General features: G+C 44.4%; 1 protein-coding gene and 2 long non-coding RNA genes across 8 annotated transcripts; 1 reads left to right on the forward strand and 2 right to left on the reverse strand.

The window, feature by feature from the left end:
- Positions 1 to 1,701: 1,701 nt before the first annotated feature.
- On the reverse strand, positions 1,702 to 64,043 carry cep63 (centrosomal protein 63). Of its 6 annotated transcripts, none has more exons than XM_033031674.1 (12): positions 63,991 to 64,043; positions 59,401 to 59,468; positions 56,244 to 56,421; positions 48,243 to 48,338; positions 47,393 to 47,524; positions 30,917 to 31,062; positions 25,338 to 25,472; positions 23,111 to 23,204; positions 13,252 to 13,449; positions 10,031 to 10,233; positions 6,648 to 6,981; positions 1,702 to 2,642 (listed from the first exon to the last, which is right to left on the reverse strand). In XM_033031674.1, exons 2-12 carry the CDS (start codon positions 59,442 to 59,444, stop codon positions 2,493 to 2,495), a joined length of 1,710 nt encoding a protein of 569 aa, XP_032887565.1. In that variant the 5' UTR covers positions 59,445 to 59,468; positions 63,991 to 64,043; the 3' UTR covers positions 1,702 to 2,492. The 6 variants fall into 6 exon arrangements, with proteins under 6 accessions (XP_032887565.1, XP_032887566.1, XP_032887564.1 ...); XM_033031675.1 differs by having other exon boundaries at positions 23,111 to 23,199; positions 25,381 to 25,475; XM_033031673.1 differs by having other exon boundaries at positions 10,031 to 10,230; positions 25,338 to 25,475.
- Positions 64,044 to 118,109: 54,066 nt separating this feature from the next.
- Positions 118,110 to 120,307, forward strand: LOC116980177. Its single transcript, XR_004413876.1, has 2 exons — positions 118,110 to 118,178; positions 119,693 to 120,307. It is a non-coding gene; the product is annotated as an uncharacterized LOC116980177 (long non-coding RNA).
- A 724-nt stretch (positions 120,308 to 121,031) lies between these two features.
- Positions 121,032 to 131,153, reverse strand: LOC116980178. The gene is made up of 3 exons (XR_004413877.1): positions 131,122 to 131,153; positions 129,214 to 129,221; positions 121,032 to 121,126 (listed from the first exon to the last, which is right to left on the reverse strand). It is a non-coding gene; the product is annotated as an uncharacterized LOC116980178 (long non-coding RNA).
- Between the last annotated feature and the right edge of the window lie 6,733 nt (positions 131,154 to 137,886).

The raw sequence follows: 137,886 nt of genomic DNA on the forward strand, positions 1-137,886 counted from the left end.
TGTACATTCTTTCTGTGACCGGGTGGGTTTTCTCCGGATGCTCTGGTTTCCTTCCACATTCCAAAAGACGTGCAGGTTTGTAGGTTATTTGACATCTGTAAATTACCCCTAATGTCTAGGAGCGAAACTGGGATAACGTAGAACTAGCGAATGTGTTGCTGTGGACTCAGTGGCTGAAGGGCCTGTTTCCACGCTATGTCTAAAACTAAAAACTAAACTAGTGTGGAATGACTTTCACCAGAGCGACTGCCGCAGTTCAGCACAGACCACCACCAAAACCACAAGGCAATTAAGGAATTAATTATAAATGATGGCATTAGAAAAAAATCATTTATATCAAACAAATACAAAAACGATCATGAGTCTGGTTTTTTCAAGGCAGCTGCTCATCATCATCTCAAGGCTAGTTAGAGATTTCTAATTGAGCAGATGCAGATCTCTCACGACTGATCCAAGGTTAGATTCCTATCTGGAGAAAATGCCTGTGAACATGTCTGTGCAATGGTCAGCAAATAGAATATAATGCGATCAGCAAAATTAAAATGTTGTCATTTTATACTGTTGCAGTAATACAGAATGGAAATGGTCCATTTATCCCACCACATCCACACAGATCATACACCAATCCTGCATTAATCCCCATTTTACTTCTCTCTCATTCCCATCCACTGTCAACTCCCTCCTGTCTTCCAATTCACCTGCCACCCACAAGGACTATTTACAGAGGCCAATTCACTTTGTCATACAGGAGGTAACAAGGTTACCAGGAGGAAAATCATATGGTCACAATGAAAATACCCTAACTTTACAAAGGCAGCAAAGAAAAAGGAATCAGAGTTGACATTCTGAAAAAGTAGACAATGTCTCCCCCCCAACCATCCCCCAAAGATGCTTCTCACTTGCCGAGTTCCTCCAGCAGTTTAAAGTGATGGAAGAACTCAGCAGTTCAAGCAGCACCTGGGGAGGAAAATACAGGGACGTTGTTTGGGTCGGGACCCTTATTTAACCATGCCCATTTCTAGCACTCCAGCACTATGTTTTGCTTGATCCCAGCATCTGCACTCTCTTGAACAAAAAGGCAAAGTGCTGGAGTAACTCAGCGGGTCAGTCCGCATCTCTGGAGAACCTGGATAGGTGAAGTTTCGGGTCGGGATTGTTCTTCAGACCATATCTTGCTCAGTTCCAGCATCTGCAGTTCCTTGTGTCTGAAGACAGCAACCAAGGTCGAGATAAAATATGGGGTTCAGGAGCTGTAAGATAGCAGTACCGACCAGTGCTCCACTGTACCCGATGTTGGGGGAGTCCAGAACCAGGGGCCACAGTTTAAGAATAAGGAGTAAGCCATTTAGAACGTAGACGAGGAAACACTTTTGTGGTGAGTCTGTGGAATTCTCTGCCTCAGAGGGCAGTGGAGGCAGGTTCTCTGGATGCCTTCAAGAGAGAGCTAGATAGGGCTCTCAAAAATAGCGGAGTAAGGGAATATGGGGAGAAGGCAGGAACGGGGTACTGATCGGGGATGATCAGCCATGGTCACATTGAATGGCGGTGCTGGTTTGAAGGGCCGAATGGCCTGCTCCTGCACCTATTGTACCATACTTGGCAAGGTGAGAATTTTAGAACTATTCAAATATCAATCACGCATCGTATGAACGTTATATTAGTGTAAAAGTGCTGTCCCTTACCAAACAAGTAGGATAAATGTTTCAATTCTATATTAAATTTATTGATAAATCTTATGTAAATAAATAAAAACACATTTGCATTAGTTTCTAGTGAAATCCAACTGCATCAATACCTTTGATGTACAATACTGATTCTGTGAAAATATTTAACATGACTGAGTGAGCCCTGAGACAGGCAATAGATAAAACGATCTAAAGGCAATATAAAGTAGACCACTATTTCCTTCCTTTACTTGCATCAAAGAACACTAGCAGAAGGACCTGGAGATCTTCATTCATCAATGCACAACAATGTAGCAAATAAATTGCACCATGATTTTAGACACAAAACATTCGCAAATTTCCCTTGCAGTTTGGATTTTCCGGTTTACATAACACCAACAAGATATCATCATCCTATGCTCAGTGCTGTGGTCATAAAATACTTCCACAATTATGGCTTGCAGCTTTGACAGTTCAAAGATGAACCCCTTGGTTTTGCACAATTCCCTGTAAATGGATACATTTAGGCATGGATTTAGGAAACTGCAGAGGGAGTTTGAAGCCCATCTCCAAATGTACACTTGCACCTGAAAGCTAGTCTTACCTTTCTGGTATAATTTTGGGTAGAGAAAACAAAAAGCAACCATATGAAACCAGGACATGGACAATGATGGCAAATTTAAACTCTAATATAGGAGGTTTAGTGCAAGGAAACAAATGGGCCAATCAAGGAGGCACAGCAATCTACACAATAGCTCCAAGTTACCCGTTATCATACCAAGCAATTTCCATTGTATGTAGCATGTAAGCTGTCCTTTGGTCAGGAGATCACACAAATTTGTCAACAGTTCTTTCACTTTCTATTTTGAGCTCATCAATATGCATGTCCAGTTGTTTTAAGAGTCGCTGTGACCTTTTATCCTCCTCTTCAAGAAACTTGGCTGCTATCGATGTGTTGGGAGATTCAATGGCTGGGCTCTGAAATAAGAGCAAAAGAAGTTTCACTAAGGTAGGCAAATCAGAGGCAATGTGGATTAATTTATATCATGTGTACACAACCACTAATTGAAACCCTTAACAGTGGAAGACGTTTACATCAACATCTGTTCTTCTCCTGCGAAAGCAAATGCCCTAATGGAGATACACCTTTCTACTTCTGGAATGATGGGACAAGATGGTTCAAGGAGAACCACCAGTTTACAGAAATGTAATCTTGGAAAGTTATTCAAGTAAAGCATGCATTTGGGAAATGTTAACTGCAGGAGTCATAAATGTATTCAAAAACTGTGCATGGACAGATTATGCAATTGTAATCTAAGGGTTAAACAGACTTGTCTCAGCAAAAAAAGGAGCTGTCAGCTAACAGCAATATGCATGCTTTTCAGCTATATCATCAGCACTGCCTGTCAATCAAAAGCAGACTGGCTTAGAAATGCAATGAGATATTTGGGAAAAAGCTTGGCCTAATTTAGAAGAACCTGTAAATTACAAGGTCACTAAGATTAACTTTTACTTTTTCAGAGACATTGGCCTCTGATAGAACAAATAACTTGTTTTTGACACTAAGGAGGATAGCTAGTTTTAAAACATACTTTTGTTCCTTGACCAAGCTTTTGGAGCGGCACCAGGGAACACTGGTTCTTCTAAAGAAGGCTCTTGACCTGAAACGTCACCCATTTTTTCTCTCCAGAGATGCTGCCTGACCCGCTAGCATTTTATGTCTATCTCTAGTTCTTCCAAAGATCTTGAATCCAAGCTTTTAAACAGAAGTTACAGCTTTCAGGCTGAAGGACATGTGAGACTCAGTAGTTGTTTGCCGTTTTGCATTGCTATTTATATTGTAGTGTATTTGTGTTTTTATTGTTGCTTTAACTGAAGTTTGTATTGTTATACTATTGCTATTTTCTCATTGCTTGGTTATTGCTTTAATATGTTTGTGCTTTAAATTTTATATTGTCTGAATGTTTTTCCTCCATTATTGATCTGAATCCTTGAAACCTGTTAGTATTCCATTACAGTGATTCAGAAACATGAGGCAGAACTGAAGGGAAATGTGTATGTTATGTAAAGGTAAGGTTTGGTGCCAGAGGGTCTGTGACAGCAGGTATTAGTCGTTGGATCATATAACCCACTGCAAAGCTTCAGAGGGAAGCTGAACCAATTTCCAGAATCGACCACAGTAAATATTGAGGTATAACTCACAGCAGTGTTATCATCTGAAATGAATCTTTTACAATGATCTGCAAGGCAAATGCAATGTTAGCCTTCATTTCGAGAGGACTAGAATATACGAGTAATTCTGGGGCTGTTTAAGACACCGGTCAGGTGCCTCATTTGGAATATTGTGAGCAGCTTTAGGCCCCAAATCTGAGGAAGGATGTGTTGGCGTTGGAGAAGGTCCACAGGAGGTTTATGAGAATGATCCCAGGTTTAACGTATTGGTTTAACGTATATAGGCTCTGGGCCTGTATTCGCTGAAAGGGCTTTCTCACGGTGCGACCTGACCCAAGACCTAACAAGAGTTTGACATCTGGGAACCTCCTGCGATAACAGTACGGCATTCGTGGACCACTGAGGACCTCCGTGGCGCTATCGTGTAACTTTGTAAGGTCGGGAGAAAATTCAAACATTTTTGAATTTCTCCAAGAGTGACTTGAGCACTTTTTGGTGAGCGTTGCAACATTGTATGAAGCAGATGCCAGTGCGATACCCGTGCGATATCCGTAATGACTCTTGCGGGTACCGTGGGAACTGCTGCGAACGGTAAACCCGGAAGCTTGACAGAGGGGACATCAGGTGAGTAATAGGTATTAAAGGGGGCTTTGGGTGTGGAGGAAGGGAAGGGGGGGGGGGGGGGGGGTTGGGGGTGATCGGGGTGATTACAATGCTCTATGGGGTGCGGGAAGAAGGGTCTCGAAAAGCAACTCGCCGCTTTGCTCTTAAGACAAATTGCTTCGATTTGAATCTCCCCGCAGTACAAGGAAGTAGAGGCAAGGTTGCGCCGTGTGTTGGAAGGAACTGCAGATGCTGCTTTAACCCGAAGATAGACACACAAAAAACTGGAGCACTTCATCGGGTCAAGCAGCATCTCTGGAGAGAATGAATAGGTGACGTTTCGGCTCGAGAGTTTCGGGTCTGAAGAAGGGTCTCCCAACCCGAAACGTCACCTATTCATTCTCTCCAGAGATGCTGCTTGACCCGATGAAGTGCTCCAGTTTTTTTGTGTCTATCTTCGGGTTAAAGCAGCATCTGCAGTTCCTTCCAACACACGGCGCAGCCTTGCCTCTACTTCCTTGTACTGCGGGGAGATTCAAATCGAAGCAATTTGTCTTAAGAGCAAAGCGGCGAGTTGCTTTTCGAGACCCTTCTTCCCGCACCCCAGAGAGCATTGTAATCACCCCGAGCACCCCCCCCCCCCCTTCCCTTCCTCCACACCCCAAGCCCCCTTTAATACCTATTACTCACCTTATGTCCCCTCTGTCAAGCTTCCGGGTTTACCGTTCGCAGGAGTTCCCACGGTGCCCGCAAGAGTCATTACGGATATCGCACGGGTATCGCACTGGCATCTGCTTCATACAATGTTGCAACGCTCACCAAAAAGTGCTCAAGTCACTCTTGGAGAAATTCAAAAATGTTTGAATTTTCTCCCGACCTTACAAAGTTACACGATAGCGCCACGGAGGTCCTCGGTGGTCCACGAATGCCGTACTGTTATCGCAGGAGGTTCCCAGATGTCAAACTCTTGTTAGGTCTTGGGTCAGGTCGCACCGTGAGAACCGGCCATGAAGTTTAGAAGAATGAGGGGGGATCTCTGAAACCTACCGAATAATAAAAGGCTTAGATAGAGTAATAGAGTAGCTGTGGGGCAGATGAGTAGTGGGAGAGTCTAAGCCCAGAGTGCATTGCCTCAGAATAAAATGCTTCTACCTCCTTCCCAAAATCCAGCACTGCCCTGGCAGACCCATTGTTTCTGCCTGCTCTTGCCCCGCAAAACCTATCTCCAAATATCTTAATTCCATTCTATCCTTCCTTATCCAGTCCCTTCTGCCCTACATCCAATTCACCTCAGAAGCCCTTCAGCTCTTCAATAACCTTCCCCTCTACCCCCCAGGAAGGTCTCAAGACCCTCCGGTCCTTCCATGAACAGACCCCCAATCAATTTCCCTCTAATTTCACTTCCACCTGGCAGAACTTGTCCTCACTCTCAACAACTCTCTCTCTCACTTTCTCCAAGTTAAAGGTGTAGCTATGAGCACTTGCACGGGCCCCACCTATGTCTGCCATTTACATACCATATACTTTGACAGCGTTCCTCATGGTCTGAAACCCCAGCAATCTTGGTATCACCTGAAAACGTACTAAAGCCGTCAAGTCTTGTACATTTCTATGATTCTATGGCCCTAGTCAACACTGATATAACAGATACAGCATGTTATATTAAAATCAGAAACCAAGTTAGTCGCACTAAAAGTTGAATAACTAAGATATTGCTGACCTCAGATCAAGCAATTAAAATGTGACCCATTCTACATCTTGATCCAGTTGATGTGAAATGCAAGGTATTTCATTCAAGACAGGAGTAATGCAACCTAGGAAAACTTAAACTGATTTTTTAATTAATTCTATAGTAACTGGGTTTATCCGATATTATCTCAACTGGAATGGGCCAAGCAGTATCAAGCCAGTGAGGGAATGTGTTTGAGCAACTCATGTTCTTTCTTTGTGACTCTTTGTACATGGAAATGGTTTTATAAAACCTGCTTTCAGGCAAAGCATTGCAGATCATAAGTTTTGGGGGGCACATTTTCCTCAACTTCACTTGCTTTTTCTGACAATGTTTATCATCTAGTCAACAGAATTAGGTTGCAGTCAAAGCTCATAATTATATTAACAGGTGTATATAATTCCTGAATATGGACATTTATTTTTATCACTCTGAATCTAAATTTTTATACTGAGAAAAGTACAACTAAATCAGCATACCAGAGGCAGAAGTTGATCATTATGAAGTGAACGTAGAGACTGCATCGATGCACTGTCAGAAAAATCTGCTTCATTCTTATCTGCATACAAGGTGATGTATGACGTGATAGCTTGAAGATATTCAGACGGCGAATCCCTTTGCTGAGCGTCACTATAGTCACTCTCCCCAGCCTGGCCTGAGCAGTCTGTTAAGTTGCTAGAGTCAGACTTGGATAGTGGATGCGCACTCTGTTTTGGCCTCTTGACATCTTGGGATTTCGCAGTCATCTCCACGAGTCGGTTCTGAAGTTCCTGCAACTCCTCCTTATGTTTAAGCTGGAGCTCTCCCACTCGCCTGCAAAAGTTAACAAGAATTTACAGGCTTGAATTCATACAGGGAAGAGTTTATGTGCTGAAAATTGAAAAGCATGAATTTTTCCATGGTCACTGTAGGAGTCAGTCAACAATTCCATATCTTCTTTTCCAAAGAAATTTGGCCAGTTTATTAAATAAAAATATATATCTGTCATCCTAACCCAAGTTCATCTGCCTCAAGAAGTCACTTGGTTGTATCAAAACTACAACAATGGTACTTCACAGCACGGAGTATATTGCCATGAACAAAAACACCAGTGGAATCAGTGCTAAAAAGGTTGTTACAGTATTATGTATAATAATAATAATAATGGATGGGATTTATATAGCGCCTTTCTAATACTCAAGGCGCTTTACATCGCATTATTCATTCACTCCTCAGTCACACTCGGTGGTGGTAAGCTACTTCTGTAGCCACAGCTGCCCTGGGGCAGACTGACGGAAGCGTGGCTGCCATTCTGCGCCTATGGCCCCTTCGACCACCACCAATCACTCACACACATTCACACACAGGCAAAGGTGGGTGAAGTGTCTTGCCCAAGGACACAACGACAGTATGCACTCCAAGCGGGATTCGAACCGGCTACCTTCCGGTTGCCAGCCGAACACTTAGCCCATTGTGCCATCTGTCGCCTCAGGAACTACCAGGAACCTGGTTGACAGCTTCACCTTCCACTACTCCTGCAGCAGTGTAATGGTTGAAGTGGCCTCCTGATGTATGGTTGGGTATGGGTGAGGCACCAAGACACTTTGCACATCTCCAGGAGGATTGGTGCTGGGCAAGTGCAGCTGCTGATGCTGTAATTCGAGGTTTGGACGCAGGCTGGCCGGAGCAGCAAGTGCAGCCATTGTTGGGGACTGCCACTGCCTGCTCTACATTTGGTAAACTAGCTGGAACCTATAGTGTCTCATACCACCTCTCTATGTTTATGACACAGGTGGCCATCTCTCCTTCTCTTTGTTTAGCTGCTCAGCTCTCCTTAGCCCAGGGATTTAGTTTAGTTAAGTTTAGGGATACTGCATGGAAACAGGTCCTTCAGCCCACTGAGTCCGTGCCAACCAGCGATCACCCTTACACACCAGGGACTATTTTCAGACGTATATTAACCTACAAACCTGCACTTCTTTGGAATGTGGGAGGAAACTGGAGCATGTGCAAACTCCGTACAGACAGCACCCATAGTCAGAATCGAACCTCGGTCTCTGGCGCTGTAAGGCAGCAAACTCTATCACTGTGCTACACCCTACAACCTCTCTACGACCAGCTGGCATCTCTAAACTGAGTGTTGAGTCCAATGAGGAGGCAGAGGGATGTGCTGAAAGCAGCACCATGTATGATGTGCCAGTCTGATACACATAAAGGTGCTAAACAGTAAATACATCATGCAATAGATAAGACTTAAGTGACCTCTGAACCAGCACATCAAATCAAAGCTGTACAGTGCTGCCACATTTAGTTAGGTGCTAACAGCAGGAGGAGACTCCAAGATCATGCCCATCCTCGATGATAGAAGGGCCCTTCATGTCAGTGCTAAAGGCTGAACCATTGGCAACCATGTTCAACCAGAAGTACTTCTGCCTGTTTCAGCAACTCCATGTAATGAGAAGAAACAGCTGGAATCATAAAATATAACAAAGGCTAAATGACCAGACCACATCCTGGCTGCAGCTTTCAATAGAGCTGCTTCCATTTAAAAAAGAATGCAAGGAAAATCATGAGTCTTATATCAGTAGTAAGTTATTGGAGGTATTTCTAGGTGACAGGATCTACCTGCACTTGGACTGCAAGGACCCGATTAGATAGTCAACATGGCTTTGTGCAGGATGGAGGTATAACACTGTCTTTCATACTAGAGGACTGTCATTAGTGATGTATCACAGGGATTGGTGCTGGCTCCATTGCTTTTTGTATTTTTACTAACAATTTGAACGTGAATATAGGTGGCATAGTTAGTAAGTTTGCAAATGACACTGGCATTGGTGGTATAGTGAACAGCAAAGAAGGTTATCTATGCTTACAATGGGATCCTGATCAACTAGGTCAACGGGCCGAAAATGGCAGAATGTTTAATTAAAAGCGAGGTATTGCATAAAGATGATGCAAATAACGCTGCAAGAGATTCTTCCTCCCTAGCTTCCCACAAGGTTTAAGGGGCACTTGGTCCTGGGGATTTATCTACCTTTAAAACTGCCAATCATAACTCATCAGCCGCAATTGCTTAGCTTCCATGATCCTTTCCCCAGTAAAAAACGATGAGAAATATTCATTCAATATCTCCCCACCTCTTGTGGCTCCACAGAAACACAGCTATGCTGATATTTAAGGAGATCTCTTCTTCCCCTAGCCACCCTTTTGCTCTTGGTATACGCCTAGAATCTCTAAGTATATTATTTTACATTCCCTGTTGATCTATTTTGCCCACCTGATTGACTTTGTCAGTGTACTCCTACACTTCTTATAATCGCAAAGATTTGCTTGATCATGACCTAAATCTGATGTATGCCTCCTTTCTCCTTAGCAGAGCCTCAACATCTCTCATGAACCAGGGCTCTTAAACTTGCCTGCCTGGTCCTTCACTGCAACAAGAACATGCTGCCCTATGCTCCTGTTATCAGACAATTATTGAGTGCACATGCAGTTCTGTGCCGCAACTCGAACTGGGTTGGCATTACTTTCCTTGGTGTGCCTGATAACATTTCTGGCATGCTGTTATACTCCTCACATAGTTCCCTGGCTTGGCAGAAAGGACAAAAGTCTGAGGATATGCTGGGAATCAAGGCTGCGGTGAAACAAAATGTTGCTGCTCATATGCATTGCCTTATAATTGCCTAGTCTTGAATCCCTCTCCCTTTGTACCGTGACGATGCCACACAACATAACGCAGAATACCCTCACAGTGAATGTGTAAAACTGCCTTTACATTATCTGTATAGGAGCATCTGTGACAGGCAATGATGCTATCAAAGAGATTCCCCCAGCTGCTGGCTCTCTAGTTCAGTAGGCGGTAGTTTCACCAGCAATTCCGTACCTGTCCTCCATATCTCCGATATCTGTCAGCTTGTTATGTATCTGAAGCAGAAGCAGCTCGTATCTATCCTGTGCCACTTTCACTGACATCTCCAGTTTGTTTCTCACGTCAGCAAGTTCTTGCTGGAGCCGTTGGTTTTCCTGCTCCAATTGCGTCAAAGATGAAAAGTAGCCATCCTGAAGGTCCACCAGCGAACAATTCTGCTGAAAAAAGTGATGTTAGTCAGTGCCTCCAGAAGTCGGTAGGGAAGAGGGAAGAGAATATACTTTTCCATTCAGTTCAAGTGTTAACGTCGTGGTCTGGACCCTTTTAGCTACACCTTTGCTCCGCTCAATCCTATCCTCATCCAACACTTACACATTCCAAAGTAAAAAGAGGTCCAAAGGGCAGATGAATTTGTAGCTGAGGAGTTGGTGCAGGGGACAGGGAACCTTGTTTAAACCCTCCTGAGTAGTACTAGCAAACCAACCTACATCGATATTGATATCCTGTTTAGGTGCAACATGTTCCTCTTGTACAAGCCACCTCTGCCCTAGATGAGATCCCAATGGTCCAAAAATCTTTTAGATTTGGTGTTGCTGAGACTTGCTGTTGCTTTTAGATAGGCACATGGAAGTGCAGGGAATAGAGGGATATGGATCAGGTACAGGCAGATGATATCAGTTTAACTTGCCATCATATTCAGCACAAACATTGTGGGTGAAGGACCATTGTCCTATACCGTTCTATAACTTCAGGAAGGGAAAAGCAGGAATCCATAAACTTGTTTTCATCAACAGAACAGCATTGGAAAGCTTCAACTGTTTCATGTTTTCCTGGGCATGCATATATATCTCTGAACGTCTGTCCTGGGGCCAGCACAATGATGGAATCACAAGGAATGCTCATCAACACCTCTACTTTCGTAGAAGATTGAGGAGATTTGGCATATCGCCAAATATTTTGTCTGAATAGTAAATTACCACAGGGGACAAGGGATACTGACTGGTTGCATTAGGTAACTCAAATGCCCAGGAATGAAGGAGGCTGCACAATGTGATAGACATTGCCCATTCCATCACGGGTACTGATCTTTCTACCCTCAAAGCATCTATAGGGGGCACTGCCTCAAAAAGGCATTTAATATAATCAAATACGCTAGCCACCCCTGGCCATGCTCACATCTCGCATTTTTGAAATACAAGATTACATGTCACAGCTGGAATTTCTACATGGTTAGACCAAAATGTATAAAAATACCCTTTAATAAAATCTGACAATGTGCACTTTAACTACATGTGATTTTTTCTATTACAAATCTCAAATTATGGAGTAGAGGCAAATAAATAAATGATGGGTCTTTATCCCAAACATTATGGTGTGTGTGTGTGTGTGCGTGCGTGCGTGTGTGTGTGCTTATGAGTATGCGTATATACACTCTGAACCTGTTTTTTCTCTCTCGTTTATCATATTGTTTATATTGTTTACAGTGTGCTATGTTCTGTACATACAGTGTACATATTCTGTTGTGCTGCAGCAACTAAGCACAATGGGACATCTGACAATAAAACACTCTTGCCTCATAATCTATTCCGCAAGAGATCAAATCTTTTTGTCCAGATTATTGAGGGAAAGGACTAAATGCCTGTTTACCAAACTCACAGATCTGGCTGACTATTTTAGTTAACACACCTAGAATAACTGTGTCTACAATTATAACATCTCAAGACATGCAAGAAGATGATCGGGGAGAGATGATGAAAACACAAGAATGTTGGAACAGGAGCGGCCACCAGGTCCCTCACGCCTGCCTCACAATATAATCACAGCTGATCAACACCACTTCAAATCCTCCTCTGTGCCAGTTCCCCATTAACTCAACACCTTGGTTAAAGTTTTAAACCGTGCTTTAAAGGGTTACAGGGAAGGAACTCGAGGGCATTAATAGCTGAAAGCATTCTGCTCAAATTCTAGCAATTTAAAATGGAAACTTCAGATACTAGAACATGTTCAGCTTGGCACTAATCCCCACCTCCTTGTCAAACCTCTCAAAAGCTGTTTTGAAGGCCAATATGTTCACTTCTGCTCTTAATTTGTATGTTCTGTAAGCAGATTGTCTTTATACAGGTCCACCACCGATTTTCCGTCAAGTGGTGGTCCAGCACCTCCTTTAAACCGAACAAAAATACAAGAAATCCCCACCAGAAGTCCCTATGTGGGGGCACCTAGGTTGGATGAGGCAGCCAATCTCTAACTCATCGGGATTTCCACGCCGATCGAAGGGTTGAATCTGCCCCAAGGATGACACAAAAGCTTATGTAAAGGTTAAACGTAACTAATTTTTCTCCAATCCCGATTGCCTTATTGCATCTTTCCAGATTATTATTGAGGGAAAGGACTAAATGCTTGTTTGCCAAAATCACAGATTCGGCGGACTATTTTAGTTAACACACCCAGAATAACTCTGTTTACAATTATAACAGCAACCGATCAACAGGTCAAATTTGCCGGCTGCGGCCAGGGCTCTGGAACTCTTTCAGATTCGTTATCATAACCGACCCGCAGCCAACTTTGTCGGCCAGTATCTCAGCTCCCCCATGGCACAAGGCCGTGACCTCTGTTGGTCCGGCAAAACGGATAACATGGCAAGGCTCTGGAACCAAAGGTGCAGGAAAATCGATGGGGACCTGTACATGAAATTTACCAACATCATACAACTCATACATAGAAATAAATGAATAACAGAAAATACTGAAAACATTTTGCAAGTCATAGGTTTGTAGAATTATGCAGTATAGAAGCTGGCCCTTTGGCCCAACTAGTCTAATCCAACCACACTTTGCCCATCTAAACTAGTTTCATTTGCTGGTGTTTGGCCCACTTCCTTCCAAACCTTTTCTATACTTGTTCTTGTCCAAATGTCTTTTAAATGTCATAATTGTACCAGCCTCCACACTTCCTCTAGCAGCTTATTTCATATACCCACCATCCTATGTGTGGAAACAATGCCTCTCAGATCTCCTTGAAATCTGTTCCTTCACACCTTAATCATGTGTCGTCAAATTTTAGAGGCCCCCTAGTCTGGGATATAAATTATCTATCCTATCCACCTCCCTGGAGTCTTCAGCAAGAAACATTATCTCTGAGCTCCATCCACAAATGCTTCCTGACTTGTTAAATGTTCCCAGCATTTTCTGCATGTGTAGTTTTTTGAACAAATAATTGAAGTTAATTTAAAAAACCTTAATTTCTTTTGCCTTCCTGTCAGTTTTCTCCATTTCTCTTCGAAGCTGATGCTCCATGTCGGTGGTGGCTGCACTCATTACTGCAATGGCTACATCACGTTGGTGCAGCTCGGTGGTCAGCTGCGAAATCTCCAGTTTCATTCCCTTCAACTCAGAGTGATGTTGCTGCTCAACCAGGTTCATTTGGTCTCTCAGCTGTGGGAGGAATAAACCACCGTGTCAAGAGAATACCAACTTCGACTGCTGCATTGAAGGTTAAATTCCTTTGTAATACAAAAATATTTCCAAGATGGAACCACTGGAGAGGAACCAATATCCCAGCAGGCAGGTTTGCTAGTCATGGAGTCGTACAGCACAACCACAGGCCCTTTGGCCCAGTTTGCCCATGACGACCATGGTGCCCCATGTACACTAGTCCCACCAGCTCGTGCTTGGCACACATCCTTAATCCTTTCCTATCCATGTACCTGTCCAAATGTATTTTAAATGTTGTTATAGTTTCTGCCTCAACTGGTTAATCGGCTTCTGTAAAAACTGTAAATTGTCTCTATTGTGTAGGATATTGCTGGTGTATGGGGTGATCACTGGTCAGCGCTGACTTGGTTAACCAAAGGGCATGTTTCCTCTCTGTATCTGTAAAGTCTAAAGTAGTCTAAAGCTTATAATATTTTTAACAAACACAACTATCTTCACGTGCCTTCCTTTAGGCATATCAGCAGAACCCTTCACCAATTGCTGATCTTTTGACTCTCTCACTGGCTGCCTCCCTTGCAAAAGGGAACTTTGTATTTTTTTCATTCAACTGAACATGGGCTTTGCAGACAGCATTTAATTGTCCATCCCAAATTGCCCTGGAAAATATCAACAAAGACCCACACCACCCTAGCCATACTCGCATCTCGCTGCTACCTCTATGAAGAAGGTACAGGAGTTTGATAACCGTGACCTCCAAGTACAAGAACAGCTTCTTCCCAGCAACCATCAGATTCTTGCACAACCCTAACCACAACCATACCTCAGCAATGATCTACAATGGGCTTTATTTTAGGTTACCCTACGTACTTCAGTTTTGCACTATTATGGTCTGGTTATCCAGTATTAACTTATTGTATTGTTGCTTACTGTATATTATTGTTGCATTATTGCATAATATGCTTGAAAAGCTGCAGCAAATAAGAATTTCACTGGAGAACATAGAACAGTACAGCCCTGGAATGGGCCCTTCGGCCCAGACCTTTGTGCTGAACAAGATGCCTACTGAACTGATCTCATCTGTTTTTATTCCCTGCATTTCCATGTGCCTATCTAAAAACCTCAAATGCCACTATCTCATCTACCACCACCACTGGCAAGGCGTTCCATGCCCCCACCACCCTGTGTAAAAATCTTGCCTCTCACATCTCCATTAATCTTTCGCCCTCTCGCCATATAATTAGGCCCTCTAGTGTTGGACAATTCTACTCTGGTAAAAAGGTTCTTACTGTCCACTCTATGCCTCTTGTCATTTTAAATACTTTTATCAAGTCTCCCCTCAATGTACAACATTCCAGAGAAAACAATCCAAGTCTATCCAACCCCTGCCTGTAGCTGAAACCCTCTAATCCAGGCAGCATTCCTATAAACCTCCTCTATACCCTCTCCAAAGCTTCCACGTTTTTCCTGTAAAGGGGCAACCAGAACTGCACGCAGCACTCAAATGTGGCTATGAACTTGGACTCCAACATCCTTCATGTAGTTAAGGGTCTTGCCATGAACTGTGTACTCTTTCCTTACATTCAACCACCCAAAGTGAAATACCTTGCACTTGCTAGGATTGAACTCTATCTGCCGTTTCTCAGCCCATTTCTACAGCTGAGCTATACCCTGCTGCATCTTCTGCCAGCATTCCTCCTTGTCTGCAATACCTTTTGTCCACATTGCTGCAACAATGTTAGTTGCATCTGCTGATTTGCTAAACCCATCTATATTTACATCCAAGGTACACAAAATTGCTGGGGAAACTCAGCGGGTGCAGCAGCATCTATGGAGCGAAGGAAATAGGCGACGTTTCGGGCCGAAACCCTTCTTCAGACTGATGGGGGGTGGGGAAAGAAAGAAGGAAAAAGGGAGGAGGAGGAGCCCGAGGGCGGGCGGATGGGAGGGTGGGAGGAGACAGCTAGAGGGTTAAGGAAGGGGAGGAGACAGCACGGGCTAGCCAAATTGGGAGAATTCAATGTTAATGCCATAAGGACGCAAGGACCCCAGACGGAATATGAGGTGCTGTTCCTCCAATTTCCGCTGTTGCTCACTCTGGCAATGGAGGAGACCCAGGACAGAGAGGTCGGATTGGGAATGAGAGGGGGAGTTGAAGTGCTGAGCCACCGGGAGGTCAGGTAGGTTATTGCGGACTGAGCGGAGGTGTTCGGCGAAACGATCGCCCAACCTACGCTTGGTCTCACCGATGTAAATCAGCTGACATCTAGAGCAGCGGATGCAGAAGATGAGGTTGGAGGAGATACAGGTGAACCTTTGTCGCACCTGGAACGACTGCTTGGGACCTTGAATGGAGTCGAGGGGGGAGGTGAAGGAACAGGTGTTGCATTTCTTGCGGTTGCAACGGAAAGTGCCCGGGGAGGGGGTGGTGCGGGAGGGAAGGGAAGAATTGACGAGGGAGTTGCGGAGGGAGCGGTCTTTGCGGAAGGCAGACATGGGGGGAGATGGGAAGATGTGGCGAGTGGTGGGGTCACGTTGGAGGTGGCGGAAATGGCGGAGGATTATGTGTTGTATTTGCCGGCTGGTGGGGTGAAAGGTGAGGACCAGAGGGACTCTGCCCTTGTTGCGTGTGCGGGGATGGGGAGAGAGAGCAGTGTTACGGGGTATGGATGAGACCCTGGTGTGAGCCTCATCTATGGTGGCGGAGGGGAATCCCCGTTCCCTGAAGAACGAGGACATTTTAACGATGCCCTGGTATGAAATGTCTCATCCTGGGAACAGATGCGGCGTAGGCGGAGGAATTGGGAGTAGGGGATGGAGTCTTTACAGGGGGCAGGGTGGGAAGACGTGTAGTCCAGATAGCCATGTGAGTCAGTGGGTTTGTAATGTAAATTTACATCCAGGTCATTTATATATATCACAAACAGCAAGGTCCTAGCACAGATCCCTGTGGAATTCCACTGGTCAGACAATATGTCTACCTCCCACCACCATCCACTGTCCTCCATGAATAAGCCAGTTCCGAATCCATACGACCAAATCATTGTGAATCCTGTACATCTTAATCTTCTGGATTATGTTTTAAAGTATGTTTTTAATGTTTCTCTGTGTGTCTTGTGTGGGGGGTGGTATGGGGGGGTGAGGGGGAAACCGACTTTTTCCAGGTCGCCTCCCCCGTGGCCTAACAGCGAGGATCGGCGCGGCCTTTCCCGGAGACGCGCCCGGGGCTTCAGCGGCGGACGCAGCGTGGACTCTCGGCATGGAGCGGGTGAGCCCTCGCTGGGGCTCGCTGGAGGGTAGCGCTCCGTTTCGCTGGCTCGTGGCAACCAGCAGCCTGAAGCTGCGGTCTGCACAGCTCCAGCTGGCGCGGCGTCTGCAGCCCGGGAGCTCACGTTGGGGACCCGGGGGAAGAAGAAGCTCCGAATGCCGGCCCATGGCCAACTTCTACCGCGGACCCGGCATGGATTTACCATCACCCCTGGAGGGGGAGCTTCGACCGCCGACCCTGCAGTCTGCGGTGCTTCTGGCTGCGGCGGGGACTTTAAATCTTCGACCGCCGGCCTACACCAGCCTGAAGCCGCGGTCTCCGGTGGGGAAGAGCCGCCTATGGACTGGCTCTGGACTCTGGTCCTGACCACGGGGGGAATGGAGGACTGGCCAATTTTACTTCGGAGTCACGTGAGTGACTACGTGAAGAAGGGCCGTCCGTCTGCGTGCGCGTCATTACGTCTGAACGCAACACGCACGACGGACGGGCAGGCACTGTGTCCTCCCAGCCGTCGGGATGAGCAGGTAAGGAGAGTTGAATTACTTACCTGCGTTCTTTCGGGCTTGAAGCTTTTTGTAGTTTTCAGAGCCCATGATGTCGAGGAGACGGCCCGCGGGGATGTCGGCTGCCGAAGACCGCAGCATTCCAAGTAGCGGGCAACGGTCTTGTTCCCGACATTAGCGCCGACATTAGAATCGGCAGGAGACTTTGCGCGGGAGCAGGAGCTCCATAGTTGTCCTGCGGGACGTAATACCACCCGCAAGTCTAACAAACCCGTTGACTCAGATGAGTCCGGGGAAAAGGGATACCCTCCCTCAACGGAGAGCGTCTGAGGACAACTTCTCCCACATGGAGCAACTTATGGAGAAGTTGCTCCAACAATGATCTGCTCCAAAGGAGGGAGCAGTATCAGCCCGGCCTACAGCAGTGCCGGTGCCGGGAGCCTCGCACATGGGGCAGCCCAATGTCTTCCCCATTGGAGGGGGAACTACATATGGAAGAAACCACTCTGAATCAGAGTACAAAAGAAGGGGGGGGGGGGGAAACCTTCCGAGGGACAAGCAGAAGAAAGGAAGTAAGTAAATAAGTTTTACTTATATTGTACTGTTTAAATCAACACCAAAATGCTTTATATAAAAGGAATAACAAGCTTCCATACAAAAAACAGAAAATAAGTACTTCTGCAATCATCCAGGTTCCACTGGGTGCTTCCCTGGATGGAATCTAGCTATTGACAGCCCGGGTATTATGGAGAACCCGCAGGCAGCAGCACCTGTTTTCAGGGCTGCACAAATGTCTCCTGCTCTGAGGAGAGGAGCATTCATGGTCGGTTTTAGTCTGACCCAAAGCTAGAACCTCATTTAGGTCCACTGGAAGGGCCATGTCAGCACAGGTATCCTCAGGGGCCTGCGGCAGCACCTGTTTTCAGGGCTGCCTACGAATCTCACTCTCAGTGGAGGGGAGTGTGAGTAATCAGTAGGTAACTGATCTCGAATTTAAAGTATGAACATACTGAAGCACATGCATATGGCCTCAAGAGCCAGCAGTTGGCAGAATATCCGCACGCTACAATGCCGGCAAGGGAGCGCTATCAGCCGCCGAATCCTCTCTTCAGGTAAGACCAGAAGAAGGAAGCAAAAACTGTCGGACCAATCAAGGTACCAACGACAAGCAAATCATCAGTAGGCGACAACACACCCACCTCCATAGGGGGTAAGCGGTTCACTGAATCCGGTGGTAGCTTGAAAGCTGGGCACGGAAATATGATCAGAGTCGTCTTTCAAGGCAGACTCAAAATAATGGCCAGAATTGTCCTACAAGGCAGGCTCAGTATGATGAGGTTTTTCAGACCAGACCCAAGCAGAGGTCAGGAGAAACATGGAATCCACACTCCCTACCAGTCCTACTCCCAATCAAGGAGAGAAAAGGAATCCGCATCAGGAGCCTTTGGGCTTACCACAAGACCACCGGTAGCCATGGAAGTAGGTGGGTCTGGGTTTACTGAAACAAGGGATTGTGGACCAGTTACATGTTGGTAATTTACTCTTGTGATTATTTTTACTGCACAACACACATAGGTTTCAAGCAGACTTGGAACTTGGACTGGAGTTGTCTTCGAGGCAGGCCCAGTAATTTTGGGCAGGATTGCCATTCAGGACATGTGACAGATGGAGGATGTCACTTCATCCAGGTTTAACTCATTTGTGCAGTACAGACGTTTAGAAACAATAATTTTTGTTACGGTCTAACTACTGTTTTATAGGAGCTTCCTATAAAATGGTCACATGGCATGCATCAACCTCAAAGATGCATACTATTCGGTGTCTATTCACTAAGAACAGGAGATATTTGAAGTTTAACTGGATGGCATGGATCTGCCAAATGGGTTGACATCAGCTCCTAGACTATTGACTAAACTACGGAAATCAATTCTGGGTCTACAAAGGTCTCAGAGCCACATAGTAATGGCATATTTGGACAATTTCATTTTGAAGTCACCAAGAATTGGCAGAAGCATCAGTCAAAGCAAACCAAAACCCTGTTTGATAGAATTGGTTACCTCATCCATCCAGTTAAATCAAAGTTGACACCTACAAGGGTAATTGATTACCTAGAATTTACTATCAAAAACAGTAAATATGTTGGTGACTTTGCCTAGGGGCAAACAACTATATTTATCAAGCCTGCTATGACCTGATAGTCAAATACTAGCCATCTATCAGGCAAACAGCGAGTGTAATTGGCAAATAGTAGCTGCATTTCCAGCAGTACGTACGGGCCTTTGCATTACCAGAATTTACAGCGAGCAAAGGAACGAACACTCAGATTCCATGCAGGCCAAATTGGCAAAACTATGGATTGCCAGCAGAGGCCATTGTTGAATAACTATGGTGGATAACGAACGTGAGAAAGCTCAAGGTAAATGTTGCTTGAAAGCCATCGAGGGTTCTTCAGGCCTATGCAAGAGGCTAAGGATGGGGAGCCACAATCACAGTCTAGAGCTGTGGGGGCAGATGGAATGAGCAGGAGTCTGTAATTCCCCAACACATGGAATCAATTACCCAGAATTGTTGGGGGCACAATTTGGACTCAAGGTTTCTGTAGCAATATGCAACCGGTGCTTGTTCAAATTCAGATTGATAACACCACTGCGGTGGCACATATCCATTAACAAGGGTGGTGTAAAATCTGTATCTTACGACAGTTTGTCGAACCTCATTTGGCACTGGTGTGTCAAGAGGAATATTTGGGAAATCTACGAGGTAGATATAACGCGGTGACAGATGCTGGATCATGAATGTTTAATAACAACACAGAATGGATGTTGAATCAGACAGTATTTAACGAAATAACTACACGATTTGGCATACCAGATATTGATCTGTTTGCATCTAGACTAACCATCAGTTACCCAGATATGTGTCCTGCAAAGCAGGATCCAGGAGCAAAGGCAGTGGATGCTTTCTCCCTCAATTGGGGAGGATTGTTAATGTATACTTTCCGCAAATTTGTCTCACAAACCGATGCTTGACCAAAATCAAGCAAGACTAAGCCACAGGCATATTGGTAGTGCCAGATTGGCCTACTCAAGCCTGGTTCCCAAAAAATTTGGGAACTATACTCCAGCCAGTTATGGCTGTGCCCAAGAGCAGGGACCTCCTAGTGAACCCAGTTACAGGGAGTAATCATCCACTACACGAACGTATTAACTTGTTGGTCTGCAGATTCTGAGCAGGCCATTTCAAGGCATAGGACTGTCCGAACAAATACAACACAGTTCGGATAACGGATGCCTTGGAGTTCCTATCAACTCTGTACCATAACTATAAACAAAGTTATAGTGCAATCTATAGTGCCAGAAGCGCACTCTCCTCCTATCTGATGCTGGAAGCAGGGAACGGGTCGATAGGAACGCACCCCTTTACAACAAAATTCATGAAGGGAATTTACAACTTAATACCTCCAAGGCCAAGCTACACGGACACATGAGATGTGAGCGTGGTACTAACCCTACTTTGACAGTGGGGACCGCCTATAACTAACCCTGAAGGTGGTATGCTGACAAAGAGTCCAGACACTGCAAAAGCTACAGTTGGACTACATGACCACCAATATGAACAACATAACATTCATAATCAGGAACCTGATAAAACAGAGCAGGCCAGGAATGCCAGGGATGGAGATCCAGTTCTTGGCATATCCAGAGGACCAACGGTTGTGTGTGTGGTAACGTACTAACACCACTATCTGAGAGTTACGGAGAACCTCAGAGGCTCAGAACAATCGGTCCTCATCAGCCATAAAAAAAACACACCAGAAGGTATCAACTCAAACCATCTCCAGATGGTCAAAGGAGGCTATGGCGGTAGCAGGAGTGAACATTTATATCGTTAAATCTCATTCCACCAGGGCTGCATCTACGTCGGCAGCAAGAGCTATGGACGTGCCCCTTAACGACATCCTAGTGGCTGCAGGATGGACGAATGAAATAACGGTCCACCGGTTTTTATAAAAAACCCATTACCGGACTGGGGGTGTTTGCACGTACCATTTTAAGTTCTGTCCCTTAGTTTCCCCCCAAGGTTGGGAGGGGTAACTTTTTTAAAACGTTTCTTTCATTTAAAGCATCAGTTTATTTACTTAACTACGTAATGTCTGAATGCTTTAATGATTACACGCATCCATGGTCAATCCATTCAGTGTGTGACGCCTGGATTCGTAACCGGCGTAAAATCACAGAGCTTTGAAATCTTCACGTAGTCACTCACGTGACTCCGAAGTAAAATAGTAAGATTAAACGAGAACTTACCAGTTTGAAGTTTGATCTTGATTTTATGAGGAGTTACGATGAGCGATTACGTGCCCACCGCTCCCACCCTCATATTATCAAGGTCATATGGAAGTTCAAGTTTTTCACAATCTTACTATTCTCAGGTCTTCTTTTTTATCTGTGATTTAACACCGCTGCTTTGAAGATTGACGCGCACGCAGACGGACGGCCCTTCTTCACGTAATCGCTCATCGTAACTCCTCATAAAATCAAGATCAAACTGGTAAGTTCTCGTTTAATCTTACTATTTTTGTGCCTTCCACCACAGTGATGAATACTGTGGTGGATGTTTGTGTTAAATTTTTATTGTGTATTATGTGTTCTTTCTCATTGTATCGCTGCTGACATATTCATTTCACTTGCACTTTATGTGCAATGTGACGGATAAACCCGTATTGTGTTGTATTGTATTGGATTAGTCTACTATGAGTGACATTATCAAAAGCTTTACTAAAATCCATGTATACAGCATCCACCGCTCTACCTTCATCAACCTCCTCAATAAACTCAATCAAGTTAGTGAGACATGGCCTGCCTCGTACAAAGCCATACCGGCTACCCCGAATTAGCCCATTCTCTTCCAAAAGGTAATAAAATCCTATCTCGAAAAATTATTTCTAAGTTTTCCTATCACTGACGTGAGGCTCACCGCCTATAGTTCCCTGGATTCTTTCTATTTCCCAACAAAGGAACAACATTGGCCACTCTCCAGTCCTCCGTGACCTTGTGTGTGGCTACAGAAAAAAACAAAGGTCCTCGTCAAGGTCACTGCAATCTCCTCTCTTGCCTCCCTCAATATGGTGAATATGACAATTAAACACTCTTGACTATGCTCCTACAATAGTTTTGCTTTTTTTTTTTTACAAATTCCTAAAGGCCATAGATTTCTTTTTTACACTTTCAAGTTCACGTGTATTTTTTGCACTGCCTGCCAGTGGCCAATGATTTGTGACTGAAGCTGAGCTGACTTTCCACAAGGGCTACCGCCATTAGTCTCCATTCTACTGTTAACTGTTCTATAGAGGAAGCAGCGGGGTTAGCAATTTCCAGAGTTAGGGCCAAAAGTAGCGTGAAAAAAAGATTCACCACTTTAGGCGAAATTTCATGGATCCCTACTGGAGCTGGTATATGAGTGGACATCTTACGATACTCGCCAGAGTAAAACCATTTTTACTGTGTGCAGGATCACTTGCAGACCTTGTTGACTGTCATGTGAACTCTTGAGAAGTTAACGGAGATGAAAAATGAAAAAAATGGGAGGGATGGGAAATCAAGTTATCAGATAAATTAAATTTGGATTGAAGCAAATAGAAAATCACGTCCCTACAACCCATTCAGTACTTTCAAAGCAGCATTGCGATAATATTACCAGAGGCTCAATTGTGAATTGACTCCAAGAACAAGATTATCCTATTTGGAGCAGGTTATGCAATATATTTGAACAAAGTAAGAAACATGACTAAAGAAACAATATGGTGAATTTAAAACAAAAGCATATTTTTAACAAATAAATCAATTAACTCACTAATAGGTGAATGAAGACATGCACAGTATACACTTTGTACCTTCTTAACTTCTGATTTGCATTTACTGTGCTCGGCTTCCATCCGTTTCAGCTCCTCACGTTTTTTGAGAACTTCCTCTTTTGCAGAATCTAAACTATTGAAAGGGTTTTTATTGCAAGATGGTTTTGAGAAAACATCTACTTTGAGAAAAGTAACCATATTAATATTTCCTCAAAGCTGCAGCATCTTACACCACAAACTACCAATGTAATTATTTCAAAGGCTATGGTTACAAGTTGATGCCTGCTTTAGATGTACGTTCACGTTCAGTGGTCTGACCTCCCCGACTCCAATGGAAAGTCATAAATCCCGCATCTAAAGATGTGGTATGAGAACAAAGGAGTAGGTCACCTTTGATGGAGAATCATGAGACCATATTAATCAATTGAAAAGGTTTTAGAGTGTTATAAGGAATTCAACATGGAGATATACATAAAGAAGGACAAGGGGGAAGGACAAGCGGGTGGTGTAGGATGCATTTAGTAGAGCTGAAGCTATTTGTGCAGAATTGCACATTCTCCATGACCACAAGGGGTTTCCCTGGGTACTTCAGTTTCTCTCCCACATCCCAAAGCCATACCAGTTGGTATATTCATTAATTGGCCACTGTAAATTGGTCCGTGCAGTTGGCAAGGTAGATTCTGTGAGAAGTTGTTGGGAATGTGGGGAGAATGTAATGAAAAGTAAACAGGGAATGCTGAGCCGAATGGCCTCTTACATCATAAGGAAATATTGAATAGGTGATTTGATGATCAAGCCTTTGTTACATCTGGAAAATGTATGCCAGTCATAGCCATGGTACAAAAATCGTATTCAGTTTGGCGAGACCTTCATTTGTGAACATTGTTTCTGGAAAGAAATGTGGAGAGCTGGTTCAGTCTGTTGCCTGAATTAGTGGGGCAACATAGGATGGGTTGAGATCAAAGAACGGTGAAGTTTGGTTTTATAGTTTTTTTCACAATCTGGGTATCGCCAGCATTGCCCAGCCCCCAAAACCTTTGAAAAGGTGGTGGTGAGCCACTACCTTAACCTATTGCAGTCCAACAAGCAATGTAAGAGTGTGGAAAGCAGTGGGGCAGTTGGAGATGTGGGCAGTAATTGTTGAAATGAAAGGTAGCAGGAATAAGTAAAAGGAAGACGAGAGTTGAATAGAGAAACCAAGTGTGACGAAGTTTTGATGCTCTGGGAAGCTAATCCCACTCTGCTCCAGATACTGGAAAACATCGCAGTAGAACAGTTAAGGGCCTGTCCCACTTAGGCGACTTTTTAGGCGAGTGCAGGACTCTGCGCTAGCCACATGATCGCCACATGGTCACCACATGTTCGTTGGTGGTCTCTGGTGAGTCTCCTTCATGGTCGCGAGGAGTTCCTGAATTCTGGGAACTAGTCGCGGCCTCAGTATGGTCGCCGCAAATTTTTCAACATGTTGAAAATTTTTCTGCAACCTAAAATTGGTGGCCATGGAGAAAATCGATAATCCTGTAGTCATAGGTGCAGTTGTAGTGGGGTCGCCATGTAGTTATAGGTAGTCAAGGTAGTCGTAGGTCATTTTAGTTAATCGGCAGTGCTGACCGGGCATTTTCATTGGCTCATTGGGGGAAAAAAACTTAAGCACGAGTTTTCAGAACCAAGGATAACAGACCGGTTAAATGCCCATCAAACGTACATTGTGCTTGCTGTTTTAACCTTCCTGTTCATCACAGTGTGTGTCTGAATTACCTTGACATTGCACCGTGTGAATTTCAGACAGTATTCCCCTGCTTTCCGCGTGTGTGTGTGTGTGTATGTGTGTGTGTGTGTGTGTGTGTGTGTATGTGTGTGTGTGTGTGTGTGTGTGTGTGTGTGTGTGTGTGTGTGTGTGTGTGTGTGTCGCGGTTTTTCAGGCGACTGCCGGGAACTTGACAGTCGCTGTTGCTCCGCTGGAAAATTGCCTAAGTGGGACAGCCCCTTTAGGCATCCCAAACGATTGAGCAAAAGTTTTGCATAGAAATAATAATACAATTCAATATCTACAGGCTGTAGGGAAAAAAGCCTGGAAAGGAAGCTCATTTTTATATTTATGAGAGCTAACACATAAGATGAGCCAAATGGCACCATTCTGTGCTACAGATATTATGATTCAAGCACATATAAAATATTTCCACTCTAGGTTGGAAAATGAGTAATAGCTTTTACTGTCAGCTTTGTTTTGTTGCCATGATAGCCCTCAAAATCGCTTGGTGCTTACCTCTGCTGAAGGACTGTAACTTCGACTATGTGATTCCTCTCACCTTGTGGGCTTCCATGGAGTGGAACTGCTTCCTGGAGCTCAGATTGCCTGTAGGAAATATTGCTATACTGTTGCTTCAAGCTTTCTGATGACCTGCTGGAAATCAGAGTACAACAAAATGTTTGTAAAAGGGGGTCTGTTCAAAAATGTATTTAATGCACTTCCGCAAATAGTAAATTAACTGATTTGATCAAGTGTATGAGGAAAGTAGCAATGTCCTTTTACATTTTTCATAATAAAATACACATATGAACTGCTTTAGTAAGAATCTAGTATAGAAACTGAGCCCTTGCTCATCCCTATGCAATTGGATCCTCGACTTCCGCATCGGCAAACTTCAATCAGCATGTATTGGCAACACTTTTTTTGCTTGTTTGTTTATAATACTGTAAAGGGCCTGTCCCACCAGCATGCGATTGCTGGCGTCTAGCGCGACCAAACGTGGTCGCTTGAGGTGTACGGCCTCGCGGGGGTGGTCCCAATTCGAACCGCGGAGGCGTATGGAGTTGTGCGGGGCTGGTTTCGACATCATACTCGCCAATCAGCTGGGCAGGAGGCGGGCCGACTGAATTTGGACGTCGTACGGCGTCGGGCGATGACGTCATCACGCAACGGCACGCCAGGCGGTGACGTCATCACGCAACGCCACGCGCTAGGCGTACAACGTCAAGACGCTGCGTACGTCAAGACGCCGCGCACGCCCGTCGAGGCGCTGCGTACGGCCTCAATGCGGCTGCGGACCGACAGGCCGTTGTCGCGTGGGATTTTCGGACAGTGCAAGATTTTTGGAGCCCCGCGCGATGTCGGGACCAGCCCCGCACAACTCCATACGCCTCCGCCGATCGAAGTGGGACCGGCCCCGCAAGGCCGTACGCCACAAGCGACCACGTTTGGTCACGCTAGACGCATGCAATCGCATGCTGGTGGGACAGGCCCTTAACGTGCATCGAGACAGTGAAAAACATTTGTTTGCATACTATCCAATTGGCATCACTTCCCCCTCGATTAGCATAAGCAGCGCACCTTTGATCTTCAAAGACCCACAACAACTGGGCCATAGTCTCATCTCGCTGCTACCTTCAGTAATGTGGCACAGTAGCCCAAGAACTATTACCTCCAAATTCAAGAATAGTTTCCATCAGACGTTTGAGTCACACTGCACAACCTTATCTCAGCAATGAAGTATTATGGACTATGTATAGGTTGCCTCCATACTTCAATTTGCAATATTATGATCAAATTATCTAGAATTAAACAGTGTTGACACTTTCTAAAAATACCTTCTTACATCAATATACTTACGATGCAAAACCTTGTTTGTGCAACAATCAGCAGGAAGTAACACAGCTGCGACTGGAAATAAGAGCATAAATTCTCCAGGACATACATGGCCACTTACAAATTCTTTTACTTCCTATGTACCATTTCTATGCATGTCTACTGGCTTTCCTTGCTGTATTTTTACTGGACACTATTTATATCAGAGATTATATTGGTGAAACATTAAATTACCAGCGTGTAATCACTTTTCGTAAACTTCTGCATAAAATGGATGCAATTTTCAAAAAATAGTGTTGGAAATAGCAGCAGGAATGAATGGCCAGGCAATGAGCTTCATCGTCACTGGTTGATTGATGAAAGTTGGCCACAATTTCAGAATAAATTGGCCACAATATCAAAAAGTGGATATGAATCTCCAACCTCTATTTTATTTGAACTGTGGAACCTTTATCACAGATAGGCATACCATTTAGGCACTACACTATCCCACAAGTTCATACATGCATTTAGGTGGACAGGGGCTGATTAGGGATTGTCAACCGAGTTTTGCATGTGGGAGATTGTGTCTCAGGAATCTGGTCAAGTGTTTTGAAAATGTGACTGAAAAGTTTGATGAGGGCAGAGCTGTAGATGTTGTGAATTTCAACAAGACATTTGACAAGGTTCTGCATGGTTGGCTGCTCGGGAAGGTTAGACCCCCATAGGATCCAAGGAGAGATAACTGATGAAAATCACCTTCATGGTAAGCACAGGGTGATAGTGGAAAGTTGCTTTTCGTACTGCAGACCTGTGACCAGTGGAGTGCCTCAGGATTCAGTGCTGGGCCCATTGCTGTTAACTATACCAACAATTTGGATGTGGATGGTATTACGGATATGAAGATGGTTGTCAAAATTTGCAACATGATCTTGATCGGTAGGACAGGTGGGCTGAGGAATGATTGATGGAATGTAATACAGAGAAATGTGAGTAGTTGCATTTTGGGAGCACTAACATGGGCTCTGGGGAGTGTTGTACAGCAGAGGGATCTAGGAGTACAGGTGCATAGTTTGTTGAACGTCACAAAGGATGGTCAAAAAGGCTATTGGCACATTGGCCTTCAACAGTCAAAGCATTCATTATAGAAGTTGGGAGGACATGTTACAGTTGTATAAGACATTGGTGAGGCCACATTTCGAGTATTGTGTTCAGTTTTGGGCATCATCTTATAGGAAGAAAGTTGGCAAGGTTGAAAGGTGCAGATTTATGAGGATGTTGCCAGAACTCGAGGGCCTGAGCAATAGGGAGGTTGAGCAGGCAATGACTCTATTCCTTGGAGAGCATGAGGATGTGACCTTATGGAGGTTTACAGAATTATGAGAATAGATCAGGTTGACGCATAGTCTCTTGTCCAGAGTAGGAAAATTAAGAACCCGAGGACATAGGTTTAAGATGAGGGCAGAAAGATTTAATTGGAACTTGAGGGGTAACTTTTTCACACAAATGGTGGAGGGTACATGGAACAAGCTGCCGCAGGAGGTAGTTGAGGCAGGTACAATGCCACGATTAAGAAACATTTAGACAGGTACATGGATAGGACAGATTTAGAGGGGTATGGGCCAAACGCAGGCAGGTCGGACTAGTGTAGATGGGACATGTCAGCCGGTATGAGCAAGTTAGGCCGAAACTGATTATATTCTAAATGTGGCCCCACCAATGTAACATGACCTCACTATTTGTAAACTCAATACTCTGACTGATGAAGACTAATGTGCCGAAAGCATTCTTGATCACCCAATCTGCCTGTGATGCTTCTTTCAAGGAACTATGTACCTGCACTCCTAGATCCCTCTCCTCTACAACACTCCCCGAACTCTGCCATTCACTGTGTATGTGCTGCCCTGGTTAGACTTCCAAAAATGCAACACCTTCCACATCTCTGTATTAAACTCCATCAACCATTCCTCAGCCCACCTGTTCAACCAATCAAGATCCTGCTGCAATTTTTGTCAACCATCTTCACTATCTACAATACCACCCATTTTAGTGTCATCAGCAAACACTAATCATTATAGATGACAAACAGCAATGAGCACCGAACACTGAGGCACATCACCAGTCACAGACCTCCAACAATCTTCCGTCATCAACCGCTGCTTCCTTCCATAAAGCCAATTTTAAATCTAGTCTGCTAGGTCTCTTTGGAGTTCATGCGATCTAACCTTCTAGAGCAGCCTACCATGCGGAACTTTGTTAAATGCTAAAATCCATATACAGGTGCACAACCTTTTATCCGAAGATCCAAATAACGAAAACCTCCGAATAGCGGACATTTTTTCGGTCCTTGAAGAAAGGTCCTTGAAAACGTTCACCGAGGGCGGCCCGCAGAAGTGACAGCGGAACCTCCGCTCGGTCCTCGAAGAAAGGGGAACTAAATCCCCATTCATAAAAGAGAAGGTGAGGGTATATTGCGCGGGAGGGTTAATAATTGACAATATGCTGCTGCCTGCCCGCTGAGTTTAAAAGTTCCCACGGTAGACTCACGATACACAGTGCAGATTGTCGCTCCCTTCAGTTTCACCCCACCTACGCCCCTCTGCTTCCCGGCCATGTATGTGACCCCTTCCCTCCCCTCTCCAGCTCCCCGCCCATTGCACCGGCGCGGGGGCTTTGCACTGTCTTCCCTTCAGCTCCAGTCCAGGGGGGTGGCCGGAGACGTCAGGACCAACGGGACACCAATACAATACAATAATAACCTGCAGCCATACAAAAAAAGAACCAAGACACACACCAACACAATTCAATTCACATAAACATCCATCACAGTGAGTCTCCTCCTCACTGTGATGGAAGGCAAAGACTTGTCTCTCCCCTGCTCTCCATTCCTCTCCCAAAGTCGAGGTCAAAGCCCCCGGCGGGCGCTAGCAAGTCCGCGGCAATTTACAGCCGCGCCGGGCGTTGTAAGGCCCCGCTCCAGGTCATTTTCAACCCCGTAATTCGGGCGGGAGAAGTCGCCGCTGCCGGTGCCCCGCAAAACAGTCTCCCACCGGGGACCCGCGAGCTCCCGGTGTCACCATCCACCGGAGTCGGGTCGCAGCAGCTCGCCGCCGCAGCTCTCCACGCTCCGAAGCTGGCTAGCTCCACGGAGGTAGGTCCGTAGGTCCACAGGCTCCACAGCTCCCACCGCCGCCCACCGACCCCCAGGCCCACTGCAAGCACGGAGATCCCAGAGACCCACAGCCAGCAGCAACTCCAGCCCAGCCCCGCTCCAACTCCAGAGGAACACGTAGGGGCAGAAGCTGATGGTGTGCAAGGTACGTCTTGTTCTTGGGGTGGCGGATGAGGGGGCGCAGCTCGGGCTGTGGGCAAACTGCCACTTGTCGCCGTAGCGGCCCATCGGGGAGCGGATTCCTCCGGAGTTAGAGGGGGAGGGGGGTATTGTGCTGTTTGATCGCCCCCTGCTATCCCAGGGACAGGGAGACACAGCGGCTTTTTAGACTGGTGGGCAATCACTTCCAAAGTTCTGCCCACACAGTCAGTACACCTCTCCTACACTGCATTTCATACAAACATTTATTCTGCAAGAAAAAACTACATTGAAGACTCAAACTCGCGATCGAGTAACTGCCAGGATCAAGGCGCAAACTCGCGACCTTGCGGATATGAGCCGAGCACTCTACCACTGAGCCAGCCATTAAAATCTACGCTAAAAAAATTCCATTCCGAAGACCGACAAATTCTGAATTACGAAAAGTGTCTGGTCCCAAGGCTTTCGGATAAAAGGTTGTGCACCTGTATATCAATACAACTCAGCCCTCATCAACCTTTTCTGGTCACATCTTCAAAAAGCTCAATCAGACTCGTGAAACACAATCTCCCAAGTACAAGACAATGCTTACTATCCCTAATCAGCCCCTTTCCCATCTAAATACATGTCTATCTTATACCTCAGAATACTCTCTAGTAACTTTCTGACCACAAATATTAGAGTTTTTAGTTTCCAGGATTTTCCTTGCAGCCCTTTTAATTGAAAGACACGGTGGCAGCTTGACTTGGCAGAACCTGGGCGGATATTTTCTCTTGCAGTAGAGAGGGGGAATCTAAACCAAAAGTGGCAGTGGGACAGCTAGTAGAGCACTGCCTCACAGATCCAGGGATCCTGGCTTGATTCATGGTGGAGGATTAGCTTCTCTACTATCCATATCGGCTCACACTTTAGAATTGACATTGCTCAACTCACTTTAGCAGATAAAGACAGCCTAACAACACTTGATTACCTGTTAATTTTCTCTTGGGCCTGCAGCATTTCATTGCACCTGGCCAGTTCCTTACACAGCCGCTTCTGTTGGAGATCTTTACTCTGAATGATATATGCTTGATCTTGCAGTCTTTTGTTCAGTTCCTCATTTTCCTTGATTGATTTCTAAAAAGCAATGAGAATGCAAAATCTATACAAGATCATGAGATCATAAGAAACAGGAGCTGGAGTAGGCCACCTGGTCTTCAATCATGCTCCACCATTCATTAAGACCATGGCTGATCTTCCACCTCAGCACTAATTTGATTGCATCATCATATTGCTTGATTCCATTAATACCCATAAATTATCAAGAAGAATTAATGCAACTGAGCCTCCAGAGGTTGGAGATACTTCTGGAGGTTCACTGCCCTTAATGACGATATTTATTTTCATTTCCGTCTTCAATAGCTTGCGCTTGTTCAGAGACTGTGCCATCTTCTCCTAGACTCCTCAGCCAGGATAACATTGTTCTTGCACCTCACCTACTAAGGTGAACAATTTTCAAAAATTTGATTGGACTCTCTCTCATTCTCTAAACTCTAGAGAATACAGTCCCAGTCAACTCAATCTCTTCTTATGTACAGCAAACCTGTCATCTCTGTAATCAGTCTAGTTAATAAAACATACATTGAGCTTTTAAAGTAAGAGATCAAAGATAATGTAAATAGCTCGTTCTCAGCTTCCCCCCAGTCTAGTTTCAGTCAATAAGATACTGAGTCAAGCACTTGCGCATCTAAACTCTATTTTGGAAAAACACAATAACAGTTCCCCACTACTATACCTAACCACCGCGGGTTCGATCCTTGTATCTGCCTTGCCAAGCCCTCCTAGCCTCGTGCAAGCAGAGACACTCCAAAAGGTCACGCAGTCTTACGCGTTCTCCCAAAAGATTCTGCTTCTTCTTCTTCTTCTATGTAGTTTTTTTTGGCGGTTGGCAAACAACTTTTTAGTGCATTACCGCCACCAACTGGTATGGAGTGTGGATCAAATAACATTATAACTTATATACTAATAACCTATATCTTTCCGAACAAATTGGTTACCCTGAGAAAAAGCAGTAGGATTTGATAGCACTTATATGAATTCTTTTGTAAAATATCTATTAAATCAAATTGTACTTTTTCTTTTCTGAATCGGAGCTACCTTTTATAGGTCCCTGAACCTTGAGGGGCCGAACCATATGGGGGTGGTCTCTTTACAGTCCAATAACAGATATCGATTAACACAGTATATGATAGATATTTCCCAAACCCAATAATAGTGACCAATACAATGTATCTGACAAAGTTTCTGGATGCAAGTTAACAGAGATGAATTATGCAACATGTGCCTGGATATTCAAGAAACCCAGACAAGGCTCAACATTTAACCCAATCAAAATCAAAGTAAACCTTTGCAACAATATTTACAATATCTATAGGTGCACAAAATTGCTGGAGAAACTCAGCAGGTGCAGCAGCATCTATGGAGCGAAGGAAATAGGCGACGTTTCGAGCCGAAACCCTTCTTCAGACTGATGGGGGGTGGGGGGGGGGGGAGAAGGAAGAAAAAGGGGAGGAGGAGGAGCCCGAGAGCGGGCGGATGGGAGGGTGGGAGGAGACAGCTAGAGGGTTGAGGAAGGGGAGGAGACAGCAAGGACTAGCAAAATTGGGAGAATTCAATGTTAATGCCATCCGGACGCAAGGTCCCCAGACGGAATATGAGGTGCTGTTCCTCCAATTTCTGCTGTTGCTCACAATGTCTATGTCTGGTTTGCATTCACCCAATCTAGGCTGTGGGCCGAGGAGCTTTATTCCAGTGTTTCGTGACCCAAGTCACAGAACTACATGAAATTTTCACATATTGTGTAAAAAAATTATATAAATCACCCCTGAAACTCGTCATGAACAAGACTTGCACATTTTTATTAAATTAGAGAAAAATGGAAAAATTTTGGGTATTTTTAGTCCAATCAAAGCACGTTTAACATTGAGTTGTCTGCCAGTTGGCCAATCAGGCGCTTTGTTTCAGGCTAGCACACAACATGGCTGAGAGTGCCTCTACTGATGCCTGTTTTACTGGAGATTCCGATGAAGGTTCTTTGTTGTTCTGTGGAATACATGTTGTGGAAACTTGCAGCAGGGGTAATTGAATTTAGTGAGAAAAGCATTAAGAAGTCTGAAAAATGTTCCGCTATGTGGATAGAAGTGGAAGAAAGTCTTGAAATCAAAGTCCCTGCTGAGATGCTGCAACACAAAGTTGTGAAACTTTGTGAATCAACTCAAACTGAAAGGTAAGATCTAAAGTCTGAATTTATGAAAATTAATCTGTATGGACTTTAATTAATTTAATTGCACCCTTTATAATGTGAAAAAATGAGATTTGGAGGCTGTACATTCACTCATTCACTCACTCATTCATTCATTCATTCACTCACTCATTCATTCCTTCATTCATTCATTCATTCATTCACTCACTCATTCACTCATTCATGAAGTTGAGGGCCTAAACTATATGTATCAATAACAAGGTAAATTAAACATTTTCACTAATGCCAGCTTATTGTAGAGTAATAAGTCTTAATCATCTAATCTCGGAGCTGCCTGCGATAACTTACCGGGAAAAAGTGCTCCGATCACGGGGCCTATGTATTTAACATAGTGGTCTCAATTAAAAAGCGGCCGATTCGTGAACGCGGGGCTGCGGATCTTCTCCGCGGGCGGGGCGGGGGGGGGGGAGGGGTGTACATAGTGCCGTCCGTAGCGGCCGTTTCCAGAAAAGCGGAGGAATATTACTATCTGGAATATATATAGGTATAATAATATTATATTATTATTATATTATTATATATATATTATATATTATATTATTATACCTATATTACTATCTGGAATATATATAGGTAATATATTATATTATTATACCTATATTACTATCTGGAATATATATAGGTATAATAATTTAATGAAATGCCACATAACCGTTTGAAAGTATCAACCATTTTCCAGTTGTATAATCGTACACGATCATGCCAATTACTCTACTCTGAGTAAAGAGGGGGCAACATTCGGAATCCTATTGGGAAGTTACGAAGGGCAAGTAACTGAAGTGCAACAGGATAGAGTAATTCTATTAGTTTAAAAATAGATATGTAAAAAGATAGAACTGGTCCACAAATTCAAGGGGGCAAGGCAAATTTTCAATGCATGAGACAGGAACTTGCAAATATAGGGAAACGGTTCAGGGATGAGGGGCAGCACAGTGCCGCAGCATTAAGAGTTGCTGCCTTACAGCGCCAGAGACTCGGGTTCGATCCTGACTAATAGGTGCTGACTGTACGGAGTTTGTGCGTTCCCCCTGTGACTATGTGGGTTTACTCCGGGTGCTTCAGCTTCCTTCCACACTCCAAAGATGAACAGGTTTGTAGATTTTACTTCGGAGTCACATGAGTGACTACGTGAAGAAGGCCGTCATCCCACTTGGCGCATCATTACGTTGACTCGCTTCGCGCAAACGAGCCGACTGGCGGCAGCATTCGCGCTGTCCAGCGGTAAGTTTTAAACCAACAAGGTAAGTTTTTAAATTGCTTTTGTTTTGCAGGAAACTCATTTTCAGAGTTTGCCTGCTGTATTGGGGGCGAAGTCCGGACGGGCCGCGGGTAAACCTCTATGGACCGCGGGAATCCCGTCACGGAACAGAGGGAATCCCGGTCATGACCTCGGGGATACCCGGAAATGGAGCGGCACCGCGGCACCCGCTACAGAGTGCGGGGCCCGCCACAGAGACCGCGGCAGCCGCTACAGAGACCCCGGCAGTCGCTACAGAGACCGCGGCAGCCGCTACAGAGACTGCGGGACTCGTTACAGAGACCGCGGCAGTGCGGGTGGCGGTCAAAATTCGCCTCACGAATCGCTGGCAACGGAGCCAGCAGCGTCGGACAGATGCCAACAACACCTAGACAGCCTTTAAAGGTTAGTCAAGAAAATTGTATCCCACTCTCTGCGGTGGGGAGTGCAGGGAAGAGGCCCAAACATTTAAACATATGGGCCAGAAGTCCCTAGGCAAACCCGTTTGGAGGGTTAGCCATTAAATTATATCTCCTCTCTGTGGAGAGGAATGCAGGGAAGAGGCCCATTCATTAAAACAAAACGGGCCAGGAGTACCTAGGCAAACCCAATTGGAGGGTTAGCCACTATTTGATCTCTCGCTCTGCGGAAGTAAGCGCAAGGAGAAAGCCCGCAAACAAGTCGGGCCAGGAGGATTCCGGATGGAGAGGATAACCTCCTTCATGGGTAACGTGTTTAAACGTTCAAAACCCACATGGAGCACCTGATGGAGAGGTGCTCCACAATGATATACTCCAAAGGAGGGAGTTATCAGCCCGGGTATTATGGAGAACCCACAGGCAGCGGCACCTGTTTCAGGGCTGCACAAATGTCTCCTGCTCTGAGGAGAGGAGCATCCACGGTCAGTTTCAGTCTGACCCAAAGCAAGAACCTCATTTAGGTCCGCTGGAGGGGCCATGTCAGCGCAGGTATCCTCAGGGGCCTGCGGCAGCACCTGTTTTCAGGGCTGCCTACAAATCTCACTCTCAGTGGAGGGGAGTGCGAGTGATCAGTAGGTAACTGATCTCGAATTTAAAGTATGAACATACTGAAGCACATGCATATGGCCTCAAGAGCCAGCAGTTGGCAGAATACCCGCACGCTACAAGTGCCGGCAAGGGAACAGCGCTATCAGGGTGACTTTGGAGAAACCAGCCGCCGAATCCTCTCTTCAGGTAAGACCAGAAGAAGGAAGCAAAAGCTGTCGGACCAATCAAGGTACCAACGACAAGCAAAACTTCATCAGTAGGCGACAACACACCCCACACCTCCATAGGGGGTAAGCGGTTCACTGAAGCCGGTGGTAGCTTGAAAGTTGGGCACGGAAATATGATCAGAGTCGTCTTTCAAGGCAGACTCAGAATTATGGCCAGAATTGTCTTACAAGGCATGCTCAGTTTGATGAGGTTTTCAGACCAAGACCCAAGCAGGGGTCAGGAGAAACATGGAATCCACACTCCCTACCAGTCCTACTCCCAATCAAGGAGAGAAAAGGAACCCGCATCAGGGGCCATTGGGCTTACCACAAGACCACCGGTAGCCATGGAGGTAGGTGGGTCTGGGTTTACCGAAACAAGGGATTGTGGACCAGTTACATGTTGGTAATTTTTACTCTTGTGTTTTTGTTCAAAATAACAATAACATGAGTTTCAGATCTGGTTTTAAAAAACAGATAATAACCTGTGATTATTTTTACTGCGCAACATACATAGGTTCCAAGCAGACTTGGAATTCGGACCGAAGTTGGCTTCGAGGCAGGCCCAGTATTATGGGCAGGATTGCCTTTCAGGGCAGGTGACAGATGGAGGATGTCACTTCATCCAGGTTTAACTCATATGTGCAGTAGACTTTCAGAATAGTAAATTTTTGTTACGGTCTAACAACTGTTTTATAGGAGTTATATGGCAAGCATCAATCTCAAAGATGCAGGCTATGCAGTTTCAAATTCACTGGAATAGCCAGAGATATTTGAAATTTACCTGGATATGGCTATAATAACAGTTAAAGCATTGCAAAATAGGCTAACTACAATTCCCAGGTTTATCTACCAAATTTCCAAACGGAGCTTGGGCTGCTCAGAGCTCAAGAACATTAGTTATCATTTATCTGGAATATGTTAAACGCTGGGTTTTGCAAAAAAAAAACTGTTATAGGCCCAAACTATATTTGAAGAATCAGGGTCCCACCCATCCAGCTAAATTTAAGTTGATACCAATCAGAACCACTGATTATTGGGACTAACATTTAACTATCAACTAACAAGGGATTCCGCCCTGGAGCAAGAGATGCAATTAACAGAAGCCTGTAAAAACCTTGTTGGTTATAAAGCAGCTTCTATTCATCAAGATGTAGTTGACAATTTAGTAGCTGTGTATCAGCAGTACAAATTGGGCTTTGCATTACCTGAAGTTAAAACATGCAAAGAATAAACCTCTCTAGTACCATATAGGTCATTACAAATAAACCTATGCTATTCTCAGCTGAAGCTACCAAAATCACGATGGTGGCAGTATTCAGCATTGCTCCAGTATTTTTGATCGGGTATACTTAGTATTACAAATTAATACTAGTGCTCAAAGATGAGAAGTATGGTATGCCATCTCCAGTTACGGAGGCGGATGCGGGTTGCATAAATTACCAATTTTCAGTTATTGGTATCAACTACCTATAACTCGGTGCATTCTATACGTTAAAGGTTATTGTAAGAATGTGCACAATCTGCATGCTCAACTCCAAGTCGATACACTATGGGGGTGGCATATGTTAGTCACATGGGTACTAAGAAGTTTAAATATCCTATGATATTTACCCAATCTTATTTTTAAACTACTACCCCATGTGAAATCTATGAAACACAGGATGGATGTTGGACTACAAAGTATGTAATGTCATTTTGGCTTGATGGAACATTGAATATCGATATATTTACATACAGGCTTATTTACCAGCTGCAAAACATGTGGCATACAGTGGCAAAAGATACATTATCGCCACTTGGTGGAGGAATTATTGCATGTGTGTTTCTCCATTCTGCCTCATGAGTGGGGTTTTGCAATTTATCCAGCAAGACACCGCTTCAGGCCTCAATCTGCCTGACTGACATATGCAGCCATGGTTCCCGCTAATATAAGGAATTATATAGAACCTATATGGGAATTCAAAGCATAAAACTTGCTGGTACAGTCTGTGACTCGGGAGACCAGCGTCTGCATGATACATCAAGTCATTGACTTGAAGACGCCGAGACGATTTCCTGCACCGCGGGTTGTCAGACAAATCCGTGGAGTGCTCACTGCAGAATGCAGGATAGCACCAAAATGAGGCAGGACATCTCCACTTCAGCAGATGGGAAACGGTTCTAGCTGAATACACATGTTACATGCAATACAGCACGAATAACTGATGTCCTAGAGTTCATTTCTTATGAGTCTTTGACAATACTCAGTTTACAGTGCCATTAAACGGTGCAAATGTGCATCTCATCATATTTGCTGCAGCAAGTGGAACCCACTCTGTCGGGCCTCACCCTCTGATATCCAGAATTATATAGGATATCTTAACACAAATTCTCCCAGGCCCAGTAACATGGGAGTATGGGACATGACGTAATGTTAACATCACTTCAGCATGGGGCTCAAGCTACATCCTTATCTCAAGCCAGCTCTCAATAGAGCTAACCAGGCGTGAGGTACAAACTGTTTCATGGCATACTTGATGGACCTTCGGGAATGTGTAGTCACACATTCACAACACGTCTAGATCACTTAGAGCATCAAAGGCTCCAAACGAAACAATGTTTTGTGGAAGATATATATATATATATATATATATATATATATACTTGATGGACATATAGAAATATATATATATTTCATAAGAAGTAGTTCTACCATCTTCAGGTGGTAAAACGGGAGTTTGGCGAATGGAGGAGTCTTAACACTCATTCCACCGGGGCTGCTACCACATCAGCTCATAAGATTATGTACGTTTGCTTTGGACCACATCCTAGCAGCTGCAGGATGGTCAAACGAACATACTTTACCAATATAACCGTTGCCATTTTTGACTTGTTAATAGTTTCCTCTGGATGAAAGGGGTCGCTATTATTTTCATTGGATGATCAAGCATCAGCATAACAAACCAAGTCATGTCTGAATGCATGAATCTTTTATCACTCATCCATGGTCACTTCAAGCAGTGTGTTACGCATGGATTCGGTTCCGGCGTGAAATCACAGAGCTTTGAAATCTTCACGTAGTCACTCACGTGACTCCGAAGTAAAATAGTAGATTAAACGAGAACTTACCAGTTTGAAGTTTGATCTTGATTTTATGAGGAGTTACAATGAGCGATGATGTGCCCACCGCTCCCACCCTCATATTATCAAGGTCATATGGTAATTTCAGTTCTCAAAATCTTACTATGTTCATGGTCAACTACTTGTTTCTGTGATTCCACACCGCTGCTTTGAAGTATGACGCGCCAAGTGGGATGACGGCCTTCTTCACGTAATCGCTCATCGTAACTCCTCATAAAATCAAGATCAAACTTCAAACTGGTAAGTTCTCGTTTAATCTTACTATTAATTAGCTTTGGTTAAAAAAAATTATAAATTGTCCCTAGTACGTAGAATAGTGCTAGTGTATGGAGTGATTGCTGACTGCGTGGACTCGGTGAGCCGTAGGACTTGTTTACGAATTGCATCTCCAAACTCAAAATTCTAAAGGATGTCTGGTAAGTGGAAGGCCCAAGGGCACAAGTATATAGTTCCCAGAAAAGGGCGACACAGATAGACACAGTGGTGTTTGGCATGCTTGCCTTCATCGGTCAGGGTACTGAGCATAAGAGTTGCAAAGTCATGTTTAACTGGACAAGAGGTTGGCGAGATCACACAGAGTATTGATTGCAACTCTCTTCACCCAGCTATAGGAAGAATGTGATTAAATTGGAAAAGATTCACAAGAATGTTACTGAGAGTGGAGGGCTTAAGTTGTAACATGAGGCTGGATAGGCTCAAATGTAGGTCAAACACGGGCAAATGGGATTAGCATATACGGGCATTTGCTAGGCATGGACAAGGTGAACTGAAGCAGGGCTCGAAATTAACGGTTGCCCGGGTGCCAATGGCGACATAAAGTCCCGCCGGGCAACCTAAAAGCCGTGCCATTTTGCCCGGTTTGGCAAGCACCCGGGACACTTATCGTTCAACTCTGAGCGAGCCCCCCTCTCTATCTCTCTCTCTCTCTCTCTCTCTCTGTCTCTCTCCGTCTCCACCCGCCATCCGTATCCGTGTCCGGAACGCCGGTTCTCCACTCTCCGACCGCTCCTCATCCGCCGGCATGGCCGCCCGCCTTGCACATGTGCACTGCCACAGCCTGCACATCCTCCCCCTGCACATGCGCACAACCATGGACAGCACATCATCGGCCGTGGTTGTGCGCATGTGCCACTGCTGAAAACCAATGCAGAATCACTCCCAGGAGTTGGAGTAAATCCCTGGAGTAACTGTTGCTTCTTGGTTTCCTGGTCCTCCATAAATATTCCAAATGAAATTTAAACTGGCGTGGACCCTCCACCACAAAACTCCAAACTCTGAAAAATAACAGCCTATTACACTTTATCTGTTTATTTATTGTGTATATATATATATATATATAGTCTATGGTATATAGAAACACTGAACTTTTATCTCCTGTTCTGTATTATGTTTACATATTCTGTTGTACTGCAGCAAGCAAAAATGTCATTGTTCTATGTGGGACACATGACTATAAAACTCTCTTGACTCTTGACTTGGACTTAAGCAAAAAAGGGTTCTTGGGAAAAAAGAGCCACCTTAAATTTAGTTGCATCTGGTTGGGTAACTATGGTAGGGTGAAGACTATTCCATGCTTTAATTGTGCGGGGGAACTCCAAGGAGCAGCCAGCATCTCTGGATAGAAGAAATTAGGTGACGTTTCGGGTAGAGACCCTTCTTTAGATATGCTCTGGTTTTAGTGTTTTTAGTTTAATTTAAAGATACAGCTTGGAAACAGGCCCTTCAGCCCACCAAGTCCACAGAACATGTGTGAATGGGTGGACAAAAATGCTGGAGAAACTCAGCGGATGAGGCAGCATCTATGGTGCGAAGGAAATAGGCCATCTTTTGGGTCGAGACCCTTCTTCAGACTGATGATAGGGTGGGGGGGGGGGGGGGCTGGACGAAGAAAGGAAAAGGCGGAGACAGTGGGCTGAGGGAGAGCTGGGAAGGGGAGGAGAAAGCAAGGACTACCTGAAATTGGAGAAGTCAATGTTCGTACCACTGGGGTGTAAACTGCCCAAGCGAAATATGAGGTGCTGCTCCTCCAATTTATCTCCAAATAAGAGAGCTCTCAGCACCTAGTCTTTCCTCCAGTCTTTCCATCACATTTGGAAACTTTTATTGCTGTTTATCAACATGAGGATCAGAGTTGTGCCAATGAAAGTCAAAAAAGCCATTATGAGACTGAGAAACAAGAACAAAACTGTTAGAGACATCAGCCAAACCTTAGGCTTTCCAAAATCAACTGTTTGGAACAACATTAAGAAGAGAGCACTGGTGAGCTTACTAATCGCAAAGGGACTGGCAGGCCAAGGAAGACGTTCAAAGCTGATGACAGAAGATAAAGATGACCACAAAAATAAGATGGCCAGGTTACAGTTTGCAAGAAGTACTTAAAAGAGCAACCACAGTTCTGGAAAAAGGTTTTGTGGGCAGATGAGATGAAGATTAACTTATATCAGAGTAATGGCAAGAGCAAAGTATGGAGGAGAGAAGGAACTGCTCAAGATCAAAGCATGCCACCTCACGGTTATGGCCTGGGCATGTATGGCTGCTGAAGGTACAGAATCACTTATCTTCATTGATGATACAACTGCTGATGGAAGTAGCATAATGGATAGTGTATAGACACATCCTATCAGCTCAAGTTCAAACAAATGCCTCAAAATCCATTGTCCGGCAGTTCATTCTACAGCAAGACAATGATCCCAAACATACTGCTAAAGCAACAAAGGAGTTTTTCAAAGCTAAAAAATCCCTAAAAGCAATTTTAGTCACTATCCTATTGGAAGGAAGTGATAGCATTAGAAATTGTACAGAGGATATTAACCAGGATATCAGGGGCATAAGAGACTGCAGATGCTGCAATGTCGAGAAAAAACAAAGTGCTGGAGGATCGCAAGGGGTCAGGCCCTTGGAAGGAATGAACAGGCAAAATTGTAGGTCAGGATCATTTTCATGCTGCTTAGAATAGGGGAAGAACGTTGAAAACTAGAAGGGGGAGGAGTGGCAGGACGAAGCTTGGCAAATGATAGGTGCATATATTTTTGGGAGGGGAGGGGAGAAGAGAAAGAGGGTTGATTCTGGTCAAATGGCCTGCAGATTCTAATGTACACAGACTGGGCTGCTTCACCAGTCACCAACCAAGTCTTGTACCTGCACAGCTCTGACAACAGGTTTCTATCCAGGGTACACAAAATTGCTGGGAAAACTCAGCGGGTGCAGCAGCATCTATGGAGCGAAGGAAATAGGCGACGTTTCGGGCCGAAACGTCGCCTATTTCCTTCGCTCCATAGATGCTGCTGCACCCGCTGAGTTTCCCCAGCAATTTTGTGTACCTTCGATATTCCAGCATCTGCAGTTCCTTTTTGAAGAGTCTGAAGAAGGGTTTCGGCCCGAAACGTCGCCTATTTCCTTCGCTCCATAGATGCTGCTGCACCCGCTGAGTTTCCCCAGCAATTTTGTGTACCTTCGATATTCCAGCATCTGCAGTTCCTTTTTGAACAGGTTTCTATCCAGCGTCGCCACCTGCTGCCGGTAACAAAACTCTTGCTTTTTTCCCAGTCCAGTGATTTTTTCCTGAAACTCCTAGAAACTGAACTGCTTTTTGCGAGTTTCTATGTTATTTAAATAACCCCAAAATACCACAATGAATAACCCAAGGAAATCCCATCAGTCTGAAGAAGCATCCCGACCCCAAAAGTCACCTATCCTTGTTCTTCAAGGATGCTGCCTGACCCGCTGAGTTACTCCAGTACTTTGCCTCTTTCCCAATAAATTAGATCAGTGTTGGAGACTCACCATCAAATTTAGCCCGTCTTTAAATACTAATCCTTGAGCGTTTTTGATGCTTCGTGAAATTGGATCTAAACTTGAAAGGTTTCCTTGTTGCATCTTTTGGAAGTATCATCTTTCAAATCGCTCGTTAAACCAAGGCAGTCATGCCTCCCAGGTGAGCATAAAAGAGTCCCATTATTCACTGCTTCAAGAGCAGCAGGGAGCTTTCCAACATTTATCCCTCAGCCAACAGCTAAAAACAGACTACCTGATCATTATACTGCAATCGGTGGAATCTTGCTGAGTGCAAATCAGCAGCTGTAATTTTTCATTACTGCAATATGCATCTGGAAATTCAATTGTGCAATGTTGCTTTTGCCCATTTCAAGCAATTGGAAATCAGTCTTTGCCGAACGGAACTGTGATAATGACTATTTGAGTCATTTTGTAGCAGTCCAGATACATAATCAGGCACTTCTAGATGCAAGTCAGGCAACTCCCCAACACCGTCTCCCCATCAAGGTACACATTACTAGTGTAATTCATGACTGAGAAGCAGAAAAAAGTTGTTATTTCAGATTTTCAGTATCTGCAAAATGCTGGAATACTCAGTTAGGCAGAAGAGAAATGTGATGAAGTGATAACTTTGATTCTCTTTCTGCAGATGCTGCCTGGTGAGCTATTTTCAGCACTGGTTTTATATCATATTGAAATTAAGATATGTAGTAATCCCGAGGCTTGGACTAATAACCTGGCGACAAGTTCAAATTCCATCATGACATCCAGCGAGTTTAAATTTGGATGACTAAATAATTTGGAGCAAAAAGCCCATCAGGTTCACAAACCCCTTTGAGAAAGTTAAATTCCCAGCCAGAACCAAGCGTCACTCTAGACCAACAGCAAAGTCCTCTTGGAAGGCCCAAGTGAGTTGCATAGAAACTGAACCAAAACGTCGTCCTCAAAACATCTAAAGACTGCTTATCAAGTTGGGAGGACCGACCAGCAGAATACTTCAGAAACGGCATATCAGAATCACACTCACAAAATGATGCCTTTATCTCCATTATCCATGTCCACCAACAGGACTCGTACAGTCAAGAAAGATTGGGCCTGGAATCCTGCAGCATTCATTCCAAATCCAATGGCATCAACTAACACAAGTATAAAAAACAAAACTACCTATTACCTCATACAACTAAAAATATTGTTGACAACTTGACCATGTTTCAAATCTGAGCTGTATTGCTGGATATATCACGTAAATGTTAATGTACATTGTTCCTTGAAAGTGGTCTCACAGGTAGATAGGGTGGTCAAGAATGCATAATGGCATGTGGGCCTTCATCAGTCAGGGTATCGAGTATAGAAGTTGGTAGGTTATGTTACAATTGAACAAGACATTGATGAGGCCACATTTAGAGTATTGTGTTCAGTTTTGGTCACTCTGTTATAGTTAAGAGATTTTTAAGCTGGAAAGGGCACAGTGAAAATTCACAAAGATGTGCCAGCAATCGAGGGCCTGAGATATGGGAAGGATTGAGCAGGCTAGGACTTTATTCCTTGGAGCGCACGAGGATGAGGGGTGATCTTGTAGAGGTGTATAAGTTCATGAGAGGAATTAATAGGGTAAATGCAGAATATTTTGCGCAGAGAAGGAGAATCAAGAACCAGAAGATATAGGTTAAAGTGAGGGGCGGGAGATTTAATAGGAACTTGACATGCAGCTATTTTATTTTACACAAATTGTGGTGGCTATATGGAACAAGCTGCCAGAGGTGGCCATTGAGGCAGGTATTATCACAATGTTTAAAAGATTTTTGGACAGGTATATGGATAGAAGTATATAGGTCGATCACAATCAAGAGGGATTAGTATAGATAGACCATGTTGAGCTGCATGGACAAGTTGGGCCGAAGGGCCTGTTTCCACATGGTATAACTCTATGACATGCACCTAGTTTAGTTAGGACTCTGTGACTTGAAAGTTTCCCAGAAATTTGTGAATTATTTGTGGAATATTGCTTCAAAGTTGGGTATTGCTTAAGAACAGGTTGATGCATTGTGTGTAGTTTTGCTGCTATCTCTTTCCTTTGTTGTCAATTGGAGCTTATAATAAATACAAACCCTAGACAGAGTGAGAGCATTGCCTTCCTGTTAGTTCGGTGGACTAGGACAAGCATGCTTCACGACCAGTTTGTATTTGGGTCAGGTGTTGGATGTCCACAAGAAGTAGAAAGATATTTTTTTCTGCTTGTGGGGCATCCAGAACTCGACTACAACATTTGTTCTGAAATGCATCCTGATCCTTCAATTGGAGGGACAGCACAGTGACACAGTACTCCAAGTGTGGCCTCACCTACGTTTTGTACAACTGTATTATGTCCCAACCTCTATACTCAGTATCCTGACTGATGAAGGCTAATGTACCGAAAGCCTTCTTGACCACCCTATCTACCTGTGACGCCACTTCAACTTTCTCATTGGTAGGCATCAATCAGTAGGAACTGGCAAAAACACTTCCTACTCAATGACCATCAACACAAGGTCATCTCAAGGCTGTGTGTTCAACCTTTGTTCGACTCTCTCTACATACATGACTGTGCAGACAGACACGGATCCAACGCCCTCTTTAAATTTGTCGACACCACCTTTATTAGAAGAATAATGCGTATTGATGAATAGGAGAGAGAACGATAATCTTTTTGAATGATAACTGAACAACAATCATGCTCTGAATCATGCTCAGTCTGAAGAAGGGTTTTGCATGACATACAAACTTTTTAAAATGCACTATAGGACTTTATATGCGCTGACTTTAACATCGGGAGCCTGGGATCTCTCGCCGAGATCACCAGTGGTGGAGCTCTGTCCAGCGCAGCCTGTCGGATTCGGAAGCCGCGGTCTCCAGTAAGGAAGCAGCCGTTCCAGGCATCCCAAGCCACGGAGAGGGTTCTCCCGACACCAGAGCACCATCAGGCCCCGTAGCGGCGACTGCGGAGGCCACAATAGGCCCGACTATGGGTACACAAGGGGATGGGGACTGAACTCTGTGCCGTCCCTCACAGTTGGAACCATTGTCGGGGGATGTTTTAATGTTTTATGTTAAATTCTTCTTTAATGTTGTGTTGTATTCTTATTAGTGTGCTGCAATGGCAACTTGAATTTCACTACACCAATTGGTGTATGTGACAACCTTTGAACCTTTGAGGACCCATGCTGTTGGGTTGAATCACAACTAGTTTTGGGAATAGCTCTGCCCAAGACCATAAGAAATTGCAGAGAGGCGTAAATCTTCCCCAGTCCGTCATACAAACCAGACCTCCCACCATTGACTCCATCTGAACCACGCTGCCTCAGAAAAGCAGCCATCCCTGCCATTCCTTCTTCTCCCTGCTCTGGTCCAACAGAAGATACAGAAACTTGAAAGCACGCACCACTGCACAGTTTCTTCCCCTCAGTTATCAGATGCTAAATGGTCCTTCCATAAGCCAAGGTACTGTCCAATTCACTTCTACCCCATTGTGGGCATTGGACTTTGTCCATGGAACTGATGTGCCACAATGGTGAGAACTATATACTGCACTCTGTTTCTTCCCCATTGCTCCATTGTACTTGAGTTTGACATGAATGCATTTACGTATAGTATTATGATCTGATTGGATAGTATGCAAAACAAAGCTTTTCACTGTACCTTGGTACACTTACAATAATAAGGAATGACTGGGATGGCTGCTTTTCTGAGGCAGCGTGGTTCACTTACAATAAAAACTATTATAGATGTACAGAAGAGAGCATATTGCATCACTGCCTGGTTTAGTAACATGAAATCCCAGGAAAGGAGGAAGCTACACAAAGTGGGAGACATTGCCAGTCAATCAAAAAGGCAGCTACCATCATCAAAGGCCCTCATCACCAAAGGCTCTCATCTCACCATTATCATCAGAAAGAAGGTACATAAGCCTGAAAATCGTGACCACCAACTTCAAGATCAGCTTCTTCCTTTCAATCATCAGACCAAGGAACTGATTGTCGACTTTGGAAGAGGAAGAAAGGGGAACCACAAATCTGTCCTCATCGACAGGAGTCAAAAGCTTCAAATTACTGGGCATGTACATTTCTGACGATCTGTCCGATGCACAGCACACTGTTGCAATCACAAATAAAGCCCATCATTTCCTTCAAAGATATAGGAGATTTGGTATATCAACGATTACTCTCTTGAACTTCTACAGGTATACAATAGAGAGGATGTTGACTGGTAACAGCAGTTATTAAGATTACAAAGGGAGGGCTTCAATGGACAAGAGCAATGGTAATGAAACGTGGTCAAGCTAAATTCATTAAACAAGCAAATCACAAACAATTACAGAGAAATCACCCAAAATGTAAGAGGGCGGAAAATGTCACCGGTTGATGATAGATTTCGGAGGAAGTGATGTAAATAGAAGGGAGAAACAAATTGGCTGTACTGATACAACAGAATGAACTAAGGTGCAAAATGCTTGTGCAGAAGACTGGTTCAGATGCCCCGCATCCAAGGTTAAATTTTATCTTTTAATTAATGTAATTGAATGTTAAATTAAATTAAAATTAATGTCAAAATTCATTTTATTAATGATATCACATTTATGCATTTACCTTGGTGCAAATCTTAATTCCATCAAGCCAAGAACAGATCATGATGAAAATATATTGTGTAGATATCGAAACTTCACGTTAGAACTTTACTGAATCATTAAGAAATGCTTAACAATCTAAATGTCCAAATCAAACCATCACACATGGTTATTTACCTCAACCTTTTTATTTAGCTTGTTGAGTTCAGACATGCACTCCTTCCTGTCTTTCCTGTCCTTCATGTCCTCTCTCGCTTCCTTGAACTGCCGTCTCTGCAACTTCTCGTAGCTTTTCTTCAGTTTCTCAATCTTAAAGTATGAAAGTGTAATTCAAGATTTGATTATTTTGAGGAAATATCTATTTCCCACTTCTGATGAGCACTTGTTATTACTCACATCTAATTTGCGGTGTGACGGACTAGCACAGCACAAAACATTAATAAACACAGCATATAAGTAGAGCTAGGCAAGTTACCTGCTCGTTGTTTTTTGGCACCGAAGTACACCTGAGCAAACATTGGAGGGTACTGATGGCCTTAACATCACAACCAGCTTGGTGGTGGGTACAGATCGCATTAACATTATAATCAACCTTGCCGTGGGTACAGGTGACAATAAAATATGGTGGAAAATGGGTGGAAATTAATCTCTTTTCTAGATTTGGGGTGGATCAAAATAAAATAAAAATGCCCTGATGCTCCAGATGCCACCAGCAAAGTCAAACGGCAGAAGTAGGTTGATGCCAAGCTAGGACAAGACAAGGTCCAAGCGAGGTCAGGATCAGGTCCAAGACAGAGCCAACGGTACATTTCAAGGGTCTCGATCCGAAACGTTACCCATTCCTTCTTCCAGAGATGCTGCCTGTCCCGCTGAGTTATTCCAGCTTTTTGTGTCTATTTTCAGAGTACAGCAATGGGTAGTGAATTTGATAATGGAAATTGTCTCAAAGAAAACAGGAATGGGAGATTTATATTTAAGCATAAAATTAGCTCTTTTTGTAAACTAAAAATTCTATCTTTGATAGTACCTCTTCTTGAAATATGTTGAGCTGCGATTCATACTGCACTACCATATCGTGTTGAGTTTTCTCACTGTCTTGTAAGTATTGTCGCAACTGGTCCACCTGAATGACAGAAAAACTGTGTAAAGATAATCAAATAATCACACATTCAGCAACATATTGCAAAGAAGGCAGTTCATTTTTTACCTAGTCTCTCTACCTCAGCTGTTGCAACGAAGATCAGCCAAATTTGCTATCTCGGTTTCCTCTTTAGCTCCCTGCCATTGGAATCCAGTCAATTTCATTCAATATTATATCAAGAAATTGCTTTGAGCAGTGGATACAGAAAAAGCTGAGGTCCGGGAGGATGTCAGATATTGACATCACAGTCAAGGTACTCAAGTACGATTGCCACACCAGTTAATTACTGACCCATCAGTTTCTTCTCAATTAGATTAGCGGAGCTTGCGAAAGATTGCGTTATCAAGCAGAAATTATTCACCATTAATCAATTTTCGTTTGACAAGACCATTTGCTTCTTCCTAACATGTCATTACAGCCATGGCCAAAAAACCTGAATTCCATTGCAAGGCGACTGATATCGAGGCAGCAATTAACCCAGTACGAGATCAAGGAGCTGGAGTCAAAGGAAATTGAGTGGAAATTTCTTGTCAGGCTGGATTCAATAGTCACAGGAACAGGAATAATAAATGGTTGTAGGTCAACTCAACAATAGGATAGAGCTGCCGTCCTTCTTCAGGGTAGAATCTAAGCTACAACCAGCTTTAGCTACAGACTGCCCTCCTTTTATCACAAGGGGGAGTCACTGTTGATTGGATCTTCATAAAAGGATAAAGTCTATATGCAGCAAGGCCTGAACAACATTCTAGAATAGAGTTTGTAAGTTTGGTCAAATAGAAAAAGGAACTGCAGGTAAGGCTTAGAAAGATGAAATCTGACATCCAAATTAATGGCAAAAATGTAGTATTGATGTAAAGAGGAATCTCAGGGTCCAATTTCTTAGCTCCCTGAATGTGGTAACACAAGTAGATAGAGTGGTAAAGAAGGTGCATGATATGCTTGCCTTCATCGGTTGGGGCATTGCGTATAACAGTCGCAATTTCATAGACTTTTGGACTATTGAACTATCGAGTTAGGCCACATATTGAAGTAAATGTGAGTAATCCAAATTTGGAGGATGTATGCAGTAATGCTCTATTACAGGAAGGATATCAAGGCTCTGGAGAGCGTGCAGATGAGATTTACCAGAATGCAACCTGCATTTGAGTATTAGCTATTAAGAAAGGTGAGACGAATTTTGTTTATTTTTTCAGCAGTATCAAAAGCTGAGCGTAAACCTGATAGAAGTATATAAAATTGTGAGAGGCATAGAGAAGATTGACAGCCAGAAATAGACCAAAAAAAAGCCTGAGTAATGCGGCTTTTACACGGGGCGACTTGACGCAAGAGTTAACCAGAGTTCAACATCGTGGGAACCTCGTGCGATAACAGTGCGGCATTCGTGGACCACCGTGGACCACCGTAGCGCTAACGGCAGGTCATCGTGTAACTTGGTCACTCGGGAGAAAATTCAAGAAAATTGGAATTTCTCCAAGAGTGACTTGTACACTTGTGGTTGAGTATTGCAACATTATATGAACGTAGTGGCCAGTGCGATATCCGTGCGATATCCGTAATAACTCTTGCGGGTACCGTGGGAACTCCTGCGAACGGTGAACCCGGAAGCTGGACAGAGGGGACAGAAGGTGATTAAAAAAGGTGGTCTCAAAAGGACACATGGGAACATGTGTCCTTCGAGGACGTCCCACCTAATTGTCATTGTTGGATAATCTTTTTAACAGGAACACTTGCAGAGATGGCTCCCAGAAAATCTCAAAGGAAGGGGGAAAAGCGGGTCAGAGATGTTTTTGCCATGCAGGAGAATGAGGAGGAGACGCAGCAAGAGAGACAGGTGGAGAGGCAACAGGAGATGCCACAGATAACACTGCCTGTGGGCTCCTTGGAGCAGGGAGAGGGTGAGCAAGGTGCAATTCAGATTGCCTCCCCAGTAGCCGTTGTAGGAATAGCCTCTACAGACGCTTATGTAAAGGGAAGATGGCAGAAGGTAAAGCCATATAACTTCACCAGGGAACAAGAGGGGGAACTTGTAGAATGGTTCCAATTTAACGAGATTCTGTACGATAAATCCAGAGAGGATTATAGAAACAGGGAGAGGAAAAGGAACCTGCTGGAGACGAAGGCTGCCGAGTTTCCCAAGTGCTCATGTGAGTTTATATAACGATATATAAGTTCATCAAGAGGAGAACCATTTAATGTTATCCAAGATTTTAAAACATACATTGCTATTGATGTAAAAGTTCTGTGTTTGCAGTAAACTTAAACTTCTCTTATAAGTCTGTCTGTCTGCCCTGCAGCTGCAAAGTAAAAAAGTCGCAGACAGCTTTTACACCCTCTGTGTTTGAAGTTTAAAGAGCCATAAAAAGAATTATGCATGAGGGCAGGCAATTCTCACTTGTAATGCTTGCCTTTAAAAAGGCCATCTGTATTTACCAACTTGTGCTCAGGTATCCAAGAAGCACAAGAAATAGCACATTAAATGCGGAGGGCAGGCTCTATTTACTGTTCAGAACTTTTAATATAACGGAATACATCCAATGCTTGAAGTTCTATTTAATTCCACCACTCTACGTCTCCAAATGAGCCGATTCAACCAAGGGAGGATATATATAGTGTGTGAAAAAAAAAGTTACATCATTTGTGTCACGTGTAGTTCACGATGTTCATTCAAGATTTAACGCGACTGCTCGGGAAACGGCCAAGTAACTCGCACGAATAACATAAATGCCGAGTACCGTGGGAACTCTTTATCTACTGCCGTTATATCGTGCGAGACTCGTGCTGGACCACGACCTCTTCACTCTGGTGACATCTTGCGTCAACTCGCCCCGTGAAAAGGGGGTTTAACTCAGCAGATCCTCAAGGGGTTCTCAATCTCTTTCCAGTACTCGGTATCATCATTTGATTTCTAGCCCACAATGGTGGTGTCGTCTGTGAATTTATAAATTGAATTAGATTTGTACATGGCTGCCCAGTCGTGGGTGTACGAGTAAAGAAGGGGGCTGAACACGCATCCTTGCGGAGCGTCAGTGTTGAGGATTATCATAGAGGATGAGTTTATGAAGGAACTGCAGATGCTGGAAAATCGAAGGTACACAAAAATGCTGGAGAAAATCAGCGGGTGCAGCAGCATCTATAGCATTCCTTCGCTCCATAGATGCTGCTGCACCCGCTGAGTTTCTCCAGCATTTTTGTGTATCATAGAGGATGAGTTGGCTTCTATCCTCACTGATTGGGGTCTATTGGTCAGGATGTCGAGGATGCATTTGCAGAGATGAGTGTTGACTCTAAGTCCCACAAGTTTGATGATGAGCTTAGAAGGTATAATGGTATTAAAGGCAGAGCTGTCGGTTGGGAAAAGGAGTCTGACATAGGTGTGTCTCTTATCCAGGTATTACAGGGATGAGTATAGGGCCTGGGAGATGGCATAATCCGTGAACCTGTTGGGACGATAGGCGAACTGCAGTGGGTCAAGGCAGCTTAGTAGAATGGATTTGAGGCATTCCATGACTAGCCTCTCAAAGCAAATCATGATGGTGGATGTTAAGGCCACTGGACGGTCGCTGTTTAAGCATGAGGTCTTGTTTTTCTTCAGCACTGGGATGATGGTGGTCTTCTTGAAGGAAGTGGGTACTTCAGAACAGAGTATGGAGAGAGAGATTAAAGATGTTCATGAATGACCTCGCTAGTTGACCCACGCAGCTACTCATGACACAGCCAGGAACTCCATCCAGGCCAGTTGCTTTCCATGGGTTCACCCTCAGGAAGGCCGATCTATCCTCTGCAACAGTGACCTTGGGAAGAGGCACATGTGAGTAAAGGTACAGGTGTCATCGCCCCATTAGCCTTCTGCTCAAGCAAACATAGAAAGCATTCAGTTTATCAGGTATTTCGAACTATCACCACTGATGTTGCATGACCTCACTTTGCAGCCAGTTATCATATTCAGACAGTGCCACATTCTGCGTGTGTCCGAAGTGATTATATTAAGACTCAAGTTTGTCCTGGTATTGTCTCTTGGCATCCTTGATGGGTTTGCGGAGATCACTGCGAGCCATCTTGTATCGTTTGACTTGTATGCAGCGGATCCCGCCTTCACCTGTGAATGTACCTCGCGGTTCATCCATAGCTTCCGATTGGGGAACACTAGGATTGTCTTCATCCGCAAACAGTCTTCCACGCACTTGCTGATGAAGTCAGTCACAGCAGTGGCGCACTCATTCAGGTTAGCTGCAGAATCCCGGAATATCGACCAGTCCACTGACTCAAAGCAGTCACGTGGTATGGCACTATATTTAGCGGATGTCATCTGTGTCTGCTGACCAGCATTTAACAACTCTCTGTACCGGGTGCTTTTGGTTCAATTTTTGTTTGTAGGCAGGGAGCAGAAACACAACTAGGTGATCAGATTTCCTGAAATGTGGCCGAGGCACAGAGTGGTAGGCATTTTTTATCGATGCGTAGCAGTGGTCGAGGGTGATCTGGCCCCTGGTGGGACCAGAGACATGCTGGTAATACTTTGGTAGAGGTTGGCTTGATTAAAGTCTCCTGCTACAATGATCATGGCTTCGGAGTGTTCTCAAGGCTATTGATTGTGGAGTACAGTTCTTTCAGAGCAAGCTTGATGTCCACAAGGGGGACGGTGATGTAGACTGCGGTCAGGATAGCTGAGGTGAATTTCTTCGGCAGGTAGTAAGGACAGTACTTCACAGTCCAATATTCCAGGTCCTGGGAACAAGAACTCGCCAGGATTGCCCGGTGTGACCACCACAAGGTGTTGATTAGAAAGCAGACACTGCCGCCACTAACCTTGCCCAGAGACAATGTACGATCCATCCAGTGAAGGGAGAAGCCCTTGGGCTGAATGGCAGTCGGGAACGTTAGATGTGAGCCATGGCTCTGTGATACAGAGCACGCAGTAGTCTCTCACCTTTTTGAGGTGTCATTCTAGCTTTAAGTTCATCCAGTTTGTTTTCCAGACTGTAAATTAGCCAGTAGTATGCCACGTAGGAGGGTCTTAAATCCCCGTTGTTTTAACCTTACTTGCAGTCCAGCACGCTTACCCCGTTTCCTCCAGTAGGTCGCAACACTGAACCAAGGGGCTGTGGAGGGAGTGGTCTCTGCGGAAGGCGCAAAGTGGTGGAGATGGGAAGATATGATTAGTGGTGAGATCACATTGGAGATGATGGAAATGTCAGAGGATGATGAGTTGGATGCAGAAGCTGGTGGGGTAAGGACTAGGGGAACTCTGTCCATGTCGCATCTGGGGCAAGAGGAAGCGGGAACAAAACTCCGGGACGCCAAAGAAACATGAGGTAGGAATCCATCGATGTCAGTCTATGACGTAACAGTAGACTGCCAAGTTTAATGCCCCCCCACCACTGCCTGCTGACCGACGTCACTCTCGTCCAATCGGCGCCCTCGATCATCAGTCCCACTGTCTCACGGAAAGTCATTTATAGAGATTTAGACATATTTTCTTATTTAACGAATTTCAAAATCAACGGAAATCCGCAGGTCTGCGGAGAAATCTCACGCCTAATTACAAAAATAATTATTTTCTCTCTCCTTTCCCTTAAATGTACGATCAGATGTTGTCTGTTGTAAATGATTCAACTATTCTCTGCCTGCATGAGTGCAGCAACAAAGTTCAAAGATTGCACTTAAGAATACTACCAATACTCTCATTTTGAAATGAATAATTATAGGTATCTAGACCTCATTCCTTCAGAAAGTGAACGGTTGGGAGATTTTACCATTTAATTTTTTTTTCCCATTATTGTTCCAAATCCACATTCTTTTCTCTCTTTAGACATGTGATTTGATACAGAATTCACACAATGTTTATTCTGCAATCCTTAAGACTTATCAGTTCCATCATCACAGACTTCCCACGTGCCCTGTTGTCCTTGCCATATCAGTGTAGAAGGCTTTGGGCAAAATGGGTTGCCCATGGCCAGTATAGACAAAGGGGGCCGAAAGGCCTGTTCCATGATATGCTCTATGACTTTTTGGCATTCAGTAGATATCTTTGGAATGCATTGCCAGGTACAATATTGGAGACAAATTCATCTGAAAAGTAAATTGAATAGGTATCTGAAAGGAAAGAATTTGGGTAATGGATAGAGGAATGGGACGAGCTAAATTGCACTCACATAAAACCAGTCTATTATCGATGGGCTGAACAGTGCTGAAAAAAAGATGGTGCGAGCAGACGGTGGAGAGGATCGATGCCAGTGAGCAGGCTGTGGACTCACCTTCCGTGGCTTCAGAGGCACTCTGGGTCAGCTGCAGGAGGTGCCTCAGCACAGAGTCAGAGATGTGAACATGGGAGGTGAGGAACGGCACAGCTGGAGACTCCACAGAGGTCAGATGAGCATGCAGATCAAATGCAGCCTCTAGCAACACTCATCAGCAAGCAGTGGAGGACACCGATGGCATAGCAAGGCCGGCCCCTGCAACACTGCGTGCTACCGCCAGGACAACGGGCCTTTAAGGCCAAGATTAGACGCCACATTGTTAAGAACTTTCAATCTTGAAGGATACAAAGCTACTGCCTAGAATGTACTATTCTTGCACTCTTGTATCTGTGTGATATGCTTATGTATAGTAAGATTTTTATTGAATTGTATAAAAAGGGAATTTCACTGTATCGAGGTACATGTGAAAATTAAGTACCATTGAGCTCTCCATACCAGAACCATTTGGAGTGTGAAGTTAGGCAATAACAATGGCACTGGAAAGTACACAACTCACGTGCATAATACTAATAAATTGGCTGTTGCCTGCCATTTAATATGTAATTTATTTGAATTGCACAAAATGACATTTTGCTCCAAACATCTCATAAAGAATAGCTGTAATGTGAAGCATTACTGCCATCTAGAGGTTGAATTGAGCCTTCAGTACAATCGTCAGCCATGACAAACTTAACCTTGGTCACATATTCAAAATGAAAATCAAAAGCAACTTTTAAGGTGAATCCAAACACATCACAAGAAGCACTACATTGCTTTAGATTTCAGTGGTTTTGGCAAGCTACATGGATCTGTAGTTGTGATAAAGCATATATCGGGGATCGGCGTCGGTGTTCCATCGGCCCGGCGAGAGGGCCTGGGCATCGGGCCACCCAGGGCGGCGACTGCGGGTGCTCGGAAGGCCCCGACCACGGATGAACATCTGGGAAGAACGGAGGGGAGGCTGGCTGGACTATGGTGCCTTCCTCACCTTGGTGCCATTTATGTTATGTTGTGTCGTGGACTTTCTGTGTTTGTGCTTTTTTTTAATTCAATTTTATTTTTAATATGTTTTATTATTTATTATTTATTTATTTTTATGATACTGCCTGTAAGGGAAATTCATTTTGTTGTCTCTAATTGAGACAATGACAATAAATTGAATACAATACAATACAATTAATGTTAGGTTACCATCAGGGACTTGAAGTACACTTTTAACTCTTACATTGGAAAATATTAAATTAAATGCAAATAAAAATTTAAGGTGAAATTTCCTTTCAGATTCTCTTTTCAAGGTCAGCATTATCTCATTGGGGTCACGTCTGGCAGAAATACCTCCCATACCAAATCTGGCCCAGAGACACTGATCTGAAACTGATGAGCACTATTGCTCTGGCCCAGAGACTTTGTTGGTCATTCCTCAGTCATGGTCCGAGTAAACCATCAGATTCAGATCACATTTTGTCACATACACCAAAATGCAATGAAATTTGTTGTTTGCATGAAGTTTGTGTATATGACAATCAATCCTCCACTCTTAAAAACACATAGACTATTTATTACACCACACGGAATCTTACACAGATCATTGTGGACTGATATCTGCAGTCAACTGCTAAATATGCACGATCGCAGTGAGTTTTTCTCCTACCTCTGTCTGTTTTTGGTCGAGCTGTGGCTGAATGGCACCAAGCTCCTGTTCTCGAGCCTTTAGCCTTGTCTCCACTGACTGGAACTGTGCTTCCCATTCCGCCTTTTTATGGGCCATCATGATATCAATCTGCTTCATCAGTTCTTGCAATTCAGCTTCACAGGTGGTGAGGACGCTGCTGCAATTCAATTAAAAACCAAGGGAACTCAGAGAGAGAAAAATACATTTTTAGATTTGCCTACAGATTCCATTTTTAACACATACGGATTTTAGCGCAGCACTAATGACTGCATAATATTTAATACTAGTCCTTTAGATCTTGGCTTGTTGAGAGGAACAGTTTATAGACAATAGCCGTTCTGATTGGCCATTTCTCACATCTTCACTGTAACTGTCATCTGCCCCACTGGTATCAGAACAAAGAGGTTGATTACAAGTCCCACTATGCCAATTTACAAAACTATGTGATCCAGCAATTCGCAAACCAACATTCTTTGGGGAAGGGAATCTGCCTCTCATCTGGCCTGCCTTACATGTAACCTAGGTCCCAAACTAAGTACAGTAAAACTATGATAATATGGTATCCGATTGTTCAAAAATCCCAACGTTCGACACTTTATAGTACTTTTAGTCCCATTACCAGTTCAGTTCAATTTAGTTTATTATCCGTGGATCCACGATGTCGACTATCACTCGGACTGTGGGACAGGTGTGTGCATAGCACTTGAGGTCACAGTTGAGAACACTGGAGAATGAACAAGGACCACAGCGCTGGTAGCTAGCTCTTCAGGTCCTAGAGGAAACTCCGACCACTCAAGTCCAAGCTAGAGTCACCCAATTATCAAGAAAACCGAAAAATTGATGCCTGTTTGAGCCGAATTCAAGCGACAGTGAATTCGCCAGAAATTGAATGGCTAAAGACACTACTCAGCTCAATATCAGCTTTATCTAAATGCAAATAAGCTGCAGACATTGGAAGTCTGGGAATGGGAGATGTATGGGGAATAAAATGCTAGAAATAATGGACAAATTAAACAACATTGGTGGAGAGAAACTGGGTTAACGTTTTAATTCAATTACCTTTTACCAAAACTGTTCTCATCTGAAAAGTTGAGCTGTTTCTCTCCTCATTGAGGCCATCTGATCTGCTGAGTATTTCCAGCATTCTATTTATACTGGCTATGATGGCGCCGTTCTGTGGCAACATTTTGCCAACAACTTAACAGCAAAAGATCAAATACAACACTTCTGAACTTATTTGTATCACAGAAACAGCACAAATCACTGCTGTAACTGACAGGCTGCTAGTTCATTTAAATGGATTAGCGCTATTCCCATCTCCCGATGGCAACAGAGCAACCACTTATAAAGGATTCCCTGAGTGCTGGGTATTCTCCCAGCTCATTGAGAATTGCAGGTGCAGTTCCAGGAAACACTGGGAAGGCATCCATTGTGTCCGGAAACGTGGTCGATGGGGCAGCTTGCAAGCAAGACCAAAGAGCAGGGGACGACAATCCCCCACTGGGTTGGTTATGGCGCATATCAACTCCGACTTCAGCAAGAACCTGAACCCACTGCAATTTCCTTATCACCACAATAGATCAATGGGGGATGTGATCTTGCTGGCTCTCCACTGGACCACTTGGGACTACAAAAATACATACATCAGGCTACTGTTCATAGATACAGCTTAGCATTCAACACTATTATCCACTCCAAACTAGTTACCCAGCTCAGAGAACTGATCCCCATGCATCCTTTTGCAACTGGTTCCTCAACTTCCTCATCAACAAAGTGCAATTGCTACGAATTGACAACATTTCCTCCTCGATACACATCAGGATGTGTATCCTCCCCGATACACATCAGGGCACCTCAAGGATGTGTGCTCAGCCTCCTACCCTACTCACTTCTACCCATGACTGTGTTGCCGAACACAGTTCCAAATCCATCTTAAAAGTCACTGAGGTACCACTATTTTTGTACGTATTGCGGGTAAGTATAAGCCAGAGTATAGGAGGCAGATCGATTGTCTGATTGAATAGTGCCAGAATAACAGCCTTGCTCACAACGTCATTAAAACCAAGGAACTGATTGTTGACTTTGGAAGAAGAAGGCCAGGGATCCACAAAACATGGACACTCATCAATAGGTCAGTGGTGGGGAGAGTCAACAACTTCAAGTTCCTGGCCATGCATATCACTGAAGATCTGTCCTGAATTTGATGCAATAATAAAGAAAGCCCATCTACATCCTTACAAGATTGAAGTGCTTAGATATATCAATGAATAGACTCTCTTGAACTTCTATTGGTGTGCAGTAGGAAGTATATTGACTGGTTGCATCACATTCTGTCATCAATTTGACTGCGCAGCAATGAAGGAGATTACAAAAAGTGGTGAACACTGCCCGCTCCATCACGGGTACTGAACTCCCAATCATCAAAGGAATCTACAAGAAGCTGCTCAAAAAGGCAACCAGCATCATCAGGACCCACGCCTACCCTGGCCACACTCTCATTTTATTCCTGCCATCGGGAAGAAGGTAAAGTAGTCTGAAAACTGTAATATCCAGGCTCAGAAACAGCTTCTTCCCAACAACCAACACTATGAACTCCAACTAAACTCCGAACTATGAACTGCAAGGGTTGCACACGGGACAATTATATACGAGTACTGTGCTTACAACCTGTTGAGCTGCAAGTAGGAATTTCATTGTTTCGGGCATCAGCCACGAAAACACACTCTTGACACCCGTATATGACCAAGATGGTACATTAGTTAAACTCACAATTTTCTTCACTACTCTTCTTGATAACTTTGCAGCTTTGTCTTAATTTTCTCACACTTGAACATTGCTACAATTCCAAAGATTGCACTCTCTCTTTATACGCTAGTATACTAAGGAAGCCATGAATTGTACCAGCTCTTTGAACAGGCACTTTTCCCAGTGCTTTGTAAAACTGCATCTTAGCAAATGCTATCAGTTTAAAGAAAGATCCAATGCAAATATGCTGACATTTGTAGATATAGGCAATAACTGTATACCAATGCAGTTTAGATGTTTACCATTTTTTCAAAGCCAGTGAATCCCTAATCATCACATTTTCTAAACATAAAAGACCACCATGCCTGCCAGATTATTTATTTCTGCTTACCCATCATGGCCAAGATGCTGCACTGCTTCTAACAGAGCCTCCATTTCCTCCCAGCTTCAGAGAGACAACTTTGAAGAGAAAGTATTAGAAACATTAAAAAGATTCATTTTTCATTTAAAATGTATGTCACAATTGGTTAAACTTGTAATTTTACATTGATCACGATTCCTGTATTATGAGTTACCTTACTCTCGTCTATTTTTCCTGATCTGAAGCTAGTTTCAACTCCAGGATTCTCCTTCCTTATCCTAATTGATTTTAAATTTCTAATGCGCTGTTAAATCTATGGAAACATGCACAGTCTAGATCAGAGAGTGGAATCAATTGGATGGTTGCATAGCACCATTGGTCAAAAGGCATAATACAATTTTCTAAACTAAACTCAATTTTAAAATATCCTACCAAAAAATGGTTGTTTTGTTTGAATGGATGTTTGATGTAGTATACCTGGACTTCGGAAAACTCGTTGACAAGGTCCCTGGATTGAAAGCAATTGACAAAGCTGCCTTAAGTTCGTTTGGTAAGAGGCAGACAATGAAGATCAGAGGCTGTTTTTGCAAAAGGAAGCACATGCCTTGTGGTCCATTGCAAGAATCAGATTCAAGACCCAGGCTCTTTGTTATGAATTGACCATTAGATGTGAAAATTGATGCAAAGAAAATTGATCAATTGAAAATTGATGGCTCTCTTGATGAGCTGGAAAGATGGGCAGAGTAATGACAGATGAAAATTAAATCTGAATAAGGACACACATAATGAATGGTAGGACCCCATTAAATACCAAGAACTGGGTGATCTTTGTGTACAAGTCCAAAGATCGCTGACGGCAGAAGCACAGGTATGTAAGTCGGTTAAGCATACGGGATATTTGACTTTTTAGTCAATTCATGGAATTAAAGAGCAGGATGTTGCCTGATTAAAGAGTTCTTAATTGTGAAGCCAGAAGAAGGAATGTAGGGGGAGAGGAAGGGAAGAAATAGGTGCGAGTCCAGGTGGAGCACAGGACTGGGGAGGGGAAGGGGAGGAAAACATCTCAATATCTATTCAGTTAATATAGACTCCAAAAGACTATTTGCATCTCACGCAGGTTTCCATTAAGAAGCATATTGCGAGACAACTAGGATATATTATATATACTCTGTCCCTTCAGGCAAGATATTAATTCCGTTTTTGAATACCTGCGCTATCCACTGACAGGCTATCAAACTAAAAATAAATATTCCCGCAATCCTTTCACCATGCTAACTTCCAATCCCATGAATCATTATTTCACACATAAGCAGAAAAATCTGATTAATTGAGAGCAGTTGGAGAGGTAGATCGGTGGGTAGTGGGTGCAAACCTCAAATCTTTCCAAACAATCCCACCAAAGATCAGCATGCAAGAAAGAAATCATAGAAGAAACAGATCCCTCCCACACTGCTTCCCAACATCTAATCTTGAAATTTCCCTTACTAAGTATTGTTTTATTCAGCACTATTTCCATCTCAAACTGTCCCCAGTTCAGATTACAGTCTTTAATAGTCCCAACTCATTCATACCGGAATTATGTTAATCAGCAATGATATATAGCCAGTGCCCTGCATTCACTCTTCCTCGACACAAGTATATCCAATAATAAATACCTTTGGTGTGGACTTTGACACTGGTCCAATCTTTGGTATGAAACAAACTTTTCTTTGTTTTCAACTCTAAATATCAATGGTCGTCTTACTCTCGCAGCACATTATTTTGTAATTCCTTTCTAACCTTTATCTCCTCTATAACTGTCCTTTTGTTTAATTGTTCTCTTATACTTCAGATACTATATAAATACAATGTGTTGTTATACTATGTTTAGTGGCCATTTCATCAAAATCCCTCCAACAGCTCTTAAAATTTAAGCCAACCTTCTAAATATTTTCAATCTTAGTCACATCCTGTACATTAGATATTGTATTATTACAATTAGCTTCATATTTTCAGCAGTTTCCCATGAGACTAGGTACAGTTTAATTTAGAGATACAGTGTGGAAACAGGCCATTGGCCAACGATCACCCATACACTAACTAGTGTAAAGTTCTATGTTATCCCAGTTTTGCATCCTACACACAAGGGGAAATTTTACAGAAGTCAATTCACCTACAAACCTGCACGTCTTTGGAATGTGGGAGAAATCCGGAGCACCGGGAGAAAACCTATGCAGTCACAGGGAGAATGAGCAAACTCCAAACAGACAGCACCCGTAGTCAGGATTGAACCTGGGTCTCTGGCGCTGTAAAGCAGCAACTCTCCCACTGCCATCCTATATCACAGTATTATAACATTTCTTTCTTTTGCATTCTTGCATCTAGACTTGATGTGTAAAGTACTTTGTAAAGTTAAAATGCATGTACAATGATAACAGCTGAATCTTTTCTAATCTATGCTAGTCTGGTTGCCATTTCCAATTATAAAGTCATAGTCATGCTTAACATTCACCATTCTTTCCCCAGCATTCTGGCTAATTACAAAGTCAATATTGCTTCCGTCATTATGTAATTGCGCTCCTCTCTTCAAGGTAATTGCACACTGCAGACATTTAAACATATTCACACGAAAATTAATTATCTAATAAAGATTTGTTCAATTATATTATTGATCCAATCTCTGGTAAGCATATTAATGCACATGTTTTGTTACCTCAATCATACTGAACAGATTGTTCACTGAACCCCTGGTGTATGTACTCAGGCAAGATGCGAAACAAAGGATAAATTAGTACTGCACATAGAAGGCATGCAAAGAGTAAGAAGAAAGAAAGAAAGCAAAGAAAAGACACTAAAATGAGGAACAAAATCATTTGAGGTAAATTGTTTGAAATTAAAGTTATTTTCAGGTTAATGGTCACAATCAGCTTTGTTTCCCTTTCAATGACATCACTCCACTTTTACATTCAATACAAAAACCCACAACAAAATAGTTACAGGTTGATTTTATAAATTAAATATCTGAACACCTGCAGATTATGGAATAGGGTCAGAATGCCAGACAATATGAAGTTTTATAGCTTTATGAAGAATAAGCTTCATAGGATCTTTGGTCTTCATTGGCCTCATCACAAGAGCTAAGCAGAGAGGCAGACAAGCAAAGTGAAACTCTGCTGCACTGGCCAATGTCCATCGCACACCCTGAAACAACCCCAATGTCCGCACCAACATCCCAAAGAATTCCCCACTCAACAACCACAGCCTCTTGATAAGCCCTTGCCAGAACACCCCCACATTCCCCCTCAACCAATGCTACTTCCCCCACGACTCCCCTTCTGCCATCTCTTCCCCTTATTCATCCCCTTTCCTTCTCTGCCCCAATCGTCTCCAATCCTAGCTCCAGCGACTCCCTTCTTTACCCGTCTCCATCCATCCCCCACTTGTCCCTTTGCCACCAATCTCCAACCCTCCCCCTCAGCCATTCAATTCCATCGACTCCACCTCCTCTCACTCCCTCCACTCCTCAGCTATCCCCTCACCCTTCAATCTCTCCCCGCATCTCGACTGTTCCCATCCCGCTACAATTCCCCTCTCTCACCCCACCGTCCACATCTTTATCCCCATGCCTCCAACCGTCCCCTGCATCTCTCCCCCCCCCCCCCCCCACTTCCTCACCCACCCAATCAATTCTCCCCTCTTCATCCCTACACCCTCCCTTCTTTTCCTTCCTCCCATCTTTCATCCTCCTCACTTCCACCCCTCCCTCTCACCCTTACCACTTTTACCCTTTCCTCCCCACTCCCTCTTGTCTCTCCCCTCACACCTCCATCCCATCTCTCCCCTCACACTCCCCTTCCCCCACCCTCGACCCTCCTTTCACTCCTTTCCCGTCCCTCACCATCTCAGTAAAGTAAAGTAAAGTAGCCTTTATTGTCATTCAGACCTTGCGGTCTGAACGAAATGTTGTTGCCTTGCAGTCCTACATATAGTAAAAAATGGCAAAAACACACACAAAAAACACAAATTAACATCCACCACAGTGAGTTGAATACTCCTCACTGTGATGGAAGGCAAAAGTCTTAAGTTTTTGTCTCTTTCCTTCTTATTCTCCCTCTGCGCTGAGGCGATCCAGGCTTCCCGTCCCTCACCATCTCTCTCCCAATTCACCCACTCCTCCCATTACTAACTAATGTCCCTCACCTATCCGTCCGCCACCACTCCCCAGTGCTTCATCTCCCTCCTTCTCCTGTCCTCTATTCCTTCCTCTCCCCAACTCCTTCTCCCACTATCCCCTCCCTATATCTACCCCTCCTTTTATCCCTCACCCCTCCTTTTATCCCACTTCCCCTCCCTTTATCCCTAACCACTCCCATTATCCCTCACCCCTCCCATTATCCCTCACCCCTCCCTTTATCCCTCACCCCTCCCTTTGTCCTCCCCTTTCCCTCTCCCCTTTCCCTCCCCCTTATCCTCCCCTTGTCATCCTCTTCCCCTCCCCCACCTTCTATCCTCCACCATCTATCCTCCTCCATCCTCCTGCCTCTATCTCTTCCTTCCTTTATCTCTATCCCCTTCTATCCCTCCCTGTCCCTTTATCCCTCCTCTATCCCCTGCTACCCCACGCCCCCCATCAACCCCTACCTGACATCCTTGCTCTCCCGCCATGCGAGTACGGACGGATCCCAGTGCGGCTGCGCGCGTCTTTGCTGCGTCGGCGCGTTCGCGGCGCCCCCTGCTGGCGACGTTGGCCTCACGCACCAACAACTCCTGGGCGGAGGAACAGGAACAGGCCTGTGCCCGGGGCGGGGCCGAGGGAGGGATAGAAGAACTCGGGCCAAGGGACAGGGCTGGGGACAAAACTGGGCTTGGGGCAGGGCAGGACTGAAGGAGGAGACGGGAACAGGGCCCCGAGGGTGGGGACTGGGCTAGCTGAGAGTGCGGGGACAGAGGTGGGGACGGGAGCAGACAGACTTGGTCAGAAGGGCTGGAGACAGACTTGGTCAGATGGGCTGCAGATGCAGTGAAAGGTACAAGATTGAGAAAGGGGTCAAGGCTAAGTGAAGGTGACAAGTCCGGGAGAGGATACTAGGAGAGGGCTGAGGGAACACATGCGCTGAGAGGGGCAAAGGACAGAGCTGGGAGGACAGATTGGGGTGGTGGAAACTACAGGGAGTGGGCAGAGGGAGGGTCAAACCATGCTACTCGCAGTTGTGGCAATATTTTGGCAAGTCCGTTGAAATTCTGACCACTCAGTTTGAGCCGTTGTACTTCCTGGTCTTGCAGGTGATGTATTTTGCTTGACGGGATTGTTTTGAATTGAATTGAATTGAATTGAATTGAATGTACTTTCTGCCATTCAGTAGCTCTGCTGGTGATGTCAGCACTCAGTGGTGTTTGGAATGACAACAAGGCATGATTCCTTTGTCTCTCGGCATTTGATGACCATTTTCTGCACTGGACCTGTCTTTCTATAACCAATGTCCCCTCCGATGGTGCGGGGATGAGGTGGTGATGATTAACCCATATTATTCTGCTAATTCTTTGAATTATTTAGCGGAAGGCTGGGTCCCATTATCACAAATTACCGTCTGAGATAATCCTTTGCTCAACAAATAGGATCCATATTGCTGTAGATATTGTTCATAGAAAAATAGGTGCAGGAGTAGGCCATTGGGCCCTTTGAGCCAGCACCGCCATTAAATATGATCATGGTTGATCATCTAAAATCAGTACCCCGTTCCTAATTTTTCCCCATATCCATTAATTCCTTTAGCCCGAATAGCTAACTCTAACCCTCTCTTGAAAACATCCAGTGAATTGGCCTCCACTGCCTTCTGTGACAGAGAATTCCACAGATTCACAACTCTGGGTGAAGAAGTTTTTCCTCATCTCAGTCCTAAATGGCCTACCACTTATTCTTAAATTGTGACCCCTGGTTCTGGACACCCCCAACATCGGGAACATTTTTCCTGCATCTAGCCTGTTTAATCCTTTAAGAATTTTATATGTTTCTATAAGATCCCCTCTCATCCTTCTAAATTCCAGTGAATACAAACCCAGTTGTAGATTGGCTATTGCATGTTAGCAAATTAGAATGCTTAGTAATTATAACTCTGCCTAATTATAACATTCATAGTGTTAAAAACTCGCCCACTGCCTGCCAGTAACTGTAGCAGTGTGAACGTGTAATGACCTGCTTACAAGATTATGACCTGAACAATAAAGATGCTTGTGTTTCAACCTGTTTGAGCTCTTTACACCAGTTGACCCATTCTTTTATCATATGTCAGTCCCGCCATCCCGGGAATTAACCTGGCGAACGTATGCTGCACTCCCGCAATAGCAATAATTTCCTTCCTCTATTATGAGACCAAGATTGCACACAATACTCCAGGTGCAGTCTCACCAGGGCCCTGTACAACTGCAGTAGGACCTCCTTGCTCCTAAACTCAAATCCTCTTGCAATGAAGGCCATCATGCCATTAGCTTTCTTCGCTGCCTGCTGTACTTCCATGCTTACTTTCAGTGACTGATGTACAAGCACACCCAGGTCTTGTTGCACCTCCCCTTTTCTTAATCTGACACCATTCAGTAGCAATGTTACAAAATTTTGAGATTTAAAAAATCAAGTCTGTAATTTATCCCATCAGATAAAGCATAAAAATAAGTTTAATTTGACACCTAATTCACTTTCATATCTCAAGTATTTAAAAAGTTATGGCCATTTTCATACTCGGAAATGAGCATCTTGTTCCCTATTGATTTTCTATGGACATAACAAAAAAGCTGTGATCGTGGACAGTCAAAAGCCCATAACTTTCTTAAAAATTAAGAGAACTGAATGAAATTTTCAGTTATCATAGATTGAAGCATTCTGAAACAAATATAAAATAATCTTACTTGGATGACCTGAAATTAAAGCATATAATTAGTTAGTTACCTAATTGTAGCTAATTTCAGACTTCAATTACTAGATCTAAACATCTAACCATTTCTTAATAAATGATTAACATTTTTAAATAGCCTAAATGTCCAAATAATATTCACAAATAATTCACAATAAAACATGATTTTTAAATCTCATTTACATTAATTTATAGACCAAATGGAAGGAATTTAGTGTTCAATTGCTGTAAATAAATGCCCATTTAAATCAGCTTTCCAGTGGGTCCCTGTGGAACGCGCTGGTTTAGAACGTTCACATTGCGGTAGATTTGTGCCCCCAAATGCCCAGAAAAATACTGCGGGATATAATGGGCCCAAAATGAGCTACTCGCAATATTAAACTTTGTATAAAGGGATCTTTAGAAGCCCTTTTTAATGTAAAAATATACAGCCCACCTTCTGCTATTTGCTTTATGAGACCCTGCAGTTGCTGGCGGTCGCGGGTTTAGAGATTGATTTTTAAACTACTATAACTATTATACGAGGCCTTTAAAACTAATAATAGCTTTTGCGACGGGGTCTTCCAGCGATTTTTCGTTAATAATTAACTAGGCTGAACATCTTCGATTTGAACAGCCTAGAGAAAATCGCGTTTTAAACCCGCCCCCTCTAAACGGCGCCAAAATCGCGCACACTGGCTGGGGCAGATTTTCAACGACGCTTCAGGTAGGCTTTGCAACATACCTACATTCAGATAATAATCTGCCTTCCTGTTCTTGACACTAAAGTGGATAACCTCACATTTATCCAAATTATACTGCATCTGCCATGCATCTGCCCTCTCACCCAACCTATCGAAGTCACCCTGCACTCATAGCATCCTCATCGCAGCTCACACTGCCACCCAGCTTTGTGTCATCTGAAAATTTGCTAATGTTACTTTTAATCCCTTCATCTAGATCATGAATTTATATTGTAAATAGCTGCGGTCCCAACACCGAGCCTTGCGGTACCCCACTAGTCACTGCCTGCCATTCTGAAAGGGACCTGTTAATCCCTACTCTTTATTTCCTGTCTGCCAACCAATTTTCTATCCGTGTCAGCACCCTACCCCCAATACCATGTGCTCAAATTTTGCCCACTTATCATTGTGGGACCTTATAAATGTATTCCTAAGGTGTACCATGGTCATGGTGGCATCTCACTGGGTGTCATGTCTTCGTTTTATTGTATGTTCCCATCCCATATTCCTGGCATACACCACATTCAGACACCATCTTTTTTATTTCTTTGTATATGTTCATCCAGTAGACAGCTGGTTTTGCCCTAAGCTTGCATTTCTCCATTCCCATGTGGCGGATTTATTCTTGATTCAGCTAGTAATGCACCATCTTCTACAGATATGTCACCTCATGGACCAGTATCGCCTTATTTCTGGGTAGACTTGTTTGATTCGCTCAGGCCATCCTTGGATCACTTGTTGGGTGAGCAGCTGCAACTCCTCATCTCTGCTGGTCTTATTTCTGATCTGGCTCAGCTTTGTAGGCGTCACATTTACAATGCGATGGATTTTGACATCAAGATCAACATGCTTCTCGTCTAGGTGGTAGGCGAGATAAAACTTCAACAACCATCATTTCCTTTCCTGATTTGTACCTCAGGGTGAAATCATAGTTCTAAAGCCTCAAGAGGAGTCTTTGAAGTCTGTCCGGTGCTGAACGTAAATTCCTTTTGTTCATTTGTTCCAGTGCCGAAGGTCACTTTCAATTTTTAATTTCTTTCCATACAAGTGAAACGTTTCACATCCATAGACCACTGCCACGAGTTCCCTTCCCTTATAGGCATATCTTGTTTCAGCTGGTGTTAGATCTTTCAAAGCAAATGCAATTGATCTACTATCTTGACATAGAGTAGCACCTACTCCCTTCTGAGATGCATCTAGTTGCAGAGTGACAGGCTTCCTTCTAGTATAGTAGTGCAGCGTTGTCTCACGTGATCAACTGTTTGCTTATAGCGATGAAGGAGCTCATGAACTGTATTATTTCCAAATGCTTCATAGTTGTTGTCAGTTGGTGCCTTCATGTCACTGATAACCCTCACCTTATCCTCACTTGGTTTTACTCTGTCTGCTATGTAGTTCAAACCAAAGAACTGACATTCTGATACTTTAACGAAACACTTCCCAAAACTCAGTTTTAATGTTGGCTCTTCTGGTTTTCTCCATTACCTCATGGAGGTTGCAGTCATTATTATTATTATTGCTATTATTGCTTTATTTATATAGCACATTTTAAGTCAACTTGCATTGACACCAAAGTGCTTTACATTAATTAAATAATAAATTTACATACAAACCATAGAAAAAGGTTAAAAATAAATAAAGAAAGAAAATGGACACAACACATTATAGAGTTCAACACAAACATCCCCCCACAACAGAATCAAAAATGTCCACTGTGGGGAAAGGCAGCAGAAAGTTAAGTCCTCTTCCTCTGAAACACCCGAGGTCGGGGCCCATTTGTGGCCTTGCAGCCAGTCCGATGATTTTCAGGGCCCTCTTGCCGTGAAGATGGAACACTGGCGTCGGGTGAAACAATTCCTCAGCGGCTTGGAAAGTCTGGAGCGGCTGCCTCCTCCCCGGAGACCGGAGACCGGGGCACTCGTAGACTTCAGGCCGCGCCGGTTGGAGCTCCGACCCCGGCGAACTCGATCCCTGGCTCCGCGGTGTTCCAAATCCAGCGCCGCCCGCGGCCGGACGCCCGCAGCCCCGCGATGTTTGGGTCGACGGCCACAGCGCTCCGGAGCTTACCGCACGGCGACCCGGCAAGGCATCGCCCGCTCCGTGGCTCCGCTCCGTGATGGTGTCCTTGCGCTGCGCCGCCGCCGAAGCTGTAGTCCCGGCCGGTCCCGACAGGAAACGCCGCTCCATTCTCGATGGTAGGCCGCGAGGACGGGGCGAAGAAGCAGCTTAGAGGGATGCTGCCTCTCCGACCAGGTAGGGGACTAAGAATTAAAGTGTCCCCCTTCCCCCCCCCCACCCACCACATAAAAGACCTCCACTAACATTTTGGACAGGACTTAAAATAAAAAAAAGGTGAAGAGACGGACTGCGGGCAGGCTGCCATACACAGACGGCGCCCACTCCCGCACATCCGCCATCCGTCATGGACTTTGTCGTATTGTCCAAAGACTTGAACGTCATCTGCTGTCCCAATTGCTCCTTTGCAGTCATGGTAAGTCTCACGTATTTTCTACTGGAAGACATTCAAGATACAAGATTCAAGAGAGTTTATTGTCATGTGTCCCTGAGAGGACAATGAAATTCTTGCTTTGCTTCAGCACAACATAACATAGTAGACATTGACTACCGAACAGATCAGTGTGTCCATATACCATTGTATAAATCTTGTCTCACTCAAAGACTAAATGGGAGGCGCTGAAATCGGTATCTTCCAAAGAGTGTATTGAAAGTAGCGAGCATGGCTGACTCCTCGTCGATCTTAATATTCCAATATCAGCATTTTCACAGCTGTTGATGTCAGATTAACTGCACTGCGCAGGGACCATTCTAGAAGCTGTGGAGTTTTGGAAGATAACAACTAATGCATTTGTTAACGATTTGACTGCATTTTTCCAAACACTGAGATATAGATCTTCTTGTCCTGTTGTTTTATCACCTTTCAACCTGTAATATCTCTAATATTAGTGTTTGTTTATACTAATTACTCAGGTTATTCTGAGCTTGGTGTTCTTCATTATTTTCGCGAGATTTTATGTGTCTATTCAGAAAACGCACATGCAAATTATTTGGTTAGTTTATTTTCCATTTCCTTATTCTCCAAGATAATTTCTCCTGTCATAATCTGTAAAGGACGCAGATTGGCCAGTTTGTGGTCAACATACCACTTGGATTATGTGAAAGTTCTAGAGATGGCACAGGTAAGACATGGTAGAATGGTTTCAGGAAAGAAGGATTGCAGCTAAAAGGTTAGAATGCGGAAACTGAAAATATTCTCCTTGAAGCAAGAAATGTTAATTGGGATGAATATTCAGTGTTGAGTCCATGTATTAAAAATTGAGGTTGGCATTTATTTGGACACAAAAGATATGTATATGTTACAGGAAATCATCCAAAACTATTGAATGGTGGAGCAGGAAACCCCCCTTGCCTGTGTTCACGATTTGTCCTGCCCTTCCTCTCTTCTAGCTTCCCCCCCACCCCATCAGTCTGAAGAAAGGTCCTGACCTGAAACATCATCTATCTATGTTTTCCAGAGATGCTGCCTTACCCATTGTGTTACTCCATCACTTTGTGTCTTTTTAAAATTCTACCTTCTGTTCCTTACATTCTTAGACTTGGATGCACTATTTAAAAGGACCTGATGATGGCACTAGACGTTTGGCTCTTTGCACTCACTTCAACGTACTAACTAGACCAAGTGGTGAAATGCCAAAATAACTGTAAATCACTGGTGTGGAGCATGGGTGAAGCTCAACAGACTTCGTACTGGAGTGTCGCAATTCAATGGCAGCATGTGGAGATGGGGACTCCGCCAGAGCCCAGCCTGTGAATGCGGAGCAGAACAACAGACAGCCAACCATGTCATCTCTGGGTGCCCGCTCTACCACCCACCAAATGGAGCTCAGGGCCCGGCAGACATTGACGCAGAGACAACAACCTGACTGCTCAATATTCAGCTTGAGATCTTACTATTCCTTTGGTTTATGTTTCATTCGCAAGAAGAAGAAGAAGACTGGTGTGGCGAAGGGGAACAGAGGAGCATTTTCTTAATGTTCCGATTCAATTCACAGCAGTTTACGTTTATTATTGTGACGTACCAAGGGTCAGTGACAAGCTTTGTTTTGCACACCATCCAATCGGATCAGGTACTACAATACATAAATACAAGCAAGTCAAACTCAAGTACAATAAATTGAGTAAAGGGGACGATACAGAGCGCAGACTATAGTTTTCAGGATTGTAGTGCATCAGGGTGGTGAATCGAACAGTATCCTAGCTTATGGAAGCATAATTCAGTTGCCTGATGACAGAGGAGAAGAAGCTGTTCTTAAGTCTGGTGGTGCACTCTTTCAAGTACCTTGGATGGGATAAGTCTTTGATATGTTGACAGCTTTTCCAAGAAAGCGTGAAGTGTAAATGGAAATCTGGTCTGTGTGTTGGACTGGGCTACATCTACAGCTCTCTGCAATTATGTGGTCTTGGGTGGAGCTGTTGCTGTACCAAGCTGCGATGCAACCTGACAGTATGCTTTCTATGCACCATCTGCAGAAGTTTGTAAGAGTCATTGAAAACATGCCAAATTTACAAAATCTCCTCAGGAAGTAGATGTATTGGTGTACCTCCTTGGTTGTCTTATCAACAGAGTTGGTCCATGACTGATTGTTGGTAATATTAATAGCATTACATTTTTCTCCTCTCATCTTAAACCTATGTCCCCTGGTTCTTGAATCCCCCAACTCTGGATAAAAGAAACAATGCATTTACCCTATCTATTCCCAATACACCAGTATAAGATCACTCCTCATTCTCCTGTGCTCCAAGAAATAAAATCCCAGTCTGCTCAACCTCTCCCAGGCACTTAAGTCCTGGCAACATTCTCATAAACCTTCACTACACCCTTTCCAACTTAACAACATCTTTCCTATAACAGGGTGACCACAATTGACACAGTGTTCCAAATGTGGCCAACCATAGCATAACCTCCCAAACTCTATGCTCAATATTCTGACTGATGAATGATAATGTGCCGAAAGCCTTCTTGACCACCCTATCTATCTGTGATGCCAATTTCAAGTAACCATGTACCTGCCCTCTTAGATCCCTCTGCTCTACAACATTCCCCAGAACCCTGCCATTAACTGTGAATGTCCTGCCCTGGTTTGACTTACCAAAATGCAACACCTCACACTTATCTGTATTAAATTCCATTAGCCATTCCTCAACCCAACTGACCGAGATCCTGCAATATTTGATAACCATCTTCGCTCGCTACGATGCTACTCACTTTTGTGTCATGTATAAACTTGCTAATCATGCTCTGTACATTCTCATCCAAATCATTGATATAAACCACAAACAACAAAGTGCCCAGCACTGATTCCTGAGGCACACCACTAATCACAGGCCTCCAGTCTAAAAACCAACCTTCCACCATCACCCGCTGCTTTCTTCAATCAAGCCAAATCTCTATACAGTTGGCTAGCTCTCCCTGAATCCCATGTGATCTAACTTTTCAGAGTGGCATACCATGTGGAACCTTATCAAATGCTTTGTTGAAGAATATATAGACACTGTCCTCATCAACTTTTTTAGTTACTTAAAAAAACAGATTTATGAGACACATAGTAGTGTAACACATAAAATTAAGTTGCAGAGAAGGTGGGGGAAGGTGTGGCGGCTCCCAAGGGTCGTGCCACCATAGTGTCGAACCCCTCGGCACAGGAGTGGTTCAGTCCGGAGGCAGCCCTTAGCCGGAGGCTTTAAAGGCAGGGGTTTGGGTGCCATCTTCCTCTCGTTTGGTCTTCCCTACAACCGGGAGGAACAGAATAAAAAGTGCCTCTCAAAACACGACTTCGTGCTTCATTCTGAGACCCACGCACTACAAAGGGATGAATAGGACAAAGGGAATATCTGTGATACAGGAGATAGGATCTACAGTATCGGCTGAAAATTCTTGGTCAAAGAAATGAGTGTGAAGGCAGAGAAGGCATGGCTTAAAGAGGGGTGTGTGGGTGATGAAGCTGAAGCCTCCACTGAAGACTGGGTTGTTGAGGAATGGAAGGGATGGTGAAATACAGCAGAGGGTGCGAAGGAGGGTTGATGGGGCTCAGTGATCTCACTATCCCCGGAATGCTCTTCCACTGAAACACAAGTCACCTGGCCATGCTCATTTTCCAACACAAGGTCCAGTATGTTTCTTTCTCGTGTTGGAATATCCACATTCTCTTTCAAGTCACCCTGCTGGATACATCTCACAAATTCTGCCCCATCTAAGCCTTTAGCACTGAGCTAGTCCCAGTCAATATTGAGGAAGATAGAGTAACCCACTAAGACAACCATGGTGCTTTGGCATCTTTTGGTAATCTGTCTGCATATGTTCCTTTATCTCCCATTTGCTATTGGAAGACTCATAGTACAATCCCATTAAAGTGCTTGCTCCTTTTTTATTTTTAAGGTCTACCCATATCGTCCTAACAGACGAACCCTCCAGTGTGTCCTCTCTGAATGCCGCCGTGATAGTATCCCTGATTAGTAGGGCAACTCAACACCTCTTTTACCTCCCTCTCGATCGCGTCTGAAAAAATCGAAAGGCTGGAATATTCTATGTGAATGCAAACCATTCTTTATTAGCAACAGAAGAATCCTTCCTGGCAATTACTGGAAGTTTACAGTCCCTGCTTTTGGCTCTTATACTTGAAGGAATGAGGGAGGGAGAATGACTGTGGTTAACTGCGTGGATGTTTTAGTCATCTTTGGCTCACTTTGTCACTGCTGTGAGCTGAAAGAAATTAGGTGATAGAGAAAAACAAGAGTGCGAAAGTGAGCTGTATATGTTTTCTGAGGACCAAGTTTCTAGAAAATACCTTGAACTTTCACACTAAACTGAGATAACTTCAAGCTAACATTCCATAACTGTAATTGAAGTGCAAGATTTCCTTCATGATGGTGAATGCCAAGATTTTTGAAAGTGCTCGAATTCCTTAAGAATTAAGAAAAAAAAATGAAAGTTGTTTTGCTTGAAGCTGAGCTCAGTCACATAGAAATAAAGATTTTTGTTTTTCCCAGAAAGTATTTCAGTTCTATTTATAAAATTGCTAATAATTCTTGAGTGGACATTGCCGCTTGGATTTTATGAATCCAAATAAAGCAATAGTTTAATTTAGCTAAATTTATTATTGTCGCATGTACAGAGGTACAGGGTAAAGCTTTTAGTTGCGTGCTTTCCAGTCAACAAAAAAGCTATACAATTACAATCATGTCGTCCACTGTGTACAGGCATAGGATTAATAGGATAACGTTTATGCAAGATAAAGTTCAATAAAGTCTGATTAAAGAGCGTTCGAAGGTCGATGAGTGGTTAAGACCGCTCTCTGGCTGGAGAGAGAACGGTGCAGTTGCCTGATAACAGCTGGGAAGAAACTCCCTCAATTATAGAATCATACATCATGCAAACAGGCCCTTCGGCCCAACTTGCACACACCGACCAACATGTCCCATCTACACTAGTCCCACCTGCCTGCATTTGGCCCGTATCCCTCGGAGCTTGTCCTATCCATGTATCTGCCTTATTGTTTCTTATTGTTTCAATAATCACTGCCTCAACTACCTCTTCCGGCAGCTCATTACATACACCCACCACCCTCTCGGTTCTCGATTCCCCTCTGGTTCTCGATTCCCCTTACTCTCTACACAATCTATTCCTCTCATGATTCAATGCACCTCGATACGATCCCTCTTTTTCTTCCTGTGCTCCAAGGAATAGTCACAGCCTGCTCAACCTCTCTCTTCAGCTCAGATCCTTGAGTCCTGGCAACATCCTTGTAAATCTTCTGTACTTTTTCCAACTTGACTACATCTTTCCTTTAACATGGTGCCCAGAACTGAACACATTACTCTAAATGCGGCCTCACCAATGTCTTATATAACTGCAACATGACCTCCCAATTTCTATACTCAATACTCTGACTGATGAAGGCCATGTGCCAAGAGCCTTTTTGTGATGCCTACCTGCGACGTCACTTCAACTAATTATGTACCTCAACTCATAGATCCCTTTGCTCCACAACACTCCCCAGAGCTCTACCATACACTGTGTAGGTCCTGCCCATGTTATACTTTCCAAAATGCAACACCTTAATGTTTCTCTGTATTAAATTCCATCAACCATTCCTCAGCCCATCTTCACTATCTGCAATACCACCCACTTTTCAATCTGGAGAAGCATTTTCAAACTTCTGTACCTCTTGCCTGATGGGAGAGGACCAAGGGACCGAGGTGAGACTTGTCCTTGATTATGCTGGTAGCCTAGCTGAGGCAGTACGAATTATAGATGGAGGCAATGGAAGGGAGATTGGTTTGCATGATGGTCTGTGCTACGTCCACAACTCTCTGCATTTTCTTACGGTCTTGGATGGATGGATCTGTTCCCAAACCGTGCTGTAATGCATCCCAATAAAATGCTTTCTATGGTGCATCTGTAGAGGTTGGTGAGAGTTGGTGTGGACATGCCAAATTTCTTAAGCCTCTTAAAGAAGTATTGGTGTTGGTATGCTTTCTTGGCTAATGCTTCAACGTGCAGGTCCAGGCCAAATTACTGGTGATCTTTAGTGCTAAGAACTTGAAGCTTTCAACCATCTCTACTTCTGTGCCATCAATATATACTGGTGTGTGTGTACCGCTTTGCTTCCTGAAGTTGATCGCAATCTCCTATCTTGCTGACATAGAGGGAGAGGTTGTTGTCTTGGCACCAGGTTGTGAGGTTCTCAATCTCCTTCCTGTACTCCATCTTATCATTATTTGAATTCTGAACACACTATGACAACAGCACATATCCTCCCCATGCATGTACTGTATATTGAATGATGTTGTGTTTTATGTTATGTTTGACGGGAATCAGCCTACCTTGTAACATCCTGTACTGAACCTGAATTCCACCAGCTTGACTGTGTGGTCATTAAATAATCTAATCTAATCTAATATCCGGCCTGGAATAAAATTCAGAACATTGGAATGATTGTGATCTTTAGTACTGAGGTAAAGAAAGATTTTGCTTTTGTAAAGTTTTTTACATTTATATCCACAGACCATATTTCTATCTCCATAGCTTTTTCACCTCTCTCCATGCCTCAAGTCAAGTCGTTGAGTTTATTGACATCTGCACAAGTATGGTGCAGTACATGTATAATTAAAATCTTGAATGGAGCAGCATCACAGGAACACAGACCACACAAATAATGAATTATACATACCTTACACATAAATTCAACAAGACAGTGGCAAGAAATAGATGATGCAAAAAACAGGACGTTCATGTGAGACACAATTAGAAAACAAGTCCATGGTAGTACCAGGGGGGGTCCATAGTGTTCTGTTGCTGGGGTAGTATTGTTTTGCAGGTCAGTTCAAGAACTGTTCCTGAACCTGGTTATCCAGGACTTCAGGCTTCCGTGCCTACTACCTGATAGTAGTAGTGAGAAGAGGGTATGCCCAGAAGGTGGAAATCATTGATGATGGATGCCACCTTCTTAAGGCAGCACCTGGTGTAGATGCTTGGTGGGATGGCAGTGCCACTAATGGACCATGGTGAGTCCCCCACTCATGCAGCCTCTTGTGCGTCAGCCACTTGTAATGTCGGGCCATGATGCAACCAATCAGGATTCTTTCTACAGTACATCTGTAAGTTTGTTGGCGTATTCAATAACATGCCAAATCTCTTTAAACTTCTAAAAAAGTAAAGCTGCTAGCACACAGCCTAGGATAGATCATCTCAGATGTTAACACCTGGTAATTATAAAGTTTGTATATATCTTCATCGTAATAACCTTTGTTAGAAATATTACAGAGAGAGCAACATGTGCTGGTTCATCTGCATGTACCCATCTTTACTTTTCTCTCCCCAGCTAGTTATCTATTGATAATCCTGAACTCTGGCAGACAAACAAAGTCATACAGTCATACAGATTCGGCCTAACTCGTCCATGCCGACCAATATGACCTATCTAAACTAGTCCCATTTGCTCGTGTTTGGCCCATATCTCTCAAAATCTTTCTGATCCATGCACCTATCCGAGTATCAACTCAATGTGCTCCACTCCTCCCTCTCAGATTAAATTTAACAATAGTGTACTTTAACAAGTGTCTACTCATCCACACAGAACAAAATTCCTGGGTTGCAGCAGATTGTTCAACATTTCCATTAATATAGCAGTCAGATATATCCAATGACATGGTTGCTTTTCTGGCATATTTACTTGCCACAGGCTTTTTTTTAAGACTTTGTCTTTGTTTGCTGGGAGTGCTGGAAGCTGTGAAAGTAAGAAGTGGTTTGTGTGAATATGAACATACCTGTGTTCCTCTTGTACAAAGATCAAAGGTCCCTTACACGATGACCTTTACCAGGAATCCACAGCACATAGAATATCTGAAACTGCAGACCATCTCTCCCCAGGATTTATAAGGCCATACAGAACAGAAACAGACTATTCAGCCCACCTTGTCTATGCCAACTGTCAAGTGCCCATCTATACTAATCCCATATGCCAGCACTTGGTCCATACCTTTCTATGCCTTGGTAATTTGAGTGCTCATCTAAATATTTCTCAAATAATGTCAAAGTACCAGTCTCCACCACTGCTCAGGCAGTTGGTCCAGATTCCAACCACCTTCTGGATGAAAAAAATCCTCATCTGATCCATTTTGTCATCTGAAAATTAAGCCTCAGTGTAAGATTGCTGTACAGTTAGATGATTATATTATGATCTTAGATGTCTGCTAAAGGAGAACCGCATAATTACTCTGGTTACAAAAGCAAGTTGGGCCTGAACCAAGAGTTACCTGAATCCGGGTTGGGCTCACATTGTGTGATACCCGAAATCCTGGTTTGACCCCAACTGGAAATTTCTTATGTTTCACAATTTCTTCCCATCTCTATCCTCGACTCCATTCTAACCTTCACCACAAGCCCCAATTCTCCTCTCAACCACTCATCACTGTTGCATTCCCTGTGCTACTCCTTCCCTAGAATCTCTCAGCACCCGAGGGAAGAGAAGCAGACTTTCCTACTCCTTTTTCAACCTTTCTCCATAACTAATCAGGGGGAGAAAAATCTTGAAAAATGAAACATGAATATATCAGGAATGGAATGAAAAATAATTCCTGCGTGATGGGCATTCATGAATCAGCCAGTCAGGTAATGAAAGAAGGGTCTCGACCCGAAACGTCACCCTTTCCTTCTCTCCAGAGATGCTGCCTGTCCCGCTGAGTTACTCCAGCATTTTGTGTCTATCGTAATGAAAAGTAGGTTTATTTTCTGTTGGTGGGACAAGCATGACACTGAGAATGAATATATTGGACAGGAGCATTCAGACATCAAGTAATGGGACTTTCAGGAATGTGTCTAATTCCAAAGGCAGTGCTGGGTCAGAGGAATGGTCACTGATGATGTCAATGAATCATCAAGGGAGTTCTGCAGTGTTGCTTTCAAGGTCATGTTTAACTACTTATGGTGAAAGTGCGAGGCAATGATTGACACCGTATTACTTATTTTGCAAATAAACTGCATAAAGTGGAACGACAATTATATCGGACATTTGAAACATATGCGGGCAGTTCCTAATTCAAACAAAACTCTAAATGATGACAGCGAGTTCGAGTTGGACAAGTTTTCTAGAAGCAGCCAAAGTATTTATTTCGCTGCACTCAGGCACCTCAGAAAATTGCCCCAAAATGGCCAGTATTTCTACAAAATCTGTCACCATCTGAACCCAGTGTTAAAATCCAATATCAGAAAGACATTCTTTAGTTCTGTTGATCCTTGTGTATGGAACAGAAATAGAAAAAAAGCAAAAAAATGCAATAAAATACAGCAGTGAGCTGTATCCTGGGATTTTGAATACCAAGATCATTAACACAAAACATGTGTGGGTTGTTGTGTAACTCCTAATTCGGAAATTGGGACGTTAGCAACATCGTGAGAAATTCCCTAATGAAATGGAAAAGTGTTGGAAAATAGACTGAAATCTAACCAGGAACAACAAATCTAAATAAACAAGAAACATAACACTTTATATTTTGCTCAGACTTTTGCTTTAAATGGTATGGTGAAAATTGTGCCATGTTCAATCTGGCCAGCCGCTCACCCAAGGAAAGTAGAGGGATTGCGTTTCCATGGTTACCCATTATGTAGACAGCAACAAACTGTGAAGATGTTAGCAGGCCAAGCTGCCTGCTTGGAACAAGAAACCTCACAAAAATGCTAAGCTTGCGAAAGAACAACTGGTGTAACTCCTTACTGACCAACGGTTGCTACTCAAGCAGGGAGCTCTTGCAAAGAGAACAAAAGGGGCTACAAGCAAGTTTAGAGCAGCTGCAAGAATCTTGGGCACAGATGAAAAAGCTTAGTGTGAAGTCGCAGCAAAAAGGGTTTGCACAATCATCCATCCTGAGTCTCTACAAACACCACAGACCTCAAGTGAAAGCATATAAGGCATGATTAATGAGAATGTAGCTGATTTGCTGAGAAAGTACAAGGCAAGGCTACCTACAAACCAAAACGTAACCAGGAGGATCTGGTACAGAGAGTTGGTCAATGCTGGTCAGTGGACACGGATTACATCTTTACGTGACTGCATTGATTCAGTAGACTGGTCCATATTCAGGGATTCTGTAGTCAACCTAAATGAGTGCACCACTGCTGTGACTGACTTCATCAGCAAGTGAGTTGAAGAGTGCATGCCGAAGAAGACAATCTGAGTGTTCCCCAACTGGAAACTATGGATGAACCGTGAGGTACATTCACAGGTGAAGGCTGGGTCCACTGCATAGAAGTCAAATGATCCAGAGGTACAAGAAGGCCCACTACAATGTTCGCAAAGCATCAAGGATGCCAAGAGACAATACCAGGACAAACTTGAGTCCGAGTATAATAATTCGGACACCCGCAGAATGTGGCACGACCTGAATACCTAAATTGGCCACAAAGTGAAGTCAGACAATATCACTGGTGATAGTGCGGCCCTACCTGATGAACTTAATGCTCTCTATGCTCGCTTTGAGCAGAAGGCCAAAGGGGCAATGACATCCGTCCCATCAGACCCAAGTATGTTAGGTGTTAGGTTGGCATTCCTGAGGGTGAACCCACAGAAAGCATTGGCCCGGACAGAGTCCCTGGCTGTGCCATTTCAAACTGGACATTTCTGTGGACTATCTAGTTGCAATGGGATGCACTCCATCAGTTCCACACATTCCTCGTGAAAGCAAATGTCAAATTTCCAATGGAGATTGCCAAGGGGAAATGATCAAGATCTGTGTATATCCAGATCCTTGTGATCGAGGCAGTATTCCAGTTCAGTCTCTGTGCAGCGTACTTTTAGTGCCTCTGGAAATCTGACACACTGCAAGAGCCAGGAGCTCAGGAGCAATTTTATGCTGGAATCCCAACAAATTCATCTCTCCCAGCCAAGTTTGTAACATGAATCATGATGTGTATTAAATATTTTACAATGGTTGATATGGCAACACCACATTTCTCATAAAATATGGAATGAATTCATTCTTATACGAGTTAGATAGAGGAATAATGTGATGGAAGTGATTAAAATAAAAAGTTAAAAAGTGATGTGATCAGGTGGATGTGAAGGGGGAAAAAATTCTCATGGGGAAACTCAGGACAGGGAAGAACGATTTTAAAGATCTCCCCCATCTGACAGCTTTCTTGCTGCCTGGGCTCAGCTGTGTCTTTCAAGCCTGGGGCTAGTGGATTTTGGTTGGGCTGCCATACTATGGGAAATGGGTTGCAGATTGATCTCATTAAACTGGAAAGGATGCAAAAAAGATTTACTGTACATGGATGTTACCAGGTTTGGAATGTTTGGGCTATAATGGGAGACTGCATAAGTGGTTATTTTTTCCCCAGTGTGTAGGAAGCTGAAGGGTGACCACCTAGATGTTTATACAATTACAAGGGACATAGATAAGGCAAATAGACACAATATTTTTCCCCAAGGTAGGGGAGTTTAAAACAAATGGGTAGAGGTTTAAGGTGAGAAAGAAAAGATTTTAAAGGGACCCGAGTTGATCGATATTCAGAACTGACATGTTCCAGTAAGGTGAAGGGATAAGGATAGCAAAGTAAGCGAACCTTACCATGCAAAGTTTATGAGGTTGGAATCTGATAGGTCCTTCATGGAATATATAGAAAGGGGGAAAGAACACATGGACAATTAGAAGTGCCAAAAGAGCCCACAAAATGGCTTTGGCATGTCAGATTGAAGAAAATCTATATTAATATCCATATTAAAAACAAGCAGTTAACAAATGAGAGGGTAGGATTTCTCAAGATTAAAGGAGGGAATTTATGATTGGAGTCTGGATATGTAGGTAATAAACAAGTACTTTGCATCTGTCTTCACCAAGAGGAAGGACATGGTGGACAATGAGATCAGTGTGGAGAATACTAATATGCAAGGGCAGTTTGAGGTTAAGATGGATAAATCCCCAGGACCTCATGGGATCTATCCCAGTTTATTGAGAGAGGCAAGAGAGGAGATTGCAGGAACCTTGATGAAAATTATTGCATCTTCTCTAGCCAGAGGTGAGGTCCCAGATGACTGGAGAGTGGCAAATGTTGTTCCTTTATTTAAGAATGGTAGTAGAAAGAATCCATGGAATCATAGGCCAGTAAGCCTCAGGTGAGTAGGGAAATTATTGAAGATAATTTTTTGGGATAGGATTAACTCCCATTTGGAAGAGAATGGGTTAATTAGGGATAGTCAACATGTCATGTCGTGTCTTACTGATTTGATCACGTTTTCTGAGGAAGTGCTGAACATGATCGATGAGTAGTGGATGTTATGTGCATGGATGTTAGAAAGACATTTGATAAAGTCCCCCATAGTAGGCTGATCCATAAGATTATGATGTACACAATTAATTTGGAACTAATTTAACATGGGATTAACAGTCATTTGGCCGTATGGATTCAGAGATAGACAGAGGGTTGTGGTGGAAGGACAGTATTCAGGCTGGAGGTCTGTGACCAGCGGAGTTCTGCAGGGATGCCACCACTGCTGCTTGTGATTTATATAAATGACGTGGACATAAATATAGATGGGTTGGTTAGAACTTGCAGATGACACCAAGATTGCTGGGGTTGCGGACTATGTGGAAGGCTGTCAAAGTTTACAGTGAGATATAGATCAGCTACAGAAATGGGCGGAGAAATTACAGATAGGTTTTAATCCAAGCAAGTGTGAGGTGTTGCACTTTGGGAGGTCAAATGTAAGGGGGGAATGTTCGATTAATTGCATGACCCTTAATAGCATTGACGTACAGAGGTACAGCTGCAAACAAGAAGAAAGACATGCATGGACTTCATCTCACCCATTAATCTTACTTTGTCCTTCATGTGCTGCCTAACCTTTAGTTTAGTTTAGTTTAGAGATATAGCGTAGAAACAGACCCTTCAGCCCACTGAGTCCATGTTTACACTACTTCTGTGTTCTCTAATAGAACTGTTTAGATGTTCTCCCAGTTTTGCACCACTTCCTACACAAGGAGCAATTTACAGAGGCCAATTATCCTACAAATAATAATAATAATACACTTTATTGTCATTGTAAATACATACAATGAAATTTCAGGCGCACTGCCCGAGCGGAGCTCCAACGTATCAGATAAATAATAACGACAATGGAAACAACAAAAATGGCAAGAAAAACGTCAAGTCAAGTCAGAATGTGCAATATTTCACAGTATGGTGTTGTAAAGAGTTTTCACAGTATAGTGTTGTGGCAGTACAAAATATTGGCTATGGGGGGTGTGTGTTCAGTGCAAAGTTCAGAGTGGTGATAGCCTTGGGGTAGAAACTGTTCATTAATCTTGTGGTGTGTGATTTGATGGACCTGTAACGCTTTCCTGAGGGCAGAAGGGCAAACAAATGATGTGTGGGATGAGATGAGTCCTTTAGCATGCATTATGCCTTCCGCAGGCAACGAGAGCTATAGATCTTTTCTAGGGCAGGCGGATGTGTGTTGGTGATCTTCTGGGCTGTATTGATGACTCTGCAGAGCCTTCTTATCAGCCGCAGAATTGTTACCACACCACACCAGGATGCCATGTGTCAGGACACTCTATGGAGCAATGGTAGAATGACATTCGCAGCTGTTGTAGCAAGTTGACTTTCCTGAGTTATTATAGGAAGTAAAGTCATTGTTGTGCCTTCTTCACCAGGGAGTTTGTGTTAGTTGACCACCTGAGATCTGCTGAGATCTGGGTGCCCAGGAACAAGAAACTGGAGACTCTGTCCACACTTTCTCTGTTTATGTGCAGTGGGGGATGGTCACCCTGCTTCTTCCTGAAGTCCATGATGAGCTCTTTTGTTTTGAAATCCACACGTCTTTGGGAGGTACGAGGAAACCAGTGCACCCGGAGAAAATAGGGAGAACATGCAAATTCGGTACAGACAGCGGCCAAGGTCAAGATCAAACATGCGACTCTGGCACTCCAGCAACTATACCGCTTCGCCACTGTCCCGCCTAATGCAACATTACTTTAGTTTGGCACCTTTTCTTACCCCCTTTATGAAGTCACTCTTTATATTAGGTCCATGCCCTTGATTAGGTGGATTTAATCCTAAATTTGGACCTGCAGTGAAGGACAGTCACAGAGTGAGAGTTCATAGGTCATTGTGCAGAAATAATTTAATGCCTACTTTCGAGTTTCATTATATTCTTGTTGTTGTGTTTCCAACTTAAATTCAAGTGGGACGCAGGAGAGTCTGAAACTGAAGATACCGGTTTAGGCAAGAAGGGAATTATTTAAAGGGGATCTGCGGAGCAACATTTCACGCAGAGGGTAGGTGGGTACATGGTATAATCTGCACGGAAGTCATAGAGGTAGTTAAAACTGAATCAAAAGATAAATTTTCAGATGCAACTGTAAGGAGGACAGGAAGGGAAGAGGTGTGGGGATGAAATTACAGAGCCAAGGGCCTTTCCAGCCAGTCAGTGGTATGGGGAAAATAAACTGAGATGTGCAGTAAGCCAGAGTTGGAAGACTGCAGATTTATTTGTGTCTTTCACTCTAGAGCAATAGAGAAAGAATCCTATGGATGCATTCAAACCACAAGGGCGAAGTTTAAATTTGAACGTGGTTTAGCGTGGGAGCTGTTTGTCAGTGATTCAAAGGGTGAGCAATAAATAGCATGGTGATATGAACTGCTGACAAAGGGTCTCTGATCAGAAACGTTGATTTTGTTTTTATTTCCACAGATACTGCCTATCCTGCTGAGACTTTCCAGCAGTTTCTGCTTTTATTTCAGATTCCTAGCATCTGTAGTTTTCTTTTGGTTCCAGATTAACTCTGCCGTAGGTCAGGAAGAGTAATCCCTATCCAGGTTACAGCTTGCCCACAATGTCTGACTGCAGTTGTCATCTTGAATGGCTGCCAATTAACCTAATGGCAACATGTCTCACAGCAACTCTTGATTGCATATTTATCTGTAAGGCCTCTTCATCAAGGTGCCTGAGCAGATTAATGCAGGAGTGTTTTCCTGAGACAGCAAGCAGGCTCAACCTAAGAAGCTACTGGACAAACATTGCAGTCAGTGCTAGAACAGCCACTTATTGGAAAATGTCGTGAACATAGAACATTACAGCACCAGGACAGACTCTTTGTGCTCCCATGTCAGTGAATTCTTCCCACATAAAACGAGTTGTACAATTAAAACAAAACTACAACAGTAATAACAGGCCACCAAATATCAAGTGGGTGCCTGCCCTGTCAAATATGTAGACTCCAACATCAAATGTTATTTAGGAACAAAGCATCTAGTTGAGAAAGTCCAGAATATATCTTAATTGTCATTTCTTAAATAGTTCTGGAATGCCGATCAGCATTAATTCATCTAGGCAGGATCAGTCTAGATTATTATCCTTCTCCAAGGGATTATTGTGGATAGAATGGGTGCATCAAATGATTCCCCGTTGGCTGGTTCTTCAGGAAGGCTGATCCTTGGCAGGCCCTCTTCATCACTCCTTGGCAGTGGAATGTTCAGACAAAATGTATTTTGTTTTATTTTACAGTTTGTGATTTTGAGTTTTCTTTTTTCTTTTCCTGTATCACTTGTAGGGTCATAAAATATATTTACACTGAGTGGTGAGAATGTGAAAGTTGGAAGGGAAAGAAGAGGATAGCACCAGCAAACTGAAGGGGCAACGTGGCCTATGTGAAGCAGACAGCAATCGTGGAATCTGGGTGCGAATGTAGTGAGAGGTAATTAAAGCTTGTGTGGAGATTGAACAGGGTAGAAGAGAAGGAATGCCATAAGAGAAGGAATGTTTGTCATCATTGTATTTGGAATTTGATCTTTTGAAATGTTAAAGTTCTCAATACATGGCTAACTTCATTTTTATTATAGTGTCTTATATTGTCATAGTTTTTAGGACTGTCAGCTTCTCTGGGAATTCATCAGTTTTCAGTAATTAGTCGGTTGCTTAAATTCACTAATGTCACTTCTGTACTAGGCCGACTATCTCTTGTTTTTCTTCCCCCTGCCCGAAACAATTAACTGTACATATTGTTAAATGGAATTGGATCTCAAACATTAACCCTTCTTAGCCTCTTGCAGACCCTGTCTATCTGCTGCTCATGTCACATGTTCTCCATTCCTGTGCATCTGCATTGCCCAGATAAAAGTCATGTTATTTGACCTTGGGACATATGGGCGGTGTGGGCACGTTGGGCCGAAGGGCCTGTTTCCACACTGTATCACTCTATGACTCTACGGCCTATTTGTCCCCGAAGGGGTTAACACTGCTCTGAAATGGAACTCACTACTATGGAATTTGCTGCAGATTCTCTGACTCGCTTCACCATCTATGAAAAGCAGATTGGGTTTCAGTTATTTCACCAGCAACATTAATGAGCTGAACATTCCTCAGATAGTTGTACAAATGAACAAACAACCACGGCTCTTTTAAAGGTCAGCAGTTATTTTCTGATTGCGGAATAAATGTGAATCAACAACAGGTCAAAGTTGGGGGAAATGGAGACAACATCGATCCATCGGCTAGGAAAACTTATGAATCACTTTCTGCTGGGTTATGGAGGTGTCGGAGATACGGGATGCGAGATAAATGAAGAGTAAATCATTAAGCATAACACATCTACCCAAGGAGGTGGGAGGACAGGAAGAAACTAAGTCATGTGTTTTGGCCAAAACTTGATAGTATGAATCCAGTTCGTGGAATAATATCAAAATGTTGCCAAAACAAATATATCAATACCATATCAAAATGCTTGTCATTTTTCTGCTGTTTGCATAATATCTCAAACAGTCAGGATAAAGTCCACTTCCTTCTTTGTGTTTAAACTTCAGCTTGACTCAAACTCTGTGAATGCCAGACTGGCGTTATTAACCAGAACAGCAACTGTGAGTTTCTAGCAACATGGTGATTGCTCCCATCTTCTCCCCTCGCCTCACACTTGTCTCCCCCTCTCTCCCTGCCCACTTTCCTTTCCATCCCTCTTCACCAATATGACCTCTCCTACACTCAGCCCTCTCCCCATCTTTCCCTTCTTCTTTAACCCTTTGCCACATACCCTACTCTCTCCCGATTTCCCTCTCACCCTTTATCCTATCTACCTTGCATCCCCTGCCCTTTCTGCCCATTTCTCCCGCCCACGGACACTCAGAACCCCTTGTGTCTCCTGTCAACATTTTTCAACAGGAAATAAAGACAAAGATTCATGAAAGAGAACACTGCTTGTGTTGAGACTGATCACTTGCAGGGATGGGTTGGGCCAAATGGCCCATTCCTGTCCAATAACTTTTAATTAGCTCCAAGTTATTCTGGATTAATCTATTGGGTGATGGGTAAATACTGCTCTTGCAGGACAAGCTGTCACCAGGCACCAAGCCTCCAGCCTCTTGTCTAAAGACCCTGAGCTCAGGTTTCACTCCTGGGAACCTAACACACTCCCAGGTTGATGTTTTAATGCAGGAGGCAGAAAATGTTACATGGCCAAAAAGCACTATTTACAATCAGAAAGCCATACAGCATAGAAACAGCCCCTTCAGCCCAGTGATACTAATCCTCAACCACCCATTTGTACTAATCAGCCTGAAGAAGGGTCTCGACCCGAAACCTCACCCATTCCTTCTCTTCAGAGATGCTGCCTGTCCCACTGTCCAGCTTTTAGTGTCTATCTTATACTAATCCTACACCAACTCCTTTTATTCTCTCCACATTCCCATCAACGCACGTCAGATTTTACCATTCACCTGCAAACCAGGAACAATTTACAGCAGCCTATTAACCTATCAACCAGCATGTTGTCGGGATGTGGGAGGAAACTAGAATACCGGAAGGGAACACGCGTGGTTACCAGGAGAACATGCAGACATCGTGCAGCCAGCACTGGAGGTCAGGATTGAATTTGGGTCATTGGAGCCGTGAAGTTGCGGCTCTACTGGTTGGCTGAAACCTTATATTAAGGTTCAGCTCCATCTCAGATAGCAGGAATATTTGAGGAGCAGTAAAGCCAATAATATGTGAACAGATTGAGGTATCTTTGTTTTATGCCAAGCATAGTGGCTGCCAAGGATGGTAGCAGAAATGATAGTTTAAGTGGCTTTTAGATAGATGGCACCTATCCGAGTGGTGGCGCCATCGAGTGTGGCCGCCTCGCCTGCAGCTGTCTGTCCTTTCATTCTTTTTGTTATTTTTAGTCTGTTTTAAAGTTTGTTTTTAGAGGTCTTTTAGTCTTTTTTATGTGGGGAGAGCGGGGGAAAGGGGGAAACTATTTTCTTGGTTACTTCCTGGTCGAGTATGTGACTACTCTCCGAGCCGCATCTTCGCCCCCTCCTCGCGGCCTACAATCAGCCAGAGCTTCAGCTACAGCAGCGGCGCAGCACTGGATTTCATCACAGAGCGAGCGATGCCTTACCGGGAATCGCCGTGATGGAGCTCCGGAGTGCTGGGACTGCCGACTTTGACATCGTGGAGCTGTGGTATTCGGAACTTCCCAGCCACGGGTGGTGGGAGCTTCCAGCCGCTGGCGGCGCTGATTTTGGCATCGCGGAGCCTGGGATCTCTCGCCGAATCTCCGCCCAGCTCAGCCTGTGGACTTCGGACGCCGCGGTCTCCAGTAGGAAGCGGCCGATTCGGAGGCTCCGGGCCGCTGAGAGTGTTCTTCCGTTCGAGGGCCTAAAACATCGGGGCCCCGTTGCGGTGATTGCGGTGGCCTCAATAGGCCCCGACCACGAGTGAACAGAGGAAGAGGACTGAACTTTGGTGCCTTCCCTCACAGTGGGAAACGTTGATTCCGCTGTGGGGGGGATGTTTGATTAATGTTTTATGTTAAATTCTAAAGTGTTGTGTTTATCTTATTTGTGTGCTGCATGGTAACTCAAATTTCACTGCACCAATTGGTGAATGTGACAATAAATGTCCTTTGTCCTTTTGACAGATGTGTATGGAAGGAATGAAGTGATATGGATCACATGCGGACAGACAAAATTAGTATAACTTGCATCATTTTTGGCACAGACACTGTGGGCCATAGGACCTGTTATCTAGTCATAGAGTCATACAGCGTAAAAACTGGCTCTTCAGCCCAAGTTGCCCATACCAGCCAACATGTCTCATCCACACTAATCTCACCTGCCTGTATTTGGCCCGTATCCCTCTAAACTTATTCTATCCATGTACCTAACTAAATGTTTCTTAAATATTGCAATAGTCCCTGCCTTAACTACCTCCTCGGGCAGCTTGTGCCATACACCCACCACCCTTTGTGTAAAAATATTTTAACATCTTTCCTATTAAATGTTTTCCACCTCACATTAAACCTATTGGTTCTCAATTTCCCTATTCTTGTGCGTTTAACTGATCGATTCCTCTCTTGATTTTGTGCTCCAAAGAATAGAGTCCTAGCCTGAGTCCAGAGTCCAGGCCCTCAAGTTCTGGCAACATCCTTATAAATCGTCTCTGCACCTTTTCCAGCTTGACATCTTTCCCATAAAATGGTGCCCAAAACTAAACACAATACACTAAATATGGCCTCACCATCTTATATAACTGCAACATGCCCTCCCAACTTCTATACTCAATGCTATGACTGTGGAAGGCCAATATGACCACCCTAACAACCTGTGATGATACTTTCAAGAAACTATGTATCTGCTCTCCAAGATCCCTTTGCACAACAAACCCCCGCAGAGCCATGCCATTCCCTGTGCAGGTCCTGTCCATGTTAGACTTCCCAAAATGGAAAACATATTTTTCTGGATTAAATTCTATTAACCATTTCGCAGCCCAACCGATCAAGATCTTGCTGCAGTTTCAGACAACCATCTTCATTATCTGTAATACCACCAACTTGCTCATCAACCAGTGCTGTCTTGTTATATGTTCAAGGTTCTATTGGCCAGGGTCTAAATAGTTTGATGACTTGCTGAGAAGTGGCTGGAGCTGGGAAATTGTCTCAATTCCTTTCCTGATAATCATGATGAGTGAGCAATGATGCGAGTCTCACTGAGGCAGTTCGTGTACAGCAGATCCATGGTGAACCACAATTAGTCTTCATCTTTTTCACAGGAAACACTTAAACCTCTGTTAACCAGACTCCAGCCTCAGTCATTGGCTTGCAGACATTAGATGGTGGGATCAGAATCCAAATCATCAGCAGCTCATCACTGAAGCATATTGAAGGATAAGACTTACGTTCCACATCCCCAATATAAAGCTTCTCCCTTGCTGCACAGATTGCCCTCTAATAATAAAGATCCACAAAAGCATCCTGACTCCACATCTCCATAAAGGCAGACATGGATGATGGAATTACCTAGGACCATCTTTGGTTGTCTGAGGAAAAGATTGTTTAAAGATCGAGACTTCAGGCCTTGCACAAAGCTTATCTTGGAAGGTGGCTAAGGGACTACGGAGCGATAGAGCTGCTGCCTTACAGCGCCAGAGTTCCAGGCTCGATCCTGACTATGGGTGCAGACTGCACAAAGTGTGTCCGCGTGGGTTTTCTCCGGGTGCTCCGGTTTCCTCCCACATTCCAAAGACATGCAGGTTTATATAGTATGATTTATTTTGACTGGATGGCATGCAAACAAAGCTTTTTACTGTATCTTGGTACATATGGCACCTGACAATAATAATCAATACAATACACTCTCTGAGGAATGCACTGATAGAGTGTTGAACTGACACATGATAATCTGCTCTCGAAGGTTCGATCGCATGGCATCCAGAAAGAGCTAGCCAATTGAATACAAAATTGGCTTGATGCTAGGAAGCGGAAGGTGATGATAGAAGGGTGTTTATTGGACTAGATGCCTGTGACTAGCGGTGTGTTCAGGGGCTGGTGCTGGGCCTAGTGTTCTTTGCCATCTATACAGGCACTCCCTGATTTATGTAATAGACGCGTTACGTACACCCGCACTTATGTAAACAATTCACAATAGATTGTCCCTTTTCCTGAATGACCTGTGTTATTGCAATGGGAGGATAGCAAGAGCTTCCTGTCCGCTTCACAGCTATAAAAGCGTTGCCTAGCTCATTGCTCTCACAGTGCAGGCAAGCAAGAACCAGGGAGGCGGCAGACAGCAGCTGCCAGCCGAGTCGCGGTCATTCTCCACGCCAGCCTTCCACAAGGTGCAGCAGCAAGCCCTTCATCACCAGCTGTTCCAGCCTCTAATTAACGTGGCTGTTGGTGCGGCTCACGTTGTAGTCCCTGTCTGACGGCACTTTCTTCAGCACACCACCACCGACAGGACGTGTTTGGTCACCGTGGGGCAACCTCCCCTCTCACCAGCCGTCACTTTGTGCACCTTGGAATATGTCAGTAACTCTGGGGGAGAAGGAGAAAGAGGCAGTGGTGGCGGGGGAGTGGACAAAGCCACGGCCAACAGGAAGAAGAGGCAGACAGTGAGAGGGAGGGGAGCCCCACGGTCACCGAGCGCGTCCTGTCGGTGGCGGCGGCCTTGAGCAAGTATTGGTGGCCAGGGGATACAACGGGAGCTGCAACAACAACAGCCGGTGAAGAAGGGCTCTTAGTTTTAAGATGAAACGACACAAAATGCTGGAGTAACTCAGCAGACAGAATGAGTCTGAAGAAAGGTCCTGATCTGAAATGTCACCTATCCATTTTTACCAGAGATGCTGCCTGATCTGCTGAGTTACTCCAGCATTTTGTGTCATTTTGTGTATTAACCAGTATCAGCTGTTCCATACTAGGGCATCGGAGATGTCCTCATTTTTTAGGGAATGGAGGTTCCCCTCTTCCATTATAGATGAGGCTCTCACCAGGGTTTCCTCAATATCCCGCAGCTCCGCTCTTACTCCCCCTCCCCCTATTCGTAACAAGGACACATTGCCCCTTGTCCTCACCTTCCACCCCATCAGCCGTCGCATACAACATATAATCCTCCGATATTTTCACCACCTCCAACGGGATCCCGCTGCTGGCCACATCTTCCCATCTCCACCTCTTTCTGCTTTCCGCCGAGACCTTTCCCTCCGTAACTCCCTGGTCAATTCGTCCCTTCCCACCCAAACCACCCCCTCCCCGGGTACTTTCCCTTGCAACCGCAGGAAATGCAACACTTGTCCCTTTACCTCCTCCCTCGACTCCATCCAAGGACCCAATCAGTCTTTCCAGGTTAAGCAGAAGCTCATGTGCACCTCCTCCAACCTCATCTACTGCATCTGTTGTTCCAGTTGTCAACTTCTCTACATCGGTGAGACCAAGCGCAGGCTCGGCGATCGCTTCCCTGAACACCTCCGCTCAGTCCGTCTTAACCAACCTGAACACCCGGTTGCTCAGCACTTCAACTCTCCCTCCCATTCCCAATCTGTCCTGGGCCTCCTCCATTGTCAGAGTGAGGCCCAGCGCAAATTGGAGGAACAGAACCTCATATTTCAATCCAAGTTTATTCAACCTCTCCTTGTAGCTGAAACACTCTAATCCAGGCAGCTTTCTGGTAAACCTCCTCTGCACCCTCTCCAACGTCTCCACATCCTTCCTGTAATGGGGTGACTACAATTGCACATAATACTCCAAATGCAGCCGAACCAAAGTCAGAACTGCATCATGACATCCTGACATTCTAAATTCAATGCTCCATCAATGAAGGCAAGCATACAATGCAACTTCTTTACCACTACTCATTCTGCCACCTTCAGTGAGCTATGAATTTGGACTCCAAGATCCCTCTGCACATCAGTGTTGTTAAGGGTCTTGCCACAAACTGTATAGTCCCCCTTACATTCAACCTCCCAAAGTGCATGTATTACAGGCCCGTATAAAGCTTTTCAAAAAGGGGGGTGGCATGACAGGATTACAAAAAACTTAATGTGAAATAATGCCGATTCACATCACGAGCGCGAAGCGTGAAGTCCCTCGATGCCAGGGTCCAAGGCCCGCTTAAGGGCTCTGGAAGCTCTGGGGTTTTAGATACTCTCTGATGCATTCTGAGCCTTATTTTGGAGCATTTTTGCACCAAATTTATGACCAATATTTCAGAAATTAACAGGAATCTGAGAGGTAGCTTTTTCACACAAAGGGTGCTGGGTGCATGGAACGAGCTACCAGAGGTAGTTAAGGCTGGGACTATCCTAATGTTTAAGAGACATTTGGACACGTACATGGATAGGACAGATTTAGATGGATATGTGCCAAACGCCTGTGAGTGGGACTGGTTTAGATGGGACATGTTGGTCGGTGTGTGCAAGTTGGGCTGAAGGGCCTGTATCCACACTGCATCATTCTATGACTAAAACGTGAAGAAGAAAAATGCATGTAGATAAGTAGAGCAGATTTGAAAGAGGAGTGAAATGTAAAGGCAGAAAGAGGTTTATGGGTGGAAAGGAACATAGGAAAGGAGGGGGGAGAGTGGGCTTGGGCAGGTGGGTGAAGAGAAAATAGTCACAAAGTGCTGGAGTAAGTCAGTGGGTCAGGCAGCATCTGCGGAGAATATGAATAGGCGACGTTTCACAGAGTGCAGGAGTAACTCAGCGGGTCAGGCAGCATCTCTGGAGAACATGGATAGGTGACATGTCACAGAGTGCTGGAGTAACTCAGTGGGTCAGACAGCATCTCTGGAGAAAAGGTATAGATTATATTTTGGGTCAAGACCGTTCAGTAATATTCATGATGTGACATGCATAGACATTCCTGAATGTTACCCACACCATTGTGAGGTACTTTGTTACGGTGCTTGCCCTCTCCTATAACGTCTCTGCTGCCTTGGGTGATGCAGGACAGGACACGAGCTTTGGGACATGGTGTGAAGCTGTTGCCGTCTGTCCCAGCCTGGTAAAAACCTGGATGGAGTGGATTTGGAGAGGATGTTTCCACTACTGGGAGAGTCTAGGACCAGTGGCCACAGCCTCAGAATTAAAAGACATTCCTTTAGGAAGGAGATGAGCAGGAATTTCTTAAGTCAGAGGGTGGTGAACTGTGGAATTCATTGCCACAGACAGCTGTGGAGGTCAAGTCAATGTACATTTTTCAGGAGGAGATTGATAGATTCTTGATTGATACAGGGGTCAGAGGTAATGGGGAGAAGGCAGGAGAATGGGTTTGAGAGGAAAAGATAGAGTCATAGAGTGATACAGTGTGGAAACAGGCCCTTCGGCCCAGCATGTCTCATCTGCACTAGTCCCACCTGCTTGATCCATATCCCTCCGAATCTGTCCTATCCATGTACCTGTCTAACTGTTTCTTAAATGTTGTAATAGTCCCTGCCTCAACTATCTCCTCTGGCAGCTTGTTCCATACATCTACCACCCTTTGTGTGAAAAACATACCCCTCAGATTCCTATTAAATCTTTTGCCCTTCACCTTAAACTTATGTCCTCTGCTCCTCGATTCACTTACTCTGGGCAAAAGATTCAACCATATCTATCCAAATCATGATTTTATACACCTCTATTAGATCATCCCTCATCCTCCTGTGCTCCATGAAATAGAGTCCCAGCCTACTCAACCTCTCCCTATAGCTCTAGTCCTGGCAACATCCTCGTAAATCTTCACTGTACCCTTTCCAGTTTGATGACATATTTCCTATAACATGGTGCCCAGAACTGAATACAATACTCTGAATGCGGCCTCACCAACTTCTTATGCAACTGCAACATGACCTCCCAACTTCTATACTCAGCCTGACCCGCTGAGTTGCTCCAGCACTCTGTGAAACGTCATAGAACAGGGCAAGATTAGCAAGTTTGCTGATGATACAGAAGTGAGTGGTTTGCAGATAGTGAAGATGGTTGTGAGTGGATTGCAGCAGGATCTGGATCAATTAGCCAGGTGGGCAGAGGAATGGTTGATGGTTGCATGGTTCCTTGAAGGTCGTGTCACAGGTATATCAGGTGGTCAAAAAGTATTTTGGCACTTTGGCCTTCATCAGTCAGAGTATTGAGTATAGAAGTTGGGAGATCTTTCCCTCTCAAGCCTGCCTTCTCCCCATTACCTCCGACACCCGTATCAATCAAGAATCTATCAATCTCCTCCCAGTGGGGGTGGCGGGGGTGGCGTGGGCCCCAGTGGGGGTGGTGTGGGCCCAGCGGGGGTCAGCGGGGTGGTGTGGGCCCAGTGGGGGGTCAGCGGGGGTGGCGTGGGTCCAGCGGGGATCAGCAAGGGTGGTGTGGGCCCAGCGGGGGTGGCGTGGGCCCAGTGGGGGTCAGAGGGGGTGGCGTGGGCCCAGCGGGGTGGCGTGGGCACAGCGGGGGTGGCATGGGCCCAGCGGAGGTCAGCGGGGTTGGCATGGGCCCAGCGGGGTTGGCGTGGGCCCAGCTGGGGTGGCGTGGGCCCAGCGGGGTGGCGTGGGCACAGCGGGGGTGGCATGGGCCCAGCGGAGGTCAGCGGGGTTGGCATGGGCCCAGCGGGGTTGGCGTGGGCCCAGCTGGGGTGGCGTGGGCCCAGCGGGGGTGTCGTGGGCCCAGCGGGGGTGGCATGGGGCCAGTGGGGGTCAGCAGGGGTCGTGTGGGCGGGAGATGGCTTGGGATCGGCGGCGGGGGGAGGCGAGTGGAGCGGGCCCCGCCGCAGCAGCGTCTGCCGTTGGGGTTGCAGCCGTTGGGTTCAGATTCAGCCACTCCCGCCCAGCGACGGGAGGACGGAGAACTGGCCGTTTCCCAAGTGGAAACGCTGATTTTTTTCCCCCGATTTTTTCTTACTCTGGGGGGGGGGGAAAGCGGGGTGTGGTCGCACCCAACGCACCCCCCCTTCGGACGGCCATGTTATTAGTACTTTCCACATTGTTACTGTCCTCTATGTTAATCACCTTGGTGAAAACAGATGTAAAATACTAATTTAGTATATCGCCTATATCCCCAGATCCCCTCCTTTGTCCTGGGGAGGTCCTTCCTTCTCTCTGGTTATCCTCTGGTTTTCAAATATAGGTATAAAAAGCAGTGGGATCTTCTTTAATCTGACTTGTTAAAGCCATTTCATGGTCCCTTTTGCCTACTTGAGTTATTTCCTCCTTTCTTTGTATTCTTCTCTTTTATTCCAACCGCTTCTGTTTTATTTTTGACTAAATTTACAATCTCTTTGGTCATCCAAGATTGCCTTATTTTGCCATACTATAGAGTTGTGATTACTATCCCCAAAATTCTCTTCCACTGAAACACCGGCCATCTGGCCAGGCTCATTTCCCAGCACAAGGTCCAGTATATTCCCTTCCTTGGGATGAACTACTCACATATTGTACAAAAAAATAAATAATAAAATCACCTTCAGCCTGGTCAGTGTACAATGAATTTTTAACCAAGTAGAGAGCAGGTCTGATTCATTAAGGCTGCAAACGTGATAAAATCTTTACCACACTGGGACTTGCCAAAAATAGTTTACGCAGATTGCCCAGTGTAACGTGTAACAAAAATCTCAAGCAAACAATCAGGGCACACAGATGGAGGATTTCATCATTTGGACTCTGCAATGTTGAGCAGTTCTGTCTCGTCTTCGGATTGATTCAATCCGAAAAAATGTTGATTGTCGAGTTCCAAATCCTTTCCCATAGATGTCATGATCGGGCACATTTTTGGAGCCTGAGTAAAAACTTTGGATCAAAAGATCCATTGAATTTCAATCCAAATAGCTCTGCTCCCTTCCCACACTGGGCAGATCTCTTCTAAACTTTTCACTTCAAATAAAAATATGATCTCCTGGCTCAAAGAGATATTACCTTACAGAGAGGGGGAAATAGACTTGATTTGAATGGCATCTTTATTGACCTAATAAATTCACCCAAAATAAAACAAGAAAGATACAAGTTTACCTCATCAACTTCTTTTCAGAAGGCTGCTCACCAGTTTGGTTAGTAAATACGTTGCTTAATCTTGTTTCTATCTATCTATCTATCTATCTATCTATCTATCTATCTATCTATATCTCTCTGTCTATATTCTATCTATATCTAAATAACTATATCTATATCTAAGTCTCTCTCTCTATATATATATCACATATCCTTAGAACTATCAAACTCTGATCTTGGATGTGTATTTATTTGTGTGTTATTCACATCTCGAAAAAACGACGCACTAATGGTGGCATTTTTACATATTCCGGTAGAGATTTATGCCGTGAAGTCAAAAATCGCCTTATCTGAAAATTTCATGCATTATTTCTTGAGTTATTTATGAACATTTTCACAAATCTCAAATAACTTTGAAAATAACCGAGATGTTCTCGCCTGTGACGTCACAATGGCTCAGCTCTGCGCGGCCTGCTGCGCTATGTTCCACGCGCTGTGAGTGACGTCATCCCCCAACCACTCTTTCCCGCTTCTCCCCCCTCTTCCCTCCTTCCCCTTCCCCTTCTCTTCCCCCCTCTTTCCTCCCCCCCATCTTCCCCCCCCATCTCTTCAATCCTCTTTCCCCCTCCCTTCCCCCTCCACTCCCCCCCTGTCCCCCCCCCCCCTCTTTCTTCCCCCCCTCTTTCTTTCCCCCCCTCTTTCTTCCCCCCCCCCCTCTTCACCCCCCCCTAGGGAGGGAAGAGGAGTTATGGAGGGATGGAGGGAGTGACTGAGGGTAGGGGAAAGGAGAGAGAGTGAGAGGTAAGGGAGGGATTAGGGGAGGAGGAGAGGGGAAAGAAGAGGGAGGATGACGAGGAGGGAGAGGGAGTGCTGGGGATGAGGGGAAATGAACCGCGCCTGTGCAGCTGGGGGCTATGGGTGAGTGGTGGAATATTCCGTTGGGGGAACAGGTTGCGTTGGGGGACCAAGCCTCTCGTGTGACAGGGACCCAATGGGTTCCACTTAGTCTAGTTGAACAATAAAATAAATAAATGACTCCAGCTCCAGTTTCCAGGATCCAGTTTCCAGATAGTATAGCATTAACTTGGATAGGTCAAGATACGCTCCCAAATTCAGAGATAACACTATTCAGAAAAGAATTGGGTGGGGGATTGCATATCGTGAAATCTTTCACATGTCATTTGGTTACATTTCCAATGAGTCTTGGAGTAACAGGCCCAAGCCCTTCAGTCTACCGTGTTCATACTAATCACCCATCTATACTGATCCCATTTGCCAGCACTTTGTCTGTAGTCAACTATGCCTTGCCGATTAAAGTATATACAATTTAAAAGTTGTGAGAATACATGCCTTCACCCAGTTCTCAGGCAGTGCATTCCAGATTCCCACCACTCACTAGATGAACAAGTTATTTCTTGGATTTTTCTGAAACATCTTACCCCTTAGATAAATCTTTGTTCTCTAGTTGTAAACGATGTCACTCATAATTGTGTAAAGCTCCTTCAAGTTCTCCGCTCATCTACCTCCACCTCAAGGAAAACAAATCCAGCCCATCCCGTATCTCCTCATAACGAGAGTCACGGAGGCCTAGATTCTACAACACCAGAATATGCCCTTCCATCCAACTCGCCTCTGTCCACCAAGTTATCTACCCGAGCTAGGTTTGGCCATTTGCCTGCATCTGGTCAATATCCAAGCATGCATTTTGCTTTTGCCTTTTCAGCATTACTTCTCAAGAGTCAAGAGAGTTTATTACTCATATGTCCTGAATGGAACAATGAAATCCTTGCTTGAAGCAGCACAACAGATATGTAAACATTGCAGTCTGTACACACCATAATAAACAACAAAATGTTCAGCATATTTAAAAAAACTATAACAGTGCAAGGACAAAAACAATGTCCCCCAAGTCTATGCGGTTCAGAGCATGGTTGGAGGTTGTAGTGTTTAATAGCCTGATGGTTAATGGGAAGTAACTGCTCCTCAACTGGGATGTTAGTTTTCAAGCTCCAATGCATTCTTCCCGATGGCAGGGGTGAAACAAGAGCGTGACCAGGGCAGTGTGGATCCCTTCTTGAGTCAGTGACTCCTGTAGATCCTTTTAATAGTTTAGTTTAATTTATTCATGGTACATGTACCAAGGTACAGTGAAAGACTTTTGTTGCATGCTATCCAGGCAAAGAAAAGACTATCCTTCTTATCCATGTGTCCCAGGGATAAGTGTAGGGCCAGGGACCTGGTGTGGCGGTAGGCAAACTGGGTGTGCATATCTCTGAAGATCTGTCCTGGACCCAGCACATTGATACAATCATAAAGAAAACTGATCAACACCTCTACTTCCAGAAAATAGGCACAAATAGCTGGAGTAACTCAGCAGGACAGGCAGCATTTCTGGAGAGAAGGAATGTGTGACGTTTTGGGTCGAGTCCTTCTTCACCCGTTCCTTCTCTCCAGAGATGCTGCCTGTCCTGCTGAGTTACTCCAGCTTTTTGTGTCTATCTTCGGTTTAAACCAGCATCTGCAGTTCCTTCTTACACACCTATTTCCTGAAATGAAAGCAGGGAATGCTCAGCAGGTCAGGTATCAACTAGGCAGAGGGAATCAGAGATAACATTTCAGCCTTTTGGTGAGAAATTATGGGGTGCCAGGATCATATTAGGTTTTGGGTAGAAGTCACCTCATGCATCTGATGGGCTTGATGTAAAGCCTCTGTGTATACGGATGTATAAGGAGTACGTGTCATAGTTTGTTGGAGTTTTATATATTTTCCACAGAATTCTTTGGATACGTTCAGAACTTCAAGTTCACTCACCTCTAGCTTTGTTGAGAGTGTAAACATTGTGAAATAGTTCTGATCTGCTGGTGTTTTCTTTTAAAAATGCCTCTTGAAGAAATGACTTTTGGTAACTGATGTTCAAGCCGTGCTTGCGCAAGATGTTCTGCTGCCTGAAGGGAGCTGATTGATGAAGCTGGCAGAGGCCCAAAGTCTGGACTCTGTGCAGTGGTTCATCTGGAATTCCCCCGTGAAGAAATGGAAAGAATGTCACAATGTTAATCATAACAGTGTTTAAAATATTATACATTTTGTGGATATATCCTGGCAGCTGTGTGGCAGGCTACCCACTCACATCACTACCAGCACCTCATGCTCAAAGACAGCCATTTTAAGTTAATACACAGTCATAGAGTTATACAAAATGGATTCAGGCCCTTTGGCCCAACTTGTCTATGTTGACCTAAATCTATTTGCCTGCATTTTGATCAAACTTTCCAATCTCTGTTCCTGTCCGCATGTCTTTTAAACCTTGTAATTGTGCTCCTCTTTTCCACTTCCTCTAGCAGATCATTCCATGCATCCCTCACCTCTGTGCAAAATGTTTATTCCTCAGATCCCTTTTAGATCTTTCCTCTATCACCTTAAACCAATGCCCACTAATTTTAAACTCCTCTCGGCAAACTACTGTGACCATATACCTTATCTATGATCCACATGATCTCATAAACCTCTCAAGGCTCACCCCTCAGCCTCCTTCCCGCTAGGGAAAACAATCCTAATCTAACCAGTCTCTCCTTGTACATAAAACATAGAACACTACAGTACAAGGACAGGCCTTGGACCCACAATGTCCATGCTGAACATGATGCCAAGTTAAAGTAATCACGTCTGCCTGCCTGTGATGTTTGTACCTTGTGACAGCACCCTCTACCTTGGATGTCGCTCTGATGTTGTTAACTGGCTGACATGCCAAGAGAGGGCAATTCCCAGTGTTATTGGTAACAGCTGGGTTCAATTAGCTGATATTGGTTGGCCACTTGAAGCTTGTCAACCTATGAGAGAGATTTGCTCTGGGAAAAGGAGAGAAGGGAAACAAAAAGTTTTGGATGGACAGTGACCCAGAGAGCAGTACAAATCGGCATAGCACAATTAAATGTGGTTCCAACAGTTCCATTACCTTCAATTCCACCTTGGATACTTCCAGATGCAACAGTAGACTTTACAACATTAGAACAGGAAAACAAGGATAAACAACATAGGTATAATTCAGTCATCATACAGGAATACATTGACAGATACTACAGTTTTGTCCAAATTTATACAGATGCATCAAAAGATTCAGTAGATAAAGTAGGAGTAGCATTTATTGTACCAGAATTTCACATCAAAGTAGGGAAGAGGATCAATAATGAGGTCTCAGTATACACAGGTGAAATGATTGCAATATTGTTAGCGGTACAGTGGGTCGAGGATACTAGGCCTTTAAGGACAGTTATTTGTTCAGATTCAGGTTTAGCAATAAAGAGTTTACAGCACAGCCATTCAGACAGTAGACCAGACATTTTGATTGAAATACAACAAACACTATTCAGAATTCAAATGATGGGGCTTACAGTCATATTTTTATGGGTACCAGCACACATTGGCATTAGAGGAAACGAAATGGCAGATAAGGTAGCAAAAGAGGTAGCAAAAAGAAGTAAAATTGATTTAAGTATTAACATAGGTAAAACTGAAATCAAAGACATTATTAAGCAAAGACTGAAGGAAAGATGGCAAAAGCAATGGGATGAAGAGCGGAAAGGACAGTGGTTCTACAGAGTCCAGAGGAAAGTGGGAGAAATGAGATGTGCAGGAAAAAACAGAAAAGAGGAGACAGTAATCTCAAGAATTAGATTTGGACACACTGGTCTGAACAGTACACTTTTTATAATAGGCAAGCATAATACAGGTAGATGTGAATACTGTGGGCAAGAAGAGACAATAGAGCATGTCATTGTACATTGTGAGAGGTATGAGGAGGAGAGAGAACGGATGAGTGAGCAGTTCAGAAAAGAAAGAATACAATTTGATTTGGTAGATATTTTGCAAGGAAGTTCATATAAGTGCTATCAAATCCTGTTGCATTTTCTTAGGGTAACCAATTTGTTCGGAAGGATATAGGTTATTAGTATATGTAATGGTGTTGTTTGATCCACACTCCATGCCAGTTGGTGGCGGTAATGCACCAAAAAAGTTGTTTGCCAACCGCCAAAAAACACCACATAGAAGAAGAAGGAGAGAGATTTGCTGAGTTCCCTTCTTGAAGGTTTCAGGGAGACTAAACCATTGGGACAAACACAAGACCAGCAGCACTACTGTATTGTCCAAACTGGACTGCCGGGAACGAATCCCTAGACAGGCAGCGCCTCTACCTGAGGCTAAGATTGAATGGCTGGGGCAAGAACTTCTTCCTGCCCACGGATGATGAGGGACTGCGCCTACACATGCAGGTAAAAGAATGGCCGTAAGGATAATCCGGAAACCACCAGTGTCTTCTCTTCAAGATCAAAGCTGAGCCGCCAGGAAGAAACCTGTACCATCAGCACCTCAGACGGACATGCCTGCAGTCCGTCCTTTCACCTTTTTTTATTTTTATGTGGCTGCGGGCGTCCAGCCGCGGGCGCCGCTGGATTTAGAACGCCGCGGAGCCTGGGATCCGAGATCGCCAGAGTCGGAACTCCGACCAGCGCGGCCTGAGGACTACTGGTGCCGCGGTCTCCGGGGAGGAAGCGGCCGCTCCAGACATTCCAAGCCGCTGAGGAGTGTTCACCCAACGCCGCAAGAAGGCCTATAACATCGGACTGACTGCGGAGGCCACAAATAGGCCCCGACCTCGGGTGATCACAGAGGAAGAGGACTGAACTTTCTGCTGCCTTTCCCCACAGTGGAACATTTTGATTCTGCTGTGGGGGGACGTTTGTGTTGAATTCTATAATGTGTTGTGTCATTTTTCTTTTTCTAAGTTTTGTACGGAAACTTAATTATTTATTTTATGTAAAGCACTTTGGTTTCAACGCGAGTTGATTTAAACGTGCTATATAAATAAAACTTACTTACTACTTACCTCCTCTCGAGGCAAGGATGAACTGCAGGAAGAAGCCTGAGATCACCACGCCTCCACCTTTGAAGACCAGGTCTAAGCTGCTGGGAGAAGTCCCAGATCACCAGCGTTATCGCACATACGCTCTGATAGCGAGGGACAGCTCCCCCCATGCAGTCCTGGACTTTCTTACAACTGTAAATAGAATGAATTGTGTGAGTTCACCGTATTGCAAGTGTCGATGTTGACACTGCCGTACCCGGTGTCATTCCGCGATGCCACATTGGTGGAGGATGTGGTCAAGGCCACACTGGCTATTCGCATGATGGAAGAATATTCAAATGGAGGAGTTTTATTGATGTTTGATTGGGCTCCTTTTTTGGATGTGCCACTCGATAGTAGTCCCATCTTGTAGCCGGAGTATCATTCAGAAGGACTTCTATTGTAAAGGACTACTGGACATTAAATCACCTTGAGACTGAGTGATGCCGCAGTCTCTGCTGCTGAGCAAGCGTACTGCTATCGGTGCGTTCACTGTAGAACTCCGCATCTTCAGAGGTCCCCAAGTATTTTTTCTTGATTTTAGAGATATTTAACTAATTAACTGGACAATTGCTTGTTTGTAACTCAAGCAATCTGGTCGTGGCAAAATCCTCGTGAATCTTTTGTGCCGCCCCTCTCTCCTGCAGTTCTGTAGTTGACTGGAAACTGCTGCGCAGACACATTTAAATGTTTGTCCCCCTGGGTGGAGGCCAGGCCCTCTGATGTCCATCATTCTATAGTTTAGTCAGCACAGGTCACCGGCTTCACAATAATTCTGCAGAGTAGCTCATGATACTGGGTCCAGCTCATGTTTGGCTTCATTCCGTTAAGAGAGAGAATTTCCCTCCAGCTCCTTGCTCAAAAGACATGTGTGTTTAAAGCATGTTGTTATTTTACTTCCATTACTACACAAGAAGTGCGTGTTCCCTCACGAATAACAGATTCCTGATAAAGTGATCGATACAAACTTGCGTCAGGGTTCCCAACACTTACAGAGAAGCTGTCCCATAATCTTCACTGGTGCTGGAAGTTGTTGTGAAATTCTGTTGTCCGCAGTGAATCTGCAGATGGGTAGGGGTAGTGTTCAGTGACAGGAAACTTCACGTTCTAAAGGATGAGGAAGAAAATCTTGCCCTGTTCCTAACTTCAACTGCAGCCCAATACAAAACAGAGTGGGTGGGAAGGAAGCAAGTGAGACTCTATGACGCTTTGAGACGTTGGCGTACACCCTCGGAGAAGAGATTCTAGCTGAGGCAGGGCTGAAATTTGACAGGCACTGTGGGCTGACTCAGGGTGAAGGAGTCATGTGAGCTCATTGCAAATTGGCCATTGGGCACCTTCATTCCTTGGTCACAGAGGAAGTGCTAGGATTAAAATCTCCTGTGATTCCTGCAGGGACAAAGGTTCATATAGAGACCCTGGGCAACCTGAGTGCCACTTCTCATCCCAATGCTTCCAGCATCACATTTTCAGGGTGAATGCCCAAAGACAAGAAGATGGAGTTTTTCCCAATACACTGGCTCTCAGGGGAAAGGAAGCAAATAGCCATCACTGCCCTGAAGAATCCAGGAGCAAAGAAGGCAGAATGACTGGAATTCTGATTGCACAAGATCTTGGATTTCTATCACTAGCACTATGGAGTGTTCTGGAGGCACTGGTTCCTAGAGAGCTAGAAGAGTGGATCCAGGGAATTACTGCTCCAGAGCAGAAACTTCCTCTCTCAGTTGGCGTTTGAAAATCTCTCTTCTTGTCCCTGGTTGGGCAGGCCACCTTGGCGATCCCTATAAAAGCAACATGCCAGGGAGATTTTAGATGCATAATAAATTTGACACTTAAGTGGGTTGTATCATATATAGTGAAGATGGATATCAAAAATCGCAGCAGGATCTTCATCAGTTGGACAAGTGGCCTGTGGAATGTTTAATGGAGTTTAATGCAGATAAGTGCAAGATGCTGCATTTTCAAAAGTTAAACCAGGGCATGACCTTCACAGCGACCTGGGGGACGTTGAAGAGCAGAGGGATCTAGGAGTGCAGGTACATAGATCCTTGAAAGTGGCATCACATGCAGATAGGGTGGTCAAGAATGCTTTCAATACATTGGCATTTATTAGGCAGGGTATTTGGTATAGATGCTGGGATAGGCACAAAACGTTGGAGTAATTCAGCGGGACAGACAGTATCTCTGGAGAAAAAGAATGTGATGTTTCGGGTTGAGACTCTTCTTCAGAAGAAGGATATTGACCCGAAACATCATCTATTCCTTTTCTCCAGAGATGTTGTCTGACCCGCTGAATTACTCCAGATTTTTGTGTGTATCTTCAGTTTAAACCAACATCTGCAGTTCCTTCCGATACTTAGAAGTTGGGATGTTATGTTACAGTTGTGCAAGATGTTGGTGAGGCCATATTTGGAGTATTGTGTTCTATTCTGGTCACCATGCTATAGGAAAGATGTTATTATGCGGGAAAGAGTGCAGAATACTCCTCATGCCTAATCATATCTGAAGAAGGGTCCCGAACTGAACCTATCTCTGTTCCCCAAGGCTTCTGCCTGACCTGCTGAGTTACTCCAGCACTTTGTGTCTTTTTTTGTAAATCAGCAGCTGCAGTTCATTGTTTCTACACTTTGTTGTGGTGTCAGACTTGTGCAGATGGTGAGAAGTCATGCCACAAGGAAACTTCACCTCACTATTGGAGAAACGACTGTTCCTACCTCCTCACGCAACAAAGGGTTTCTCTATCCCACCTCCACTGGAGGCGCGATACTTAAAGGAAAAGCACTCAAACATCATCCTCACTGGGACTCGAAAGCTCCAGTAACTTTACATAATTCATCTTCATCATCTTCACCATGGATGTCCAGTCACTCTACACCTCCATCCCCCACCAGGAGGGTCTTAAAGCCTTCAGTTTCTTCCTCGACCGCAGACCCAACCAATCCCCGTCTACCGATACTCTCCTCCGCCTAGCGCAGCTGGTCCTTACCCTCAACAACTTTTCCTTTGACCCATTTCCTCCAAATCCAAGGCATAGCTATGGGCACGCGCATGGGCCCAGCTATGCCTGCCTCTTTGTACGGTACGTCAAACAATCCTTGTTCGAGGCGTACCTTGGCCCTATCCCAGAACTCTACCTCCGATACATTGACAACAGCATTGGTGCTCCCTCCTGCACCCATGCAGAACTCACTGACTTCATCCATTTCACCACTAACTTCCATCCGGCACTCAAATTCACCTGGACCATTGCCGATATTTCCCTACTGTTTCTTGACCTCACTATCTCCATCGCAGGTACAGACTATTGACCGACATCTACTACAAACCCACTGACTCCCATGGCTCTCTGGACTACACTTCTTCCCATCCGGCTTCCTGTAAGGACCACATCCCCTACTCCCAATTCCTCCGCCTACGCCGCATCTGCACCCAGGGTGAGGTGTTCCAAACCAGGGCATCGGAGATGTCCTCATTCTTTAGGGAACGGGGATTCCCCTCTTCGACTATAGATGAGGCTTTCACCAGGATCTCTTCTATATCCCGTAGCTCCGCTCTCACTCCCCTTCCCCCCCCCAACTCGTAACAAGGACAGAGTCCCCCTTGTCCCCACCTTGCACCCTACCAGCCGTCACATACAACAGATAATCCTCCAACAATTTTGCCATGTCCAATGGGATCCCACCACTGGCTACATCTTCCCATCTCCTCCCCTTTCGGCTTTCCGCAGAGACCACTCCCTCCATAACTCCCTGGTCAATTCGTCCCTTCCCACCCAAACCACCCCCTCCCCTGGTACTTTCCCTTGCAACCGCAGGAAATGCTACACTTGTCGCTTTACCTACCCCCTCGACTCCATCCAAGGACCCAAGCAGTCTTTCGAGGTGAGGCAGAGGTTCACCTGCACCTCCACCAACCTCATCTATTGCATCCGCTGCTCTAGGTATCAACTGCTCTACATCGGTGAGACCAAGCGCAGGCTTGGCGATCGCTTCACCCAACACCTCCGCACAGTTTGCATTAACCAAGCTGATCTCCCGGTAGCTCAGCACTTCAACTCCCCCTCCCATTCCGTATCCGACCTTTCTATCCTGGGCCTCCTCCATGGCCAGAGTGAGTCCTACCGCAAATTGGAGGAGCAGCACCTCATATTTCGCTTGGGTAGTTTACACCCCAGCAGTATGAACATTGACTTCTCCAATTTCAGGTAGTCCCTGCTTTCTCCCTCCTTCCCTTCCCCTTCCCAGCTTTCCCACAGCCCACTGTCTCTGCCTCTTCCTTTCTTCTCCCCGCCCCCCCCCCCCACCCCCACATCAGTCTGAAGAAGGGTCTCCACCCGAAACGTCACCTATTCCTTCGCTCCATAGATGCTGCCTCACCCACTGAGTTTCTCCAGCATTTTTGTCTACCTTCGATTTTTCCAGCATCTGCAGTACTCTCTTAAACGTAACTTTACATAACCTCACACGTACATAAAGGTCAGGGTCATTCTCTGCTCCCTGACCTCGGGGCCATTCCGGCTGCTGCTGATCTCTGCTGCATCTCACAGCCTGCTGTTCACTGTTGCATTAAGAAGGTCACCCAACCTCCATACTCAAAGGTGGAAGACTCATCGCTGATTTTTCAGCCCACAGAAGCAGGAAGAGTGGTCACAGACATTTCCTATGTCACAGGCTACCTATTCCCACCCTCCACAGCCACCCCAAAGTGCAGGCAGTCAGAGACTGCATTCCTGCCTTAAAAAGACCCCATGTAACCTCCAGCCTGGAGGGCCTGGCTCTATCCAGATTGTGTCATTAATCACATGTCACATTAAAGGGTCCAATGTTTTCAGATTGTTATATGGCCCTGGCCTTTGTAATCTTTTGATGTCGTATTTGAACCATTCCTGTGGAATTCACACACAGTCTCTCCACCAATATTCTACGGTTGTTAAATTCACTTTGATCTCTTTCACTTCCTGATCTGATGGTGCTGGATCATCTCCGTGCACAGTTCGCAATGTGCACTGCACCTCCCCCTGGCTTCACCCGCAGCTCAGTAACTTCCAAAGAGCACGGGACCTGGAGTTGAGCACAAAGCTGTCGACTGAACACTGGGTTTGTGTGGCTTGAATAAAGTGAACCTAATAAAATGGTGGCATTTCTGGGAGTAATTTTCCCTTCCATCTCAGACAGGGGGCTATGCAGCAGTTTTGCTGATGGCTGCTGTGTTTTACTCCTGCTACACTCTTCATATGTGGAGACATTACAATGCAGATGTCCAAACTGCACATTATTGTCCATTTACTGTCCAGAGCTTTTTTTTGACATACCGTTAGGATCAGAAGTGGAAAGTTTAAAACAAAATGTTTTAATACAGTGGGTGCCTGGAATGCAGTGCCAAAGGTGGTAGCAAATATGATAGTGGTGTTTAAAAGGCTTTTAGGTAGGTTAATAGATATATGCAGGGAATGGAAGGATAAAGTTCACATGGAGGCGGAGGAGATTAGTTTAAATAGGTAATTATAGTTTGGTGAGCCTCATGTCAGCGGTAGGGAAACTATTGTAGAGAAATTGTCGACATAGAATTTATTCCCATTTGGAAGAGAATGGGATAATTAGAGATAGCCAGCACAGCTATGTATGGCAGGTCATGTCTTACTAACGATTGAAGAGGTGGTGAAGGAGAAGGAAGAAAGTAGGGCAGTGAATATTGTACACATGGATTTTAGTCCCTCATGGTAGACTAACCCTGAAGATTAGGATGTCGGCATTCATGGTGACTTGGTCACATGGATTCAGAACTGGCTTATTCACAGGTTGTGGTGGAAGGGAGATATTCTGGCTGGAGGTCTGGGACCTGTGGATTTCTGCAGGGATCTGTGCTGGGATTGTGTTTGGGATCATATATAAATGTGTTGGACATAAATGTGGATGGCTTAGTGATTAAGTTTGCTTAAAGCACCAAAATTGGAGGACTTACAGACAGTGAGGAAGGCTGCCAGAAGATAAAGCAAGATATAGGTCAGCTGCAGAAATGGGTGGAGAAATGGCAGATGGAGTTTAATTCGAGCAAGTGTGAGGAGTTTGAGAGTTTGAATGTAAGGAGAGAGTATACAGTTAACGGCAAGACCCTTAACAGCATTGATGTGCAGAGGGATCTTGGAGTCCAAATTCATAGCTCACTGAAGGTGACAGTACAAGTAGATAGGGTGGTAAAGAAGGTGTATGGTATGCTTGCCTTCATTGCTAGCGGCATTCAATATGTCAAGAAGTCATGATGCAGCTCTATAAGGCTTTCATTAGACTGCATTGCCAAGGGTGGTGGAGGCAGATATGATATGGTGTTTAAAGGGATTTTAGATAGGCGCATGGAAGTGCAAGGAATAGCGGCATATGGATCATGTACAGGCAGGTGAGATCAGTTTAACTTGGCATCATGTTCAGCCCTTTCCTGTGCAGTTATTTTCTATGTTTTAACTTGAAATCATGCTGGGCATAGACATTGTGAGTGGAAGGGCCCAATTCTGTGCTGTACTGTTGTAAGATTTATTAGTATTTATCAGTTTTAAATATATCATGCTTCAAAGAATAATAATTAAGTGATTCATTTACATAATATACTTGATGGTGATAATTCCTGAATAATTTCCGAGTCATACAATCATTGAGCATGGAAACAAGGTATTTGGCCCAACCTGTCCATGCCAACCAGGTTTTATAACTGAGCTAGTCCTATTTGCTTGCATTTGGCCCATATCCCTCTAAAGCTTTCTTATCTACAAACCTATCCAAATGTCTTTAACTGTAGCTGTTGTACCCACTCCACCAGGATGTTAAAGTCACAGAGCACAAAAAGAGCTATTCGGCCTAACTAGTCCATGCCGACCAAAATGTCACATCCCAATTACGCCATGTTCCTCTAAACCTTTCCTACCCAAGTATTCACCTAAATATCTTTTCAATGTAGTTATTGTACCTGCCTCAACTACTTCCTCTGGCAGCTCGTTCCACATACCCACCACCCTCTGTGTGAAGACATTACCCCTTTGTTTTCATTTACATCTTTTCCCCTTCATCTTTTGACCTTGAGCATGGTAACGCCCTGCTGAATGGCAGCTGCACAGCTCACCCTGACGCCACCAGACAAGTCTTCCACCCACTAAGTGGGTGTTGTCATCGAAGGTGAAGATGGTTATCACAAGTTGCAGCAAGATCTTGATCAGTTGTGCGAGTGGGCTGAGGAATGGAGTTTAATGCAAAGTAGTGCAAGGTGTTGCATTTTGAGAGGTCAAACCAGTGCAGGACCTACACAGTGAATGGCAGGGCCCTGGAGATGTTGTTGAGCAGAGGGATCGAGCAGTGCAGGCAAAAGTGGGGTCGCAGATGGATAGGATGGTCAAGGGGAGGTTTTGGTACATTGGTCTTCATCAATAAGGGTATTGAGTACAGAAGTTGGAATGTTATGTTACAGTTGTACAAATATTGGTGAGGCTACATTTGGAGTATTGAGTTCAGTTTTGGTTACAAGCTATAGGAAGGATGTTGCCAGGTCTTGAGGTGCTGAGGTATAGGGGGAGATTGGGTAGCTTAGGGCGATATTCCTTGGAGCACAAGAGGATGAGGAGTGATTTTATAGAGGCGTATAAGATTACCCATCATCATCCTGTGTTGCAAGAGGAATAGATAGGGTAGATGCACAAAGTCTTACCCAGACTAGAGGAATCAAGGACCAGAGGAATCAAGGGCCAGCGGGATTAAGTTGAAAGGGGGACATTTTATTTGGAATCTGAGGGGCAACTTTTTCACACAGAGGATTGTAGGTATATGGAACAACCTGCCAGAGGAGATAGTTGAGGCAGATCCTATAACAACATCTAAAAGAGATTTGGACAATTACATATATAGGAAAGGTTTAGAAGGATACAGGCCAAATAAAATAGTTTATTGTCACATGTACCTAGATATAGTGAAATGCTTTATTTTGCATACAACCCGATAAAATCACATGGCAGAACTTACCTGGGCCTAGATGTAGACTAGTGTAGATGGGGTCAGCATGAGCCGATTGTGCCATGGGGCTAGTTTCACTGCTGTATGACTGTGACTCTAATAACGGCTTTATTAGGAGAAAATCTCTTCTGGCTTTAAAAAAAATCCTGAAGAAAGGCCCTGATCTGTACATTCCCTCTACAGATGTTCTCTGACTCATTGAGTTCCACCACCACTTTGGTTTTAATCAAGATTCCAGCATTTGCAGTTTCTTGTGTATTCCTTTTGATTAATTTGACTGGGGTTTTCAAAGAGTAACAATATGTATTGATGAAGATCATGTAAGTTATGCAATTTACATGGAAATCAAAGAAATCTCTGACTAAGTCCCACATTGGAGAGTGGCCCAGGAAAAGTAGCAAATTGCATCCATATTCGACTGTGTAATAGGAGGCAGATTTATTTTTCTGATTGGAAGCCTGTGATGTTGGCATACCACAGGATTCATCCTTGGAACCCTCATTATTTGTTATATACATTAACAATTAGGGGGGAATGATTAGGAAGATGGGAGATAACATGAAAATCAGTGGTGTTCTTAATAGTGAGGAGGATAGTTTTTGGCTACAGGTTCATGGAGTTATACAGCACAGAGACAGGCCCTTCAGCCCATAGAGTCCATGCCCACCATTAAACACCCACTTACACTAATTTCATTTTACTCTCCCCATATTCCCATCAACTCCTCCAGATTCTAACACAAGGGTGATTAAATGATTAACAACGGCAATTATCAAAAGAAATGGTGTAGCGGGATCAGGCGACATAGAACATAAAGCATAAAACATAGTACAGTGCAGCATGGGAGTGGGCCCTTTGGCCCCAATGTTAATGAGTGAACATGATGCCAAGCCAAACTGATCTCATGCTGCCTAGATTAGAGGATTTCAGCTACAGGCACATGGAGAGATCATAAGTGATAGGAGCAGAATTAGGCTATTTGGCCCATCAAATCTACTCCGCCATTAAATCATAGCTGATCTATCTCTTCCTCCTAACCCAATTCTCCTGATTTCTCCCCATAACTTCTGACATCTGTACTAATCAAGAATCTATCTATCTCTGCCTTAAGTATATCCACTGACTTTGCCTCCACAAACTTCTGTTACAGCAACGAATTCCACGGGTTCACCACCTTCTGACTAAAGAAATTCCTCCTCATCTCCTTCCTAAAAGAACATCCTTTAATTCTGAAGCTATGAACTCTAGTCCCAGATTCTCCCACAGTGGTTGAATAGTCTTGGATTGTTTTCTCTGGAACATCAGACGTTGAGGGGAGACTTCTTCTTCTTGTGTATGGCGTGCACAGCCTAAAGTTGTAGGACAACTTGTTCTATTTGATCTTACTTGATTGTGCACGCCATGTTGATTGCATTCGTCGAAACAGGGTGGACCACGTGAAGGTTGCAATCTCCCACCCCAGGGGAGACTTGATAGAAGTGTATAATACTATGAGAGGCATAGATAGAATTTAGAGACAGCATGAAAACAGGCTTTTCGGACCACCTCACTGAGTCCATGCCCACCATTGATCACCTGTTCACACTAGTTATCCCAATACACACTAAGCACAATTAACAGCCAATTAACCTACTAACCTGCACGTGTTTGGGATGTGCGAGGAAACCAGAGCACCCAGAGGAAACATATGCGGTTAAGGGGAAAACGTGCAAACGTGCAAATTCCACCTGTGGTCAGCATCTCTAGCGCTGTGAGGCAACAGCTCTACTGCTGTGCCACTGTATCAGAACCTTTTTCCCAGGGTGGAAATGTCCAACACTAGAGGGCAAAGCCATTAGGTCAGACAGGGAATGTTTCATGGAGTTTCTCCAGCACTTTTGTCTACCTTCGATTTTCCAGCATCTGCAGTTCCTTCTTGAACAGAATGTTTAACGGAGATGTGTGGGGCAAGTTTTTTGCACTGAGGGTGGTGGGGACCTGAAACACATAGCCAGAGGTGGTGGTGGAGGCAGATATGATGTGGCGTTTAAGAGGCTTTTAGATAGAGGCTTTAAGATAAGGTGACAAAGAGGGCACAGGGGATACATGCCCTCATTTGCTTGGGCAAAGAATATAAAAGCAAGGAGCTTGATAAGACACTGGTTAGGCTGCAGCTGGTCACCACACTAGGACAGATGTGATTGCACTGGAGGGGATGTGGAGGAGTTTACCAGGATTTTGCCTGGGTTGAAACCTTTCAGTTAAGAGGAGAGACAGGACGGGCTGGATTTGTTTTCCTTGGAGTGGAGGAGGCCAAATGGGGAAATCTGATAGAAGCATGTAACATTATGAGGATACAGATAGAGAAGATGGTGACAGGTTTAAGGTAAGGGCAAGAAGCTTAGAGGAGATCTAAGGAAGAACTTTATCTTTCAGGGGGTGGTTAAAATCTAGAAGGCACTGCCTGTATGCATGATTGATGCAGCATTTCAGAAGCATCAAGACAAGCATTTAGTTTGCCATGGTATGGAAGGCTACAACCATGTGTTGGTAAATGGGATTAATATAGATTGGTACCTGAAGGTTGGCAAGGACATGATAGACCAAAGAGACTGATTCTTTGCTGAATGACTATAACTGCTTACTCATCCTCAAAGGTTGCAAGCCGTTTTATATTGAGTTCCGTCGCACAGTTTTTTTTTCTAATCCAGTCATATTTGTGCTTGTGGGGTAAATTATACTGTGAGTTTAGCTCAGGAAAGCAGCAAGGTTGCGAGCACCTACGCTGGAAACTGGACTCTGCTGGGCAACTCGCCTCACCAGCAGGAAACGTGACAATGAAGCTGTGCAGGTGTTTACATGAGATACCCAGCCATGTGCATCCCCTGTCATTGCATCATTAAAATGCCAGCCCATGTACTTGGAAAGATAATAAAATAAAATTAGTTGCCCCTGCACCTTGGTAATACACACGTGTCTTTGTTTGTGTGACTAAGAGATTCGGGCAAGTAGCAACTTTTCCATTAAAGCAAGATAATTGGAGCGCTGGAACGTTCTGGCCTTTGATACACAGCTCGCCAGTGCTGAGTCTGTACCCGGCTCATTGACAAGATAAACAATGCAACATTCACTTCATGGGCCGAAAAGCGAAGCAGCAAAAATGTGCAGACTATTGCAGTCAGTGAAAGGAATTGCAGATTATTAAACTGGACTGATTCCGGAGAAGGGGGCACGGGCAAACTGTAGACCGTGCTGTGCTGACAACCACTGTAAGCTCGTCATTTCTTAAGAACCTGGAAAGCCTGCACCACTCTCTTACAGCACATTCCCCCCCCCTTCCCCCCCCCCCCCCGCCCCCCCCCCCCCCCCCCCCCCCCAGAAGAGATCCCAAAGGTCCAAAAATCCAAATCCCCACCAGCTACATGTTCATCTGTCCTTTCCTCCAATTCCTACCGTCACTAGCATGTGGCACTGGGAGTAGTGCGGAGATTATTACCCTCCAGGTCCCATGACTGTCTGATCACAGAGGGGTGCTGATGAAGAACAGATAACAATACATGACCTTTATTTGATTGGACAAGCAGGAGAGAACTTGAACTCTAAACCTTTGAAAATACAAAACATGCTGATTCTGAAAATCGGAAATAAATACCAGAAAATGCTGCAAGCACTCAGCAGGTCAAGCCACATTGTGGTAAGAGGAACAGAGTACAGGTTTCAAGTCTGAGACCCTCGGATCAGGTTTGACTAAGCCTTTGCTCAGCCCTCTTTGTCTCTCCTCCCTGACATGTAGTGTTTCATAGCGTTTGAAGCAGCTTGGGACACTTTTTCTTTGACAATGTCACACTGTAAATCCTCTTTTAGTTTGAAATCTTTTACATTTACAATCTGCCAACAGAGAGTATGTTAGTTTAGTTTCAGAAACAGACCCTTCGGTCCACCGAGCCGACCAGCGATCACCCGTACACTAGTTCTATCCTACATACTAGGAACAATTTACTGAGGCCAATTAACTTACAAACCTGCGCATTCTTTGGAATGTGGAAAGAAACTGGAGGAAACCCACGTGGTCACAGGGAGAACATGCAAACTCCGTACAGACAGCACCGGTAGTCAGGATCGAACCCGGGTCTCTGCCGCTGTAAGGCACCAACTCTACCACCGATGGAAGATAACATCACATGATAACATCTTATCACATTTGGTGTAAATGTATAATTATTGCAGATGAGTGGGATATTACTACTCTGACAATAACAATAGCTTGTGTCTTTGGTTGAGATACCTATTCTTGATCAACTTCATTTGGCTCCCTTGATCAGATGAAGTCCTTATTTCTGACAAGTTCTGCTACTTTCTGAATGATGCTGCCTCTGTTGAGGATCGATTCAGGAATGCAAACCCTGGCATTTTTTCTTCCTCCCTAAAGCTAGTTTCCAGGAGGTGAGGGGGGAGAGGGGGGGCGGGGGAGCCTTGGTTCCCTAGCTATAGGAGCGGGATGTTAAGCTTCCATTCCTCACTGGTTTCTTTACATTTTTTCCTTCTAGTTCCCAAAGCATTTGTCAAACAACCAACAATTCCTGGAACTCCAGCGGCATGACTCATGCATGACTTTGTCCCGACCACACAGATAGGCAGAAAGAAGCAAAGCCTTGACATGTCAAACAAAACAAGCCTGTTCACTGTGAGCTGCAGGATGTCACACACAAGTTCTCTACCTCTTCCACTTGAACCATTTGGCTCAAGAGTCAAGAGTCACAAGTGTTTTATTGTCATATGTCCCAAAATGGAACAAAGAAATTGTTACTTGCAGCAGCACAACAGACATGTAAGCATAGTCCTCTGTAAAACCTCTAATAAACAACAAAATATATTTTTTAATATCTATATATATATAAAAACAAGCAATAACAGTACCAAGGCATATGTATATCTGGGTGTATGTATTTCAGAGCTATAGGGAAGAAGCTGCTTTTGAAGTTGGATGTTACAGATTTCAGGCTCCTATATCTTCTTTCCAATTGCAGTGAAATGAGAGGGTGGCCAGGGGGGGGTGGGGGTCTCTAATTTTTGCTGGCTGCCTTTTTGAATCAGCAACTCTTATAGATCCCTTTGATGGTTGGGAGGTCAGTGCCCGTAAAGGACTGGGCAGTGTTCACCACTTTTTGCAATCTTCTTCGTACCTGGACGTTTGACTTACTGAACCAGGCCGCGATGCAACCAGTCGATATGCTCTCCATTGTACACCTGCAGAAGTTCAAGAGAATATTCGTTAACATACCAAATCTCCTTAATATTCCCAGGAAGTAGAGGCGTTGATAAGATTTCTTTATGATCGCATCAAGGTGCTGGGCCCAGGACAGATCTTCTGAGATATGCATGCCCAGAAGTTTGAAGTTTTTGACTCTCTGTCACCTCCCATTGATGAAGGCAGGTTTGTGGATCCACATCTTTCCTCCTTATGTCTGCTTCATTGTTCACTAATCAAGGTGGCCCTTTTACCTAAGCACCACTTTCCTGTACCAATCGCACATCTATTGATTCCCTTAACATCCAGAAATCTGTAGATTTCTGTCTTGAACATATTTCTGAGCTTCCTTCATCACCTGGGACTTACCAACTCTGGGTGAAAAATAAAAACAAAAAATGCTGAAAATACTCAGGTCAGGCCGTATCTGTGAGACAAGAAACGAAGTCAACTTTTCAGGTCAGAGACCATTTGTCAATACTGCCGAAAACGTTTGCTGACGAAAGCGTTTTGATTGTTGTAGTGAGCGTTTGTTAAAAACTTATCTAGGAAAAGAAGGGCACAGGAAACCACAAAACCACGGAGGTTGAGCATGACGAGAATGACAGAAACCCCATCGGAGAGCAGAGTGGAGCTACTTCAGGCAAGACATTCCTGGAAGAGGCATAACAGTGAAGTCACCAAGAAAATGAAAATCAATAAGACTGTAGATGCTTGAAATAAATCAGAACATGCTGAAAATACTCAGCAGTTTAGGCTACATTGTGGGAAGAGAAACAACGTTAATGTTCAGGTTGATAAGCTGGTCACAATGGGATGAAGAAATTGCTTCTCTTCCTGAACGGCCGACTCACTATTCTGAGACTCAGACTCTTGGTTCACAGGTAGCAGCACAGTGGCACAGCTGGTAGAGCCATTGCCTCACAGCTCCAGTCACTCAAGTTCAATCCTGACCTCAGGTGCTTTCTAAGTGTAGTTTGCACACATTCTCCCTGTGCTGCATAGGTGTTCTTCCACATCCCAAAGGTGTGCAAGTTGTTAATTAAGCACAGTATATTGCCACTGGTGTGTAGGTGAGTGGTAGAATCCATGGCTGAAAGACCTGTTTCCATGTCTGACTTCACATGGTTCCAGACTCCCCAGACAGGGAAGGCATCTTCCCTTTATCCACTCTATAAAGCCTTGCAGAAACTGTTCACAGCAACGTGCACAGAAAAGGCTTCAGTTTTCCACTCCTACCACATGTTGGACCAGGGCAGCCTCTCAACTGTTGGTCCTCAGTGAGGGCATCGAGTACTTCCATGGACAAAGAAACTTTACAGTATTTAAAATGATGAGAGGCATAGAAAGGGTAGACCATCAGAGTCTTTCCCCCAAGGTGGAAAAGCCAAATTCCAGAGGGCATAGATTTACGGTGAGAGGAGATGTGTGAGGTGAGTTTTTTACACAGTGATAGGTGCCTGGAATGCACTGCCAAAGGTGGTGGTGGAAGCAGAAACAATGGTGACATTGAAGATACATTTAGACAGATACATGAAGAGACAGGAAATGGAGACATATGGATCCATTGTCAGAGTGAGGCCCAGTGCAAATTGGAGGAACAACATCTCATATTTCGCTTGAGCAGTTTATACCCCAGCAAGTATGAATATTCTCTAACTTCAAGTAACCCTTGCTTTCACTCTCTCTCCATCCCACCCCCTTCCTAGTTCTCCGACCAGTCTGATTGTCCTCGATTACAATTTATCTCTGCTTTGCTTTGTTATTACCTTATCTTAGCTAATGATGATCTATTCTAGAATGCCCTATACATGTTCCTTGATCACCATCCCCTTTGTCTTGTTTTCACACTTAACCCTTCCTTATCTCTTTATCTCCCTCTCCACTGACCCAGTTTGAAGAAGGGTCTCGACCGAAATGTCACCCATTCCTTCTATCTAGAGATGCTGCCTGTCCTGCTGAGTTATTCCAGCATTTTATGTCTATCTTCCGTTTAAACCAGCATCTGCAGTTCCTACCTACACGTGGATCATGTACAGGCAGACAGGGCTAGGTTAATTTGTCACAAACATTGTGGAATAAAAGGCCTGTTCCTGCTATGCTGTTGTGTGCTCCATGCTCTGTCTCTTCCAGATTTGTCGACTGCAAAGTCCCTCCTTTGTCTTATTCCCTCCACACTTCCCCACGTGTCAATGCCATGAATAGATGATGAAATCTTTATTTGCCATAACTCTGTTTTGAATTGAATTGAATTGAATACCTTTATTGTCATTCAGACCTTACGGTCTGAACGAAATTTCGTGCCTGCAGTCATACATACAGTCATACAATAATAAACAACAATAAACACAAATTAACACCACCACAGTGTATCCTCCAAGCACCTCCTCACTGTGGTGGAGGCAAAAATCTTAGGGCTACTGTTTATGGTAGAACAAGAATATCCTCTGCATTATTGACCAATAGTTTCCAGAGATCCTCTCTCCTGACCATAACAAAGGTCTCCCTGAGATCAACAAAGCCTCAGTAAAAGAGGATATATAGTTCTCAACATTTCTTTTAAAGCTGTTAGACAATAGAGATCCAAACAAATGATGCCTCTGCCTTTATTTAATCCACATAGGCCATTAAACAGGCATTTCTCAATGTGATAAGGCAGTATAATACTGTCACAAGTGATAACATTCCCCTGTTATTAACACAAACATGTTAATTGATCTTTTGTTTGAACAGGTGGAAAATCGATGTGTCTGCACATGCTTGCAGGAAAATTCATTGCCATCACATCAGCTGGGAAAGGCCACTCAAAGACAAGGTGAGTGGTATGTCAGTGGTGTAGCACCAGGATCCTGCCTCCAGAGACTTGATGGCCATAGCGTGCTCAGCCCACAAAAGCTCTCCAGCTGGGCAGGAAGGAACTGCAGATGCTGGTTAACACCGAAGATAGGCACAAAAATCTGGAGCTCCTCCGCTCGGACACTGACATGGGAGATTCATAATCACATTTTCTAATTGAAAACAATTCGCTTCTCTGTCCAAAATTTGAGTTTTATCATTTTATGAGATGGAGCTAACAATGGAGGAATAGCCAAAACAAGGAATTGCAGACGGTGGTTTCGAAGGAGGATTACCCAAGGGGGTAATAGTCCTTCTGATCATATTTGGCCATTCATGCTTCACCAGAATCAGTCTCAAAGCCTGTTATGTATATCTGGATGTACCCAGTTTCGACTGTGCACCACCTTCCCAGGTGACCCTCAGCTTCTTCACTGAGCATCCACTGGGTTTGGTCGGCTGCCCACAGGCTGATTCTTGGAACCAGTCTGGTCCACTCTCCTGGGTCTCCTCCATGGCCAGAGCGAGCACCACCGTAAATTGGAGGAACAGCACCTCATATTCCGCTTGGGGAGTCTGCATCCTGGCGGCATGAACATTGAATTCTCCCAATTTTGTTAGCCCTTGCTGTCTCCTCCCCTTCCTATCTCTCCCTCAGCCCTCGGGCTCCTCCTCCTCCTTTTTCCTTTCTTCTCCCCGCCCCCCTCCCCCCCCCCATCAGTCTGAAGAAGCGTTGCCTATTTCCATAGATGCGGCTGCACCCGCTGAGTTTCTCCAGCATTTTTATGCACCTTCGATTTTCCAGCATCTGCAGTTCCTTCTTAACCACTATACATGGCGTTCTGGTGAAGCCTTTAGTTCAGTTTGGAGGTGAGCTGCAAGGTATTTATAGCCAATGTTTTATTTTGCCTCTGTCAGAAACTGATATCAGGTGATGATGTTTTTATCTTCTGAGCTGCAGTTATGTATGCACAGCGCACAGCTTGTTGGAGGAAATTCCTCTCTGGTTACATCAGATCTTCCGGGGTTGTACAACAACACCTGACAATCACCTTGACTTTAAAACGCAGGCTGGGTCATTCGAGGATGCGTTTTTGAACTAATTCTGATGTTAGTTTGGAACAATGCATTGAGTATGCTGGTTTGCTGCTTTGACAGCCAAACTGGGAACTTACTGACAATAGTATGTACTTAAATATTTATCCATACTTTACATCTCCAACAGAGAGCAGGGAATGGATAGGAGTATGTCTTGAGTCCTGGGAGAGTTTTCTATTACTACATATTTTTGTGTTTCAGTTACCATGGATAACCTTTGGCATTCATGGACTGTAAATCAACGGAATAATTTTTTTTTCCAAAGTAACAACAGAATGGAATGTGGCCGTTCTTGTATGATCTAAATTACACATGTCGTTATGACTCAAATACTGGTTATAAATGGGTGTGTCAGAAGGAACATTTCAGTAATGCTTTCTTTGTTTGTCATTTAAGAGGGATAGCTGGCATTGAGGGTGTTTGAAAGTGCACCAACGTCTTTACGTTCCTAGAAGTTTAATGAGATTCGGGATGTCGTGGAATACTTGAACAAACTTCTACAGATGCATTGTTTAAACGTATCCTGACTGCTTGCATCATGGACTAGTATGCAGGAACACGATAGACTCTAGAAGGTGTTGGAATCAGCCCAGTCCATCATAGCCACAGCCCTCCCCACCATCGAAAACCTCTGCACAAGATACTGCCCCATGAAGGCAGAATCTATCATCGTGGATCCACACCATCTGGGCCATGATCTCTTCCCCCCAGTACTATCAGGCAGGAGGCACAGAGTCCTGAAGTTCCACACCATCGTGTTCAGGAACAACGACATTCTTGAACCAATCTACAACCCTAATCCTACATCAGCAATGGAACACTAAGGACCACCTCTTACAATTCCCATAGTTTCCTAATTGTGTTTTCCACTAATGTATAAGTCTAGGTGCTTGTGATGTTGCTGCCAATAAGTTTTCAATGTACCTCACTGTATCTGTGCAATTAACAATAAACTCGACTGGACTGTTGTATTATAGTAATATGAGTGGGAGATTTCAACTTCCCTAATATATTACTGCGTCCCCATCGTACAAAGGGTTTGGACAGGATGGAATTTGTAAATTTGTGCCCAAGAAAGCTTCCTTCCTCAATATATAAAGCCCAGTTCTAAAAAGAGCACATCACTGGAGCTTCTCTTTGGGAATGAGGTAGGGCAAGTGCCTGCAGCGTCAATGGGGAGAACACTTTAGAACATTATTTTTTCAAAGTTATCAGGAAAGAGAACTGGCCCACAAGTTAAAGTCCTAAATTTTGGACAAGGCTAATTTTGCAGGTATTAGGCAGCAACTTGCAGAGGTCAATTTGATACATCTGTTTGCAGGTTCGGGGGTGGCTGCAGGTGGGAAGGAGTATGTAAACAGAGAACAGTGTGTCTGGAGTGGGAGGGATATTTCACTTGGATAGCTTCCAACCCATTGGTATGAACATTGAATTCTCCAATGTTATTAAAAAAAACACCCACCGTATTTTCCCCCTGTCTTCCATGTGCCCCACTCTGGTGCACTCCCACTACCCCAATCTACCCCCCTTTCCCTGTCCCCGTTCCTTTCCACCTATATCCCTTCCTCTGGATTCACATTTCATTTTTTTGTCTTCTCTCCTTATCTCCCTTTTGTCTCTTGTTGGTCTTTAGCCTTTGTCCACCATCTGTTAATCAACCCCCCACCCCCGCCTCACTTGTATCCACCTATCACTGCTGGGGTCAAGGAAAGAGCATTCACGTCGCGGCCCTGTTTCCACCAATGTTTCCACCACCACGCACAAGAAGCACAAGAAGCGACAAGACAGACACCATTGTATGCAGATGCCGAGAGGTGTGTTCAGCTCTGGCTGAACAACTTCTAATCCTGTGTGTGGACTCGATAAGAAGAAGAAGAACCTATCACTGCTGGGCTTTGTCCCTCACCCACCCCTTTTCCAGCTTTTTCCCTCTTGTCAATCTTTCCGAAGAAGGGTCCCGACCCGAAATGTAACCTATCGATGTTCTCCAGAGGTGCTGCCTGACCCACTGACTTACACCAGCAATTTATATGGGGTTTTTTTAAACCAGAATCTGCAGTTCCTTGTGTCTACACAATACACAGAGTGTCTATGGGTGGAAGGAGTTTACATACTACACACCATGTCTGAAGGTGAAACGGTGTGTGGGACAATTGTATATTGTGTCCGCAGGTGGAAGGGAGAGTATGGACACTGCACAGTGTGTCAGGGAAGGGAATTTAGTCAACTCGGCACAGATTATCTTTAATGAGAATGGGTGTAAATGCAGCACAACAGGTCGGGGGGGAGGGGGAGGGGGAGGGGGAGAGGGAGTGTGTAAATGCTGAACAGTGTCTGGGGTGGGAGGAAGTGTGCAAAGATTGCACATGGTGTCTGACAGTGGGAGAGAGAGTGTGTAACCACAGCACAGTGTCTGCAGGCAGGATGGAGCTTATACACCCCACACAGTCTATCTGGGGTGTGACGGAGTGTGTAAACACTGCACAGTGTATCTGGAGAAGACACAAGTGTGTACAGACTGCACAGAGTCTGAAGAAGAGTCTCGACCCGAAACGTCACCCATTCCTTCACTCCAGAGATGCTGCCTGTCCCACTGAGTTACTCCAGCATGTTATGTCTATCTTCAGTGGGTCTGGGGTTTGGTTGTGTGTGTAACCATTGCACAATGTCTGGGGTGGGAGGGAATGTGTAAACCTTACACCGTGCCCCTTGGGTTGGGATGGTCAGTGGAAATACTGCATGCTGTGCCTGGGTGTTAACTGAGTGTGTAAACCCTGCACAGAGTCTCTGGCGTGGAAGAGGGAGTATAAACTCTGCATGTTGTGTGTGTGGGTGGGAAAGAGTTTGTAAACTCAATGGGTCTGTGGAGGAAATGTATAAGCACAGCCTTGTGTATCTGAGGCTGGGAGTGTGTGTAAAAACTGCACAGTGTGTCTGGGAATGGCAAGGAGAATGCAAACTCTACATAGTGTGGCTGGACTGGGAGGGAGTGTGTGTCATGAACCCAAACATCAACTATGTGTGTTCTCCGGAGATGTTGCTGCGTGACCCGCTGAGTTACTCCAGCATTTTGCGTCATTTTTTGTAAACCAGCAAATGCAGTTCCTTGCATCCTTGTATCAACACCTTGTCTGGGGTGGGAGACAGTATGTAAACACTGCACCGTACATTGGGGGTGGGAGGGAGTGTGTAAACACTGCAACGTGTGTCTGGGTGTGAGAGGAAATGTATAAATTGCACAATTGATCTGGAGATGGGAGAGTGTGTAAGCACTGCACAGTGGGTCTGGAGATGGGAGAGTGTGTAAATACTGCACATGGGTCTGGAGGTGGGAGAGTGTGTAAATACTGCACAGTGGGTCTGCCATTGTACAGCTCCTGCTGCTGTTTCACACATGGTGCCGGGCTTGAGCGGCATTGTGCCTGAGGAGCAGGTGGTGATGTGCACATGTGTGCTTATCCAGTAGGCCGGGATTGTCCGCGGGAACTGGTCGCCCTCTGGCTTCACCCTGTTGAATGCTTTCCCAACAGCAAACAGCAGCTGCCTTCAGAGGAGACTGCCTTCTGCTTGATCCTCTTCCCCAGCTCATGCCAGATCCTTTGAATTAATTGGGAACCTCAGCTATTCTCTCTTCCCCTTTTCCCCCACCCGCTGCCACTGCCTCTTCTCAAATGTGTTTCACACAAGATTCCAGCATCTGCAGTTCTATCTATTTACACTTCTAAATCATTTAGTTACCTATAAAGTGCTTTAGTCATATGAAGATTGTGATGGGCACCATACAAGTGCAAGTCGTTCTTTATTTTTGCTACAATCCCAATCTCTGACTACTACTGCAAAGCCTCGGCAGAGAGCCCCTGCGCAGTGGCGTAGCGTGGGGGGGGCCAGAGGGGTGGTTGCCCCGGGCGCTAAATTTTTAGGGGCGCAAAAAAAAGTTGGATAAATTTTTTTTATAAAATGGCAAAAAAAATTGTTCTAAAGGCACGCTGCACCTCTTTAGCAGCCTTCCCCTGAATTATTGTAATAAAATGTAATTTTTTTTGCCATTTTATAATTTTTTTTATCTAACCCACACACACACCCAAAAAATGTATCCAACAATTTTAAACAACCAGCGATCTCTGCGCCGAGGCCACTGCCACTGTCCCAGCCGCCGCTGTCGTCCACTGGGCCCGTGGTCGGGTCGAGTGGCCGCTGCCGCCGGAACGTGCCCCAGCTCCGAGTTCTGGTCGCCGCTGTCCCAGCTCCAAGGCCAGGCCGCCGCTGCCACCGCCCCAGCTCCGAGGCCAGGCCGCCGCTGCCGATGCCGCCATCCCAGCCGCTGCCACCGCCATCCCAGCTCCGATGCCGGGCGGCCGCTGCCGCTGTCCCAGCTCCGAGGCCAGGCCGCCGCTGTCGCTGTCCCTGCTCCGAGGCCAGGCCGCCGCTGTCGCTGTCCCCGCTCCGAGGCCAGGTCGCCGCTGCCGCCGGCCCAGCTCCGAGGCCAGGCCGCTTCGCTCCTCCCCTCGTCCCAGCCGCTGCCGCGCCCATCCCTCTCCTATCCCCCGCTGCTCGCCTCCTTCCCATCTCCTCTGTCCCGCCTCCGCTTCCATCCCCGCTGCCGCTCCGTCCAAGCCGCCGCCTTCCCCTTCCCCGCTACTGCCCTTCCCCGTTTCCTCTGCCCATCTCCGATTCTGGTCGCCGCTGCCCGTCGCCGCTGCCGCGCCCAGCTCCGAGTACTGGTCGCGCTCTTCCGCTGTCCCATCCACCGCTAAAACCCCCTACCGCGCCCCCAGCCTCCTAAGCCGCCATTAGGCCTCGGCGCAGGCGGAGACGGGGGATACGACAAAAGAAGTCGCATCCCCCGAAGGAAGAGACCAAAAACCGCTAATGAGGAGGCGCAATATTTTAAACTGCCCCGGGCGCGCAAAACCCACCCTACGCCACTGCCCCTGCGTTAGGGAGTTCTCTGCAACATGCCTGAAAGAAGGAGCTCCCCAAAGGCCAAGGTTCCCGAAGCATTTCCTGCCACAAATGACATGGGTGGTTCCCGCCAGGATGTGTATAGTTAAAGTTAATGCATGATGGGCACATGCAACCTCCTCTGGCTGTGAGTCTGGACAATAACTTGCACCGTGCCCGTGTGTCGTGCTCCCTGTACACCCCACCGAACACCGTGCCCCCTCTACATATTTAAGGGAAAGATTCCTTGGTCTTCTGCCTCTCCTAAGAGTCAACGTCGGGGCTTCCGTACCTCGAACACATCAGTGCTTTGACCATGAATGAAACATGTAACGAGAATCTGAGAGCAGATTGACTGTTCAAGACTTTCTTCGTGTTTTGATGCTATGGAAGCAGGCAGCTGACTGGAGTTTCTCCAGGGTGGGCGGGCTTTATACACGAGACAAATACACAAAATACTGGAAAAGTTTGTAATGTTTTGTTCTGGGATTTGCCGATTCTGCAGTTTTTGTTACATTTTCATTTTAACATGGGACATTGGGAGTTAGGGAGCCAGGAACACTGCATCTGTCAGCAAGGTGTTGCTAGACTCTGAGTGAAGGTATAGAAGGTAGTAGCTGAGGGCAGGCTGAACCCGTGTCGTACCAAATGTACAGATCTACAGACAAAATGTCTGAACTCTCCACTTCCCCATCCCGCATGCTCAACATCATGACATTTTCACTAAACACCAGCCTTTCAATTTAACTCAATTTGCACGACATACAAATAGAATGCAGCTTAAGTTATTCAAGCATGGAAGCTTAACTAGATAAATGATTAAACTACAAATACATTTTAAGTACTCTGGTTTGTTTGTTCCCCGAGTTGGTGAAATGTATAGTTGTTCTATGCAGATTCTGAATTTGGTAGCACTTTACACATCCTCTAATGGATCATTGACAAAGTCCACCGTTGTAGAAGAACTGTGTTCAGCTGAAATGAGCAACATACCTGCCCGCAGTGCCACTGAAATCCCTGCAGTCCCGTGTGATGCAGAGGTGGTGCTACGTTCTGCAAAGCATATGCTGCTGTTGTTTGTGCACCTGGAATAGAGCTGGGGTTGAGTGTTCATTGCCATCTGCTCCTTCTGTTATCTGGTGGAAAATGAAAATCATTAACAAGTCAGTTAATCACAGTAACTGAGCTGTGTAAATAAATGTTGTAGGCCTGGAAGAGGTCTGTGACAGCACCACCTGGCCCATGCTGATGTCTCTGGTCCACAAGAATCCACCCCCCCACCCCAAACTCTCAGCCCCACCTCCCACCTCCCACTTTCAGGTCATCTCCTTTTAACCGTTCTCCTTTCCACTCAGTTATGCTTTAACCCCTTCCATATGGAACAGTGGAGCCACTGCCTCGTAGTGACAGTGACACAAGTTAAATCAAAGCCAAGGCTAATGTCTGTGTGGAGTTTCCATGCTCTCCTTGTGACCACGTGACAGGTGCATACAGTTAAGGGCCTGTCCCACGAGCATGCGACTCCATGCGGCAAGCACGACCTAACGTGGTTGCTTGAGACGTATGGCCTCGCGGGGCCGGTCCCATGTCGATCGCCGGAGCCGTATGGAGTTGTGCGGAGCTGGTCCCGACATCGCGCGAGGCTCCGAAAAACTGACCATGTTCAAAAATTCCGCGCGGCAACGGCCTGACGGCGTACGCACCGCCTCGATGGGCATATGCAGCGTCTCGACGCCGGACGCAGCGTCTTGACACCGTACGTCACGCGCGGACTACCCGCGGACTTCGCTCGAACCTCACGTCACTCACTCGACCTCCGCGCGGCCCCGCTTCTGGTTTGATCGCGCTCGCCGCATGCAGGCGCATGCTGGTGGGACCGGCCCTGTACGGGGATCACTTGACCTCCGCGCGGCCCCCGCACGGCCCCCGCTTCCGGTTTGGTTGCGCTTGCCGCATGCAGGTCGCATGCTCGTGGGACAGACCCTTTAGCTCCTCCATCCCAAAAACATGCGGGTTGGTAGGTTAATTGCCCTCAGTGTGTAGATGAATGTGGTATCTTAGAGGAGTTGATGAGAATGTGGGGGAAATAAAATATGAGGTCAATGTAGGACTCGTGTATGAGGGTGGTGGATGCTTAGTGTGGGCGTAGTGCGCTGAAGGGACCAGTTATGTGCTGTAGCACTCTATGAATCTGTGACTCCAAGTTTGCTCCCTGCCCTCAGACTATAAGAAATTCCTCCGAAGTTCACAAAATGAGGGGACAATACAGCGCAATGGAGCACATATGGTCCTTCGTGTCTGTAGCAACTCCTTGATCGCATTACCTCCACTCTTGCTCTCCCCTCTCCCCCAGAGCGTTGCCAATTTTCCATTCCAACAAAAGTCTTGTTTTGAACATTATATTGGGTTTACTTATATCCCACCCTAATAGCCTGTGTGTACCAATTCATTACCACTTGTTTTTTTTAAAATATTCCTACCTGCGGTCCTTCTACCAATTGCTTAAATCTGTCTCATCAGGTTATTTACTCTGTTTCATGATTCTGAACACCTCCATTAAATCTCTTCTTCACCTTCTCTCCTGGAAGAGCAACATCAGTATTTCCCCTCTTTGAAACAGCTGGTACGTCACTCCTTCAAGGCTTGGAGACCTTTCCTTCTAAATGAATGTAATGGTCCCGTCCCACTTATGCGATATTTCAGCAGACTGCCAGCGACTGTCAAGTTGCCGGTAGTCGCCTGAAAAACCGGCAACTGGAACGGCAACTGTCAGAGTGGGACACACACAAACATGTCGCTTCCTTCACCAGCCACATTATGCAGGCGGGGGACAGGGCAAGCGGGGGTAGCGCTGTCTAAAATATTCACAGGGTGCAAAGCTAAGGTGAAACAGATACACATCGCAATGAACAGGAAGTTTGGTGCTGTAAAAAGTCGGCTAAAGCACAGTGTACGGTAAATCCTTTAAAAGAAGGGGAAGAGGAGGGGGGAGAGAGGGGGGAGAGGGGGGAAGAAGGACTGGAGACAACCTTTAAGAAGCCACAGGTACACGGCTGTGAAGCTCGGCGGACATTTAACATTACTGGTCGGTTATCCTTGGTTCTGATAACTACAGCTTACCTTTTTTTACCCAATGAGCCAATTAAATTTACCGGTCAGCACCGGCTACAACCTACGAGAACCTCGGAGAACCTTCGACATCCTGGCAACCCATTAGGACCTCGAGGCGTCCCACCTACAGTGTCGTGGTTCAGTATTCTTAAACAGATAAAAACCCAAATAAAATCAGTATGAGCAGTACAATCTTTATTTCGCCAGCCGGGTGTGGTAAAACTCTTAATAGTATGCGGATTACAGACTATACAAAGTTCTCATCCCCACACAAAAGGGCAATGATCTAATTACATATATATACTCCAATAACCAACAATTCAGCAATACCTTATCCATAAATCATAGTACAGCCTCTTGTTTCTTAAGATTGACAGATCCTTAAGACTGACAGCTTCTTAAGATTTACAGGTTCTTCTGACAGAGGAAGGGTTAGCCATATATGGTTATATGAGAAGGTTATTTCTCTGCAGAACAAGCATTTTGGTATTTTCTACTTATGATACACATCATAATTTTATAGTCTGAATTCTCTCTCAATGTTTACATTGTAGAGGAGACATTCATGAAGCTGTGTTTGTTATCTCACTTATGTTATTGGAAAGGGAACATCAACAGTCTGCTAGCTTTGTTAATGTACTGAAAGCAAAGGTTAATGCATTTCGCTGGCTTTGCAATTTATTAGAAGAAGGTTAAAGCTTGTCTTAGTTTCAACGGAATCCATATGTGAGTTTAAATCATTATTAACTTACACAACGGCACGAGAATTCTCGCTCCTCCATGGCGGCTTCATTGTAGTCGCCCTTATTTTTGAACATGTTGAAAAATTCACGCCGACCATAATGAGGCCGTGACTAGTTCCCAGAATGTGGGATCTCTTCACGACCATGAAGGAGACTCCCCGGCAACCACCCGCAAACATGTGGTGACCATGTGGCGACTGCATCGTCTCCTGCAGTCACCTAAGAAGTCGCCTAAGTGGGACAGACCCATAGCACTGCATGTGAGGCCTAACATGTATTTTCAAAAGACTTTGTAGAATTTTCTCTTAATAGCTGTGTTGTTTTAATGGTTACCTGTTTTGAACTCACCCACGTGGAATGTTCCTCTCGATATCTGTTTTCCGTTGAATCATCTCTTCCTGGTACACCCCACAGAGACCTTGTTCATAATAACCAGGGATTTCAATTAGGCCAACCTCAAGAGTGTGCGACCAAAATACTATCAATGCATCTCCAGTCCAACCAGAGGCCCTTGACGTTTACTACACAACCATCAAAGGCAGCCACTGCTCCATCACCCAACCAAACTTTTGGAAATCTACACATCTGGCTGTGTTTCTACTCACTGCTTACAAGGATAAACTGAAGTGGGAAAATCCAGGACAAAAAATCATGCAATGCTCATCTGAGGAAACAGGTGAGATCCTTTGCGGCTGCTTTGAGTCGGTGGACTCATCCATATTCAAGGTCTCTGCGTGAAACATAAATGAGCATGCCACTGTCATCACAGACTCCATCAGTAAGTGTGTTGGTGAAGTGTGCCAAAGAAGGTGATACGTGTATTCCCCTTCTGGAAAACAAGGATGAATCATGAGGTCCATATGTAAGTGAAGTCCATCTGCAGCGTTCAAGGCAAATTATCCCGAGTGATGCAATATATCTATTTACAATCGTCACAAAGCCATCAAGGACGCAAAGAGGAAATTCCAGCCAAGCTAGAGATAACCACACGGACACCCTCTGATTGTGGCAAGGGTCACATGGTATAAAAGGCTACAAAATGAAGTCAGGCAGTATCACTCGAAAGAATAGGTCCCTTCCCAACAAGCTATGCATACAATGAACAAAAGGTCGTAATTCAACCCAACAGCCTTGGGTGTGCTTGTAAATTATTATTATTGTAATATTATTATTATTATATCAATAATGTCAATAATAGTCATTATTGTAAATGTCAGATCAGCCTTCCCTTTAACCATGGGACATATAACTGGAAAGTAACCATGGAAAACAACTAGCCTGGATGTAATCCCCAGAGCCCCAGAGCAATCTATGCTCAGGACCTACACTGTCCAGTTGGCAGGAGTATTCACAGGCATCTTCAATTAGTCAGTACCCATTTTGAGGTCCCGACTTGTTCTAAGAAGACCACTATATTTCCAGCGACAAAGAAAACCAGGGTAGTATGCCTTCATGACTACCATGCAGTAGTTCTGACATTCACCATCATGAACCATCATTGATGTTGTCTATATGGATTTCAGCAAGGCATTTGACAAGGTTCCGCTTGGTAGGCTGCTTTGGAAGGTTAGATCGCATGGAATCCAGGGCATGGAATCCAGACCTACCCGACTGGATAGAAATTTGGCTTCATGGAAGGAAGGAGATGGTGATGGTGGAAGGTTGTGTCTCAGACTGGAGGTCTGTGACTTGTGATGTGCCCTAGAGATTGGTGCTGGGCCCATTTCTGTTTGGGTTTATATCAATGATTTGGATGAGAATGTAGCAGGCATGAATAGTAAATTTGCAGATGACACTAAAGTGTGTGGTATAATAGATGGCAAATATGGTTATCAATAAATATGGTTATCAAAGTTCCCTTTTGAACACTGGTTATCAATAACTACAGTAGGATTTAATCAGTTGGGCAAGTAGGCCGAAGAATGGATAATGGAGTTTAATGCAGATAAGAGCGAGGTGTTGGATTTTGGCAAGGACCTACAATGAATGGCAAATCCTGGGGCATGTTGTAGAGCAAACGTATCTAGGAGTGTAGGTACATAGTTCTTTGAAAGTGACATCAGAGGTATATAGGGTGGTCAAGAAGGCTTTTGGTACATTGGCCTTCTTCAGTCAAGGGCATTGAGTATAGATGTTGGGATGTTGTGTTACAGCCGTAGAAGACGTTGGTGCGGCCACATTTGGAGTATTGTGCTTCGTTTTGGTCACCATGCTAGAGGAAGGATGTTGTTAAGCCACAAAGAATGCAGAGAAGATTTACAAGGATGTTGCCAGGACTCAAGGGGCTGAGCTATAGGGAGAGATTATGCAGGATAAGACTTTATTCTTTGGAGTGCAAGAGGCTGAAGGGGAATCTTATAGAGGTATATATGATCATGAGTGGAATAGATAGGGTGAATGCACAATCTTTTACCTAGAGTAGGGGAAGCAAGAACTAGAGGACATCGATTTCAAGGTAAGAGGGGGAACACTTTAATAGGAACCTAAGGGGCAACTTTTTCACACAAAGGGTGGTAAGTATATGGAACGATCTGTCAGAGGAGGTACTATAACAATATTTAAAACACGCTTGGACAAGTACATGGATAAGAAAGGTTTAGAGGGATATGGACCAAACGCGGATTAGGTGGGATTAGTTTAGATGGGGCATCTTGGTTGGCTTGGATAGGTTGGGCCGAAGGGGCTGTTTTTGACTCGATGACTCCAAGTACTTCGAGACACTAGTGATGACGCAAATTAATTTCAGCCTCCCAGCCAGACTTGATCCTCTGCATCACAACAGATCCAGTGCAGATAACATCTTCCTGGCCCTACACTCTTTTCTGGAATATCTAGATATCTATAATAGACTCTATTGAATATGTCAATAAATAGGAGCTCCACCTATCAATGCTATAATCCTGGGGTCAAGGAAAGAGTGTTCACGTCGCGGCCCTGTTTCCACCACCACGCACAAGAAGCACAAGAAGCGCAAGACAAGCACCATTGTATGCAGATGCCGAGAAGTGTGTTCAGCTCCGGCTGAAGAACTTCTAATCTTGTGTATGGACTCGACAAGAAGACCATAATCCTGACCAAACTACTTATTGGCTGTGTTGGACTTTTTCTCTGTTACTCTACAGACAAAAGCTGTAAAACTATATTTTACACTCTGATATGTTTCTCTTTGCGCTACCTGTTGTACTTGTGTACGGCTTGATTGTACTTATGTACAGTATGATATGATTTGAATGGGTGGACATAAACAAATGTTTTTTACCTTGTCACATATGACAATAATAAACTAATACCAATTATTTTTAAACTGTTACTCAATCATCTCTACAAGGTTATCTAATGTTGCCCTGACTTAGAACCAATAATCAAATGTGGCTATTTTGAGTGAGAAAATATTTGAAAATGTGCTTGATCTTCAATTTCGATTGAAATTTGAAGGCAGCAGCATCTCTGATCTTAGAAAATGTAATGGCCCAGATGTTGGGGTTTTGGATCCAATTCCCCCGCTTAGAGAAGAGGATTTGGAATATAGAAACTTGGAGAGGTCAGAGGATGCACCCATTGTCCAGAAACTATGAAATTCAGGTTTTTTTGCAGTTGAGGGAAAGACAAAGAAAAATAATGATGTGGGGTGAAAGTTTATTCTACCGCCAGTGGCTAGGGTGAAGGGTGTAGTTCTGGAGAGCAGAGAGTGCAGTTGATTGTAACATTGAAAAGGGAGCTGGGTTAGTATCACGCAGTTGTCTCCAGCAGAGAGATATCCTCGCACTCTGCAACCTTTCCACAATGCTGAGTAGTCAGTTGTTCATTCTGTTCTTGGAAGTTTCAACCCTGATGCATGTTGAGCAGGTAGAATGTCATTGGTAGGATGAAGGGGAGGCATTAACATAACTTTTGCCTCACCTGTTCACATTCATCTCCTTTACTAGCACCTTTGGAATGAACAGCTTCACCAGCCTCCCTCAGTCAGCACTACCACCACTTGTACCATTCAGTCTCTCTTGCTCTCCAGCCTCTCACAGATATGCTCTTTGTTTTCTCCGTCCCGTCTCTGCTACTTAAAACGTGTTTGTTTGCTAACATTTCCCAGGTTTGATGAAGGGTGATTAACCTGCCACTGACTCCACAGATGCTGTCCAGCCTGACGAATATCTCCACCATTCCCCGTGCTTACTTTGAATTTCCAGGGCCGCAGCTTTATGCTTTGCGACAGCTGTGTCACAGTGCCCAGGGACCCTGCCAGTATTTACAGCTTTAAGTTAGCCCATGAATGGCAAAAGTAAGAAAAGCTGAACAAAAATCAGGAAAAGCTGGAACATGTTTATGAACCGGTGGTGGAAGGAAGGCGATTTAATTTCAGCCATTAGCCAACTGTTCAACACCCCGCCCCCCTCTCATCCTATTGTACAGAGAGATTGACAGCATGTAAAAAAGGGCCATTCAGTGTCAGTCAGGTTAAAATAAAAGGAGAAAGCAGTAAAACACTCTTTGGAATTGCTTTAATTAGCAAGCAAAGTGGCTAAATAAATAACCCCATTGAATAACATTCCAAGCCTTCTCTGCCCCTGCCCAGGCTGCCACACGTGGATTTAAATGAAGGCACGTCTGGCTGCCGTTTTATTTTCTCCTTGTGTGTTAAATAGCTCTGACATTCCTGTCTTTGTGCTGAGGTTGATCTGAACTGAACAGATGTCCCTGCCTTTGTTTAGACAGCACAATGGTAGCTCTTCTCTTGGTAATGGACCTGCTGCACGCAAGGACTGTGTGCTGCCAGCTGGCAGCCTGCTCCTCCAACTCTCAAACACACTCCCAGCAATCAGCATAGTCCAATTACGCAAATATTTGGAAGTTAAATGTGACCAAATGGTCCCTTAAAATCCTAACATTCTTTTTAAAACATATCTTTTGCAAGTTTTGTCAACTGCACAGTACAGCTGAAACACAGTTGCTGCTTTGTTTCGGTCCACAGATTATTTTTTTTAGTTATAAGGCTTTTGGTACTCTCAATGGTGTCATTGATCTGTAGTTTAAACTGACACTTCGATCTATAACCTCCATTTGTAGAACTGAACCATGGAGGCAGAAAGGTATCATCCACCTTGCAGGACTAAACCTGAAGGAAGGTAGGTAATTTCCATCTTCTGTAATGTCCTGTGTCCAGGCCTTTGAAAGATTCCCAATCCGTGACACTGGCTTTGTGGATTCTGACACTAACCCGAACACTGTGGGACGGCACAGTGGTGCAACGGTAAAGTTTCTGCCTCACGATGTCAGAGACCAAGGTTCGATCCTGGGGTGCTGTCCGTGTGGAGTTTATACATTCTCTGTGTGACTGCATGGGTTTTCTCTGGGTGCTCTGGTCTCTTCCTATATCCCAATGACGTGCAGGTTTGTAGGTGAATTGGCTTCTGTAAATTGCTCCTAGTGTTTAGGATGCGAAAGTGGGATAACATAGAACTACAGGTGATCGGTGGTCGGCATGGACTCGGTGGGCCGAAAGGCCTGTTTCCACGCTGTATCTTTAAAATCTAAACTCACCACTCATGGAAGAACCCTCTTCCTGAAGCCAATGTCAGCCTGTGATAAGGCTTGTGAAACTAACATAGGAGACTTTAACAGAGAGTTACATCATTGGATGAAGAAAGGATGAGAAAAATCTGGGAAGATGGACTTAAATGTTAAAAGTTTTGGAAGTGTAGGATTAATCAATCCTGATCTTTTGAAATATTTTCTTTGAAAAGGGAGTTACAGGTGGACAGGGTGACGAAGAATGCATTGGCACACTTGCTTTTGAGGTCAAGGCATTGAGTACAGGAGTTGGGTCATCATGTTACAATTATATAAGACATTTGTGAGACTACACTTGTCTGCAGTCCTGATCGTCCAGAATGGAAGGATGTAGTGAGATTTGAGTGAGTATGCACAGACCGAGTGATTGAGAGAATTCATTGCAGCTGGAATATAAGGCAGAAAATGTGAGATCATCCATTTTATTAGGAAATATAGAAAGGCAGAAATATTTTCAATGGTAAGAGATTAAAATATATTGGTGTACATAGGTTGCTGGGTGTTCGAGTACACAAATCTTTGAAAATTTATGTTTGGTACACCAAATGAATAGAAAAGGGAAATGATATATTGGCCATTCTTAAAAGTGGATTTGATTACAGGGGTTGAGGCATCATGCTTCAATTATATCGAACTCTGGAGAGAACACAATTGAACTTAGTAGTGAACATACTATGTAAGGTCTGGTGTCCCTATCTGAGGATGGATACATTCGCAAAAGAGGGAGTGCAGTGAACGCTCAGCAGTTTGATTCTTGGGATGGCAGGCTTGTCCCACATGGAGAAGTTAAGTCAGGTCCTGTACCCTCTTTTAAAGATCATTCTTCTCGACTAAAGAGTCTTTAGTCTAGAAGAATGATCATTGCAATATACAAAAGATAAAAAACAAAAAGATGGAACAGGTGACATTTTGGGTCGAGACCCTTCTTCTGAAAGTGTCACCTATTCCTTTTCTCCAGAGATGATGTCTGACCCGCTGAGTTACTCGGCTTTTTGTGTCTATCTTCAGTTTCAACCAGCATCTGCAGTTTCTTCCTTCACATTGGAATGCACAACATTTTTACAGGGTAGATGTCGGGCTGATGTTTCCCCTATTGGGCTGCCCAGAAATGGGGGTCACAGCCATTCTCAAAATAAGGAGTCAGCCATTCAGGTTAGAGATGAGCCAAAATGTATTTACACCCAGAGTGCAGTGACTCTTTGGAATTCTTTATTGGAGAGGGTTGCGTACACACAAGACAGACATTACAAAGCTTTTGGATGTTAATGGAATTTTAAGAGAGGGGTTAGTGCGGGAGAGTGGTGGAGATGTAATAGATTGACCATGGTTTTATTGTATCATAGAGCAAGTTTATATGTATTAGTTCTGCAGTGTGCTATGAGACTCTGGCACCCATTCCTTCTGCATAAACTTGATTATTTGAAACTCCTGCTCATGCTTCATTTTGTACCAATACCATTGTGCTCACTGAGCCACAATTGCCCCAATTTTTAAATTCTTATTCTTGATTTTAAATTCCTTACTGACCTGGTGCGTCCTTTCTACTGCACCCCTTCAAGCCCCAAGACCTTTCAAGATATCAGAGCTGCTCCAGTTTTGGCACCCTGATTAATGGATCGACTGGGTTTATATTCACTGGAATTTAGAAGGATGAGAGGATATCTTATTGAAACATATCAAATTCTTAAGGGATTGGACAGGCTAGATGAAGGAACAATGTTCCCGATGTTGGGGGAGTCCAGTACCAGGGGGTCACAGTTTAAGAATAAGGGGTAGGCCATTTAGGACTGAGATGAGGACAAACTTTTTCACCCAGAGTTGTGAATCTGTGGAATTCTATGCTACATAAGGCAGTGGAGGTCAATTCACTGGATGTATTCAAGAGAGAGTTAGATACAACTCTTAGGGCTAACAGAATCAATGGATATGGGGAGAAAGCAGGAACGGGGTACTGATTTTGGATGGTCAGCCATGATTATATTGAATGGTGGTGCTGGCTCGAAGGGCCGAATGGCCTACACCTGCACCAATTTTCCATGTTTCTATGCATATGCACTAGTTTGCTCAATGATGGCCAAGGTTCATAGTGCAAGGTTCATAAGGCGGTGCAGATATCCCTCTGCACCACCTTAGGTTGGGAACTATCTTCAAGCATGATGTAAATGCAAGTTGTTGTTTGTGTTGTTAAGTGTGATACAAAAGACTGCATGCCTTTAAACTGTGATGATGCAACTGTGAAGTGCAAATCACTGGTTCTCTTTTCCTATAGATCCCTGCTCTAAACAATCCACCAAGCGCATAATCATCTAAATCTGGTCATAAGGTCCTAAGTAATAGAAGCAGAATTAGACCATTCGGCCCATCAAGTCTGCTCCACCATTCAATCATTGTCGATCTATCTCTCCCTCCTAACCCCATTCTCCTGCCTTATCCCCATAACCCCTGACACCCATACTAATCAAGAATCTATCTATGTCTGCTTTAAAAATATCAATTGATGACCTCCACTGCCTTCTGTGGCGAATAATTCCACAGATTCATCATGCTCTGACTAAAGAAATTCCTTCTCATCTCCTTCCTAAAGGAACGTCCTTTAATTCTGAGGCTATGACCTCTAGTCCTAGACGCTCCCACTTGAGAAAACATCCTCTTCACACCCACTCTATCCAAACCTTTCACTATTCGGTACATTTCAATAACCCCCCCCCCCCCTCATTCTTCTAAACTCCAGCGAGTACAGGCCCAGTACCGTCAAATATTCATCATAGGTTAACCCACTCATTCTGGGGTCATTCTTGTAAACCTCCTCTGGACCCGCTTCAGGGCCAACACATCCTTCCTCAGATATAATGACCAAAATTGCTCGCAACACTTCAAACGCGGCGTGACTGGCGCTTTATAGAGTCTCAGCATTACATCCCTGTTTTTGTACTCTAACCCTCTTGAAATAAGCACTGCATTTGCCTTCTTTACTACCGATTCGACCTGCAGCTTAACTTTTTGGGAATCCTGCACCAGCACTCACAGGTCTCTCTGCACCTCTGATTTCTGGATTCTCTCCCCATTTAGAAAATAGTCTATGCTTTTATTCCTATTGCCAAACTGCATGACTGCACACTTTGTAACACTATATTCCATCTGCCACTTCTCTGCCCACTCTCCAAACCTGTCCAAGTCCTCCTGCAGAATCCCTGCTTTCTTTGCACCAAGGTAGCATCCGCAAATTTGGCCACGAAGCCTTCAATCCCCTCATCCAAATCTGGTCCTTAAGGGATCCACTGAAAATTGGTGCATCCAGCATAAAGGTTTTGTTGGGAAGTTCTGTAATCTCAGAAGCTAAGCCCTATGTAATGTCCCTCAGTTGTTCCCCCGACCAGGCCTCATGAGTGGCAATGCTGCCTTGTGCATAAAATGTGTTAACACTGTGTACACATTTTTTTCAATAATGTTTTTTCTTGAAATTAATTGCTCCACCTTGCTCATTATTAATCTACTCAAGCTCCACTCTAATGTTCTGGGATCTTCAGAACTGTATTGTTAATCATTGTAATTAACTCCCATGTATCATTTCAGTTTAGAAGCTCTCATGTAGGCAAACCTTTGCCAATACTATAGAACCCCAATCTCCCAACATCAGTAACACCACGGGCTTCAATGGAAGTAAGTGAACGCAGTCCCATCCCAGTGAATTGGCGTAAAGTTGGGAAAACGGGATCTGGGGGTCCTTGTTCATCAGTCTATGAAAGCATACATGCAGGTACAGCAGGCAGTGAAGAAAGCTAATGGCATGTTGGCCTTTATAACACGAGCAGTCGAGTATAGGTGTAAAGAGGTCCTTCTACAGTTGTACAGAGCCCTAGTGAGACCACATCTGGAGTATTGTGTGCAGTTTTGGTCCCCTAATTTGAGGAAGGACATTCTTGCAATTGAGGGAGTGCAGCGTAGGATTACAAGGTTAATTCCCGGGATGGCGGGACTGTAATATGCTGAGAGAATGGAGCGACTGGGCTTGTACACTCTGGGGTTTGGAAGGATGAGTGGGAATCTTGTTGAAACATATAAGATTGTTAAGGGTTTGGACACACTAGAGGCAGGAAACATGTTCCCGATGTTGGGGGAGCCCAGAACCAGGGGCCACAGTTTAAGAATAAGGAGTAAGCCATTTAGAATAGAGATGAGGAAACACTTTTTCTCACACAGAGTTGTGAATCTGTGGAATTCTCTGCCTCA

This window comes from Amblyraja radiata, chromosome 13 (assembly GCF_010909765.2).
Source record: "Amblyraja radiata isolate CabotCenter1 chromosome 13, sAmbRad1.1.pri, whole genome shotgun sequence".
Taxonomy (NCBI): Eukaryota; Metazoa; Chordata; class Chondrichthyes; order Rajiformes; family Rajidae; genus Amblyraja; species Amblyraja radiata.

Coding starts and splice junctions, on each gene's coding strand:
- cep63 (XM_033031669.1), bottom strand. CDS start 59,444: ATGGAGGCTCTGTTAGAAGCAGTGCAGCATCTTGGCCATGATGG. Junction 56,422..59,400: donor CAGCATCTTGGCCATGATGG/GTAAGCAGAAAT, acceptor ATTGAATTGCAG/CAGCGTCCTCACCACCTGTG. Junction 48,339..56,243: donor TCGACCAAAAACAGACAGAG/GTAGGAGAAAAA, acceptor TCTGTCATTCAG/GTGGACCAGTTGCGACAATA.